Genomic DNA, 144,179 nt, shown 5'->3' on the forward strand with positions numbered 1-144,179 from the left:
CTGCATGCTTGACAGAATCAGCCATTCTGCGCGATGTCGTTCATCTGGTGACACTGTCTCAGAGTTTCTGTGGCGGACAAAGTGGATCAGGCGGGCTACTCCCCGAACGAGCGCTGCCCAGGTGGAGTAGCGGTGGAAACGTTGTGTCCCTAACTGGAGTCCTGTCCTCGCTTCAGTCTGCATGCAGGAAACTTCGGGCCTCACGTCGGTATCCTGATCTGGGGCTAGGAGGTCATACCTCGTCTCGGGCCGGACGGGGCTGTCTGGATCCCGAAGGAACTGTGGGCCTGTCAGCCACATAGACTTTGCCAGCGATGATGCCGGGATTGACCGGGTCGCGTGATCTGCTGGGTTCAGGTCCGTGGACACATAGCGCCATTGGCTTGGTTCCGTGGACTTCCTGATTCGCTCCACTCGGTTGGCCACATACACGTAAAACCTCCGGCTTTGGTTATGAATGTAGCCCAGCACCACTTTGCTGTCTGTGTAGAAGGTGGTGACTGTGAGCTCGAGTCCTATCTCTTTAGTTAGGAGCTCTGCCAGCTCTACGGCCAGCACGGCCCCACACAATTCTAATCTGGGAATGGTGTGTCCTTGACGTGGCGCCAGTTTTGCCTTTCCCATGACGAAGCCCACATGGATATGACCTTTTTTGTCGGTGACTCTCAGGTATGCAACGGCCGCTATGGCTTTAGTAGATGCATCTGAGAAGATGTGCAGCTCTCTACGGGTGGCGCTGGCAGGTGAAGTCGGCACATAGGGGCGGCATATGTTCACGTCCTGCAGGCTCTGAAGGGAGTTTCGCCAAGCTTGCCACTCCTGGATCTGATCCGGGGAAAGCGGCTCATCCCAGTCCTTTGTTCTCAGGGAAAGCGCACGAAGGAAAAGCCTCCCTTGGATGGCCACTGGGGCTGCGAACCCCAGGGGATCAAACAGGCTGTTCACTGTTGAGAGGACGCCTCGCCGAGTGAACTGCTTCTCGTGTCCCGGCACGTGAAAGGTGAAGGTGTCCTTTATGATGTCCCAACTCAACCCCAAGCTGCGCTGGATGAGTGACATGTTGGTACCTAATTCCAGGTCCTTCATACCTTTTGCCTGATCCTCTGGGTCGAAGGCCTTTAGCACCTGCATACAGTTGGATGCGATCTTGTGCAATCTAAGGTTAGCCACCGCCAACATTTTTTGCGTCCTCTTTAACAGGTCGATGGCCTCAGCTGCAGTAGATACAGACTTCAATCCATCATCCACGTAGAAGTCCCGTTCCACGAATCGTCTAGCTTCGGAGCCAAACTCCATCTCCCCCAGCTTTGCCGTCTGCTGTAAACCATAGTTGGCAATAGCTGGAGATGACCCATTTCCAAAGACATGCACTCTCATGCGATACTCTGAAATCTGTTGGTTGTGCTGTTCATCACTGAACCACAAGAAGCGCAGATAATTGCGGTGGTCCTCTCTAACAAGGAAGGAGTAGAACATCTGCTGAATGTCGGCCATTACAGCTATCGCTTCCTTCCTGAAGCGCAGGAGAACACCAATCAGACTGTTGGTTAGGTCTGGTCCCGTGAGGAGGACCTTGTTTAATGAGAAACCCTGGAACTGCACGCTGGCGTCGAACACTACTCTGATCTGGCCAGGTTTCTGTGGGTGGTACACTCCAAAGAAGGGAAGATACCAGCATTCTTCTCCCTCTTTCAGTGGTGGTGCAAGTTCAGCATGGGCATTCGTTAGCATCTTGTCCATGAAATCCATGAAGTGAGCCTTCATGTCTGGCTTGCGTGCTAAAGTCCTGCGCAGTGTGAGGAGTCGTGTTCGTGCCTGCTCGCGGTTGTTGGGTAGTCGCTGTCTGGGTGTTCGAAAGGGGAGTGGTGCGACCCAACTTCCTTCCTTATTCTTTTCGAGGTCTGACTCCATCAGCTTCAGGAACTGTTTGTCTTCAATGGACAAGGCTGGCTCATTGTCGTCCTTGGTCACCTGGAATACTGTGGAGCCTAAGGTATAGAGACTTTTCTCAGTGATTGTGAAATGATCCGGGCATGGCTTCCCATGAGAAGCACGGCCATTGTCCAGGATGCTCGTGGCAAAGATGCTGACGGTGGCTGGGGTTTGGAGGCGGTCCACACACACGTTCCCCATGATAACCCATCCCAGTTCCAACTTCTGAGCATGCGGAGAGCCAGGAGGACCTCTGACTTGTTCGTGACATAAGAACAGGTCAGAACAATCCATTCCCAGCAGCAGCAGGATTTGCGCTTCGGGGTCCAGGTCAGGTATGTGGTCAGCAATAGGCCGCAGATGAGGGTGGCAGAGTGCGACATCTGGTGTGGGAATCTGTCCGCGGTCATTGGGTAGCGCATCACATTCTAATAGCGTTGGGAGATGGAACTGAGCACCACTTTCCAGTGCTTCAATCTGGAATCCACTGGCTGTCCTCCCCGCCGTGAGCTGGACACCAGCACACGTTTTGAGGGTGTACTGTATCTCGTCACCATCCAGGTGGAAGAGCTGGAAGAATGCAGGACTGGCTAGCGAACGATTACTTTGCCCATCGAGCACCACATACATCTTCACAGCCTCGTCAGGGCGTTCCGTGGGGAAAACTCTAGCAAGGCACACTTGATGACAGGTTCTCTGCTTCGTTGGAGCACCACAGATACGAGTACACTGGGTGCTAACAGCATTGTCCTGAGTAGGGGCAGTAGTCACTGCCGTCGCCATTGCAGGGAGACTCATTGCAGGCTCCAGTGATGCCTGTGTGGTGGTGCCCATCATAGGGTGTTGTGACAAGATGAGGTCAGCATGAAGAGCTGTGGGATGCTTGTCGCTGCCACAGGCCGAACACAGAATGGTGATTGGACAATCCCTAGCCAAGTGGTCCTTAGACTCGCAGCACTTGTAACACAATCTGTATTCCTTCACCAGAGCCTTCCGCTCGTGCAGCCCTTTCTGCCCGAACTCTCTGCACTTATTGAGCGAGTGTGGCTTCTTGTGCAATGGGCAGAAAGCTCCCACAGGCCTCTCCGTCTTAGGTCGCAGCGTGGCAGCTGAGACTTCCGTCTTCTGCACAGAGATGGTGGCCTTGACTTTCGTGTCTCTGGACGCCAACTTCTCTTCATGAGCTCCGCCGTAGAGTTTATCCAAACCAGTGTGAGGGTCAGTCCTGTCTCTCGCTGTCCTCCTAATGAAGTCAACGAGAAATGAAAAGGGGGGGTAGGCATTATTGTTGTTCACCTTGAAGGTAGCCACTTCTGTGCCCCACTTCTCTCGCAGCAAGAGAGGCAGCTTGTCAATAATCCTGTCCTGTCCGCTGAATTGATCCAAACACACGAGACCGGACAGCTGTGGATTCTTCTTGGCCGCCTCCACCTCCAGCAGGACATCCAGTAGGTCCCATAGTTTGGGAGTGTCTTTCAAAGTCAGTTTAGGGAAGTCCTTCAGTTTCCGCATGAAAACGTTTTCGATGTCTGTAGGTCTGCCATAGCGTTCGTCAAGCCTTTGCCACACTGTCCTGAGTGCCATTTCAGGGTTCTCGACGTGCGCTGCATAGAGTCGCTTGGCTGCATCCGAAGAAGCTGGCCCCAGCCATGCGATCAAGAGCGTTAACTCCTCATCTGCTCGCAATCCCATCTCCCCTGTGACCCTCTGGTAGATGACCTTCCACAAGAAGTAGTCCTCCACGCGATCCGTGAACTTCTGCACACCCTGTTCAGACAAATTCTTCCGGAGATTGCGTGATCCCAGGTAGCTGCCACTGTACTGGGGAAGGCGGGTAGGGTCTGGGAGTGGAACGGCATGAATGAGCTGTGTGGGATACTGAGCAGTGAGCCAAGTCGCAGGAAAGGCAGGTGACTGGAGTGGCTGAGCTGCGGGCCCAGCAGATGGTTGGGGTGCAGGAACAGTGGGAGCAAACATTGCAGTATTTGGAATCAAAGCCCATTGGCTGATATCTGCCTTGCGTTCGGACCCACCCTCCACTGGTACGCCGATGAGAGCTTTCTGTTCTGCAGGTGACTGGAGCGGCTGAGCTGCAGGAATGACAGGTGACCTGAGTGGCTGAGCTGCAGGAGCAGCAGATGACTGGGGTGCAGGAGCGGCGAGTTGGCTGATGTCCACTGGTATGCTGATGAGAGCATTCTGTTCCCGTACGAAGGACAGCACGCGGTGCTGTGTATCCTCTTCTTCTAGCTCCTCAGGCCGGAAACCCAGGTCCAGCCGCGCTGCCGAATCGAAGGTCCGAGCCCGGGCCTCCAATTCTGCGGCCTCACCTTCCCGAGCTAACGTCCGTAGTCTCGCTTCTCGTTCCTCTTGTACCGCTCGTTGTCTGGCTTCGCAAGCTTCTTGCTCCTCACGGAGTTGGGTCTGCCGAACCTCTTGCTCTGCTCGTTGTTTGGCTTGCTGAACCTCATACTCCGCTTGTTGTAATGCCGCTTCCCTTCTCACGCCTTCTTCCTTCCTGGCAAACTCTGCTCGTTTGGCGGCTGCTGCCGCGTCAGCTTTGGCTTCCAGCGCTATGCATGCCAGGCTAGCGTCTGATCCTGACCTGTAGGAGCTCCCAGAAACGTGAGAACGGGCCTTAGAGGTGGCAGGTCTTGACCTGTGGGAGCCCTTAGCAGCATGGGAAGAAACCTTCGAGGCGACAGAGGCCCCGGACTTGAGGGTACCTCCAGAAACGTGGGAGAGGGCCTTGGAAGACTGCCGTTTTGAAGAAACAAGGGAGTGGGCTGTCGAAGGCATGTCTTTCACTGATGCCAGGTGTGATGGTGGAGAGGAGAGCTGTGTGGTCGAGTTCCCCTTTTCTGCTGCCTTAATGCGGACGTCTAGGTCTTGTGCAGCGCCTTCGAAGAATCTCTCTCGGGTCTCCCGTTGATCCTTGAACTGTGGTGCCTCCTCTGAGCCCAGTTGGGCCAGGATTATCGAAATTCGATCCTCGTTCCCCCACCACTGTGAGTACAGCTGTACACGACGGGCCTGAAGGCCGCGCAGTTCCTCTACACTGCAGCTAGTAGTGTCTTTCTGTAATTCTCGTTGCGCCTTCTGCCATGCGCGTTCCGCCTTATCGCAAAGCTCATCCTTTTGGCTCAATAGATAGTCTCTCATCTTGGCTGTGAGCATTGGCATCCGATGCACTGAGGTCGTTCCGTGCATTTGATTTGTTGCTGCTGCAGAGGTGGACTGGTTGCTGTCTGCTCCATCTGGACCCACGATCAGGCTTTCGTCTCCTGGTCGGAGGTTGTCAGCTCCCGAGTGGCGTGTGTCATCACTAGACTGATCTCCCGTGGCTGCAACGTTGGTGGACATCCTGTCCTCCAGGTGGTGCTGTCCTCTCTGGGGGCGCAGTACCGTTGCCGTCCACCAGGTGGCGCTGTTCTGGTCTGCTTGGGTGCGTGGGTTGCCAGCCCTCAGTTGTTCTTGGCTGGCACTAGGCGGCGATGATCCTAAGCTTTCCTTCTATGCTGATGTTGGGATCCTGATTCCCCACTCCCTGGTTCTCTTTTGGCCTCTTATACTCCAACTTACAACAGGGAGATTTTCCTGATTTGCAAAGGGGTAGCCGTCTGGTGCTTGGACCTCGTTAGCTGTCTGAGCTGTATGGGGCTCCAGTGACCGTGGCGTGCTTTGCTTTCAGGGAGCCAGAGACTTCCTGCCTCAATGTCCTTGTGGGCTAGGTTAAAGGCCAGGAGTTACTTAGAGGAGAAGTGAGCTGAATGCTGTAGACATTGCAAAACAGGAGCATGCAGACTAAAACCTTTTAAACTGTTCAAACTGCAGGGAGATCTGTTTCCCCCACCCTTTCTTCAGCTAGTTGGAGAGGGTAAGCTGGAGACATATACAAATGCAAATCGGCAATCTCCTTGCAATTCACATGCTGACTAGACCAGCTTCAAGCACAGGAAAAATGTCCTTTTAAAATCCAAGCCGTTTGCATGGGCTGAAGCAGTTTGCAGAGCAGGCATGCAAGTTTATGAAGTTAGTTGATACAGTCTGTCTGTATAAATCCAAAATATCCGTAGGCTCTTAATAGTCACTGTTTTTTCACTGTCTCGTCCAGCGCCTGGAGCTCGGCCCCCAGGCCCCTTTTGAGTAGTGACAACAGAACTCTTAATGTCCAAAATATTACATCTTTATTATTTCTTCACATAAATGCATAAGGATTAATCTCTCAACTCACACATCGCTGAACAGGAAGTAGATGCAGAACATATCTAGAGTCTTTGAAAAAACAGATGAATTGGGAGCCTCCTTTCTCTTCTGTGGTCACGGTAGAACAAAGGATTTCAATTTACCCGGGCCGGAGGGAATTGTGGGAAGAAGAAGCTCTGATAGCCAATTAGTGTGCAGTTCAGAAACATCTGACCTAGTGTTGGTCTGGACTACATTTCCCACGATTCTAAGTCTTAAAGGGCTAACTACTACAAACATTTTCTATGTAACATTTTGCTTTCTGCTGGGGCAGCACACTGGGTATAAGTCTAAAACATATAAATAAATACATAAAACAAATGGATTAGATGGTGTCTTGTTCTCTACTTCCTGGAGATTCTGCAGAGTCAAAAGATGATAATTTAGGTGCTTTTTAAAAACCAATCAATGTTCTCATTAGTTTCCATGTTTCCACTTAATGACCTACATAGTACTGCATGATAAATTCTTTCCAGGAGCTCTGCTAGTAGCTCCAAAGCTACCCTGAAAGCTTTTTGTTGAAAGCTGGGAAGAAAGGTGGGTTTTGAATTTTAAAAAATTGAAACCAATTGTCCTAGGGTCCTATCTTTGGAGACCAAAGAGGCACCAAGGGTGAGGGTAGCAGTAGAATCATAGAGTTGGAAGGGACCACCAGGGCCATCAAGTCCAACCCCCTGCACAATGCAGGAAATTCACAACTACCTCCCCCCTCCACACCCCTAGTGATCAGAAGATGGCCAAGATGCCCTCCCTCTCATCATCTGCCTAAGGTCACAGAATCAGCATTGCTGACAGATGGCCATCTAACCTCTTCTTAAAAACCTCCAGGGAAGGAGAGCTTACCACCTCCCGAGGAAGCCTGTTCCACTGAGGAACCGCTCTGTTAGAAAATTCTTCCTAATGTCTAGATGGAAACTCTTTTGATTTAATTTCAACCCGTTAGTTCTGGTACGACCTTCTGTGGCAACAGAAAACAACTCGGCACCCTCCTCTATATGACAGCCCTTCAAGTACTTGAACATGGTTATCATATCCCCTCTCAGTCTTCTCCTCTTCATGCTAAACATACCTAGCTCCTTCAACCTTTCCTCATAGGACTTGGTCTCCAGACCCCTCACCATCTTTGTTGCTCTTCTCTGGACACGTTCCAGCTTGTCTACCTCTTTCTTAAATTGTGGTGCCCAAACCTGAACACAGTACTCTAGTTGAGGCCTAACCAGAGCTGAGTAAAGCGATACCATCACTTCGCGTGATCTGGATACTATAGTTCTGTTGATGCAGCCCAAGACTGCATTTGCCTTTTTAGTTACAGCATCACACTGCTGACTCATGTTCAGTGTTTGGTCTACTAAGACCCCAAGATCCTTTTCACACACACTATTGCTCAAACAAGTCTCCCCCATCCTATAATTATGCATTTGATTTTTCCTACCTAAATGCAGAACTTTACATTTGTCTTTGTTGAAGTGCATTTTATTAGTTCTAGCCCATTTCTCCAGCCTGTCAAGATCATCCTGCATCTTGGCTCTGTCTTCTACCGTATTTGCTACCCCTCCCAATTTAGTATCATCTGCAAATTTAATAAGCATCCCCTCTATTCCTTCATCCAAATCATTTATAAAGATGTTGAAAAGTAAAGTAATGCTGCCAGATTATTATCATGAAACCTGGCAGGACTGAACAACGGATGATCAATTCTTAATTACTGGAGACCCTAAAAAATCTTAACTGTAAACATTTTTATTGACTCTTCAGTAAGTAAGAATTTCAGCTGCAGGGGAACGTTGTAAATGAGGGAGAAGATTAAAGGATTTCCCCCCCTCCTACACAACATGAATTTTGAACAACCGAATATGCTGAGTTAGGGCTGTGCACCTGTTTTGAGTTTGGGTTTAATAAACCCGGAATTTTTTTGAAAAATCTGGAGAAAAAAAAACCCCGAATCCTGATATTGACTTTTTCCGGATAATAAAATATTTTTGGATTTATTAAACCGGAATCCAAAAAATACACAGTGCAGAGCTGAACACTAGACTTTGGAGGCGGCAGGCAGCACAGAACTAAAAGCTGGGTTCAGCGTTCAGTTTTGTGCTACTTGCCGCCTCCGAAGTACAGGACTTTGGAGGTGGCTGTGGGGGTGAGGACTCAGCCAGCAGGTAACTGAGGGGGAGAGGGAGGGGGGGGGAAATGTCGGGGGGCCAAAGAGGCCCCAAATAATGATGAAAAAATTCGGCATTATTCAGGATCTAATCTTTGGCTCCTTTTAATTGCCCAAACAAAAGTAAATAAGTGACTTGGAAAATGAAGGTTCATTGTTGAAATCTGGTTAAGTAAAATGGGTTTTGAATTTTAAAAATTTGAAGTCCGTTGTCTTGGGTCCTTTCTTTGGAGACCAAAGAGGCACCAAAGGTGAGGGTAGTGGTAAGGTAATGCTGGCAGATTATTATTATGAAAGCTGGCAGGATTGAGCAAGGGATGAGCAATTCTTAATCACTATAAAAATCTTAACTATAAACATTTATAATGGATCTTCAGTTATTAAGAATTTGAAATGCAGGGGAACGTCGTAAATGAGGGGGGAGAGAAGATCAAAGGATCTTCTCCCCATACACAACATGAATTTTGAACAACTGAATATTGGTATGAGTATAAAAATAAATAAAATATGTTGACAGCAGTTTGGGATGTTGGTTGTCAGATGCCAAATGATCATGTTTTATTCTCATGCCTGGCTTAGGATACTGTGTTATGGATTGAAATTTAGAGTTTCAATGCAATTAAAGTGTAACTATGATATTTCAGGTGTGGCTGCTAGTGTTTAGCACCATGGAAAGAAGATGCCCCCCCCCCCCCCAGATGAGGCTCCTGGAGCTGGGAGCTTCAGAATAAGTCTGAAAACACAACACTGAAAGATCAGCCTTTCTTCAAACTTTCAAATTCATTTATTTATTTTTAAAAAAACATGACATCGGTTTATTTGGCTGCTGCTTGATTTGTTCACAGGGTATCCTCTATTCTAGCAAAATATACAATTGCTCATTGATTCACTGAGTCATAAACCTCCCCCACCCTGCAGAAAACAGAAGTGACATTTATTTCATCTCTACTCCACCTTTCTCACAAAGACTCAGTTTAATTTGTATGTGAGCTCTTGAGATTTCATGCAGCCAAACACAGCCAATCTCTCTCTCTTTATTGTACAGTATGTTAGTGATGTAGGAAATGAGTTTTTGTGGGTAATCATTGTTTTCCAGGGACAGCAATAAACACTTTAGGTACTCAGTATGTGGGTCCTTTTATACACAATGAATATTACCAGGGATACACTGCTTGGAAACAATGGTTGTTGGGTGGTCTGAGCCAATTCTGCATAATCTAGAGTGCAATTTGGGAGGCTACATTCAGATGTCATGAACAGATCGTGTATGTGTTGGGCATGAATCTTGTTCACTGCCATGCTGGCATCCCCCCGCCCCCACCTGTGCACCACACAGAGATTGAAGATGGGAAGTCTTCAACTAGCTCCAATGGATTGTGACATTCAAATGCAACTTCACAGAGGTCTGTTTCCTTCCCATTAATCTGGATGCTTAACCACAGTATAATCTGGATTAAGAAATCACAACTATTGGAAAGACAGTAATTTAAGCAAATGAGGGCATCTGCATTTGTACATCTCAACTAAATTTGAGACTTAGTGCAATGTACCAGGGGAGGAGAGAGAAGGCATGTAAGCCCAGCCATGGGGTTTTCAAGGCAAGAGACGTTCAGAGGTGGTTTGCCATTGCCTGCCTCCACGTCACGACCCTGGTATTCCTTGGAGGTCTCCCATCCAAGTACTAACCAGGACCAAGCCTGCTTAGCTTCCGAGATCTGATGAGACTGGGCTAGCCTGACGTACACAGCTTTGAAATTAATGATGAAGATGCCTTATACTGAATAAAAGTGTTAGTTTATCAAGCACAATGTTGCATAGTTCTGCTTGCAAGGAAAGTTTGAACATGCAGCCTACAACATTTGTGGTGTACCATTCAGCTAAGAGATACAGCCCTGCCTTGAGGGGACCTCTTCCAGCATGGTGAAGAGATTAACAGCGGCTGACTCTAATCTGGAGAACCGGGTTGGTTCCCCCACTCCTCCACATGAAGCCTACTGGGTGACCTTGGGCCAGTCGCAGTTCTCTCAGAACTCTCTCAGCCCCACCTACCTCACAAGGTGCTTGTTGTGGGGAGAGGAAGGGAAGGCAATTGTAAGCTGCTTTGACTCTACTTAAGGTAGAGAAAAGCGGGGTATAAAAACCAACTTTTCTTCAGGCAGAGTAACAGAGGCAGTTGGGGGCTGTTTGGAGGCAGACATATTTCTTCTGTCCCAAGGCAAGCTCTTAAATCATGGCTGTGGAGGTATTCAGAGAGACTTGAAGAGAAAAGATGAAGGGTGCCTCAGAAGGCAGATTCTATGGTCTATTATAGATTCTCAGTGAAATCACTCCCTGGATCCTCCCTCCACAGGTACTACCCCCAAATCTCTAGGAATTTCCCAGGTCAGAGTTGGCAACCCTACCTCTTATGATTCTGTCTTTTTTTTTTTTTTGGCCTATCTTCCCATTCACCAACCTCATCCCCCAGTTTCCCCTTACCAGCTTTGGTCTTGCCACTTTCTGCATCAGCACAAAAATCACTTCAGCTTTCAATGAAACTCTTAAAGTCCCCTGGAAAGCAGTCACCCCAACTCTTCCCTTTATCTCACAGTCCAGTGTTTGAAAAATATTTGTGCAACTTGACACCACTCTAGCTCTATGTTATAACTGGGCATGTTCTTTTCTTTCAGAGTTGACCAGCTCTAAGCAATGTTGTAAAGGTTCATATTATGATTGAAGTCAACCACATCCCACATCCCAGTAATGATGCTAAAGAGAGACACGACGTATTCCCTCCACATCTCCTAAATGATTGGTGGATGCCATTGCTCGTGCTGGACCTTTTGTTGCTTAGATACACCATGGCCATTTATGCTTGGTAATTAGCAGTACGTTCCAGGCTGAAGTGCCCCGCATATTTTTGTCGAGTTTTTCACGCTGAACCATCATTCAGGACGTGACTGTGAAGCCGGCATGTACCTGCTTTGCATTTCTTAAGAGCCCCTTTAACACGACCTTTTGTATTTGCTCCGTCCCCGCACTGAAGCATTTACTGAAGAAACCATGAAAAATCACAAACGCAGCTTGGCTATGCAAATGACCATTGCCAATGGCTTTGCAAACGAAGGAGCAGGCGAGTGTGGGGGTGGAATTTCTCCTTTTGCATCGCGATTGTGAATAGGCATTTTAAAGGTCGCATTTAAAAAAAAGAGCTTTGAGCGAGCATCAAATTGACCCTGCATAAATGGCCTATAAGTCATGCAATTATAGAGGGATGTGCTTTAGCAATTAGCCAGCACATTCCCAACTGGCAAGTTTTTCCCTTTTTTTGCTTTCCTCCCGGGTTTTTACAACAAACCACTCTAAGGGAAAGATTAGCCTACCACCCTCCTAGATTTTACTATAAGTAGCAGAAATGCCCGGCTGTTTAACTTCTTGGAATCCTTGCATATAATGATGTCCATAGCTCTTTGTGTAGCATCTCCCTCTCCACAGTGCCTCTGCTGAGAGCTCATGCTATATCTCGAGGGGTTAGACAAAGATTAATAAGGAGCAGACAGGGCTTTAACGTTGTCCAAATACTCGAGAAGAAGGGTATGTATTGTAATTACAATTCCCCGCTTCCTTTGCATTTTCTTGTTTGAGTACTTCTCCTGCGTAAAACACCCAAGCTCTGGCTGTATACTCTTTCGTGATTATGAAAAAGCCCATGTTGGGGATTTCTACTGGAACAAGCATTAACAAACAGTAAGTAGCCCCAAAGACATAACTGTGAATGTCCACCATATACAGAGATGCCAGTGTTAAAGTATTGGAACCAGCAGAAGATCTCAGCTGATGCTACGCAACTTTCTCTGCCCCACTTAGTGTTGATGTCCTCCTCAGGTTTTCTTTGACCTTAATAAATTCAGGTGCACTTTCTTCGTGCTTCTCTTGTTCTCTCTCCAACTGAAATAAAGGAACACAGAACAGCAGCAACATTTGTTAATAAATCATTTACTTCAGAGATCCATATTGCTTAGAAGGATCATCTCCCTCAGCTCTTTCTCTTGGTCCAATCCTAAACAGGACTTTATATCTTAAAGAAGCAAGGGTCAGGCCTGAACCTGATTTGGCAAACAAATAATGTGAACTCCTTGGATAATGATTTTGTTTATTAACTTGGCTACAAGTATGGCTCATACCAAAATTTAATTAAGGAATAGTGGCTTCGATCCCTTGGAACATTTCCACGGACAGAAGGAATTTCCATCAGCAAAGTGGAGTGGTCTGGAAGATGATGGACAAAGGCTCTGCAAGCTCCCTAGGAAGTTCTTCGAGCACTCTCGGGTGCATTCTGTCTGGCCTGGGGGATTTGTACTCATCCAGTGCAGCCAGGTGCTTCTCAACTACCTCTCTGTTCGTGTCACCCAGCAACCTGGATGCGGTGGCTTGCCTACTATCATCTTTAGATGAGCCCATTCTCTTTTTCAGGAAAAAAATGAGGTCAAATAGGCATTGAGCCTTTCTGCTTTCTCTCTGTCTTCTGTCAGTTTTTCTCCATTTTCACCCAACAGTGGGCCTATGGCCTCTTTACCCTTGCATTTGCTCCTCACATTCTGTATCTAAAGAAACTTTTCTTGTTGTTTTGGTAGAGAGCCTTCCTGGCCAGCATCAGCTCCATTTGAGCTTTGGCCTCTCTGATGGCTGACCTACTGTGCCTAGCAACCCGCAGATACTCATCTTTAGAGGTATGCCCTTTCCTCAATTTCTTGAACATTTCCTTTTTCTTCCTTAGCGTATAATGGAGTTCTCAGTTCATCCACATTGGCTTCTTTGATCCCCTACCATATTTTTTTCTTGTTGGAATAGTGAGGGCTTGAGCTTGCAAGAGCTTTAGTTTTAGGAGAGCCCACTCTTCACTTGCTCCTTTCCCTTCCAGCAGCCCTGCCCATGGAATGATTCTCATCAAGCCTCTGAGTTTACTAAAGTCTGCCCTATCAAAATCTAACAGACGCGTGTGGCTACGAACTTCCTTGGTCCCCCATAACAAAAGGAATTCTAGGAGCACATGGTCACTTCCCCCTAAGGTCCCCACCACCTTCATATTATCTACCATCTCTTGCCTGTTGGTCAACATTTTCCCTCAATATTAATTTAACCTATAAGGTACGTTTTTGGATACAGTAAAAGCAAGACGTAGTCATCCAAGAGCAGTTGGTCACATGTATATGATCTCATCTGTTATTTGGTGATATCCTGTTCCAGATACGAAAAATCACCTGCTTTGTTCAGTTTAAGTTAGACAGGACTATTTAATAATGCCACAAACAACATAAAAACATAAAATAAAAAAGACCTTGGCTTTAATTTGACTGTGTTTTAAAACACTCAGTATATTAACATGATTTCTCCGTCCTTGGAGAAAACAGGCACCCAACATCACCAATATCCATTCCATTGAACAACCATAACTATCCTCCCTCTTTATAAACCCTTCTGCTTCCCTCTCAAAGTTTTTTCCAACTATACACAACACTTTTCTTTAGTTGCCTTCCTCTTAAAACACTTTTAAGTGTGCTGCAAAGGGGCAAGTGTTTTTACCTTATAAGCATTTTCAGACTGTTTCTTTTCTTATAAAGTTTGATACAGTTCACAAGACTTTGCTTTTTAAATTCCAAACACTTTGACTTGGCCCTTCCCCCTGCGTTCAGCAAGAGGGCTGGTTTAGTCAGAGTTAACTTAAAATTCCATATTTTTTTTAAATTTTGTTTTACATTTTAAACTTTAAAGAAAGAAAGGATCTTCTGTTAACAAAACAGTGTTGCTGGCTTGATTTACGACCAGTCTGATAAAAAAACCTAAAGAGAAAAAAGAACAGAAAAGCAAGAAGGTTTAAAGAAACACTTTAAAGCAGAGAAAGGAGGGGCATGGGGGATCCTTTCTCTTTCAGTCTCTTCCTTAGAAAGATAAAATTGGAGAAAAATGAAGACAACCAAATTACTTTTTTCCCAGCAAGGAGCAGATTTATAACAGAAAAAAACACAACAAAACCAGACTACTCAAACAATTTGATTCCCTTTTGGCAACACAGTTTCCTTTTACACCCCCAACTCTAAAAAGGAAAAGAAAGAGAGTGAGGGAGGGGGGACTCCTTCTAGCCAACGCCGTCCATTATTCCAGGCTGGCCCCATAAAAATAAACACGTTAACATTTGTCAAATAATCACATAACCCTTTATAGAATACTTCACAGAAAGAGAGGACATACAACAAATCACGCTGGACAAGACAAAACACAAAACTACTTTCCCTTTTCTAGGCATTTTCTTGTTTCAGTGCCCTGGAGGCAACTGGAAAAATTCCGGATCAGCACAGGATTCCACAATCCCGGCTCTGGCTACTGCTTTTCCCATTGATAATAATAGACCATTGGCTGAATCCTCTTACAGGCCCCATTACCATTCCAAATGTGCACCATGTAATCCAATGGCGTCCCACTGAATTGCTTGGTAGCCCGATTCCCCATTGGCAGCGTTACTCCCTTGCCTTTTACCCATAAAAAGGGCTTACTGGGAGCCAGTCCTGCCAAATGGCCGTTTCCAATTCCCTTCCGCGGATTTCTTACCTAAATTCCGTTGCTTCTCCTGAGTTGGTTTTTGAAGAGGGCCTTCTGCTATTCCTGCTGCCTGGAGAGACTGGAGATACAAAAGTCCCTGAGGACCGGCAAAATCGCCAGGGTGCACCTTCCCCTGGTATTTTGTCACTGCAGACCCCTCCAGGAGAGCTAGGGCAGAAAAGTCACCCAGTGGTCGCCATTAAACTGTTGGAAATAAAAAGATTTATTTTTTTAAACAGATTTAAATTTTGAATAAAAAGAAACCCAACCTCAGGATTGAAAACAAGAGATTTTTAATTATTTTCTGCAGCAAAAAATAATGAGAGGAAAGATGTTAGCCAAAGGCCACAGAATGAACCTTTTTCTCTAACAAGCTCCTCCTATTTCTTAATCTTTTATACTTTTCTCCAAAGTTCTTTGTTCCAAGAGGATTTGAATATTTCCTCCTCTCAAATCCACCCTAACTCTGATCTCATTTTTGTGGTCACATGTATATGATCTCATCTGTTATTTGGTGATATCCTGTTCCAGATACGAAAAATCACCTGCTTTGTTCAGTTTAAGTTAGACTGGACTATTTTCTACTGGCTTATATAAATAACCATAGCTTACAAATATAATAGAAAAATAACATTTTTCTAATATGTGTAAGCTCCTGACCCTTCGAACCAGAAATCACCACAGAGTCATATAGAATCCAAGCAGATGGCTTTTACTGGTCAAAAAGGCAATACAGTGCATACAGGGAACTATGGCAGCTATGAGAGTCTCACTAGCCGAACGATAATATAAGGCAGTAAATGGCGGGAGATTATACAACATCAGCATACACAGACAGAGTCAACTTTCCCAGGAGCAGTATTCCCAGGCCTTGGTATGTGTGGTCGGCCTTGAGGCTAGACAGTACAGTACCGACACAGAAACAATACTGAAACCGAGATAGCAGCCTGACATCCTGCTCCCCTTAAGGCCCCCTCCCAGTCTGTAAGGGGGATGGTCTGTCCGGGTAGGCAGTGTGAAAGGCATCGATTAGTTTGGGGGCGGAGACATCTCGTGCGCGAACCCATTCGTCGTAGGCAGGGGGGAAGTGTTTCCAACGGACCAAATACTGTAGGTTTCCATGGTGGACACGGGAGTCAAGGATTTTGGAGACTTCGAAGTGCTCTTCCCCCCCCCACCATAATGGGCTGTTCGGGGGGCGGATCGGGATGCCATTGTGGAGAGGCCGTATGGGGCTTCAGGAGGCTAATGTGGAAAACGGGATGCACACGCCTCAGGGTTTTCGGGAGAGCTAATTCCACCGTGACAGGATTTATGACCCGAGTGATCGGGAATGGGCCAATGAATTTAGCATTGAGTTTAAGGCACGGACGGGTGGAACGTAGGTTTTTGGTGGAAAGATAGACCAATTTACCCACTCGCAGTTCGCCCCCGGGGGAACGATGTTTATCAGCTTGTGCTTTGTATTTGCGCTTGGCTCGGTCGAGATTGCTAACAAGCCAAGGCCAAGTGGTACGGAGGGTGTGTGCCCAGGAAGCAACATCAGGATCTCCCTCCCCCTCCACATTATTTCTGGGAGTAACAGGACCAAAATCCTGACCATACACTGAATAGAATGGGCTAAAACCTGTAGATTGATGTACAGCATTATTGTAGGCATATTCTGCAAAAGGTAACAGTTCTACCCAGTTATCTTGGTGGTAGTTAACATAACAGCGTAAATAACATTCAAGGACAGCATTTACACGTTCAGTTTGACCATCGGTTTGAGGATGGTATGCAGTAGACAATCCTTGTTCAACCCCTACCAACTTGAGGAATGCTTTCCAAAACTTGGAAACAAAGCCACTGCCGCGGTCACAGATTATTTTGCGCGGAAACGAATGCAATTTGAAGATATGTGTCACGAAGAGGCGGGCCATTTTTTGAGCAGAGGGGATCCCTGCGCATGGAACCAAATGGATTTGCTTGGAAAACAAATCAGTAACAACCCATAATACAGTCTTTCCCCCGCTGAGAGGGAGATCAGTCATAAAGTCCATAGCAATTACTTCCCATGGTCTGTTGGGTGTTTCTAGAGGTTGCAGTAGCCCCAGGGGTTTGCCTTGAGATCGTTTCACTGTGGCGCAAACAGGGCAGCTGCGAATAAAAGAGTCAACGTCGGAACGCATTCCCCCCCACCAAAATTGTCTGCGCAATAAATGGAGAGTTTTTAGGAATCCAAAGTGTCCAGCCGTTTTTACTCCATGAGCTAAGTGTAAAACGTCCTTTCGAAGTGCCTTGGGCACATACAATTTAGAGTCTTTGTACCATGAGCCTCCTTGTTCTATTACCCCAGGGGGTAGGGTGTGAGTGGAGCGTTCAGAAAGGCAGTGGTCCCGAAGGGTATTTAAAAAGGATTCGGAGATGGGAACCTTGGCGGGAACCCCCCCCCCTGGCTATAGTAGTCTTAGGACCAGTTATGGGGGTAGTGCTTACGTGCGGTGGTGCGCAGATTGTAGGCGGTAGGGTAGCCGGTGGGGTTGGAGGAGTGGAATCGTCGGTTCGTTGTTGTTGTGAGGGCGGTTGGGTAGCCGCTCGGGTTGGAGGTGCTGGAGAACTGGATCTGGGATGCTGTTGCTGAGATCGAGTTTGCACGGCCAGTACAGGAAGGGCTCCCCTTTGCGTAGGGTTGAACAGAGAGTCAGTTGGTCTCTCGAGTTTTACCGGGTATTGTGGCAACCGGGAGAGGGCATCTGCGAGAACGTTTTGCTTCCCAGGAACATGCTTTAGGACGAAACGAAACTGAGCGAAGAATTCAGCCCAACGTTGTTGTTTTGCTGATAGTTTATGGGACCCCGTGAGGGCAGCTAGATTCTTGTGATCGGTCCAAACCTCGAAGGGGATATTGGACCCCTCTAAGAATTGTCTCCATAGAGTCAGAGCATGGCCGCTGCCTCTTTTTCCCAAATGGGCCAGTTCAATTGTGCGTGCGCAAATTTTCTCGAAAAGTAAGCGCACGGGTGAAGGAGGCCATCCGGACCTTTCTGGAGGAGGGCCCCTCCCATAGCTACATCGGAGGCATCGACTTGCACAATAAACATTTGGTTTGGGTCTGGGTGCTGTAGTACGGGTTCGGATGTGAAGAGGCGTTTGAGAGCCACAAACGCGGCTTGGCATTGATCAGTCCACAGGATTTTTGCGGAGGGTAAGGTAGCTGTGTTTGCTTTCCCTTTGGTTTTTAGTAGATCAGTAATGGGTAGGGCCACTTGGGCGAAGTTAGGAATGAATCCTCGATAAAAGTTCGCAAATCCCAAAAACTGTTGCACTTGCTTGCGGTTGGTGGGAGGAGTCCAATCGAGAACGGCTTGGACTTTGACAGGGTCCATGCGAAGACCTTGGTGGGAGATTATGTATCCTAAAAATGTGAGCTGGCTTGGATGAAACTCGCATTTAGCCAGTTTTGCAAAGAGTTGGTGGTCGCGCAGGCGCTGCAGAACTTCTCGGACTAGAGTTACATGCTCTTCCATGGTTTTTGAATAAATAAGAATGTCGTCTAAATAAACCACCACCCCGCAATACAGCAAGTCATGAAGGATTTCGTTGATGAGTTGCATAAAGACCCCCGGGGCCCCTTTTAATCCGAACGGCATCACGAGGAATTCATACATACCGAAACAGCTAGAGAAGGCAGTGAGGTGCTCATCCCCTTTGCGGATGCGGACTCGGTAGTAGGCTTCCACCAAGTCTAACTTGGAGAATACCCGGCCCTCCTGTAACTGTCCCAAAATATCAGATATTAATGGGATAGGATAGGCGTTGGTTTGGGTAACCGCATTGAGTTTCCTGAAGTCAATGCATAGACGAAGGTCGCCCTCTTTTTTTCGGACAAAAAACGCGGGGGCCGAGTTCGGGGCATTCGATGGGCGAATGAACCCTCTGGCGAGGTTTTTGTCAAGGAAGTCCCGGAGAACAGTGCGCTCGGAAGCGCTCATAGGGTAAATTTTACTTTTGGTTAATGTGCAGTCCTTGACCACCTCAATTGTACAGTCCGAGGCCCGGTGGGGGGGTAAGGTATCACATTCTTTAAGGTCGAAGACATCCGCAAAGTCTCGGTATACATTAGGTAGGACTGGAAGTGCTGGGATATCGGAGGCCAATGCTGGGACGGGCGGATATAACAGTGCAAAGTTCTGCCGGTGCTGATCGCACATGGGGCTGGCGAAGGAGATAGTGTTTGTTTCCCAGTTAATACTGGGACTATGTCCTTTAATCCAGTTAATACCCAAGACCACTTCAAAACGGATAGGGGCTATAGTGAAGTCTATTTGCTCCCAGTGGGAGCCAATTCCCATTGCCACCCCTATGGTGCGGTGATCAACTGGACCCCCCTGGAAATGGCTCCCGTCCATTTGTGCAAATTGGACAGGGGCGGGTAAAGCCTCAGATTCGGCTCTGAGTGCAGCAAAAGTGGCTTCGCTTATGAGAGTGCGACAGCAACCGGAGTCGATTAGTGCTTTTACGGGTAGTTGTGGGCCACCGTTAATGTGTTGTAAAACTGCATCCACGTAGACGGTGGAGTCCACTTCTTTGATTTTGGTAGGAGCATTCGGTTTAACAGGAGGATCCTGAGAGGTCTGTGGAGACGCTCCATTCACCACAGACCGGTGTCAAACTGGAGGACCATCCAGTCAGCTGCTTTACCTGTCAGAAGGGAAGCTACATAACGCACCCGGCTATCTTCCGTGGGGAAAAGTTGTCCTTGTTCTCGCACATAACTGTCCACTTGATGCAAGAAACAAGGCAAAGTCTCGAGCGATCCGTCGTACGTAGTCCTCAATTTAAGTTGCTTCCAAGGGCCGGGCGCAGGTTGGCCCGGTTGCACGGGTGGTCCGGGCGGAGGAACAACGGGAGCTCCGGGAGGCAAGGGTGGAGCAGGCACATTAGCGGGTGGTTGGGGTGGCTGGATGGGCACCCCCTGACCTGGTATCGGAACGGGCTGTGCTTGGGCTATCAGGGTTTGTTGTAATTGCCTGTTATCCTGAAGCATACGTTCCATTAGTTCTTGGAGTTGATCAACACGGTCGGAGAGCTCCCGATTCTGGGCTCGTAAGAGGTGAACCTCCTCACTTGGGCCACCAGTGAGATGAGGTTTACTGGTCCGGAAGCTCGTGGCCCATTGAGAGCTATCTCCATAGAGATCCTCGTCTTCAGACTCTCCTGAGTCTCGACGTCGGTCAGCCAAACGGCGTGCGCGTTGGGTCGCGCGCGACGGGACGAACGCCGGGGAAAAAGACAGACCTGATAGCCCTTGTGCAGTGTCCTTGGGGCGCGTATCCATTCTCGCCCGATCCCTAACCCTTGCTGCTGCCGCCTTGGCTGCTTCAGCAGCCTCTCTCTCTCTTGCGACCTTAGCCGCTTCGGCGGCATCCTTATCCGCAAGAACTTTGGCGTTCTCAAGTCTTAGGGCAGCCTCCGCCGTAATGCGCGGTAAAAGTTCTGTTTCCAGGAGTGAGAGTATGGGGTCGGATTCCCCGCCCAGCAAGGGTTGTATTCGAACCGCCAGTGCAGGTGCATCGGCTCCAAAAGTCGAGGTCAAAGCTTGAGCCAAGGTGGCGACCGGGGTGTCCTTTGTACATTCCACAAGGAGAAGAGCGGTGCGAATAGCGACTCGCTTGGCTTCAGCCTGACAGCTGGCCGCATCCGGGACCAGGGAAAAACCCTCCGGCGGGGCTCCTGCCATGGTAGAACTAGAGAAAAGAGCCTCTCGAGAAATAAGATTATCCAAAAGTCCAGTTAGTACTTGTAAATCCTCAGTTGCCAACCGGGCATCGTCCAGTAATTGATCCAAGTCTTGAAGATCTAAACGAGTGTCAGTATCCTCCGACGTCAACATCCAGAGAGTCCCTTTAAGAGATTGCCACTGGTCCTGTACCAGTCCTCTCAAGCGGCAAACCTCTAGGGTAGTTCTGAAGAGTTCAGCGACTATGTCCTGAAACAGGGTGGGATCTTTCCGAGAGGAATCCAGGATAGTAGGTCACTCGGAGAGCTTCTCAGCTCCCATCCAAGCGGCAGGCGAACCCCCCTGGGCTCCAGCCTGACTAGTAGTACCATAAAGAAGGTGAGAGATAGCTGCCATAATGTAAGCTCCTGACCCTTCGAACCAGAAATCACCACAGAGTCATATAGAATCCAAGCAGATGGCTTTTACTGGTCAAAAAGGCAATACAGTGCATACAGGGAACTATGGCAGCTATGAGAGTCTCACTAGCCGAACGATAATATAAGGCAGTAAATGGCGGGAGATTATACAACATCAGCATACACAGACAGAGTCAACTTTCCCAGGAGCAGTATTCCCAGGCCTTGGTATGTGTGGTCGGCCTTGAGGCTAGACAGTACAGTACCGACACAGAAACAATACTGAAACCGAGATAGCAGCCTGACAATATGCTAGAATTAAATTAATTAAAATCTTACACATCCCACACAAGGTAAAGCAGGGTATTAAATAAAAAACAACTCTTCTTATTCTGCTTCTGCTTCTTCATCCCTGGCAGAGGAGGCAATTGAGGGTGGCAAAGACTGATTGTCTGTACCAGAGTTCAATTTGTCAATATGCTTCAGCTACTCATATATCCGAAAGAGAACTTCCACCATATTTACAGCCTCTTTTTTTAATATATTGTGTCCTGCACCTTGAATTACCTTGAATCCATACCTGCCCTTCCATACTTATGCAAGCTTACCCACAGTAAGACTCAAACATGCAACCTTCCAGCACTTAGCCAGTTGATTACCTTAATCAGTTTATTGCCTTAATCAGGTGATTACCACACCCAACAGGTAAGCCTAAAAGAACAAAGGCAAAACCCCTGAAGCAAAGAGACCTTCCCGATGGTCCTCAAACATTTTAATTACAGCAAAAATAATTTGTGCTCATAATCTGGAAAGTGTTTAGGTTTTTTATATATATATTTTATTATATTTTCAAATAAAACAAAACAAACAAACAAACAACAAAAAGTATAACAATTTAGAAAACTACACAATAAGAATGATATATATATATATATATATATATATATATATATATATATATATATATATATATATATATATATATATATATATAATTTAAAAAAAACCCAAAATACAATCATTACATTCTTATTATATTTATCTTACCCATTTTATTCCCCCCACCCTCCAGCAGTGTGCCCTTAATCCCTCCCACCACTGTGTTGAACTTCCGGAGAAGTGTCTAAACAGTTTATTAATACATTATTTTAGCATTAATCTGAATTATCAAAAATTGAATCTACAACTCGTTCACTATATTAATAAAATTCATTTTTGCCAGCTTATCCCAGTATGCGAAGGCTTTTGACCACATAGTTTTAAATTCTTCCACATCTTTCCCATGTACGGAATCTATTAATTTAGGCATCCGCATATAAAACCATAATTTTTCTCTCCAGTCCTTAATTAGAGGTCTATTTACTAGCTTCCAGGATTTTGTAATAATAATCCTTGCTGCTGCAAAACTATATTGACATATGACTCTATCATTCCTATTCAAATTATCTCTAGGGATTCCTAATAAACAAAAAGCTGGATCTATATTTATTTTAGTATTAATCAAGTTATTAGTCTCCCTTAGTACCTTTCTCCAAAACTTTTTAATTTTTTCACAACCCCCCCAGGCATGGATAAAAGTTCCTTTTTCCATTCCACATTTCCAGCACAAATCAGAATTTCCCCTTTTAAATTTACTAACCACCTCTGGTGTAATATACCATCTATAAAACATCTTATATAAATTCTCTCTTATTTCATTGGTGATTGTGAATTTAAATTCTATTTTCCATAATCTTTCCCAAACCTCAAGATTAATATTATACCCCAAATCTCTCATCCATTTTATCATAACTGGTTTTATCCTCTCTTGCTCTAAATTTGTTTCAATAATAAATTTATACATCTTTGCTATCTGACCTTTGTTTCCCATATTTAATATTAATTCCAATTTAGATTTATTTCTATTAAATCCTATTAATTTATCTTTATTAAATATATCCTTTAATTTATAATACATAAACCAATCTCCAATCTTGAGTTCTTCTCTTGTTTTATGAGTCCAAGTGTCACCACAATACTCAATAATATCCCTATAATTACCTATATCCAGATTAAGCTGTGTTCCCCTTTTCATAAATGCTTCTATAGGATTAATCCACCCTGGTGTTTGAACTTCCCAACATCTTTTATACCTTTTCCAAATCTGTAATAAACCATTCCTAATAACATGAAAATTAAAATCCCTATTTACTTTAGCTTTATTATACCACAGATATGCATGCCAACCAAATCTTATATTAAAACCTTCCAATTCTAATAATCTAGGATTCTCTAATAGTATCCAATTCCTTAACCAAGCTGCTTCATAATACATTCTTAAATCTGGGAGACCCAAGCCTCCAGTTTCTTTTAATTCAATTAAGTTATGGTAGGCTATCCTATGTCTTTCTTTTCCCCATAGAAAATTCAGAATTTCCTTCTTCCAAACTTTAAGTTTTTTTACTCCTTTTATAATTGGTAAGTTCTGAAATAAAAAAAGCATCTTTGGTAATACCATCATTTTAATTACTGAAATCCGTCCCCATAATGATAACGGTATCTTCTCCCGTTGCTTAAGATCTTTAACAATTTGTTGCCAAATTTTTACATAATTATTCTGAAATAATTTAAGATTATTTGAAGTTAACCATATTCCTAGATACCTAACTTTAGAATCAATAATAAACCCTGTTTTACTAATTAGGTCTGCTTGTTGTGGTAGAGTCATATTCTTTACCAAAATTTTCGTTTTGCTCCTGTTTATTTTAAATCTTTCCATAGACCTCTACAATGTTGTTCCATTTTTCCATTTGATAATTAGGATTGGTCAAAATACACACTAAATCATCCACATATGCTTTAACCTTGTAATGATTTCTCCCAATTCTTAAACCTGTAATATTATCATCTTGTCTTAACTTATTCAATAAAACTTCTAAAACTAATATAAACAATAAAGGTGAAAGAGGGCAACCTTGTCTGGTGCCCTTTTGGATTTCTAATTGTGGTGATAGTACTCCATTAACCATAAGTCTGGCTGTTTGTTGAGTGTATGTACTCTCAATTGCTGTTTTAAAACCAATACCCAAATCCATATGTTCCAATAATTTTTTCATAAATTTCCAATTAACATTATCAAAAGCTTTCTCTGCATCTAAAAAAATCATAGCCATTGGGGTCGGAATATACTCTGAATGTTCTAATAAGTCTATCACCGTTCTAACATTTTGACTGATCATTCTACCAGGTAGAAAACCAGTTTGATCTTCATGTATATAATCATTTATTATCTTTTTTAATCTCGTAGCTAAAATGTCAACAAATATTTTATAGTCATTATTTAATAACGAAATAGGCCTATAATTCTTAACTTGCAACAAATCTGTATCCAATTTTGGTATTAATGCTATATTTGCTTGTTTCCAAGTTTGTGGAATAGAACCATTCTGTAAACATAAATTCATAAGTTCTTGTAGGTTATCCGGGCTGTGTAACCGTGGTCTTGGAATTTTCTTTCCAGACGTTTCGCCAGCAACTGTGGCAGGCATCTTCAGAGTAGTAACACTGAAGAGACACTGTCCTTCAGTGTTACTACTCTGAAGATGCCTGCCACAGTTGCTGGCGAAACGTCTGGAAAGAAAATTCCAAGACCACGGTTACACAGCCCGGATAACCTACAAGAACCAATGAACTCTGACCGTGAAAGCCTTCGACAATATAAATTCATAACCTTCAATAAATGTGGAGATGTCTGTTCTTCAAAAGTTTTATAATAAAATGCCGTAAATCCATCTGCACCTGGAGATTTATTTAACTTACTTTTACCAATTGCTTTCTTTAATTCCTCAGGGGTTATAGGTAAATCTAACAAATCCTGTTCCTGCGATATACCTTTCCAATAAAATTGTTTCAAATAGATCTCCATTTCTTTATCTGAGGCTGGTTTCTCTCTGTATAAATTTGTATAATATTCTACAAATGTCTCCATTATTTTCTGTTTATCAATTATTATTTTACCTCTTTCCTTATTCTTACTATTGGCACCTTTTTCTCCCTTTGTTTAAGCTGCCAGGCTAACAACTTACCAGGTTTATTAGCATGTTCAAAAAATCTTTGCCTATTAAACACAATTTTATTTTCCATTTCCGTTGTTATCAATAACTCATATTGTTGTTGTAACCTTTTCAAGTTGTTAACCTTTTCTTGCTTAACTAATTTATCTTGAGCTTTCTTTATTTGTATTTCTTCTAGCTTGATTTTCTCTAAAATAATTTTCTTTTGTTTTTCTTTCATCTTAAACCACCTTGTGTTTTGTTGAATCAAAAGCCCTCTAATTACTGCTTTACCAGCATCCCATACCATCGTATCTATAACCCCTTATCAACATTTTCAATAAAATAGTTTTGAATATCTTTTTAATTTTTCTACAATCTTTCCATTTTTTAAAATAAATAATCATTTACTGACCATGGTCTGTATTTCTTATCACCTATCTTAATTTTTATCATAATGGCATTATGATCCGATAATACCCTTGGTAATATCTCCGGACTTTCTGAAATATTCATTAAGGTTTTAGAAGGCCATATCATATCTATTCTTGAATAGGTAAGGTGTCTGTGTGAAAAATATGTATAACCCTTTTTTCCTCCATTTATAAGTCTCCAGATATCAGACATTTCCCATTGGTTCGTCATATTTGTAAAAATATCAGGCAACCTACCATCACATTTCAGTTTCTTTTTCTTTACAGATCTATCCAGTTTTGGTTCTATTACCCCATTAAAATCCCCCATCCAAATCATTTTCTCAGTACCATACTCAGCCAATAACAAAGCTAAATCATTAAAAAAAATTTTTTGTTTCATATTAGGAGCATAAATACCAACCAATAATATTTTCTGATATCCAGTTATAATTTCTATTATCAAGATTCTACCTTCCTTATCCTTATAAATTAACTTTGGTTCCAATGTCAAAGGAACATACATAGCCACTCCATTGACTTTTCTTTTTTCATTACAGGATGTAAAAAGTTTCCCTAATTTCAGATTCTCCAATCTTATTACATCCTTAGGTAACATATGTGTTTCCTGTAAACAAAAAATACTGGCCTTTGATTTTTGTAAATGGCAGAATACCTTTCTCCTCTTGTTGGGAGAATTCAAACCATTAATGTTCCATGACTGTCAGCAAGGGAAGTAATGGCATCCGCTTCTGAGCTGCTGCATGTCCGAGCGATCCCCGCCGATTTCTTGGTAGGGATCGCTTCTAGGACGGCGCGCTCGCTCCCGCCTTCTCCGCACCCCCTCTTTCACCGAGGGGTGCACGGGGGATTGTTTTTTTTCTAGTGCTACACCACAATAACTAGGGTTGCCAGGTCCCTCTTCGCCACCAACGGGAGGTTTTTGGGGCGGAGCCTGAGGAGGGCAGGGTTGGGGAGGGACTTCAATGCCATACAGGCCAATTGCCAAAGTGGTAGGGTTGCCAACCTCCAGGTAGTAGCTGGAGATCTCCTGCTATTACAACTGATTTCAGACATCAGTTCACCAGGAGAAAATGGCTGCTTTGGCAATTGGACTCAATGGCATTGAAGTTCCTCCTCTCCCCAAACCCTGCCCTCCTCAGGCTCCGCCCCCAAAACCTCCCACCAGTGGCAAAGAGGGACCTGGAAACTTTACAAAGTAGCCATTTTCTCCAGGTGAACTGATCTCTATCTGCTGGAGATCAGTTTTAATAGCAGGAGATCTCTAGCTAGTACCTGGAGGTTCTTATATAAGAAATACCTGTGCTGGATTAACAAAGTTGCTAGCAAAAGGCAGCACCAAGGCTCTAGTTTAGAATCAGGAGAACCCTTGAGGTCCATTGATCATATTTTGTGGTAAGCATGAATGTTTCATGAATCAATTTATAAAGAAATGTATTTCTGAAGACAATGTTTTTTTCTGTATAAATCAGGTGAGTAAGCATACTTTATTTCTTTCAGAGGTATTGTATACCCTTATAAACGTGAGATACTATTGCAATTCGCAGTGATGATAAATATTTTGGAGACCAACCGATGAAGCAATTTTGCGAAACGTACACCGATCTAGAGGTGTCGTCTTGTTGATTGGACTCTGCTTACTCCATTTTCTCACTGGAAACGCGGAGAACGCCGGCTGGGCACATTCGCGACTTTGGAACAGTGGAACTAGCCACGGGTGACCACTTCCTTGGAACCATCTTGAAATATCAAAGGACATATTCTTTCATGAACTTTGTTCCCCTGAGAAATTGACAGATCTTTATTTGTGTTTGACGTTATGTAACTTATGTTTTGCATTGCAGAGAGTTATAACAGATGTTATAAGTATTCAGTAAACTATTGTATAATTGATTCTAAACCAGAGCCTTCGTGCTGCTTTTTGCTAGTACCTGGAGGTTGGCAACCCTAACAATTGAGTACCTCCATAAGTATGTTTGGTCCCTTCTCTTAGGCTCAATTTATATGTTTATAAATATCACAAAAACAACTTAGGCCATAAAATGCATGGTATTCAAATTGCCCCTAGAACTTCATTCCACTTGAGGAAACTGAAAGCAGCAAAAATGAAAAAAAAAATCCTCTTTAAAAATAGCTGCTAAAATCTGTAAGCGAAAAGATGATTAGTTCGTGTTTTTTATCCCCGTTTGATCACAGTAATCCACCTTAATTAGGAAACTACTACAACCTTGTTGAGGGTAGACAAAAAATAATAACGAAAAGGAATTAAAACCAAATAAAGCCGAGGAAAATTAAGCAGCTAATTACATCTCCCATGGATGAGTTCACTCTGTTTACAAGGCCGCAAGGTATTCCTTTTAATAAAAAAATGTTTAATTGCACTGTTCCAACAGAGCTTATGGGATGTTCCCGCAAAGCCAGGCTGCATTCGCCACCCCACGATTTGTCTTGCATTGTTCAGAAATGTCTGCAATTAAGCAGTGTGGGAGAAGGAACCTGCCTATATTAACAAAAAACAAGGAAAACACACGCTGTAGCGTGCCCCTTTAGGAGAGGCGTGTGAAGTTATGCCAAGAATTTAATTAAGATTTCTATCAAGGAGCTGTTTGATAGGCAGTGTTGTACTTGCTGCCCCGTTCTGGAGGGCCGATTATAAGAATACATGGCAATCCTGAAGCTATTTACAAGGTGAGAGCTCTCCCGTGACTGCACAGGGTTTGAAGAGCTGGCAAGTGGCCAAAGGCAGGCTGGTTAAGTCACGACAGAAATGTGGCAACTCATCTCCCACAGCAGAAGGTTTAAGAATCCTCATGGCATCACAAAGTGTAGAATGGGGATTGCAAGGGTTTCTCCGGGCTACCTGTAGAGTGGCCTTAAAATCTTGATCACAGGTATGATGTTTCCTAGTTGATTAGGACAGTGAGTAGGGTTGTGCCAGGTCCCTCTTTGCCACCGGCGGGAGGTTTTAGGGGTTGAGCCTAAGGAGGGCGGGGTTTGGGGAGGGGAGGGACTTCAATGCCATAGAGTCCAATGGCCAAAGTGGCCATTTTCTGCAGGGGAACTGATCTCTATCGGCTGGAGGTCAGTTGTAATAGCAGCTAGTGCCTGGAGGTGGGCAACCCTATGCCTGAAGACACCCACACCGTTGTGCTTCCTAGTTAGGGTTGCCAACCTCCAGGCACTAGCTGGAGATTTCCTGCTATTACAACGGAGATCAGATAGAGATCAGTTCACCTGGAGAACATGGCCACTTTGGCAATTGGACTCTATGGCATTGAAGTCCCTCCCCTCCCCAGGCTCCACCCCAAAAACCTCCTGGCAGTAGCGAAGAGAGACCTGGCAACCCTATTCCTGGTGCTGATATCCTTCTTTCCCAATGTGTTTCTCCCCCAGAGTAAACAGCCCTAAGCGGTTTTTCTCTACTTCACTGGAATAGGAGGTACAGCAAAAGAGCCCAGAAGGCATAACTTTTTTCCCCCTGCAGAGAGCATTCATTCAGAAATGGCTGCTTCCATCATCGCATGCTTGGTTTGAAACCTCCCGTTATTTTGTGAAATCTTAAAATGTTTTGTGATTGGCCCCATCTCCCCACATGGCAGCCATTTTGGTGGTTGTTCCCATCCCCATGATGGCCATTTTCTGGTGGCACTAGGGTTGCCAGCTCCAGGTTGGGAAATACCTGGATATTTTGGGGGTGGAGTCTGAGGAGGGTGGAGTTTGGGGAGGAGAGAATCTTCAATAAGATTGAATGCTATAGAGCCCATTTTCCAAAGTGACCATTTTCTCCAGGTGAACTGATCTCTGTCACCTGGAGATCAGTTGTATTAGGAGATCTCCAGCCACCACCTGCAGGTTAGCAACCCTAGGTGGTGTTTACTTAGGGTTGCCAACCTCCAGGTACTCAATATAACAATACACTCAGTGCTGTAATAGTATAAGCTAGAGATTCCAGAACAGCACATAGGCTCCAACATCATTCAATATGTAGCAGTTTAGTTTATTAAATTCATAAACCATGTATTAGAAATCTTACTCCTATTCTATTCTATTCTATTCTATTCTATTCTATTCATGCAACTGATTCAGGTTTACAGTCACCATATACATAACAGGAAGCACAAATCCTACTGATTATAATATAGGTAACGCAAATGAACAATAATGAGAATATGCAAGAAGAGAGTCCCAAAAGAGTACACGCCCTCTCCCATAATACTAGAACATGGGGTCATCTGCTGAAGCTGGAGGGCGAGAGATTCAAAACAGATAAAAGGAAGTATATTTTTCACACAACGCATGGTTAAATTGTGGAACTCCCTGCCCCAGGATGTGGTGATGGCTGCCAGATAGGGCTTTAAGAGGGGAGTGGACATATTCATGGAGGAAAGAGGTATTCACGGCTATTAGTTAGAATGGATACTCGTCATGCTGCATACCTATTCTCTCTAGTATCAAAGGAGCATGCCTATTATATTGGGTGCTGTGGAACACAGGCAGGATGGTGCTGCTGCACTCGTCTTCTTTGTGGGCTTCCTAGAGGCACCTGGTTGGCCACTGTGTGAACAGACTGCTGGACTTGGTGGGCCTTGGTCTGATCCAGCAGGGCCTTTCTTATGTTCTTATGTTCTTAAGACTACGGCATTGTATCCTACTGAGAGCCCTGTCCTCTCTAGGCTCCACTCCCAAATCTACAGGAGTTTCCCAACCTGAATCTGGCAACCCTACCCCCTATCCCCCGCTGATGGCCGGGGGTGGGGGGACCTGGCAACCCTAGCGAGAAGCGCAATCCATAGTTTGTTTGGAGGGCAAGCAATCACAACGTTTCAATGTCAGATAATATCATAGCTTGCTGTGAAACAGGAGAGAGGGAAGCAGAACACTTGAGGAAAAGAGGGAGGGGGAAGAGAGACAGCATACATCTGAGGCGCCATGTTACAGCTGAATTGGCCCAACGGCTCTCAACCAAATCTACCATGCAGGGTCATGTCACCCTGCAAGGTAGGCTAATTCAAGAGCCACAGGGACCATTCAGGTCTAACACCAACGGATTGGGCATTATGCATGAACCAAGCCAGGTGACTCATGCAAAGTTACCATGGAGCTTCACATCTGGGCAGGACTTTGAATGCTGAAGAGGACTGTGGAAGTCTTCATAAGAAGTGCAGTGCAAATATCCCTTCTTGTACCAGCTCGGTCTTCGACTGGTACAAGGAAATGTCACAGATTTCAGAATGGTCTCCTACCTGATCCAGCCTCTGTTGCCTCTTCATGAGTTCTTGTTCAAATGGAGACTTCGGTTTCTTTGCCTCTTCTTCTTCTTGCCTCTGCCTTATCAGCTGGTTTCGTCGCCGATGCTCCAGGACTCGCTGCAGTTCTGGTTTGCTCTCAACTCCCAATCCTCTATGGGGAGGAAGAATAGGTCGATTAGCATTGCATTTTTGGAGCAAAGGGATACATACTGGGGTGAGGGGTGTCCATCCTAATTATTGATGTACAATGACCCTATATGAAATCCTGGAACAGAGCTGCCATCTCTCTCTGGTCTTGGATACATGGCTGTTTCCCTTGCCGTCACTCCTCCAACGAGTTTGGGTCTTCTTTTGATTACGCGGGCTGTTTCCGACCATCAGAGGCCACCTCGCAATCCCCCTGCATTTCCCCGTGTTTTGCCGGCATTTTCTAACTTGAGATAAAACAGGTCCCTGAAAACGCAGGCAAAACGTGGGGAAACGCAGGGGGAGAGAGCGAGGTGACCTCTGATGGTTGGGAACAGCATGCATAATCAAAACGAAGACCTGAAGTTGTCAGAGGGGTGACCATGAGGGAAACGGCCATGCATAAAAAGGCCTCTCTCTCTCTCTCTCTCTGTCTTTTGGCGGCAAGGCTTATGTACCTTTAACGGCCATGTTACAAGTGGAAATTCAGCCAAGTTTTCCCATCGCTACATCTGCTTTCCAGGAAAATCATTCACAAGAGCCATATCAAGGTTGCCAAAGCTTCCCCAGCAACATGGAAGGGTGGTGAGAAATGATATGGTTTCTGTTCCCCAGAGAAGGTTAATGGAGACCCAAAGGGTCACAGATAGGGTTGCCAAGTCCCTCTTCACTACCGGCTGGAGGTTTTGGGGGTGGAGCCGGAGGAGGACGGGGTTTGGGGAGGGGAGGGACTTCAACGCCATAGAGTCCAATTGCCAAAGTGGCCATTTTCTCCAGGCGAACTGATCTCTGTCGGCTGGAGATCAGTTGTAATAGCAGGAGATCTCCAGCTACTACCTGGAGGTTGGCAACCCTAGTCACAGACCTCTGAGGGATCGTGCATCATTGTAAAACATTTTGGGAGCCCCGGTCTAGTATGTCAGGTACGGTTGGATATAATGAATCCTGTATTAATATGATCTCAAATATGTTTTCCCCTTTCTAGACATAATATTCTGTGATTCTCTATGCAAAAATGGATGTATCCTTAATATTTTGAGAGCCCTGTACCAATATTTCAGGCTTGGCTGGATATAATAAATCATGTATTAGTACTAGGGTTGCCAGGTCCCTCTTTGCCACCAGTGGGAGGTTTTGGGGGGCGGAGCCTGAAGAACATGGGGTTTGGTGAGGGGAGGGACTTCAGTGCCATAGAGTCCAATTGCCAAAGCAACCATTTTCTCCAGGTGAACTGATCTCTACCAGCTGGAGATCTTTTGTAATAGCAGGGGCTCTCCAGCAAGTACCTGGAGGTTGGCAACCCTAATTAGTACAAACTCTGGTAAAATGGATACATCCTTAAAATTGTATTAAACAATTATCAATTGAAGTAATAAGTGCATATTTACATATTTTAATGAAGTATATTTATTACATTGTTTACACGTTTATTAGGATTATCTGGACAAAAAAAAAAAATCCCAAATCCTTTTCTTCCTTTTCTCCAGCAGAGGGAGGGATTTCACCAATAATCTTATGGTTGAGTTCACCATCAGCTACTCCAGTATTTGCCTGCCGCAGATGGTCTTTACACGTTGGGTGTGAACCTACTCTTAAATTCAGCCCAGTGAGCACTAAATGCTGATGTTAGTAACAGAAACCTGAAAGATTCCTCCCCCCGCAATCTTCTGTGTAAAATGGTTTCAAGTTATTGCCAGCTCTGGGCTCTTTATTGGATGAGACAGCTATCTACTTAGTACACTGGTTGTGTATAGGACACACTACCACAGTTAACTGCTTCGTGTTTCCTCTAAGTCCCCTGCTCATTTTTATTTATAGGTATGCCCTTCACTACTGATCCAGAGGGGGAGAAAAGGAGGAAAAGTCCTTTACTGTTTCCTAGCAGTCAGGAACAAACCCTTCAATCCGTTCTTGCCCAACCAAAACATATCTCAAGCATATTTGGAGGGATTCCTGACCTCCTTCCCCATGCCAACCCCCAAATCTCCTCAAGCAGCTGATTTCACCTTGATGTAAGGATGATATTCAGCTCTACCTTTCTTTTCCCTCTTATTCCCTCCTAATCCTTTCCCCTCTAATTCCCCTAATGGTGCTTGGAGTCAGTAATGGGCTGGATGAAGGTGAACAAGTTGAAACTTAATCCTGACAAAACGTATGTTCTCTGGGTTAATAGAAAGGCGGACTGGGGACTTGACCTGTCTTGGATGGGGTAATACCCTACTTCAAAAGCCAGGTTTACAGCTTAGGGAGGGGCTGTGGCTCAGTGGTAGAGCATTGGGTTGGCATGCAGAAGGTCCCAGGTTCAATCCCTGGGATCTCCAGTTAAAGGGACTAGGCAAGTACGTGACTTTGATGGACCAAGGGTCTGATTCAGTATAAGGCAGCTTCATGTGTTCATGAGTGCTACTTGACACAGTGGTCACCATAGAAAAGGTGGTTTGGAGTGCTTTTGCCCAGCTTTGGCTGGTGTGTCAACTGCATCTGTTCCTGGGTCAGTCACATCTATCCACAGTGATCTATGCCTTAGTTAAATCTATATTGGACTACTGCAGTGCACTGTATTTGGGGCTACCCTTGAAGAGTGTTTGGAGGGTGCAGCTAGTGCAGAACACTGTGGCTAGACTGCTAGTTGGGGCCAGCTATCAGGAGCATGTAACACTGATATTACAGCAATTATACTGGTTAACCACTCCTCTACAGAGTCCAATTCAAGGTGTTGGTATTAACCTTTAAAGCCCTACATGGGACTGAGTTATCTTCTCCTATATGTTCCTGCCCAGGAATTAAGATCAGAAGGAAAGACCCTCCTGACTGTCGCATCAATTAAATAAGCTTGTTTGGTGGGCACATGAGAGACAGCCTTCTCAATGGTAGTCCCACGATTTGGGAACAACCTCCCCAGGGACGTGCACCTGCCCCCCTCATTTTTGATCTTTAGGAGGCAGTTGAAGATGGTTTTGGGGAGGGGCTGTGGCAGAGGGGTAGAGCATCTGTTTGGCATGCAGAAGGTCCCAGGTTCAATCCTCGGCATCTCCAGTTAAAGGGACTAGGCAAGTAGGTGATGTGAAAGACCTCTGCCTGAGACATTGGAGAGCAGCTGCTGGTCTGAGTAGACAATACTGACTTGATGGACCAAGGGGCTGATTCAGGATAAGGCAGTTTCACGTGTTCATGAGTTTTATTTAAGACTTAGTTAAGTTTTCCAGAAGGCCCGAGCATTTTAAATTTTCGTTTTTAATGTTTTAATACATTTTATTTTATGTGTTCTAACTGTGTCGTAAGCCACCTTGAGCTCTGCAAGGAAGAAAGGCAGTTAATAAATGTTTTAAATAAATAAATATGAGACAGGCTGAGGCAAAATATGTCTCTGGGAATACTGGACTAAGTTTGTAGACCCAGAAGACAACAGCACTGGTTGTAAATCTAGGACACCCAGTAACTTGGCCTTGATTTCAACCTTGAGATGCGCAAATACAGTGATACCCTTGTTACTGAGGTTTTTTGCATCACCTGATACTTCTAAATGGAGATGCCCAAGCTTTAACCATGAAAAGCAGATGCTCTATCACTAAACCATGCCCCCAGCTCAAAACAAAAGCAGCTTGGTTTGGTTGCAGGAGGGGACTTGAACTAGGGTTGCCAACCTCCACATCTCCTGCTATTACAACTGATCTCCAGCCGATAGACATCAGTTCACCTGGAGAAAATGGCCGCTTTGGCAACTGAACACTATGGCATTGAAGTCCCTCCTCTCCCAAACCCCGCCCTCCTCAGGCTCCACCTCAAAATTCTCCCTCCGATAGCGAAAAGTGACCTGGCAACCCTAGCCGGTGGTGAAGAGGGACCTGACAACCCTACCTGTAAAGTTGGTGGTGATCTTAATCACACTAGGCAGTAGGCCTGTACTAACTGCTGGCACGTGCTCAAAGTATGGGGCAAGGCAATATGATGTCTTATGGGGAGGCTGAGGGTTGCCAGTGTTGGAGTGAGAGCGACTCAGCATGCCTGGACATTGGGGGGGCGCTATGTTACTCTTAAATTTGTAGTTGCTGTTTCTTTAATGAGATGTTGCTGTTTGGCTGAACTTGGGGGGGGGGGCTGCACTCTAACTCCTCCTTTCTCAGCTGCCATTTTTGTCTCTGCTCTTTCCACATGGTCTGCAAAGGAGGCAGACGTTTCTACAGGTCTCTCCTGCATAAACCATACAATCATACTCGCACTCACATGACGCTGGATTAGCTAGCCACTTGTATAGGGACAGGTATTCTTTAGATGAGGCTTTCTATCTTTTATCAACTGCAACAAGAATGTTAACAAACTGAACCTGAATAAATGTAAGTTCTACTTTTCTTTTGCAACTTACTTCTTGGGAAGACTGAATTTATTGCACTCAATATCTCGCTTCCATGACTGGGCAAACTCTGCTATATTAACCAAATATAAAAACCCAACAGCCAGTCTTACTCTCTCAGTCTTACTCAGACAGTTCTCAAACTCTGACCGTGAAAGCCTTCGACAATATTTAGTTCTCAAAGTGCATTACGAAAAGATGCAACTGAACAGCAGCCCACCACCTAGGGTTGCCAACCTCCAGGTAGCAGCTGGAGATCTCCTGCTATTACAACTGATCTCCAGCTGATAGAGATCAGTTCACCTGGAGAAAATGGTTGCTTTGACAATTGGACTCTATGGCATTGAAGTCCCTCCCCTCCCCAAACCACGCCCTCCTCAGGCTCCAGCCCCAAAACCTCTCGCCGGTGTCTAAGAGGGACCTGGCAACCCTACCACCGCCACCCCTTTCTTGATGGGCTTGCGTGTGACATGGAAGCTGACTTCCTCATAGTATCACATCTGAGCAGCTCTCCCCATATCCTAACCGCTCCCTCCTTGCCCTTTCCAAACAAGTTACGTCCTGAATAAAACCAATAAAAGTAGCGGATGTGGCTGGGAAACAGGCAGGATATTTAGCAACTCCTCTCCTTCCTTTTATCTAGCAAGGGTCCTGACAAGTTGGTTGTCTTTCTTTCATCTATAAATATGTTTATCTTTCTTTTTGTGGGGCTTTGGGAGATCTCTGGCTGCTGTTAACATCCTTTGTGCTCCACTGACGCCACAAGAAACCAGGAGGAGATTATAAATTGTGATCTTAATTGTGTGAGGGCTTCTTCAGTACAGACAGAACCAGAGGAGTACACGTTCAGTCCGACTTTGTGATTTTAAATACAGATAAAAGGAACTGGGGTTTTGTTTGTTTTTTTGCACAGAATAAAATGCCATGAACACATATGTAAATATCAATCTGTGTTGTACATTTTAATCTTGCCCTTTGTCTAAGGAGTTCAGGGCAGGACACTTGGTTCGCCCTTCCCCATTTTATTCTTAAAACAACCTTGCAAGGTAGGTTGGGCTAACAGGGAGGGACTCAACCAAGGTCACCCAGCAAGTGTCATGATAGAGTAGGGTTTTGAACCTGCGTGTCTCAGTCTAATATTGTAACTATTATAACACTCATGAAGCTATTTTAGACTGAGTCAGATCATTGGTCTGGTCATCTACTCTGACTGGCAGTAGCTCTCCAAGGTCTCAGGTCAAGGTCTTTCTAACAGTTAGAGTGGTTCCTCGGTGGAAGAGGCTTCCTTGGGAGGTAGTAGGCTCTCCTTCCCTGGAGGTTTTTAAGCAGAGGCTAGACGGCCATCTGTCAGCAATGCTGATTCTATGACCTTAGGCAGATCATGAGAGGGAGGACACCTTGGCCATCTTCTGGGCATCACTGGGTGTGTGTGTGGGGGGGGAGATAGTTGTGAATTTCCTGCATTGTGCAAGGGGTTGGACTGGATGACCCTGGTGGTTCCTTCCACCTCTATGATTCTATGGTTCTTCCCCATTACCTTGTCCTTTTAATGAGAGATGCCAGGGACTGAACCTAGAACCTTTTGTATGCGAATAAGATACCCTAAAACTGAGGGGCTATTTACACAGCCCAAATAATGCACTTTCAATTCACTTTCAATGCACATTTAAGGTGGATTTTACTGTGTGAACTGGCAAAATTCACTTGCAAACGATTGTTAAGGGGCAGGGTATAATGGTTAAACTCACTAACCGTTATACCCTGCTGGCACAAACACACGTGCACAAAGCTTTTCTAGATCTTTTAGGTGCCCATGTGGTTTTCAAAACTGGGAGGCTAAGTAAGGCCATTCAATGTAGGTGTTGTTGAAGCTTTGCTTGGTCTTTTCACTGCAGATGTTTCCAGTGCTGAAGAGAGAAGTACTGCTAACATGAAACCATGGCTTGCCTCTTTTGCAGTAGATTGTCACAACAGTGAAAACTGCAAGATAAATGTGTCTTCAGATACAGACCAGTTGGTTTAGGAAGAGATCCTCAAAGCTATTCACTCACTCCTGCAATTTTTTAAAACCATTTAAACACAAAATTTGTATTCTTCTTAGTTCAGAATTCCTTCAGGGTGCAGCCAGTTCCTTACCTTTTGTGATTCATAAGCAGCTCCCTGTGAAGTTCTTGGTGGCTTTTCGAGGCTCTTACAGGATTGAGGAGCTTTTTAGGCTTGATAAGATCAGGGTTTCCATCAATGTAATCTGGGTGAGCCATGATATTCCCAAGTTCAGGCCGTTCCCTCTGTATTTCAGAATACATAGATGCTAGAAGAGAGAGGGATGGGGGGAAAAGGGATCTCTGAGTTGAATATCAGAAAAAAATTCAGAGGAGAAACCCCCACCCCATAATAGCTGATAAGGCCCATCTTTTGTCTTCTTTTCTCATATTCAGATATTAGTATCATAGTATTTGGGCAGTTCCTATCTCTGAACAAAGCAAGGGATTTGCAAAGGACCTTTTCCAGGACCAGCTGGAGTATTCCCAGGGGTTAAATACTCTATAGCACACACATCCGTGATTGAATGCCCTGCTGGGCAGGCCTACAGTTGCTTGTCCCTTCCCTTCTCCTGGCTAATAAAACAGACAGGACAGTTTCCAAGGCACTCTAGTTTGCTTCTCTGATTTTGGAGGTAGGGTTACCAACCTCCAGGCACTAGCTGGAGATCTCCTGCTATTCAACTGGAAAAAAAGGGGGGAGAAAAGAAACTCAACCTGAAAGGAGAATGAAACCAAAGGGGTTGAGCTAAACACTATTAAAATATCAACAAATATATCTGTTTTATTAATATGGTGCTCAATCATGTTAATCTTTATCTTTCACGCTTGTTGATGTATACACATCCTGAGAAGCTTGACATCATATACAAGGTGTGAACTGTGGGCCATGTTTTAATACACATGGAATAAACATTCTGACACAAAGCCACACATAATAAAAGGCTTTTACAGATTTTTTAAACTTTGTGTTACGTTAATGGAGATGTCAGGATGTGTATTATTTAATAATTTTATGTATGACAACTGAGGAAGACCTAGATAAGGCCAAAACGCGACTGGTCTTAGTTTGGTCATTGTGTAGATATATATCAACTGTGAATGTGTTGTATATAAATGTTTATTGTTTTTAGTTAGCGTACATTGTTGGCCCTGTGTTTTTAACATAATTGTGTACCATATTAATAAAACAGATATATTTGTTGATATTTTAATAGTGTTTAGCTCAACCTCTTTGGTTTCGATCTCCTATTACAACTGAGGGACATGGCAACCCTATTTGGAGCGCTAGCTCTGTAACACACCAGGTTTTTACTCAGAGGCTCAGTTCAAACATCACGTAAAACCTTGCGTTATTTTAACTATTTTAACTAATTTGTGAAACCAGGATTTTGCTCATAGATGTTCAGTCAGATCCTGGTTTGCCTCAACAAATGTCTTCTCTCTGTACCCTGGGAGAGTGTCATTGGGGAACAAGTTGGGATCAAGCTAGGGTTAAATCAAGATACCTGCATGCCACTGGTGGGAAATAGGGAAAGTGGGGACTTACACTGTTGGTGTCAGGCCAACGAGATGATGCCACATGCAGTAAGACCCAGAACTGATGCCATTGCACTGGAGACAGTGCTCTAGTATTCACCCACAGCGCTACAGTATAACCATAAAATTTCGGGCATATGCTAGAGGGTTGCCCAACCCAATGACATCACTTCTGGGTTGCACCAGAAGTGATGTCATGGTGTCAAGCAAAGCTGGTCACCTCCCCATTTCATCTACTATTTTTCTTCCACTGCCCAGCTGAGTGGCTGCAGGCAGAGACAACAGGGGCAGGAGATCTCCCACCAAAGCAGGAGAACCCTGGAATCCGTACATTGCTCAAAACCGTAGTTAAGACTAACTAATAACCAATTTCAGATCCTGGCTTCAGATTTTGGTCTAGCAAACCTTAACTAGCTATGGAGCTGCCTGCATTCAGACGATCACACTAACAATCATTTGTTTAATTACACTACAGTTTTGTGATACGTCTGAACCAGGACAGGGATAGGAAAACTATGGGGGAAACTGCCATGGGGAAGCCCCTTTGCCACTGAGCTGCAGCAGCAATGGAGAAGCTACACATGCCTGCCCCCCCACGTGAAAAACATCCTGATGCTATTTGCTGAGTCTACTTAAAACATTTCAGCAATCAAGACAAAACTGAGAGGATGGAGATAAAATTTAGTAATAAACCACTTTTTTGGTAAAAACAAGTCAGGGTTGAATAGCTTCCCCGTTGCATGCTGACCGGACTAGTATCCCACTGCTGTAGTAAGGAAAGAGAGAAAAACAGATCACAACCGATTACATCAGCATAATTGGGGTGAAAAGTTCAGCGCGACAATTAAGCATCACAGAAATACTGAAGCCCGTGATTCCTTCCACCACATCATTTTCCATGGGAATCAGAAATTGCTGATAAGGAAAGGAAAAGGCAGGACTGGTTTTGTTTAGGATATTCCTTATTCTAATTCACCGCAATCTTGTAGAACGCAGTGGGAATCCTCTCATCTAAGAACAGCGCAGTTTCATAACCAGTATTGTTCATATTGTGCATTAGCCTAACCTACCTTACAGGGCTGTCGTGAGGATAACACCTCATACCACTGGAAAAGCCAGTAAATTGCAAGAAACCATCTGTCTAGTTGGACTGTTGAAGTGGGCTTGAAATCTACATTATGCTTAGAGTTTCCAACTCCAGGTACATTGTTCAGGCATAGATTTACATAGGAAAGGAACTAAAAAACCAAAACTGTACCAGGTAAATCAGTACCATCAGTAGGGTTGCCAACCTCCAGGTATTAGCTGGAGATCTCCTTCTTTTACAACTGATCTCCAGCTGATAGAGATCAGTTCCCCTGGAGAAAATGGCCGCTTTGGCAATTGGACTCTATGGCATTGAAGACCTTCCCCTCCCCAAACCCTGTCCTCCTCAGGCTCCGCCCCCCAAACCTCCCGCTGGTGGTGAAGAGGGACCTGGCAACCCTAACCATCGGAAGGTATGCAACAGAGGTAAACAGAAAGAGGAACTGGGCTAGAGCAGAGAAATAGCCTTGCAGGGTAGAGAAACTCATTCCCTTGAGCAATGGAGCTTTTTCAGACATTTACCCCATTTCAAACACTATTTCTAGCCAAAAAACAGCAAAAGCCAAAAAACTTGCTTAATGACTTAGTGACTTAAGGGGGATGTTCTATAGGAGTTACAGGATTAGTGCCTAGAGTTCCCAACTCTGGACTGGGAAATTCCTGGAGATTTGGGGGTGGACCCTGGGAAGAGATCTCAGCAGGATATAATGCCATAGATTCTATACTCCAAAGCGATTCATTTTCTCCAGACTTCTGGTCTGGATATCAGTTGTAATTAGGGTTGCCAGCTCTGGGTTGGGAAACACCTGGAATTTTTGGGGGTGGAGCCTGAGGAGGGTAGGGTTTGGGGAGGGGAGGCACTGCAATGGGATATAACCCTGTATATAGATTGTATGGGCCCCGTGGCGCAGAGTGGTAAGCTGCAGTACTGCAGTCCAAGCTCTGCTCACGACCTGAGTTCGATCCCAACGGAAGTCGGTTTCAGGTAGCTGGCTCAAGGTTGACTCAGCCTTCCATCTTCCGAGGTCGGTAAAATGAGTACCCAGCTTGCTGGAAGTAAAGGGAAGACGACTGGGGAAGGCAATGGCAAACCACCCCGTAAACAAAGTCTGCCTAGGAAACGTCGGGATGTGACGTCGCCCCATGGGTCAGGAATGACTCAGTGCGTGCACAGGGGACCTTTACCTTTACCTTATACAGATTGTACATGTCACTGTAACAGGACTTTAAAAGAGGATTAGACCAAATCATAGCAGATAAGTTCATCTGATGGTCATTGTGGGAGGTGATCTAGCTCAGTGGTAGAGCATCTGCTTGGCATGCAGAAGGTCCCAAGTTCAATCCCCAGCACCTCCATTTAAAAGGACCAGGCAGTCGGTGGTGTAAAAGACCAGGTGAACTCGCCACTGTTGCCGGAAGATCATTTGTAATAGCGGGAGTTCTCCAGCCACTAACTGGAGGTTAATAACCAACAAAAACAAACATCTCTGTACTGTTACCATAGGTTAGGAAATTAGTACAAGAATATGCTGAGATATCTGCAAAAACAGCGTGTATTGGAAAACCAAACAAATAACAACAACAAAGTGCTATATACATCAGTACATCAGTGAAGTACTATGTACATAAATTGCCATAAGCATATACAGCAATCTAGGCAAATATTTTTCGTATCCTAAATGCAGGTAGATGTTCAATGGATGTTCATATTACTGAAGAACAAGATGGAATGCTGGGATACAATCATTTCAGAGTCTTCTTCAGTCCCACATATTTCACCATAAGTGTATGTGTTCACTTCAATGAAGATTAACAAGTTCCTCATATGGATACATGGTCTTGCTATATTCAATTTTCATAAAGATTAAGAATTTTAAAGCAGACCAGGTGTACAGCTTCTTACAAAGACTGTAACAGGTTCCTCAAGGGATACACCGGAGACATCGCTCTAGGATTAATGCCAAAATATTAGAGACCCCTTTGGTGGCCCATTTTATAGAAAAAGGCCACAAAGCTGATGAACTTAGATTCTTTGTCCTCTGGGAATATAAACATCACCCTTATAATGCTAGCAATATACAAACAATTCTTCATAGACAAGAGAACCGCTTTATATACTTAATCAAAAACATTACATCCTGGTGGACTCAACACAGAATTAGACCTATCTTGTTTCTTATAGTTTAGCACATTTATACACATACATACAGGTAGCATTTTTCTCCATAAAATAGTTGAACACATTCGTTCATGCAGTTCCACTTATTCCTCTGATACGCATGGAACACCATATATATTGTTGTTCCTAAATAGTTATAAATAATTAAAATTAATAATTAAAAACTTCATATACTTAAAAAATCTTTTAAAATGTTAAAAAATGTTGAAAACAGCTTTTTAAATTCTTAATTGTGTAATAAGTATGGGTGTTATTATTATTGTATTTATAACATTAGGTTATATGCCCTTATTGAAGGTATGGGCTCTTTAAATTTGATTATGCTGACTCGCTAATTAACAACACATCTGATACCTATATAAAGAAAAGAGTAATCAGCCAGAACAGGCCACGCCAAAGAAGGAATCTGATCCTCTGAGCAAAAGTTGACTGAATTATTGGTATGTAATTGGTTTATTAATAGGAATTAAGAGGGTTATATTTTTAATAGTCTGTTCAATAATTTTTTATACAGGCTGACGAAGCTATATAGATAGCGAAAACGCAATTCTATTCCGGAAAAAGCGTTTCCATCTCTGCTCTCCCTTCGGGGATTCCGGGATTTCCCGGACCCCTTCTGGGACTCCCGGCGCCACCAGGATTTTTTTACACTCACGCCTGTTTGCTGCGAACGGAAGAGCCTCTGCTTCCCCTAGGCCCGTGTTGGTGAACCTATGGCACGTGTGCCCGAGCCGGCACTCGGAGCCCTCTCTGTGGGCACGCGTGGGTAACTTGAGGAGCCGTTGAGTCTGCCTTGGTTTGCTCCCCCAACTGCCAGCCTCTTCCTCCCTGGCGTCTGTGCTCCCGTGGGCTTATCTGGCCCAGGCCCCTCTCGGCTCCGCCCCCTCCCAAGCCTCCCATCCTGCACTTCCAAAAGGCCTCCCCGGTATGGGCTCCTCCCTCTCTCTCAGCTGAGCTGTGGGGGCGGCTCAGCTGTTTGTCGGGGCCAGGTAGTCTCTCCTGCTCTGCCCCGCCCGTCTCCACCTTAGACTGACAACTGGCTGGGAATGAAAGGGTAAAATGTGCTGAACCGCTTCAAACTGCAGGGGTCAGGGCTTTGGGTTTTTTTTTTTTTTTAATGCTTTGCTTATAAGAAACCAGGGGAACAGACAAAGGGCGGGGCTTCCTTCTCTGCTTCCCAAAGGGTTTTCTTCGGGCAAGAAGCTATTAAATGTGTGTGTGTGTGGGGGGGTTAAAAATGGCTGTGTTCCCCCCCCCACATTTTGAAGTGGTTCAGTCCCTTGCCCTGCCTCTCCTCTTTGGGCTGTATGGCTACCCCAGGCCTGAAGTTGAGGGAGGCAGGTGGATGCTGATCGGTGAGGGTTTTGCTTGGAAGATTTCAAGTCTTTATGTTCACATTGCAATATTCTTGGCAGCAACAACCGACGAGGCTTCTGCTGGGTTTGGAGATGCTGGGTTTGGAGATGCCATCTGTTCCCAAGGCTGCCTCCTTCCACTAATGCAGGGTGTGCTGTTGTAGACTCTTGTTCTGGAGCAGCAACGTGGTTCAGTCTGACCCAGCAGCAACTGCCCCCCCCGCTTCTGTGACTTTGTAGTTTGTCTTAAGGGCCTAAGAGCCGCCAGATCCTCTCCTGATTCAGTCTGGAGGAATTGCAAGCAGACGCCCCTCTTAGGTGACCATTTGCAGGCAATTGCTGTCTGTGGTCAAGCCCGCCTTGTGCAATGGTGTGGTGGAAATGGGGGGGGGGGTTCTCCTTAACCCACCTAGAGATGTGAGGTCCTGGGAAAAACCCAGAAACTAGTGAGGGAGGGGAGGTTGTCGTTTCTTCTGAAACCCTTTTCAATTTTTCAAGCGGAAAAATCGGAAATGTGGGGGATCTCTTTTTTAAAAAAAAACCCTACGAAACATTTTATTTAATGTGTAGGTTAGATTTTAGTAGGGCAGACTAATGAACTAAGAGACGTGATGAGAGTAATTAATTGCAAGAATGTTGGAAGGAGTGACAAGGACGATCAGGGACCTGGAGACCAAGAAGCCCTACGAGGAAAGGCTGAGAGACTTATATCAAATCTGACACCAGAAACAGACTAACAGATGACCTGAGTGCTGCATGTGTTGCTCTCAAATTTACAAAGTATGAGCCAAGGTTAGACAAATTATCAGCATGCACACAACAGCAAAAATCACATTAATTGTTCAAAAGCATGCCAAATGCAAACTTTTACCTTTCAATAAAAAGTTGTGTGTATCATTGAAAGCTCTGTTATTGTGTTTTTCATTTAAGGCAAAAGATGTTAATGTATGAGTTGTTTTTTCTAAACTAAAACCTCAGTATTCAGGTTAAATTGCCGTGTTGGCACTTTGCGATAAATAAGTGGGTTTTGGGTTGCAGTTTGGGCACTCGGTCTCTAAAAGGTTCGCCATCACTGCCCTAGGCGATCCCTTCCGTTCATGTGAGGAGCCTTCCCCCCCTCTCCCCTCCTCAGCAATTGCCGACTGCCTTACAATTGCACACTGACTGTAAAGCTCTTTACAATCCTTCGCTTAGTTATAACTTTGACAGAGGCAACTGCAAGCGATTGTATGTGGTTATTATATCACAGCATTTGTTGTTATTCTCTCCCGGAGGTTTATCCGCGCTTCATTGCTGATGTCATCAGGTACTTCCACCCCACCGCCACACAGCGGGTTGAGATGGAGTGCGCCTAGATGGAGCGTTTACATATCATTTATACTGTTAAGATTCGTAGGTGCTGCATTTATTTGTAACTATTGAAAATCATTCCCCCCTTGGGATTAATCTGTTCTTCTGTGTTCATGCCTTTACCGCCCAGTAAATTTGAGATGGAAAGTCTAGTACACACGCAGCTTTTTAAGCTCACCACTTATACATGCTTTTGTCTACCCTGGTGAGATTTGAAAAGAGGCTCATTCCTTTCCGATTCCGGTTGAGACATATAGTTTTTTGTAAATAGCTTTTTGCAGAACTTTTGGGCAGGCATTGCTATTTTGAATATTTTTTGGGAGAGTACAAATATTTGTGGGTTGCAGATAGCTGACAATCACCATTAGTTTAAAAAGTTGTTAAATGTAAAGTGGCTTTGTATTGTAATATCTATTGTATTAGACATAGGAACATTTATTATCATATTGGAAAATCAGAGTAATGTATATATGAATGTACACATAGTTCAAGACTATACTATTTGAAAAGAAAAGTATATGAATGTACACATTGTTTAAAGGTTTATAACTTGAATTGGGTAAAAGAATTCCATTATTTTCTTGTTTGGTTTTTTTTTTGAGCTTCGTGCTGTACTTTAGGTTGTGACACACATTTTTGCAGCATTTTTGCAGCTTAGGTGTTTTTATTCATTTGCTAGATATGGCAATTTATGTACCTAGCACTCCACTGATGTGATTTGTCACTTCTGTATATAGCACTTTGCCGTTATTATTTGTTTGGTTTTCCAATACAAACAGATTTTTGCAGATATCTCAGCATATTCTTGTACTAACCGGAGGTTGGCAACCCTTGTCCAGGGCCTTTAAAAGGCTTGAGCAAGGCTGAGGGGGACCTACCAACTTTGGGAGAAGAGCTAGGGGAAAGGAGGTGGAAGAGAGCTGGGCTTTGTGTGCCTTAGGCGAAGGGAAGTTGCTCCAGCCTAATTGGGTCTTGGACTGGAACCCGACAGAGGAGTTTGTAACATATAGGGAGAAAACGCATGGTCGCTTTATCCTCCTTTAATCCCTGTTTTAGCCAGGATCGAACGCACATTAGGCATAACGCATACGTTCGATCCTGGCTGAATCCTGGCTGAAACAGGGATTAAAGGAGGATAAAGTGACCATGCGTTTTCGCCCATAGTTAGGCTTAAGTGAGCAGGCACCAGGCAGCAGCTCGCGTGCTCCTTAAACTCCGGCCTCAGGGAGGGGTCACTTAATGTTTTAGTAATCCTGTTTTCAGGCCAGCCTCTGCAGGGCACACTGCCAAGCTTTTTTTCTCATGAAGTCTAGATAAGAACTCCCTGCTTAACCTCTTCCTTCCTTTTTTCATGCTACCACGTCATTAAAAGGCTCTTTGTCCAACGAAATAATGTATTTTAATGAGATTCTATTTCATATAACAATCGCTCCCAAGGCAACTCACAAATGAAGCCCATATCAAAATGTACAGTGTAAAAACCAATCCAGGTTAACCAGCAATATCAATTAATCCTGATTAACAAGCAGTATCAATCAATCAAAACCGACTGAGTAAGAAAACAGCTGGAATAATTTTTAAAAATTAGTAGAAGATAAAAATAATGCACTACTACCAGATTAAAAAAATGAAAATAAAAACTTCCACAGCAGATAAAATAGAAAAAGAAAGTGTTAAAAAAGTCATGCATTTTTTGCCCTTGAACTACATACCTACCCCCGGCTAGGTTTTGAACCCCAAACACTATTAACTGGAATGTTTTTTTTCAAATATTACTACAGAAGGAGGAACAAAAAGGGGGGGAATCTCTAGGGTTGCCAGGTCCCTCTTCTCCACCGGCAGGAGATTTTGGGGGAGGAGCCTGAGGAGGGTGGGGTTTGGGGAGGGGAGGGACTTCAATGCCATAGAGTCCAATTGCCAAAACGGCCATTTTTCTCCAGGTGACCTGATCTCTATTGGCTGGAGATCAGTTGAATTAGCAGGAGATCTCCTGCTACTACCTGGCACATGGCAACCTTAGGAATCACTATCTAAATTAGAGATGAAAAGCAAGGGAAAGGAGAAACCTGAGAGAGCCTTTTCTTTCTTTTTTCCGTCTTCCTTTGTGACAAAAAAAAAAAAAAGTGTTCCCGTTTGGAGTTTAGTGTAAAATGAGAGGCGTGGAGAGACACAGTTCCTGGGCACTTTGTCAGCAGAAGAGAATACTTTTTGGTGTCCTTCTGAGAACTGGTACGTAACCCTTTAGTTTTTCACTCGAGAGAAATGAACTTTGCTCTCGCAAAGAAAGGTTGAATGGACTTGCCACACGTCCAGAGAGTTTAAAATCAAAGCGGTTACACACGATGCTATGCGCATGGCACGTAAAGGTGGAGTGGGCATTGAGCGCCCTGACCCCACCCCCCACTTAGATGTGATTGCCCACTCACGATCAAGGAGCGCATAAGAAGTGTATGTGTGTATAGGTCAGCGATCCCCACCCTTTTTGAGCCTGCCGGCACCTTTGGAATTTCGAGAGAGGGTGGTGAGTGCCGCTCCAAAACGGCTGCCTCAGGTGGTGGAGCCATATGGCATACCTCCCTCCTCATACCTCCTGGGAAGAATTAAATCCAGAAGAGGGAATGAAACCCAGTGCCGGATGCACGTATACGCTAAACAAGCTATAGCTTAGGGCCCCACTCTCTTGGGGCCCCCCAAAAAATGTAAAGGAAAAAACAACTGGATGTACATTTCCAAAATAGAAGATAAAAAACAAATAAAATAAAACCTACATACAGCAACAGTGTTTTGTGTTGTGTAGGCTCCTATGATGTAAGTAATGGGCCCCGCCTGCTAGCCTGCTCCCTAAAATATCACTGGTTTGCTCATTTTATATATAGGGTGCCTACATTCTGCATGGACTGGTTGCATGGCAACATGTAGCATGCAGCTGCAGACTACAGTGCAGCACAGTTGAATGTAGGTCAAGCTGTTGTACCTGTTATCTAATATTAAAGAGTGCTTGTAGACTGATGATCAGGCAGCATAGACTAAGGGTATGAGTCTTATGCCTACTGATTGATTTCATGTAATATATAATTTATTTATTTTGATCCCATTATAAAATTACTGTAGAAAAATATTCATCTTTATTATGTAGTAGTAGGCCTATATTATTATTTACTAGTACAGTTCCCTATTACCCCACTTGCTACTATAATACTATATATAAATATTATAATTATATTAAATATTTTTCTTACAGTTTCTAAAATGTCAACCAGAAGTTACAAAAGTGGAGCTCAAAAGAGGAAGGAGAAGCAGAAAGCTGAAGAAGAGCTTAGCAAATTGCCAAAATTAGATAGCTTCTTTACAAAGACAGATACGGGGCCTGATGAACCCAAAGCCTATACCACAGCGAGTCAGTCATGTGATATTCGTTCCATTCCTGATACAGAACCTGGTACATCTAGTTCTATAGAATCTGCTTCAATGACTGAAGCAAGAAATACTCAGATTGACCAACCAGAGAGTAGTACAAGCACAGAAGATTCAACATCAAAATACAAACAGAATGATGTTGGGCTATGGGGTGATTTAAGCAAAGATGACATTGTATACTGGGTAGAAAAAGGTCCGTCAGAGTGTCAGCACTCAGATGGTTCATTTGAAAAGTCAAAGAGGACTTTTGCAAACCAAGACAGATATTGTTCAAAGAGCTTGTTTTATCCCAAACGGGCTAATGGTGAAAAATACTGCAGAGAATGGTTAGTATATTCACCAGAAACTGGTCGTGTATACTGTTTTGTGTGTAAACTCTTTTCAAATTCTTCCACACCATTATCATCAGATGGATTTTCTGATTGGCGCAACACCTATTTAGTTCAAAGTCATGAAAACTCTGAAGACCATAGAACAGCTTCAGTAGCATATCTTACAAGAAGAAAACGTGGCTCAACAATTGACAGTCAACTAGCAGAACAGATACATAATGAACGGCAGTACTGGAAACATGTTCTTGAACGAGTTGTGGCAGTCATAATAACTCTGGCAGAGCGTGGTTTACCTTTCAGAGGAGATGAGGAAATATTTGGTTCTCCACACAATGGCAATTATTAAGTTTGTTATGAATAAAAAATCATTTTAAGTTAGAGCTTAATAATTATTTCACTATTAATATACTTCTTCTTAATTGTATTTCAGTTCAACAATTACTTTGATAAAATACATATTTTGTTATGTGCAAATGGCTTTAGATACCTATTAGGTCCATAAATTACCATATAGCATATATTCAACACAAAAAAACAGCGACAATTTGTTGTTGACAAAGGACAGCTGGACATATAAAGGGCTCCATTACCTTCAATAGCTTAGGGCCTCATCAAACCTAAATCCGGCCCTGATGAAACCACACACTGACAAGGGAAAGCCCACTCTTTCATTTGTAAGAGGGCAGTCGATAACAAGCCCTTCTTACAGTGGCCGGGCCCACTTTCCGAAAAGCTGCATGAGAATCAAGGGAGGTACTGGTAGATGCCATTGCATCCAAAGGCACCACACTGGTACAGTCTCTCTGCCATGCTAGGTAGGGTTGCCAACCTCCAGGTGGTTATGCCAATAACTCACTCTACTGTAAATAGTAATGATGCAAATAAAACAGTAGTAGGCAAAATTGAATGAGACAATAAGCAATGGATAGCAGGCAGCAAAACAGCGAAGGCTGTAACTATATTACAAAGAAATAAATGTACAAATGAAGCTAAGCAACAAGGGTTACAAAGCAAGGAAATAACAATGTCAAGAAAAAAATCAGCTGGAGTTGCTGATAATAAGTGCAAAAAAGTTCATGTAAGACATAGAGTCATATTTTAGTCAATATCAATGTCAATGTGTCTTCAGGCAACGGAGATACAGATGGTAACGCGGCTCCGGACGTATTCCAGCGTTTTCACTACAAAAGTAGCTTCATCAGCCAAAAGGCTTAATATTACTATTCCTAGGATTAAGGTGGAGCTCTTGTGTGGGAGCTCCACTTTAATCCTAGGAATAGTAATATTAAGCCTTTTGGCTGATGAAGCTACTTTTGTAGTGAAAACGCTGGAATACGTCCGGAGCCGCGTTACCATCTGTATCTCCGTTGCCTGAAGACACATTGACATTGATATTGACTAAAATATGACTCTATGTCTTACATGAACTTTTTTGCACTTATTATCAGCAACTCCAGCTGATTTTTTTCTTGACATTGTTATTTCCTTGCTTTGTAACCCTTGTTGCTTAGCTTCATTTGTACATTTATTTCTTTGTAATATAGTTACAGCCTTCGCTGTTTTGCTGCCTGCTATCCATTGCTTATTGTCTCATTCAATTTTGCCTACTACTGTTTTATTTGCATCAACCTCCAGGTGGTAGCTGGAGATCTCCTGCTATTACAACTGATCTCCAGCTGATAGAGATCAGTTCACCTGAAGAAAATGGCCACTTTGGCAATCGGACTCTATGGCATTGAAGTCCCCCCTCCCCACCCCCCCTCCTCAGGTTCCTCCCCAAAAATCTCCAGGTATTTCCCAACCCGGAGCTGGCAACCCCTGTGATTGGAAACATCTGTAAAAGCAGCATTCCAAGACATGGCGTGTACACTTCCTATGACTGTTCATGAGCTGGCAACTGTGCATAGGCAGCCGGCAGGGCCAGCATGCACGTGACCACTCTATGCACATTAATTTCATTGGGCATAGTATCCTTTGAGAGGGCTAGTGGCAAAGAGTGTCCTGGAGAAAATCTCACAGATGGTAGCACGTTAAATCTAGCCAGAGTAAATGCATGGCAGTATCTTCGAACTGTTAATATAGATAGGTAACGTGCATAACGTGGGATCATTGGAGCATGTGTAAATCACCCTCAGCACATGGATCTAGGGTTGCCATCCTCCAGGTGGAGATCTCCCAGAACTAAAACTGCTCTCCAGATTGCAGAGATCAGTTCCTTTGGACAAAACGGCTGCTTTGGAGGGTGGGTTCTATGGCATTGATACGCGGGGTCATCTGCTGAAGCTGGAGGGTGAGAGAGATTCAAAACAGATGAAAGGAAGTATTTTTTCACACAACACATAGTTAAATTGTGGAACTTCCTGCCCCAAAATGTGGTGATGGCTGCCAACCTGGAAGACTTTAAGAGGGGAGTGGACATGTTCATGGAGGAAAGGGGTATTCATGGCTACTAGTTAAAATGGATACTAGTCATGATGCATGCCTATTCTCTGCAAGATCAGAGAAGCATGCCTGTTATAATGGGTGCGGTGGAACACAGGCAGGATGGTGCTGCTGCACTCGTCTTGTTGGTGGCTTCCTAGAGGCACCTGGTTGGCCACTGTGTGAACAGACTGCTGGACTTGATGGGCCTTGGTCTGATCCAGCAGGGCCTTTCTTATGTTCTTAAAGGTTCCTCCCTTCCCCAAACCTCGCCCTCCCCAGGCTCCACCCCCAAACCTCCAGGAATTGCCCAACCCTGAGTTAGCAACCCTACAGATTTGAGAGCAGAATTTTAACATGGAGACAGCTTGGAATAACCACCAGGAAAAGAGTCCAGTCACTGCAGATTAACCGTAACTGAGGCATGCTCACGCTTGAGAAGTGACTGAGCTTTAGACAAATATTTACTCTGCTGTCAATTTAAAAAAAAAGGACAGATACAGCAACTTCCTACTGAATCACACCTCCAGTCACCAGTTTCATAAGTCATGTGTACTTTTTGTTTAAGGAGCAAACTGCCAAATATAAACACATCCGAGCCAACCAGCCATCTGGTTTATTTATGGATTTATGGATTTGGAAAGGGCCCGGCCATTTTGGTTGGCGTCAGAGTTTTGGATGTGGCACCTGGCGCAGAATTCCACCAATTTACACCAAATAGCTGCATACTACTGAGAGGGAAGTAGGGTAGGAGAGAGAGTAGGGGAAAAACTGGTGTAGATGTGTGATGGATAGTCACTGTGGGAGGAGATGACCCCCAGAATCCTCCATGTTTCCTTCCACCCCTTCACAGGATGTTTGGCCACCTTGCTGTCATAGGATTATGGGCATAAGCAATGAGCTGCAAGCTCTTGGTTCAAATCACAACTCCACCACAATTTCACAGGGTAGGGTTGCCAACCTCCAGGAACTAGCTGGAGATCTCCTGCTATCACAGCTGATCTCCAGCCGATAGAGATCAGTTCACCTCGAGAAAATATCCACTTTGGCAATTGGACTCTATGGCATTGAAGTCCCTCCCCTCCCCAAATCCCACCCTCCTCAGGCTCTGCCCCCAAAACCTCCCGCTGGTGGTGAAGAGGGACCTGGCAACCCTATCACAGGGTGATTCTAGAAAAGCCATTAGGACTTGCCATTAGCTCTCTTTGTGCCGTACAGAGATAATGATACTAGCCTACCTCACAGAGTTGTCGGAAGGACTCGTGAAGATGTACATGGAACACTTGGGTAAAGAGTACTAAATAAGTAGCAAGCAATAAGTATTTGGAAGATTCCGCTGAAAAAGGAGTATGCTACTGATCACGCTTTCCATATTATCTAATATCATGACAAATCAGCATAAAACATGTCTAAACTCCGGAGTTTACAATGTGTCTGGAAATTGGCCCTTTTGGGCTAAATACATAGCTCACATCTGCCATATATGTATCCAACTGTACATTTTTATACCGCTTTTCCTTAAATGAGCTCCAGATAGAACATATAATTATCCCCTTCTAGGGTTGCCAGCTCCAGGTTGGGAAATACCGGGAGATTTGGGGGATGAAGCATGAGGATGGCAGGGTTTGGAGAGGGGAGGGACTTCAATGCCATAGAGTCCAAATGCCAAAACGGCCATTTTCTCTATGATCTCTATCGGCTGGAGATCAGTTGTAATAGCGGGAGATCTCCAGCCACCACCTGGAGGTTGGCAACCCTACCCCCTTCCTATTTTAATTTTTCAATAACCCTAGCAAATAAGTAAGTTTCAGAGAGAGTGTGACTAACCCACAGTTACCGTTAGGCTTTGAATCAAGGTCTTTCAGGGTCTATTTTTAAGCTCTCCTCAGAATAGCCCTGTCGGGTTTTTCATCATTGAATTGTAGCTCAATAATGGATATCTCTCAGGCTGTTCAATTTTATTCCCTTGGTTTCTTGGTCCAACATGGTCCAACAACCAAAGCAGAAGCCCCAAGTCTTAATAGAGCAAAATCCTAGGAATTGGCAATTCTGATCCTGATCAGAGACAGCCAAGTCATAGTTTAAACTAGGCTGAGACCCCATCTGATAGTATTATAAAACACAGTTGGCAATCATTTACAGTGTGTTTGGGGTATTAGATAATGTTTTAAGCTCCTAAGCAACAAGGGGAAAAAAGAAGGCTGTTAGAAGGTAAATGATCTCCACCAAAAGAGCTTGTTTGATGAGATCTGTGAAAGGAGAGTAAACTGCTCCTGCAACCTACAACTTTAATGCACAGGTCAATTGTAACCTAATGTTAAGGCCTTGCAGGTAAAATGGCTGCCACGTGGACAGGAAAATTCGAATTTTCCCACCCACGCAGCAGCCATCTATGTTTAACTGTGATCTTTCCCAAATCTTCGGAGCAAACCAGGCATAAGAAAGACCGGAGGAAAGCTGGGGGAACCCCAGGGGGTGCATGAATGTACCGCTATGCTGTGGGGAAGAAGAGAAAAAACAAACCAGCTTCCCAAAAGCATTGAACCCAGAGCAGATAACACATATGGAAATGGCCAAAGTGTAAAACAATCCTGTGACAAACTGGTAGAATGACTACTGCAAAACTACTTGTTTTACTGGGACCAACCTCCATGATCCCCCCCCCCCAATCCCTACAAATATTACTTTTGTTAAAGGCCACCACAATACCCTGTGGCTCCATATGACAGTGATATATGATATGATGTAGTTCTTTTGGTTTTTCTTAAACCCCTGTTGTCTATTCATTTAATTAAATGGCGGCGTGAGGGAGGGAAGCAAAAAACACCCCCCCCCCAAAAAAAAAACTGTTCCCTGTGGAGGTTTTCTGTGCCGTTCATTCCTGGTTTTGGAAACCTTTCATAAATTTATTATCAGCCGTTTTTATTGAAGGTAGAAATACCAACCCTTGAAGACTTTTACCCAAGTCCATAAATGTTTTACATCTGCACGAGGAACCCATTTTTGCCATATATATGAAAACTTTCTGGGAAGTATACTTTGTAACAAGACTCCAGCAGTCACAAAGGACTGCTTGGGCAAACATCTGGAGAGGTCAGAGATGCACATGATTTCAGCTAAGAAGCAGCCCGAATTCTCCACTATCAGAATTCAGAGCCAAACCTTTGACCTGGCTCCCACAGGAGATTGAGGCCACCCCTGCATGGTAAGGGGCCACTAATGGAGAGAGTTACTTGGGGAAGAAGGCTAGCCCAAAGCCAACACCATTCATTCATAAGCCCCAATCCATGGAGCATGTTCAGATACTTTCATGCACCTCGATATGATTCACATCAACTCCACACTGCAAACTCTACAGATTAACCTGTATCACCAGACTATGGACACATCAGCATTCAGTCAATGGCTTTTTATTGTATTCAGTATACAAAGCGGTCACAGTATGCATTAAAATGCAGAATAGGGCAGTTAACCTTCATAATTAAAGGTAAAGGTAGCCCTCCTGTGCAAGCACTGGGTCATTACTGACCGATGGGGTGACGTCACATCATGACATTTACTAGGCAGACTTTGTTTAAGGGATGGTTTGCCATTACCTTCCCCAGTCGTCTACACTTTACCCCCAGCAAGCTGGGTACTCATTTTACTGACCTTGGAAGGCTAGAAGGCTGAGTCAACCTTGAGATGGCTACCTGAAATCGACAGTGCACTCTATACTCATGACCACTGACACTTCTCCCGCTTCCATGTTCTCGTGTCCCTTTCTCCCACAATAGCCTTTGGTCACCTAGCATGTTTTATCTCAGTATCCTTCAAAGCCAGTTTGCTATGACCAGCAACACTTCCTTCTCCTCCCAGTTTTCCTGAATCCCAGCCTGTCGATGGGGATATCATGGATCAGGAATGTGGCTCTGTCCCATTGAGGGGGTAATCAGAAGTCTCTGAGGCTTGGTAGGTCAAAGGCCCAGAACCAGGGGAAATACCCACCCACCAGAGACTTCTGCAGGAGGCAAGGGGTAGCCTCTGCAGGCAGGAACATCAGTGATGCAGATCCAGAGAGGTTTCTGTGCTCCTCCTCCCCAGACTCCAAGGAAGAGACTCCAGGGCCCTTGGCTACACCAGTCTCTTTCTCATGGGTCATTTATGCATGGGTACTTTCACTCCCATTCACCCACCGTTTGTCTCGGTTGTTCCTTGGAGTTATGCATGAGTTTTCCCTCCATTGGAGATGACCTCGCTGCCAGCCCTCACAAATCCCGGACCTTCCCATTTCTCTGTTAACACGATTCTTCCCTCTCCCATGAGCTCAGCCTGGGTGAAATCTCCATGCATAAGACAAAGTGTGGGAGACACAAGCTTAGTTTTCCTCACAGCCAATTACAAAGCAGCATGTCCAGAGGTGGGGATTCAAATACTTCTTACTTCCTGCTTCCTCAGAGCTCTTTCTGAGCAGAAGAAAAGTTTTTTAAAATCAAGGCTTGGATTCCCCCCCTTTATATCGGATTGCTCAATTTTTTTGTTTTATGTTCTTAAAATGCCTTTTTATGTGGCAATTGGGTTTGGGGGGGAGGGAACTTTTCTCTCAATACAGCTAGTTATGAATCAGCATTTCAAGGGGCGGAGATTCAAATACTTTCTGATTTGAGCTTGGAGACTGCTGGTGCATAGACTCACAATAGGAAAGTGTGGGTCCAGCGAGCAACGAACCTCAGGTAAAACTCCCATGCATAAATGACTACACAATCCAATCACTGTATGGAGTCCAGCTAAAGCAGGCTCTGTATGGCAGGTGCTCTGTGAATACGGGAATGTGCAGTAGAGTTATGGAGATCTGAAATATGGAGAAGCCACATGGCAAGCCACACTGCTTAGGGACAATGTGATGAACCAACGAAGGTGCTTTTCAGTCCATCTGCACATATGATAGTGATATGGAGAATGGCTCTTGAGAGCCACATCTGAATAGTTCACATGTCACTCAGCCCCCTCTGGAACCATTCATGTGCTTGTCTTCTTTGCATCCCTGTTACCCATAATGCTAAAACAGCAAAATGAAGGTCTCACATTACTTTCTGAAGAAAAGGAAACTACTCCAAGCATTCCTACAATATACATGCTTGGAAAAGCAAGAACTGGAATCTTTTCTCCTTGACTAATACAGTTAGTGCTTCCAAAAAGCTGACATTACCGTGGTCCGTTAAACAAAACCAGCATTTTCCCAGCCAAAGAACAGATATTAAATACAAAAAGGTTTCCATGCCAACTCAAACTCCTTCCCCCTTTCCTTTCTAGGTTTCTGTGCCCATGCCTGATCTTTTCTAAACTTTTTCAAATACACTTTTCAGGGGAAGAAACGGTACAACCCTCCCCCCCAATATCTTCCTAAAACTGTTATTTAAGTAAACTCATTTTATGGGGGGAGACACCAATGAATCAATGGAACGGAGAACCCTTCTTTTGTGGGGTGCGTGCCCACTCACAAATGGCCAATAAAGTATAAACAACATCTCTTCGAGTTTCAGTTCTGAACAGACTGAAAAGCACAGGAAAGAAATGCCATGGTGATTGCTAAGGTGAAATTTGGAGGAGCACAAGAATCTCACGGTTAAAAAGGAAAGAAGTCTTCTGAAACCCAGCTCAGTTATAATTAGGAATAGATGACTTAGCCTTTTCTTGGTGTGACAGGCGGGTGTTGTGACACCATGGCACATACTAATTGATTTAGCAGCTTGGTCACCCTCACTCCACAGAAGCGCTGAACGATCAGGCAGAGAGTGCTGGGAAACAGATGGGCAAGCAGGCGGTGATCGTGAGCTGTTATTGCTGTAAGAAGACGTCGCATTCATGAACTATGTTTCGTTTCAGAGGGTAGCCACGTTGGTCTGCAGGAAAACAGTTAGAGTCGAGCCCAGGAGCACCTGAGAGACCAAGAAGAGATTCGGGGTATCAGCTGTCGAGAATCAAAGCTCCCTTTGACACGTGACGAAGCGAGCTTTGACTCTTGGAAGCTGATACCCTGAAACTCTTCTTGGTCTCTCAGGTGCTACTGGACTTGGATCTTCATGTAGCATATTTCCTAGCTCAGCAAGACTTCCAATGACCATGTAAGCAAGGACAGTATTACTATATTATTAGGGTTGCCAGTTCCCCCTTCGCCATCAGCGGGTGTTTTTTTGGGGTGGAGCCTGAGGAGGGCAGGGTTTGCCATAGAGTCCAGTGGCCAAAGTGGCCATTTTCTCCAGGTGAACTGATCTCTATCGGTTGGAGATCAGTTGTAATAGCAGGGGATCTCCAGCTAGTACCTGGAGGTTGGCAACCCTCAATGCCGTATATCTGTTTCTGAGGTCCCTACAGGAAGGGCTGCTCTTGAATATGAACTTGGCCTTCTCAAAAATGTGAGGATGTGAGCAAGCCCTTTGATTGTGTCTTCAACACATCCTAGGTCCCTCTACATCATGTTTTATGTCAAAAGGAACAGTTATGAATACCCAGGCTCCCTGGCATTTGGAACCTGGGCCAAAAAGGTTGGGTCGGGAATCTAGAGTTCATGGGGAAGAAGAGAGAAGGAAGAAAGTCGCTTAAAAGTGACAGATATTTGTTATTCTTTCCACTTCTCAAACACAAAAGGAGCAACCCCTCCGCACAATATTCTTTTTGTTTCTTTGTTTGCAAAAGATCAGGCTTTGCGTCTTCCGAAGGACAATCTCTTATTGTATTTACAGATCTGTCTAGGAATAAAACTGGGATTTTTTAAAAGGATAGGGCTAGGGCTTTCATGATTTTTTTTTTGCTTGTTTAATCACTTGGCTGTTAATTGATTAAATTTACATATATTCACGTAATGACGAATCTTCAGGATGATTGCCTTTTGGAGGGTTTATCAGCAAAGGCTGCTGTTCATTGTCAGAAGGAATTCCTTCTGAATTTCCTGTTTCAGTTACACACTAAAGCCAAAATGCCAAAAAGAAAAAGAATAAAGCCACAAAACCCTCAGACACCCTTCAATCTTGCTCTACCAATTAAGCAAATAAGGATAAAGGAAGGTAGACAATGTTTCCTTCTTCATGTAGACTTTGCATGGTGGGCTGATCTAAACATCCCTTCCAAACCAAAAAAGCATGGCAAGCAATTCTGGTCTACCCTCTGCCCTTTTCCCTCTTTCCAAGGTACACTGCTGTGCATGTCAGGTTATGGCTTTCACGTGTAAACCACATTAAACTAATCCATTTAGTGGCAAGTTCTAGAGAGAGGTTTGCAACCTCCAAGTGGTGGCTGGAGATCCCGCTATTACAACTGATCTCCAGGCGACAGAGATCAATTACACTGGAGAAAATGGCCACTTTGGCAATTGAACACATGAACACATGAAGCTGCCTTCTACTGAGTCAGACCCTTGGTCCATCAGAGTCAGTATTGTCTACTCAGACCGGCAGCGGCTTTCCAGGGTCTCAGGCAGAGGGTCTTTCACATCACCTACTTGCCTAGTCCCTTTAACTGGAGATGCCGGGGATTGAACCTGGGACCTTCTGCATGCCAAGCAGATGCTCTACCGCTGAGCTATGGCCTTTCCCCTCTTCCCCTCTTCTTGGACTCTATGGCATTGAAGTCCCTCCCCTCTCCAAACCCTGCCCTCCTCAGGCTCCACCCCCAAAATCTCCAGGTATTTCCCAACCGGAGCTGGCAATCCTATCTAGGGGTGATGACCACTGACTGAGATTCGGTTCACAACACTCTAATATAGCCTTATTTGACTAAATAACATTTGCGCTTCTCGGACACAGAGCCAGAACTCTAGGCTTGCCAACCTCCAGGTACTGGCGGCACGAGGGCTCTAGAAATATAACACCACACGGGGTAAGAGTAAAAACCAGAAATAAACTAAGCAAATGAAAACATAAACAGGAAGTACACTATCAATAAAAAATCATAAAGGCACTTCTAAATATGAGACAACGTTTATGGCATAAAGCCAATATTCAGAAATAAATGAAGTGAAAAGCATTACATCATGCAATGAAACAAGCAAACATATAGCACGTAGTGCTCCAAAATGAATTCAATCCACAACGGGTACAAAGGTTTCCAGTCCAAAACATACAGTCCAATATCAAAAGTCCAAAGGAATTATGAGTAGAAAGGTCCAAAAAAAGCAGTCGAGGAAAAGAACCAACATAAAAGGGAGAACGTGTGGCTAGTCGTGGTATCACGTTTCAAAGGCTTTCTTCAGCTCCAACGTTGCTAACATTTACCAGCCCGTAGGCTACAGAATAATACAGTAGGTTCAGATGACCGTCATCTGTGAAATAAATAACATTATATGTAGCATGCTAAAAACCCATGTAATAGCAATATTTTATATAAAAGAAAATAACGAATTCAGAAGAGAATAGAAAGGAAAAACAACTATACCTAGGGAATGCGTCTATGTGGAATTCAAAAGCGCATATGTCCTCATGTGAGCGGTGCTGCAAACAGGAAATGAGGCACTTTTATAGCAGTCTGACAGTAGAGGGTGCACATTTAAAGAGATAGTGTCAGTTTAAACAAAACTATGTGCCCCTATAGTTTACCCATAAAAGATGTCCATTCCACCTGTTCCAAATTTTCTTATACTCTCAAACAATTCAGCAATTGCGGCACGGCCATGTCTGTTTACGCGGTCCTCTGTCCGTGCCGTTTGATGTACATTGGCTGTTCATCCCATCCTGTTCGCCTTAGGATCGGCGAGCATCGAATGCGCATTCGGGCGCGCAATTTAGAGGCTCCGCTTGTCCAACACTTTATTAATTCGCATCATTTGGATACTGACATTCTATTTTTTGTCCTATGGCATTTCAAACCCAAACCGTTTCACATTCAGGATGCCAAAAAAATCTTATTACAACAAGAGTCCCGCCTGATTTATGCTTTCCGGACCCTCACCCCCCATGGTCTAAACAACGAGTTTGACTTGTCCTGTTTTGTTTAAACTGACACTATCTCTTTAAATGTGCACCCTCTACTGTCAGACTGCTATAAAAGTGCCTCATTTCCTGTTTGCAGCACCGCTCACATGAGGACATATGCGCTTTTGAATTCCACATGGACACATTCCCTAAGTATAGTTGTTTTTCCTTTCTATACTCTTCTGAATTCGTTATTTTCTTTTATATAAAATATTGCTATTACATGGGTTTTTAGCATGCTACATATAATGTTATTTATTTCACAGATGACGGTCATCTGAACCTACTGTATTATTCTGTAGCCTACGGGCTGGTAAATGTTAGCAACGTTGGAGCTGAAGAAAGCCTTTGAAACGTGATACCACGACTAGCCACACGTTCTCCCTTTTATGTTGGTTCTTTTCCTCGACTGCTTTTTTTGGACCTTTCTACTCATAATTCCTTTGGACTTTTGATATTGGACTATATGTTTTGGACTGGAAACCTTTGTACCCGTTGTGGATTGAATTCATTTTGGAGCACTACGTGCTATATGTTTGCTTGTTTCATTGCATGATGTAATGCTTTTCACTTCATTTATTTCTGAATATTGGCTTTATGCCATAAACGTTGTCTCATATTTAGAAGTGCCTTTATGATTTTTTATTGATAGTGTACTTCCTGTTTATGTTTTCATTTGCTTAGTTTATTTCTGGTTTTTACTCTTACCCCGTGTGGTGTTATATTTCTAGAGCCCTCGTGCCGCCATTTCCCACAACTACGTTAGTATTGGCACAGGTGTTTTTCATTATTGTAACCTCCAATAGCTGGAGATCTCCTGCTATTACAACTGATCTCCAGACGATAGAGATCAAAGCAGCTGTGGCGATGTGGCGCTTCTGGGGATAAACCGAGAAGTGATGTGATTGTGTCATGCGTGGCTGCGCGTGTGTGCAATCGCCCCAGCCCCCCCCCCCAAACCTCCCGCCGATGGAGAGGGGGAACCTGGCAACCCTAGTGCTCTGATTATTTGCTCTGATTATTAAAATGGGAGATTTCTGAGTTATACTTGCCTGCAGTTCACTCTTTCAGTGTTAAAAATCAATTCCATAATACCCGGTAAGTAGATATGTATAGATAGGGTTGCCAACCTCCAAGTACTAGCTGGAGATCTCCTGCTATTACAGCTGATCTCCAGCCAATAGTGATCAGTTCCCCTGGAGAAAATAGCTGCTTTGGCGATTGGACTCTATGGCATTGAAGTTCCCCCCCTCCCCAAGCCTCGCCCTCCTCAGGCTCTGCCCCAAAAACCTCCCACTTGTGGCGAAGACAGACCAGGCAATCCTATGTATAGAGAGGGGAAAGAACTCTCCACATTAAATTAAACAAACAAATAAATAAACAGAGTGAATAAGTATGAATTTGGTCAGTGAGGGATTAACTGACTCTTTTCCAACTGTCTTGCAACTTCCTTTCTCCAATTCCTTCCCAGGCAATTGGACAAAAACTGCTTCATATTTTCTCTTATATCTCTTAAAAAGGCTAGAAACTCTTTAAAAATAAATAAAAGTGACGAATTCAGAGAAGGGGCAGACCATGTTTTGGAGAGGGCATTGCACCCAAATGTCCCTGTAGCTATGGACCTGGCTTAGGGTAGTGTAAATGGTGCCCCGCAATTTTACTTTTACACCAAACCTGTGAGGTAGGCTAGGCTCAGAGGTAGTAAGTGGGTCACCGTATGAGCAGAATGGGGGATATTCACTAGGAAACAGTTGCTATGGGAGAGGGATATAGCCCTGGTGACACCTAATAAATACCCCTCCTATCATTTCCGAGCTTTTCCAAAAGACATTTTCCACCCTTTTCTGCATGATTATGAGGACTAGATGCTTTTTTTTAAAAAAAGTTTTGATTCATAGGACATTTGCATTGGAGTCAATGAGTTTAGGAAGGTATGGCTCTGCTTAGGATTGCATTGTAAGAGAGAAATCCCAAGCACATCTACTAGGTTTCTCCAGTGCACAAGATTAGTTTGAGAACTACACACAGCCCGTGTTGACCCTCAGCAATTACCCCAGTACTTTGATTGTCTACCTAGCTAATTATCTCTCCACATTTTTTGTACAATATCACCATTTAAAGTGAACATTATCTGGCACAGTTCCTTTAATCATATAGAACTTCTGATTGTCTACCTAGCTAATCGTCCACCTAGCTAATTATATCTCCACATTTCTTGTACAATATCACCATTTAAGAGGAACGTTATCTGTCCCTTTAATCATAGGGAACTTCTGATTCAGCAATTTATGGGGCTTTGCCCAGCAGGGGCATACCTATCACCAACAAAGAGAGAAATGCGACATCGCTCTAGACTGGGCACCTTTTGATCTCTTATCACTTAGACTCACCTGGGACAATGCAGGTCTGAGGAACAAAAGCTCCGAAAGGGAAAGAGACAAGACCCCTTTGTGTGGTTTGCATTAAATAATTAACCAGGCCTAATTCACCTCCATTCATAATAGAGCCAGGCATCTGGAAACTGGCTGATTTCACCCTGGTCATCATCATTCCTCCTTAGGAGATCTCGAAGTATAGACTCATTCAGTTCCGTTCCACATGTATCCGTCTGTTTAGTACTCCTTGCCACACAGAGAGAAACATGTACGTATGCTTCACCCACCCTTAAGTCATACCGATGCAACCCAACATCCTATGGTAAACTCTGAATGCAGCAGAATATTTTTTTAAAAAAATCTGCAGTCAAATAAGCTTGACAAGTTCCATATCCATCTCTCCCTCTGTTAAGAGAGTGAATTCCTTCCTGAAATGTCAAATACTTTCTGTTCTCGAAAAACACACACTGGTAGCCGGCAACATGTTTTAATAACCGCAAAATGATACATCCGTAACTGAATCTTGGGTTGCCCTCCCCCTCGAGAATACATAGTTTTTTATTGCTAATACAATAATGATAACAAATAACAACATGTGCCATAAAGGATGACCAGAACAAGAATTTTTCTTTTTATTACACAGAATAGTAACCCCCAATCAATTATTGATTTGAAAGCTACACTACTTAAAGTTGTGTATCATTAGTTAATTACTAATCTCTTTACTACCTCCACTCCTCTTGGAAACTGGCCCCCTGTCCCGTCCCTCCAGCTCCCGTTGACAGCTCAGTTCAAAATGCCATACAAAGTTCACTGTGCGTTTAGCTATTGGTGGTCCTTCCAACAGAAAATCTCTTTCCAAACTAGCCCTGCACAGTTCAAGTTTGGTCCCCTGGAGATCCAGGACGGCGTAACGCAAAACCGGGAAAACGTCCGGAGCGACTTATTGAAGAAAAAATAAAATAAACAAATGCCACCAAGGCAAACACTAACCAGGACACAGGAAGAGAGAGGATTGCAGGGGGGGGGGCGGGGAAGGAGGCAAGGGGCTGTGAAATCCAACCGAGAAATTCAAAGGGTGACTTCCCCAGTTCCTGGGGTGAGGGGTCGACTCCACCTGCCAACCTTGCATCCATCAGACATCTCACACGGCTCAGAAATCATCCTCACCTTTGCGCTTACCTGATTTGACTAGCATTGCTCGGTATAGTCCAGTGGCCTCAGGTGGGATTCTCACCTGCTCTTCCATCCTCGGTGTCAAGAAGCCCTTCGGGCCCCTGTCGGCTTCCTTAGGATTGCTCAGGCTGACTTGAGCCTCCTCTCCCTCCCTCCCTTTCCTTCACCTCTGCATGTTTCTAAGTGTGCATGACTTTTTGGCAGTATACAGCTCAGCTCTTTCACTTCTGCAAGATCTTTTCAGAGGCAAGGAGAATGAGCAAGTCACGTGACCCTCGAGTGGCTGTATAGCTGCTGCCCTCCCCTGCTGACAGGCACAGCTTGCTCTAACAAAACCATTCCCCCCCCCCCTCGGATCCTGGAATATTACATTACTGTGCACGGGCGCCAGCCCACACCGTAAGAAGGGGGCCTTTGACATTCCTCTGCGCTAGGATTCTTGCCCGTGCCGTGGACCAGGGGGAGAAAAGTGCAATCTTGCCTTTTGTACAAAGGAATCATGTTTTGTATTCCTTTTTTCCCCCAGGAAGAATTGTGTGCGTGTGTGTGTTTTAGCACGTGGGCAGCGTGGTGCAAAAGAATGAGTTGTAGAAACCAGCCGCTGCCTATGAGACGAAGAGCGGCTGGAATGGCAATTTAGACAGGAACATTTGCAGCGCAACTCCTACGCTTGGAAACGGGCGGGCGCCGAATCAGCACAGGCGTCATCGCAGTGAGCACCCTGGTTGAGGCAGTCAGGGAATGCTTCTCTTACAGAGGCGCTCCGTACTGAGGAGACAGGCCCAATAATTAAGCAGGTCACAGTGGGCTACGCTGGCAACTGGGCTGTAGCCCACCCACTAGTAGAGTGGGAGGAAGTGCCATACCTAGGACCAATGTTAGCTGCCTATTGGAGAGGTGGACTGTCTCGCATGGACATGTTTTGGGAGGAGAGGGGTATTCATGGCTACCAGTAAAAATGGATACTAGCCATGATGCATACCTATTCTCTCCAGGATCAGATGAGCATGCCCATTATATTAGGTACTGTGGAACACAGACAGGATAATGCTGCTGCAGTCGTCTTGTTTGTGGGCTTGCTAGAGACACCTGGTTGGCCACCGTGTGAACAGGCTGCTGGACTTGATGGACCTTGGTCTGATCCAGCATGGCCTTTCTTATGTTCTTAAGGATATAGGGCCTTCAGCGGGTCCCATATGGGTGTCTGCCATAGGATAAAGACATAATGGTTGCCTAGTAACTACATTGGGATGCGGAATGATATAGTTTAACCCAATCTCGTCAGATCTTGGACGCTAAGCTGGATCAGTACTTGGAAAGAAGACCTCCAAGGAAGTCTCTGCAATGGAAGGCCAAGGAGGCCTCTGCAGAGGAAGGCAATGGCAAACCACCTCTGCTTAATCACTTGCCTTGAAAACCCCACCAGGGGTTGCTATAGGGTTGCTAGGTCCCTCTTCGCCACTGGCAGGAGGTTTTTGGGGTGGAGACTGAGGAGGGTGGGGTTTGGGGAGAGGAGGGACTTCAATGCCATACAGTTGTCAAAGTGGACATTTTCTCCAGGTGATCTGATCTCTATCGGCTGGAGATCAGTTGTAATAGCAGGAGATTTCCAGCTAGTATCTGGAGGTTGGCAATCCTAGGTCACTATAAGTCGGCTGTGACTTGATGGCACTTTACACACACATTGTAACTACATCATACGTACTTCAGTCTCTTCTGCGTCAATACCCAAAAGTGTGTGAGGGCAGCCATGAGTCCCAAATAATGGTGTGTGGTTTTTTTTATAGCATGTGTAGGGTTGCAATCCCATGGGCTGAGGACCACACAGTCTTGGATCCCTGGATGAAACACTCAGATGACTAAATTGTGCTGGGGCAGATTATGGGACACCTTGATTGCTTGTATTACCTGTCAAGTGCTGAAGATGGTTTTATCACACATCTGGTGCCAGATGTGGAGTGAAATGTGGGGTGGTGAAATGGCTATGGCTGAGGGCTAACAACTGAGGGCTAACAAGTCCAGTAGCACCTTAGGGACCAAGAAGATTTTTTGGGTACACACTTTTGAGAATCAAAGGTCTCGACAGTACCGGACAAAGGGAGCATTGACTCTCACAAGCTTATGAAAATCTTCTTGGCGTCTAAGGTGATCCTGGACTCGAATCTAGATGTTCAGCTGCAGATCAACATGTTTAACCTCTGAAACTTTCTGCAGGATGGTTGGTGTTCAGAGGATAAGCAGGATGTTACTTTCCTATTACTGTCTTTTCTCTCAGAGTTGGTGACTAAGGTCCAATCCTGCTGGTGAACAGGCAAGAAGGAGCTTTGCTTTCTACGGGAACTGGTTGGAGCAGATGAGTATTCTATTCCTGTTCGCTCCAGAATTTTCAGAACTTCGAAGCAATAGAAATTAGGAAACCAGCAACGATTCCCCGTGCTGACAACAAAAGGAACAATAGTACGATGTACTTCTGTGATTTAAACTGTACTCAAAACTATAGAGGGTTGCCAGATGACATCAAACTGATGTCAGTGGCTTTTGGGACAGATGCAGAATGTACTTATTTTATGCACTTATCCTATTTTCCTTCAGGTGACTTTTGGGCTTCCAAGCACTCTTCCCTTTAGACATTCGCCCCAGTCTGAGATGTGCTTCTCTTTAACCATGAACACCAGTTCAGCAGCTCAGACCAGCCTCTGGCATTTGACAGTTTTCCATAGGAAACTGCAAAAGGCAGCCTTGAATCGCTTCTGCAGAAACACTGCGTTGATGGAAGGAAGCGAGAGACATTTAAATAAGGATATTTTTTCCAGGTTTTCTCCTAATTCACACCTATGGAGGATGCATGCCTGCAAAGCAAATGAGCACAGGATGTTCAAAGAATGATACTTCCAGCAAGTACCCTTTCATGCCGATAACTGGCGTTGCAACCCTTTTTTATGAAAGAAGAGCAGTCAGAACAGAATGATTTCTCCTGTACCTGCTATGTGAGCTTTCTATTAGTTTTCCAGGTTTTTTTCATGTCACAGGAACAACTAGGGTTGCCAGGTCCCTCTTCGCTACCGGCGGGAGATTTGTGGGGCGGAGCCTGAGGAGGGCGGGGTTTGGGGAGGGGAGGGACTTCAATGCCATAGAGTTCAATTGCCAAAGCGGCCATTTTTCTCCAGGCGATCTGATCTCTATCGGCTGGAGATCAGTTGGATTAGCAGGAGATCTCCTGCTACTACCTGGCAGTTGGCAACCCTAGGAACAACCTATAAAGTACAATGTGGCTTAGGCCTCACACATCTTATCATAGCACCTCTCTCTGCCACGTACCAGGCAGGCAGCTGCTGAGCTTTTAATTTAGAAAAAAAGAGAGCTGAAAGAGGGTATGATGGGGTTTATAAAATGAGGCAGGGGAAGGGGAGACTAGAACTCAGGGCAACACAAAGTGCTCAGCAGTAGAACGCACAGTGGAATTTCAAGTTGTAGTGATACTCACTAGCTTAAATAGCTAAATAGAGAGCAAGTGTGGTGTAGTGGTTAAGAGCGGTGGACTCAATCTGGAGAACTGAGTTGGTTTCCTCACTCCTCTCCATGAAGCCAGAAGGGTGACCTTGGGTTAGTCACAGTTCTTTCCGAACTCTCTCAGCAGCACCCACCTCACAAGGTGTCAGAAGAAGAGGAATAAGAAGAGTTGGTTTTTATATGCCGACTTTCTCTGCCACTTAAGGAAGAATCAATCTTACAATCACCTTCCCTTCCCCTCCCTACAATAGACACCCTGTGAGGTAGGTGGGGCTGAGAGCGCGTGACTTGCCCAAGATCACCCAGCTGGCTTTGTGTGTAGGAGTGGGGAAACAAATCCAGTTCACCAGATTAGCGCCTGCCGCTCATGTGGAGGAGGAGTGGGGAATCAAACCCGGTTCTCCAGATCAGACTCCACTGCTCCAAACCACTGCTCTTAACCACTACACCATGCTGGCTCTGTGGGGAGAGGAAGGGAAGGGGATTATAAGCCGGTTTGATTCTCCTTAGAATGTACAGAAAGTCGGCATATAAAAACCAACTCTTCTTCTATCTTAAAAACAATATTGGACAATTTCACGGAGGATGAGTCTACCCACAATTAGCAAACATGATGGCTAAGCAGAAACTCTATGTTCAGAAGAACAATCGATATTACATGGCAACAATGGAGATCTGCTGACTTCTTGCTGGGCTTGTGGGCTTCTTGGAGACATCTGCCACCATGGTGTCGTGGTTAAGGGACTCTAATCTGGAGTACCAGGTTTGATTCCCCACTCCTCCACATGAAACCAGCTGGGTGACTTTGGGCTATTCACAGTTCTCTTAGAGCTCTCTCAGCCTCACCTATCTCACAAGGTTTTTGTTGTGGGGAGAGGAAGGGAAGGAGATTGTAAGCCGCTTTGATTCTCCTTAAAAAGGTAGAAAAATTGGCATATAAATACCAACTCTTCTAGCTTAAAAATAATAATAGACAAGTTAATGGAGCAAAGATGTGTTTGTGATGATTCTATAACAGTGGAATATTTTCCCTGATGGAGGCTTGTCTTGGCTCCCTGTTTGCCTGTTTTTTAAAAAAATTACTGCAAAAGACACTTTTATTCTTGAAGGCTGCCAACGATTTAGAGTTTTTTAAAGATGAAATGTGATGCTGCATTTTTACAAGATTGCAGTGTTACTGTTTGCAAACCTCTTTGAGCATCCCAAGAAAAGCAGGACAGAAAAGGTTTGAAGTAAAAGGAGACCAATAGATGTTTGTGCTGTGAAGGGAGTGAGATCATTATGCCGCAGGGTTCGAGGCGTTCCCTAATGGACTTCTTGGATCAAGACTAAAGATTTGACTGTTCATTCTGCCTCAAGACATCATCTGGGATTCACTGCCAGTAGATATAGTGATGGCCATGAACATAGAAGGCTTTAAAGAGAGATTAGACAGATTCATGGAGGAAAAGTCCATCAGTGGCTACTAGCCATGGTAACTGAAGGGAGCCTCCACATCCAGAGGTACAAAACATCAGTGCGAGGAAACAACAGGGGAAGACCTTTACCTCTGTGTCCTGTTTGTTGGTCCTCCAGAGCAACTGGTTGGCCACTGTGTGAAACTGGACATTGGACTAGAAGGAACACTGGTCTGATCAAGGAGAAGGAGAAGAGTTGGTTTTTATATGCTGACTTTCTCTACCACTTAACGCAGAATCAAACCGGCTTACAATCACCTTCCCTTCCCCACAACAGATACCCTGTGAGGTAGGTGGGGCTGAGAGGCTCTGAGAGAGCTGTGACTAGCCCAAGGTCACCCAGCTGGCTTCATGTGGAGGAGTGGGGAAACAAATCCAGTTCACCAGATTAGCCTCTGCTGCTCATGTGGAGGAGCGGGGAATTGAACCCCGTTCTCCAAATCAGAGTCCACTGCTCCAAACCACTGCTCGTAACCACTACAGCACACTGGCTGGAGGGCACTTATTATGTTCAGAGACCCAGTATTTAAATTTTTAAATTTTTTTTACTTCAATAACACCTTGCGTTTCTTTCCAGTGGGGACCCAAGGTGGGCTATATTGTTCTCGTCTCTCTATTTTACAACAACCCTGTGAGGTGAGTTAGGCTGTGAGTGTGTGACAGGCTTAAAGTCACCCCTGGAGCTTCCATGGCAGAGTTTGGATTTGAACCTGGGTTTCTCATAAGAACATAAGAAAAGGCCCATGCTGGATCAGACCAAGGCCCATCAAGTCCAGCAGTCTGTTCACACGGTGGCCAGCCAGATACCTTTCTCAGATCCTATTGTTACAGTCTAACCCCTGCTTCTGAGGTCCTCACATGAGGAGCTACTCTTACATATAAACTAGGCTCAAAGTTCTCAAAAATGTAACTGCGTAAGGAAGTTCTGATTGTGTCCCACAATGCACGTTAGATCCTTCTACACTGTACCCTATGTCCAAAGGGAACAATGATCATTGCAGTACCCATGCTAAAGACCACAGCACTTCCCTCTATGCAGGTCTCCAGTAACGCTGAGGATAGGAGGTCTGCACAGAGGATCCGGAGCTCTCTTGGGCAAAAGGTTCAAGTCCTTTCATGAGGACAAGTTCTTAATACAGACAAATTACAGCAGGAGGTTTCAGGTTTGATCCCTGGCTACAGAGAAGAAGACTGGCAAGATGGACAGTCAAATGCATCTGGAAAATGCACCAGTTATCTCATTCAGGTAACTGTCTGACCAGTTCATGCACCAGATACCTTTCATTTTGCCCAGCACCCTCTATGCAGAGGAAAAACAGGTTTCAGAAACAAAATTCTAGGTTCTAGCTAATAAACAAACAAACAAAAAACATACAAGGATTCTCTGGTCATTGTGCCTCTCTTGAGAGGCACACCAAACATTCATAGAATCATAGAATCATAGAGTTGGAAGGGACCACCAGGGTCATCAAGTCCAACCCCCTGCACAATGCAGGAAATTCACAACTACCTCCCCCCTCCACACCCCCAGTGACCAGAAGATGGCCAAGATGCCCTCCCTCTCATCATCTGCCTAAGGTCACAGAATCAGCATTGCTGACAGATGGCCATCTAACCTCTTCTTAAAAACCTCCAGGGAAGGAGAGCTCACCACCTCCCGAGGAAGCCTGTTCCACTGAGGAACCGCTCTGACTGTTAGAAAATTCTTCCTAATGTCTAGACGGAAACTCTTTTGATTTAATAGCTCCTCCCTTTTGAATTGTATCCTCACAACACTGTGCGGTAAGTCATGGCATTCACAGCATCACATTTGGATCTAGTCCAGCACTTTAACCACCACACCACACTGGCAGCGGGTATGAGATCAGTGTTCCTTCACTGGGGCTTATCTACTCCTCTGGCATGCGCTGTTGTTATGAAGGGGCTGCCGAGGTAGTTGAAATCCTGTCCTTTGTTGTGGCCGTGGGGGCAGAAAGGAAGGAGGTGGGGAAACCTTCTAGAGCAGCGTTTCTCAACCTTTTTACCCTTGCGGAACCCTTGAAATAATATTCATGTCTCAGGGAACCCCTACATATGATTACATATGATTTACATATAATTTGCATATGATTAGCCTATTCATCAATATTTATTGTGGAACCCCTAGCGATTCCTCGCAGAACCCTCGGGTTCCAGGGAACCCTGCTTGAGAAACGCTGCTCTAGAGTTCCCTATTGAGTCCAGTGTTTTAAATTATGGTACCTTCTTTACAAGTGTAACATTACATTGCCAGATATTGTGGGATTAACCCCAAGAGAGTACAGGATAATGGCCAATAAAGCCTTGTTTCTCCACAGTCCTCACTAGATCCCCACCCCCCACCACGAGTGCTGGTAAAGTCATTTGGCAGTGGCCTCCTGTTGGTGTGAAATTATCATGATGCTGGTGTAACTTTTCCCCCAACCATTGTAGCATTTTGCTTCCATGGGATTTGGAGCAAAATGGAGTGTGTGTTGAGTGGACACTTGGGATGCCATTCCCCTGCCCCGAGCAATGGTGGGAGAAAATTAAAATTAAAAAATGGCTGCCAGGTTTTCCTGGAAGAATCATGCCTCTCTAGGAATCATGCCTCTCTAGGAATTACTGGAAACTCTATTGTTTTGCCATAGAGTTTCTGGCAATTCCTAGAGAGGTGTGACATCACTTCTGGGTTTTCCCTGGAAGTGATGTCACAGCATCACTGATAAGTGCCTCCCCCCCCCCAGTCTCCCCTAGAGGACTCATACAACCCTAGCAGAAACAAAACACTTAATCAGTAGGATTGCTCTATCTGACCACCTTACTACTCATTTCCCAGCAGAAAGCTGTCAAAACAGGGCATTGTGGGACACCAAGTCTGGGATCATTGTGCATAAGGATGAACGGAAGGTACAGACTTTACAACATAACACTGTAGTACACACTTACCTGAGCCGTTAATAACATGCTTCCCCTTTTTGTTGTGCTGGTTTGTCTGGAAAGAATACTCTTTCTAGGGGGGAAAAGATAGAGAAAAGAGGAATTTGTTGATTACTAATTTAAATTTCTAGCCCTTCTCTAGGCCTAGGAAAGTGGACTGTAGTGTACAAGGGACCCTTCACTTTCTATTCTCATACTAGGTCAATATAGCTTAGAAGATGTTATTAGGTAATCTAAGGGCCAAGTCAGATCAGATGCTGGGAATGCTGTGTGTAGAAACCCCAAGCTTCTGAGTGCTTGGCTGGGACACTACGAGCAGCAGCTTCTGCCCACTGCACAGTAAGGGCACTTTCACACATGCCGAATAATGCACTTTCAATCCCCTTTCAATGCACTTTACCAATAGTTTGCAAGTAGGTTTTGCCATTTCACACAGTAAAATCCAGCTGCAAAGTGCATTGAAAGTGGATTGAAAGTGCATTATTTGGGATGTGTAAAAGTGCCCTCAATGTGTGGCAGAGGGCGGAAGAAAGGGGAGGGGAGAGGAGAAGGAAGATACAGATGCCAGGATAAGGCAATGAACGAACGAATGTCATTGGTTCATTATGTGCTTTTTTCTCATTTGGTTTAATTACTCAAATGTCTGAAAGTAAATTATTTTAAATTTCTTTTTATTTAGAAATGAATGCATAACCTTTGGATGTGAAGTGTTATCTGTATCCATAATAGGTGTGTACATATGATAAGCAAGATAGGATTTGCTACCTTTTACAATGAAAGAGACAAACTACATCAAAATTCAGAGCAAGAGATCAACAAAATGACAGTATAAGAAAGCTAGTTTGCATAACTGAAAATATGCAGCTTAACATGACTGATAATTGACACGTTGATTAATGCTCAGTAAAGTTTCTGCAGCCCAAACACTGGTTGTTGTGAGTCCTTTGTGAGGAAGTGGCGCACACAAGATCTTGGAAGAAGAAGAAGAAGAAGAAGAAGAAGAAGAAGAAGATTTGGTTTTTATATGCCGACTTTCTCTACCACTTAAGGCAGAATCAAACGGCTTACAATCGCCTTCCCTTCCTCTCCCCACAACAGACACCCTGTGAGGTGGGTGAGGCTAAGAGAATGGGACTTGCCCAAGGTCACCCAGCTGGCTTCGTGTGTAGGAGTGGGGAAACAAATCTAGTTCACCAGATTAGCCTCCTCCACTCAAGTGGAGGGAGTGGGGAATCAAACCCGGTTCTCCAGATCAAACTCCACCGCTCCAATCCACCGCTCTTAACCACTACACCACACTTCTTTGAAATAAGAGTGCTTCTTTCAGAGTGCGTGGTTCACACTTGAATTACTGATAACTGTTTACCTCAATCATTTCCTTTTTGGTAAAGCATCTCTAAGAAGCACTGCAGTCCCATTGACCTCTTTGCCTGCCATTCTCTTAACATACTGGTTATTCCAGTATCTAGTGTTGCCAACCTCTGGGTACTAGCTGGAGATCTCCTGCTATTATGACTGATCTCTAGCCGACAGAAATCAGTTCACCTGGAGAAAATGGCTGCTTTTGGCAATTGGACTCTATGGCATTAGTCCCTCCCCAAACCCCGCCTTCTTCAGGCTCCACCACAAAAACCTCCTGCTGGAAGAGGGACCTGGCAACCCTACCAGCATCCCATATGCCCCTCCAATTTACCTTAACCAACATATTTGATTTTTTTTTTAAGCTGCTGCATTTGGCTCAAGAGCCTGATATAAGAGCTCATCTTTTTTCACTATGGTACCAGATCCCAAGGAAGTGTTCGTTTAGTTTGCTCATAAGGTTGCCAACCCCCAGGTGGTGGCTGGAGATCTTCTGGGATTACAACTGATCTCCAGACGACAGAGATAAGTTCCTTTGGAGAAAATGACTGCTCTGGAAGGAGGACTCTATGGCATTATGGCCAGCGTCGTGTAGTGGTTAAGAGCGGTGGTTTGGAGCAGTAGAGTCTGATCTGGAGAGCGGGGTTGATTCCCCACTCCTCCACATGAGCGGCGGACTCTAATCTAGTGAACTGGGTTGGCTTCCAACACATGAAGCCAGCTGGGAGACCTTGGGCTAGTCACACTCTCTCAGCTTCACCTACCTCACAGGATGTCTGTTGTGGGGAAGGGCAGTTGATTGTAAGCCGGTTTGAGTCTCCCTTAAGTGGTAGAGAAAGTCGGCATATAAAAACCAACTCTTCTTCTTCTTCATTATGCCCCATTGAAGTCCCTCCCCTCCCCAAACCCTATCCTCCTCAGGCTCCACCCACAAAATCTCCAGGTATTTCCCAACCTGGAGCTGGCACTCCTATTTGCTCGCTATCATACAATGTCCACAACCATACTGTGAGAGCTAGCGGGATGTAGTGGTTAAGAATGGTGGTTTGGAGCGGTGGAGTTTGATCTGGAGGACCGTGTTTGATTCCCCACTCCACCATATGAGTGGCGGAGGCTAATCTGATTAACTGGATTTGTTTCCCCACTCCTTCGCGCAAAGCCAGCTGGGTGACCTTGGGCCAGTCACAGCTCTCTGAGCCCCACCTACCTCACAGGGTGTCTGTTGTGGGGAGGGGAAGGGAAGGCGATTGTAAGCTGGTTTGAGTCTCCCTTAAGTGACAGAGAAAGTCAGCATATAAAAACCCGCTTCTTCTTCTTCTTCATCCTCAATCAAATGGACTGTTTGCTGTTTATCACGGAGATTCTCATAAGTGTTTATGTGCATCATGCGTAAATGTGAGCATTGACAGGTAGAGTTGTTTGGGCAACCTCTGTATTCTAAAGGCCTCAAGGCCGCTGTAAGCATCAGGGGTAGTAAAAGGGGTCTTAATATCCTTCTTACACCAGATTAGCTCATGCATTTAAATGGGGGAGCTGCTCCTGGGTAACAGAGGTGAGGAATGTGACGTAGGTCACTTGAGCAGGCACTGGAGGGGTGGGTTTCCACATCAAACCAGTTCTTCCAGAAGTCACTTGAGCTAAGACCCCAATTTGGCATCCAAATTAGGAACTCCTTCCAACCTGTGCTCTTAAAGGCTTGTGAACAAAAAGCCTTTTGTGTTTCTCCACGGCTCCCTGAAGGTTACTGTGTGTCAGCAGGGCTGGTTGCTAGGTGATGTTTATGGCCGGGGGGAGCTATTCCTCCGGACAATGCTTTTCATGGCGAGAGGCCTTCTCCTCCCGCCATAGCCCTTTATGAAGCCGAAATGCTTGCACTTGATACCCTGAGACAATATGAATACAGCCCAGCCCCAAGAGGGCAGTGGCCGTCTTGGCAGACCTCTGTCCCCTTGTAGACTTGCCAGGCACGGCATGTTCTGCAGAAGTTTCATTTCGAATCGGAGGAATTCTGTCAGCAAGCGTCAAAGCTATTGTGTGTCCCTCTTATCTTATAATGGGATGGAAACTCGCAAGCACTGGGCATAGAGAGCTGGGGCACCCTGGACTGGTCCCGGCTTGTTGCCCCAAACAGTAGATATTGTCATCTTTCCCTCTCTGTTGGGCTTGGTGCCACCTCCCTTCTTCCTCTCCCTTACTCTCCAGTTGCTGTTTCTGGTTGAGCGATCGACAAGAATCAAGCTTTTATTCCTGGACTGTTGAGAATGGATTAAACACAGCTGGAAGTCATTCGACTGCCTTGGCCCCATTAGTTAAAGCCTCCCAGCCTAGGGTTGCCAACAGGGTTGCCAACCTCCAGGTGGTATTCAAAAATAGTAAATTCAACTGCAAATTGGTAGTATTCAAAATACACAGATGCAGGCTAATAATTCACTTATACTTTTACTTTTTTTTACTGTTATATTTCTTATAAGGTTGCACTATTGCTTCATAGTGCCTTCCCAACCAAAATAACTAAATACTTTTGGTTGAGAAGGCACTATGAAGCAATAGTGCAACCTTATAGGAAATATAACAGTAAAAAAAGTAAAAGTATAAGTGAATTATTAGCCTGTATCTGTGTATTTTGAAACCTCCAGGTGGTGGCTGGAGAGCTCCTGCTATTACAACTGATCGCCAGGCGATAGAGATCAGTTCACCTAGAGAAAACGGCCGCTTTGGCAATTGGACTCTATGGCATTGAAGTCCCTCCCCTCCCCAAACCCCACCCTCGTCAGGCTCCACCCCCAAAACCTCCAGGTATTTTCCAACCCAGAGCTGGCAACCCTAGTTGCCAGCCTCCAGGTGGTGGCTGGAGATCTCCTGCTATTACGACTGATCTCCAGTTGACAGAGATCAGTTGCCCTGGAGAAAATGGTCAAATTGGAAGGCTTTATGGCATTATATCCCTGAAGACCCTGGCCTGTAACAATTCTGAGGGAAGCGTCACTTTGCAGCAAAGAAGGCTGGTTGTCAACACCCACGTTCTCATCCGGGTTGGCAAGTCCTGTTTTTATCTGCCATTTCTTCCATAACCCTGTTTTACTACTAGGGTTGCCAACATCTAGGTGGTGGAATCAATACAAAGTTAGCCTGTTGCCACCTAGGTAGTAGGTAAGAAACAACAGAATGGCCAAACAACAAATGATGGGCAAGAGTGAGCGTTGTCATCAACAAAGTGCAACAAAGTGCAAAGACATGTAGCAAAATACAGCTATATACAATTGTATACGAAATACAAAAGTACAAAATTACAAAAATACCAAAGTGTCCAAGAAATATAGCCCTTCTAGTTCACAATGTGGTGGCTGGAGATCTCCTGCTATTGCAACTGATCTTCTGGCGAGAGAAAATAGCTGCTTTGGAAAATGGACTCTATGGCATTGAAGTCCCTCTCCTCTCCAAACCCCGCCCTCCTCAGGTCCCCCCTCCCTCAAATCTCCATGTATTTCCCAATGCGGAGCTGGCAACCCTGTTCACTACTAGGTTGGCAATACAGTTCTGTGAGCCTGATTTGAAAGGGATTTCCAGTTGTGGGACATGGATTTGGGAAGCGGTTTTTCTTTTAATAGTCTTACAACAGGCAAACGAATCCTGTCAGAAAAAGTGCATCCTTTCAGCCGGCAAAGAGTGTAAGATCTTCCTTGGCTTGGCAAACAACCTTGCAGAAAGACACTTTGTCGAAAGTTTCTGACCATGTCTGTATCTTTATTAAATATCTCAGCACAGGGAGAACAGCAATTTCCCTGGAGGAGCACATACTGTGTCTAGTTTTTATCAGCTGCACTGCCCGCATACTAGAAGGAAGTAAATACACATTGCTTTCCAAGACGTGCCCAAAATGTCCTTTCTGCCCCATAGGCCTTTTAACCATGGGTTGTTTCCGTGGCGATCTCCCCTCCCCCACTACATCGGGACTTCGTTTCCATTACGCACGTCTTTCCCGACTTTTAGAAGTCACTTCACTCTCTCCCCACATTTCCCCCACGTTTTTCTGGATGCTGGTTCTGGCGGCATCCAGAAAACGTGGGGGAAACACAGGGAGAGAGCAAAGTGACTTCTAAAAGTCGGAAAAGACGTGCGTAATGAAAACGAAGCCCCAAAGTAGTCGGGGGGTAGGGTTGCCAGGTCCCTCTTCGCCACCGGTGGGAGGTTTTTGGGACAGAGCCTGAAAATGGTGGGCTTTGGGGAGGGGAGGGACTTCAATGCCATAGAGTCCAATGGCCAAAGCTGCTGTTTACTCCAGGTCAACTGATCTCTATTGGCTGGAGATCCGTTGTAACAGCAGGAGATCTCCAGCTAGTACCTGAAAGTTGGCAACCCTATTGGGGGGAGGGGGGTGATCACCACAGAAACAACCCGTTCATAAAAGGCCATAGAAAGCCAAATCTAGAGTTTAAGTAAATGAATCTGTGTACTTTTCAGTTTTCAGTCAATGTTCAGGCTCTTTCCCTGAGGAATGTATGATTAACATTTTAGTAGAGAGGGACTGAAGAGAGAAGGGCAGAATATGAGCGTGTTTAGTTTTACAAATTTGCAGCATGATCCTAAATATGTTTACTCAAAAGCAAGCTCGGTTAAGTGCAGTGGGATTTGCTTCTCAGTACTGCCCATAGAATTGCTGCTTCAGGCTTCACTCAAGTTATAGCCATGCATATAAATTAAGGGCTATTCTTTAGTAAAAGAAATAGATTTTCAGTGGTCCTTGCTCGCATTGCCCGAAACGACAGGAACCAAACTCCATTTCCATGCTTGAAGGTCAGGGAAATGAAGGGACCTGTATCCTGTATGTGGATGAAGAAGTGGTAAGCACATGTGTGAGTATTTTGACAGTGCTAGCTTTCACTTGCACTCTGTCCTCACAGTATTGCTCAAAATAGTTCTTCAGAGAACAAGGTCTCTAGATACAGTAAGCCTTTTATATGTGCAAACTGTACATTTTTACTATTATAAAATTTTATGACCATTGCACATGGTATTCAGTTGCTTCCAGAAGTCTGTAACACATTTTTGTAAACCTACTAATATAATTCCAGGTTTTGCAGTATGGAATGCCTGCCACCCTAGCAGAAGGAAGACAGAAATTTGGGGACTAAGGAGGGTGGAAGAAAGTGGGGGAAGTATTTAGAGAGAAAATCACAGCTCATTGGCCCTAAAAAACCCTAAAGTTGGATATAAGCACCTGACCAGGGATATGAATGCAAAGTTCCCACAATGAAATGGCTTGTATCACTAATATGATATGGAAGAATTTCAGCAGGCCATGAGAAACTACCAAGGAAGTCTAGGGTTGCAATGCAGAGTAGGGTTGTCAGGTCTCTCTTTGCTACCAACGGGAGGTTTTTGGGGTGAAACCTGAGGAGGGAGAAGTTTGGGGAGGGGAGGGACTCCAATGCCACAGAGTCCAATGGCCAAAGCGGACATTTTCTCCAGGTGAACTGATCTCTGTCGGCTGGAAATCAGTTGAAATAGCAGATCTTCTGCTATTACCTGGCAGTTGGCAGCCCTAATGATGAGGCAGGCAGCAACGAAACACCTCTGAACGTCTCTTTCTTTGAAAACCCTACTGGGTAACCATAAGTCAGCTGCGACTTGATGCCCCCGCCCCCCCAAAAAATAAGGATGGTGGTAAAGAATTGTCTGACAGGTCTGTTCTGAGAAGTGACTGACTGGCCTTCAGTAGCTTGGCCAACAAGACCATTTTAGTGTTTGGTAGCTTGCTGTGCTAAATACTTCACCGATGAAATCACTCATATCCACTCTGACCTGCACTTTTGAATGCAATACTAATTCAGGGAATTCCAGCAAGAGAAGATCTTCACTGGCTTTCAAATTGCTTTCAGGCAAGACTCAAAGAGCTGTAGTTTAGAGGCCTTAAACAGCTTGAGACCTCAATATCTAAAGATAAAGTATCTTCTCCCTGTGAAACTGTCAGTTCACCTATACCTTTCCCTTGAGGCCAATCCCCAAGTTTCCTTGTCTTCAAAAGGTGGGTAGGAGGAGGCTACCACAGAAAATGGTTTTTGTGTAGTATCTGTAAGGTTGCCAGGTCCCTCCTCGCCACCAGTGGGAGGTTTTTGGGGTAGAGCCTAAGGAGGGCGGGGTTTGGAGAGGGGGGACTTCAATGCCATAGAGTCCAATTACCAAAGCAGCCATTTTCTCCTGGGGAACTGATCTCTATTGGCTGGAGATCAGTTGTAATAGCAGGAGATCTCCAGCTAGTACCTGCAGATTGGCAACCCTAAGTATCTGGCAGGTTATGAAAGTCACCCCAACTCATGTTTACCTTTGTTGCTATCTCTTTATGAAGCCTGTCCTGTTTATTCAAGCTTTCAATGGTATTTATGATCCTTCCTGTGTCTGCTTTTATTGTAAGAGAGAGGGCTCTGAGTTGACTGCCTCATGCAGTTTCAAATTATCCTATTTTCCACAGTGCTTTGCTGTTCTGACTGGGTCGTAAGACACCTTGAGGACTCTCTGAGTGGAAAGATGGCAAGAAATATCACAGGTAAACAAATGCTTCCAAGGTAAGAAAAGCTGCCAACATTCCATCACCTCCAAAAACAGCAGCAAAGAATGGTTTTACACTGCAGGGTATAGTTTTTTTTTTAATTTGGATCTGGCTTCTGGTTTATGAAAACAATCAACGCAGGTGATATATATTCTTGCAATTATTATTTTATTTTGCATTGGCTTTTATTTTATTTACATTAGAATCGGTGTTATGTTATTTTTTTGCTATCAATATATATAATTCTCAGTGTGGCCATATCTTTGGATACTTAAATACGGAGGTTGGGGCCATGAACACAGATCTTTCTACAAACCTGTAAAATGCCCCAGGTTTGCAGAAAACTCTCAAATCTAAAAAAAACTTTTTAAAAAGACATAGTAAATAATAAAAGGAGCACCTGTATCTTTGAAGAACTGATGCCCTCTGCGGCCATAGCTAGGCAACTACAACATTATGGCCAGCCTTCAAGCCTTGGTTTCCGTCTATCTACCTCAATGTTGGGAGACAGGATTCCTTGGATAAAGATTATGACCCTTGAGAGTTTCATCGCAAATCATTTGGGAGACAAATAAGTTACAGGCTGAGGACATTATCTCAATACAATTCCAAGGGTGCATCAGTCAAAATGATCTTAAAGAATCAAATCACATTATTTTAATGAGCAAAATGAGCTGAATCCAAACTTTAATAAAATGGTCTGTGCACATCTACCAAAATTTTTTGGGGATCTATTCTGTTTTAACAATCCTGCAATTTGTTGTTCTAAGAGAACTGACATTTCCAATTTCCAATTGTACTGCTTTTCCACAAAAGAATTGCCACTGTCAGTAATCTCAGCTGGTGCTCTGGCTTTGATTGAGGCGGCATCCATAAAGCCACCTCTCAGCATGCCCCTAACCTAAGTGACAATAATGCAGATTTAATTGCTTTGTGTTATGAGGGCCATTGAATAGATTTAGGCCCACCTTTGTGCTATAGTGCTATCACCCCTGTGCTATGCTGCCATTCAAAACCTGATCTCATGAGTAGAGAAGGGAACTGTGGGCTGGCCATGCTGATTATGAAATATTAAGGTGTATACATTACCAGCCAGAAAGAGATGTAAACCTCCAGGTGCAGTTAGTTCCCCTATTGGCAGTCGTACAGCATGGCAAGTTCATGAACTATGTTAGACCTGATGAGACCTGATCTCAGTTTGCACTCAGGGAATATCTACACTAAAAACACAAACTTATTTTTATTTGAGTTTGACAACATGGTTTCTCTTACAGAATCCTGTAGTTTTGTGAGGGGTGTGGAGACTTCTTTACTAGAGATCCCTAGCCCCTTCAGGCCTAATCTCCATAGGGAGTCAATTCTGGAATAGGAAATTCCTGGAGATTTGGGGGCACAGCCTGAGGAAGGAGGAGCTTGTGGAGGAAAGGGAGCTTGGCAGGTATGCGATGCTATGGAGTTCACTCTTGGGAGCTGCCATAGCCTCCAAGTGAACTGATCCCTTCGGTGTGTAATTCAGCTGTAATTCTGGGAGCTCTCCAGGCGTGACCTGGAAGTTGGCAACCCTATCCAACAAAATGAGGTAGCGAAATGGAATGTACCACTTCAGCCTGTTGGTGAGGAATTATGTTGTTCAAAGATCATATACAGCAATAATCTATTCTCAATGTGGCCAAATCTGTGGATACTTAAATCTGGAGATTGAAGTCATGAACAGACAAAACAGACTTTTCTACAAACCTGGAAAAAAAGCCCCAGGTTTGCAGAAAAGTATGAAATCTAAAAAGAAAAAAAATGGTTTAAAAAACACAAAAAACCCTTCTCAATTAATAGAAGCAATGTGCATAGCTTTAAGAATCAAATTCCCTCAATGGCTGTTGCTAGGCAACCACAACAGTATTGCTGGCCTTTAAGCCTTGGTTTCTGACAGTAAAAAGCAGGGGGAGGGGGCTGGGCTCTTTCGGGCTGTTTTGGCCTTTGAGGGAGGACACTTTAGGGCAAGACCCACCAGAAACTACTGGGCAGTTTGATACCACCTGACTTGCATGACTAACTCAGTCCTGGCTGCATGCTTCTGTACAACAGAAGCCACTCCATGAATGCCAGTGTGGTGTAGCAGTTATAATTTCACTAGGGTCTGGGAGACCCAAGTTCAAATTCCCATTCTGCTATGAAAATGACATTGAACCAGTTACACAATCTCAGCCTAATCTGGAAGAAGAAGAGTAGGTTTTATACCCTGTTTTCCTCTACCTTAAGGTGTCTCAAAGCGGCTTACAATCACATTCCCTTCCTCTCCCCACAACAGGTACCTTGTGAGGTAGGTGGGACCGAGAGAGTGTGACTAGCTCAAGGTCACCCAGCTAGCTTCATGTAGGAGTGGGGAAACAAATTCCAGTTCACCAGATTAGCCTCCACCGCACATGGGGAGGAGTGGGGAATTAAACCCGGTTCTCCAGATCAGAGTCCACCCACTCCAAACTCTTAACCACTACACCATGCTGGAAAGGATAGCCAGGCCAGGGAGTTCTTGCTTTCTGATCCTGTTGGCCTGAAAACCATTGAAATCCTTACCTTACAGGGGTGGGGGGGACTGAGATCTTGGAATGCAACATCGCAAGATCTCGGTTGCCATTTTGAAAGTTGCTTAGGCAAAGGTAGTGGGAACTGCAGGGACACACTGCTGATGCATAAGGCAGGCAGGCAGAGGAGGAAGTGAGGCAATGACTGTAAAGGTGGCGGAAAAAGGAAGCGGTGGAGATGAGGCGACTTAGGTGCTGCTGCTGGGGAGGCATGTGAGTGTTGGCAAGTGGGTAGGCAAGGCAGCAACAAGGCATGCAACCGGGAAGAAAAGAGGGAATGGGAGAAGGAGGGGTTGGGCTGGACAGGTGATGGGGAGAAAGCAACCAAGAGAAGAATTGGTAACACATGGGGGTGGAATTTCTCCTCCCTGCTAGTTAGTTGCTCATGGGTCCCTATATATGTGATTATACTTCTAAAGCATCATAGTTCTTTCCAAATATCACTTTTTTTTTGCTTTGTGACACTATGTTACCTCAGTGACACAGTGCATTTATTTGTGATGGCCCTTCACATATCATTTTAATGAGGTAGAAATATTAACTGTGATATCTGATTGTTTGAAACTGAGGGTATTCCCATCTGCCCACGAGGTCCTGAACCGTTTCCCAGAATGCACCACTAGACAAATACCTCAAATCCACCAAGTGTCTCTTGAGTGTCAACTGAGAACTTGTGAGGTCCATAACATGGATATCTCAAACCACAGGTGATAAAGATGATTTGAAGCACTCTAAACACAAGAGCAGTCTATTATGTTGATTGTCACTGATGTGGCACTGAATTCTTTTTTTATATTTAGCGAGAGGAACGATCAGTGTTTGGCACTGAGATCTGTGACTTGGCACTCAACCAAAAAGCTCTCTAGTGTATAAGAACTGCCAAATCATTGAGCATTTACTGACATCCACCTCTTTATGCACAGTGGCAGGTGTATGGCTTAATGTCACAGTACAGATAAGTAACCCTAAGAGTCAACAATGCAGGAAAAGTTACCAAGAGAAGAGAAATAAGAATGATGCTAAAGATAAGGGAAGAAGAAGAAGAGTTGGTTTTTATATGCCGATGTTCTCTACCTTTTAAGGAGAATCAAACTGGTTTACAATCACCTTACCTTCCCCTCCCCACAACAGACACCCTGTGAGGTAGGTGGGGCTGAGAGTGTGTGACTAGCCCAAGGTCACCCAGCTGGCTTCATGTGGAGGAGTGGGGAAACATATCCAGTCCACCAGATTAGCCTCTGCTGTTCATGTGGAGGAGTGGGGAATCAAACCTGGTTCTCCAGATCAGAGTCCACTGCTCCAAACCACCACTCTTAACCACTACACCACGCTGGGAGGATCATTTTTGTTTGGAAGCTCAGTTGACAATGGTTGTTGCTTTTCTTTCCAGACACTTCTGATTAATTTCCATTTTTGTAGACAGAGGCAGCATTGATGGGATTCACACCTTATCATCGCAAAAATCCTATCTAAGCTGAGACAGTGACCCGCTAAAGATCACTGGGAGCATCATGGCTGAGGGTAGATTTTGAGAAAACCAGCCCCCCCAGTCCAAGTTTAATACTTTGACCACCACTGGCATGACTTAAAAATGTGGATTTAATAGCAAAAAATAAATTTAAAAAACCCACTTGTTAAGTGCAAATGGGGGCTTTGTCTATCCATTCCGTTCCCCTTTTCTTCTGCGACCTAAAAAGCCACTCCTGAAAGGTTTTGAAAATGGGTTTGGCTCAGGCGATGCTACCTGGCATCAACTTTGATTCAGTATACCATGCTATCCTTGGAATTGTGAAGCATAGGTGGGGCTGAATGACAGCTGTCTATTTGATATAAGGATTTGCCCATTGGTACCTCCATCTCAGCACTATCTGACCAACATCAGCCATTATTCAAGGTCTCTGGAGGTCTTTCCCAACTCTGCTCCCCAAGACCCTTTAACTGGAGATGCCAGGGTTCAAGCCAGGATCTTCTCTATACGACACTGATTTGTTCATTTCTTTTATCAGTTGAACTTGAAAGCAATTATATTCTGCCTGTCAAACTCAGCAACTTCCAAGAGGCATCGTACAACAGTGTTAGACGTACAATATTAGCACATCACAAGAGCAAAACCCCACAAGAACAAAGAACAATAAAAGGGACTCACAAGCAGAAAGCAGCAGAAAAATGATCTTACAAGCCACTGAACGCCTGGATAAATGGAAACATTTTCACTCGGCACCTAAAAGTCGGCATACTCAGGCAGCAGCAAAATGGTCACAGAGAGGGAATCTCATAAACAGGCCACAGAGAATGCCCCAGATTTTCTGTGCCTCATGACCAACAGCAAATCCCCTAATCTCAGTTTTATACCTGCAGTCCCGCATTTCCCTTTCCCGTATTTCTTTGATTTTTCTTTTACTTGTGTGTAAAACTACTGGGTTGCTTCTCTGACAGCTAGATTTTGAGTCCAGTAGCACCCTGGAAACCAAGATTTTTGGGGTATAAGCTTTTGAGAGTCAAAGCTCTCTTCGTCAAGAGTACTTTGAGTAATTAATTCTCTCCTTATCCATTAGAACTTAAAAAAAATAGTGCATCCACAGGCATTATTTGGGGAATGTTTATTTGATTTAAGTTCACAATTAAAGAGTGGAAAGCCCCTGGGCAGTGATTTTATTCCCCCCCCCCTCGATCTATTGAAACCTAATGTGGATTGGTGGGCTCCAATTATAGCCTCTTTATTTACATATATTGATCAGTCAGCCCAGATCAGTTGTAATAGTAGATCTCCAGCTGCTACCTGGAGGTTAGAGATTCAAATCAATTCCTCGTGTTTAAATATACAGAGTTTAGCAAGCAAAACAAGCATTGATGGCATTCAAAAACACATATATTCAACAGGGCAAAACAACATTAGTTATACATAGGAAAGAAAAGTTCCAAACTGGTAAAGCCGCAAAGGTATCCTTGTATAATACAAGACACCCGTTGGACTGATACCCTACTTACTATCATCTAACCCACAAATCTCTTGGAGTGAAAGGATAATTAATAAACTTCTCTCTATAGGCTTAGCTCCTGATAACTTACTGGAAATGGGCTTAAATAGAGCAAAAAAACATCTGGCTAAGCAACGACTCATAGATATCAAATTACAAAATGAGCTGACTCTTCTCCCAAGATTATAAATCATTAAAGAGCTGGGAAGGTTTATCTAGTGCTCCTTATTTAACATCCATTACATTTTCTAGTTTTCGATGGGCCTTTTCAAGAGCCTGATTTAATGCCTTTCTGTCAGGTATGCTCAGCGGGAGATTTCAGCATATACCTGTAGAGGCCAGATTATGCCTCTGTAATTTTAATTCAGTTGAGTCAATTATACATATTTTATTACACTGTGAATTTTATCGGGAGGTTAGAAATAAACTGATTTTACCTGTGTTGACTAGAAATTTTTAGAAATGCTAGCCATTCGGATGATTTTATTGTTAAATTTTTATTAGAAGATTAAGATGCTTTTATCTCTTACTCAGTGGCAAAGTTCTGTTATGTAGCCAGTAAGATAGAGAGGTCCTCAGTTGGGGTTTTAAAATTGTAATTTTGTACTGATACTTGCTGGTCAAATGACTGTAAATAGACTGAACTAAACTGATTTAATTTAAGTGCAGGATTAAAAAAACACAACAACAGAGAAAATTTTTTAATCCATTTGTCTGTATGTCCTCACTCTTCCTGTTTCCATCTGCTCCCATGCCCAGATGCATTGGCACAGCTTCTGATTCTTTTTAAATGACGTCCAAAGATTATATTACCATTATTCCCTGACCTCAACATAGTAGATTTCAGCAGGTATCAGATGGTGTAATGCTCTTCGGACAATTGAACTCATGTTGTAATATTGCACTACTGAGCTAACGTTTTTGGGGGGGTGGAGGGGTGAAGGAATTCATAATTTCCATGATAGGCAGGAAGAAGGGTTGGTTTTTTTTGCTGATGTTCTCTACACTTTAAGTAGAATCAAACCAGTTTACAATCTCCTTCCCTTCCTCTCCCCACAACAGACACCTTGTAAGGTAGGTGGGGCTGAGAGAGTTCAGAAAGAACTGTGACTGGCCCAAGGTCACCCAGCTGGCTTCATGTGGAGGAGTGGGGAAACCAACCTGGTTCTTCAGATTAGAGTCCACTGCTCTTAACAGCTACACCACGCAGGCTCTCAAGGAAGAGGGAAAATTGGAGAAATGATAGGGTGGTGGCTTGTTACCATGGTGTTGTAATGTGTGCTATAGTTAGTTACCACTAGTAACTAGTAGTTACCACTAGCGCAAGATGCTCCTTTGGCAGTGTCTCCCTTTTCATATCTGTACAGGTACAGGACCAACTAACAAGCAACATCAACTTGGGCTCAGTGCTGGTTCCAGGTTTTGGGGGGCCCTGGCCAGATGGCTGGAAAAATGGCTGGGGGAATGGTTGGACCTAAGAAGGCATTATGCAGACGACGTGGAGGGTGGCTAATGCTGAAATGAGCATGCTTGATTCTCAGTCACTGGAGTCACAAGCAGTGAGTTTTCTTCCTCGTCTGAGGCTTTCCCTCTCTTTACTTTCTCCTGGAGATGTGACTGGCGGCCCTCTCGCACCTATGGGGAGAAGTAAAGAGCGACTTTGTAGGGCCCTGTTACAGCGAGGACAAAACCTGCCTACCCACTCTGGCAACCGGTTCTCTGGCCTCCAATGGCAGGGCACTCATGGGGTGGGTGGGACGGGCACAACGTGTGTCGCCACGCAGTGCATACAAAGATGCTCGCACTGCCATCTGCAGGCTTTCCATAGAAGTAGATCACTCATGGAAAACTCATCAGGTCCTGTCCATCTGATCCGCCCCAGTCATAATATTTGTCTTGTTGCGACATCACCTTCTGATTTGTCTGAATGGGTCTATCGCGGTGGATCCCTCTAAAGCGGTACATGACAGGAGCAGGGACTTGACAAAGGAATGTTAATGATCTGTGATGGCTGGGGATGCTTCCTCAATGGGAGATAATTGACAGGAGATGGTAATTAGATAGCTCTCTGGTTCCTCTCAGACCTCCCAAACTGAGAGGAGGGGAGCAAGAAGCTGGTAGAAAGACTCCAAATTAAGGTTGCCAGGTCGCCACCAGCAGGAGGTTTTTGGGGAGGAGCCTGAGGAGGGTGGGGTTTGGGGAGGGGAGGGACTTGAATGCCATAGAGTCCAATGGCCAAAGCGGCCATTTTCTCCCGGTGAACTGATCTCTATCAGCTGGATATCAGTTGTAATAGCAGGAGATCTCCAAATAGTACCTGGAGGTTGGCAACCCTTCTGGGTGTGGAGCATGAGGCTTGGGGAGGAGAGAGACCTCGTGTGTGTGTGTGTGTTAAGTTGCTTCCGATTCATGGCAACCCTATGAATCAATTTCCTCCGGAACATCTTATGATTAAAGCCTTGCCGAGGTCTTGCAAACTGACGGCTGTGGCTTCCTTCATTGAGTCAATTCATCTCTTGTTGGGTCTTCCTCTTTTCCTGCTGCCTTCTACTTTTCCTAGCATGATTGTCTTTTCCAGTGACTTGTCTTCAGAGGGACCCTAGTATATATACCCTAGCAGGGTATAATGCCAAAACTGCCATTTTCTCCAGGACGACTGATCTATGGGGTTTGGAAATCAGCTGTAGTTTTGTGGGACCTCCAGGCCCCACCTGGAGGTTGGTAACCCTAGTGGACGCAGCCCCGATCCCTCTGGCCACCATTACCCAACGCTCTCTAGGTCTCCAGTTGACTCCGTGTCAATGGCTGCCCACTCCTGTGATTAAGATTCTAGAAGGGAACCAAATGGAGCTGACCCACTGGCTTGCAGCAGCTGACCTGGCCAAGACATCTTCCGCAGACTAATGACTCTGGGCAGCTACCCAGGTTGCCCAGCTGCTGGTGCTGACTCTACCAGTTGCCAGGTCACAGAACAGTATTTTCCATCTTGTCAAACGCTCGGCAGGAGCCAAACGGAGCTCGACGAGCCGGAAAATCACTTAAGGAGCCCACCTTTCCGTACCTCTTAGGGAGCTCTTTCACGGCCAGCCGCTGCTTTCCGAGGAGACGCATTTTAAAAAGGGCATGCGAATGGATCGGCCTTTTTAGAAAAGCTCCTCTTTTTATCGTCGTGTCAGCCCAGGTCTTCAACGGAGACACAACCAAGCTGTTTGAGTGGCTGGCATGACCCGAAACCATACAAGGGTCCCCTCAGCCTGAATGGAAGAGGCTTTTCCCGGCCTGGATTGCCATAAAGCTTTCCTCTGTTTGGCTTCCCACAAACACGGCTCTCTTGTCTGCTTTTAGTCCCCTTTCCAAAATAAGGAACTGCCATTCTTGGGCCGGGGAGGAAAGTTTTCAGCTCTTGAATAATGGCTCTTATTTTGTCCGTCTCTTTGTTCAGTAGCAAAGCCTTGAGTTAAAGAAAATAAAGAGGTTGGAATGTGCGACAAGTGAGGAAAGGGTGAAAGGTGAAGACATGGGGTTAGGTGGCTGTGTGTGGTGGTGGAAACTGTAGATAAAAGGATGCCGTAGAATAAAGAGGGGAAACAACTTCTGGGTAACGCTATGAAACACTGGTTCCAGAGAAGGTAGAAGGGAGACATGATAGCCATGTTTAAATATTTGAAGGGATGTCATGTTGATGAGGGAACTAGCTTGTTCTCTGTTGCTCCAGAGACTAGGACACGGAGTAATGGATTTAAACCAATAGAAAAGCGATTCCACCTAAACATTAGGAAGAACTTTCTGACGGCGAGGGCTGTTCGACGCTGGAATGTGCTGCCTTGGAGGGTGGTGGAGTCCCCGTCTTTGGAGGTCTTTAAGCAGAGGCTGGATGGCCATCTGTCGGGAGTGCTTTGATTGTGGGATCCTGCATGGCAGGGGGAGGGTTGGGGTCACTGGGGAGGAGGGGGGAGGTAGTTGTTAATTTCCTGCATTGGGCAGAGGGTTGGACTAGATGATCCTGGTGGTCCCTTCCAACTCTATGATTCTATGATTGTGGCAGAAGGGATTCAGGTCAGACACAGATGGTAGTGTTTCCACATTTCAGTAGTTATTAGAGTTGCCAACTCCAGCCTGGGAAATTCCTGGAGATTTGGGGTGGTGCCTGTGGAGGGGGACGTTTGGGGAAGGATTTCACCTAGAATCTATGACATACCACAGAGTCTGCTCTCTGTCGCTGCCATTTTATCTGAATGGTAATCAGACCAGTTGGGAGAACTCCAGGTCCCACTTGGAGGTTGGCACCCCTAGCAGTTTTAGCATTTCCCCCAGCTGTTGAACTCAAAGTCAGCAGAAGCCGTAGAGGGCTTTCCATTTCATTTAGTTTGCTGTAAGGGTCTGAAGCAACCGGCTCCCAAATCAAGACAAGGCGTTTCTTTTCACTGAATAAACATAGCCTGGATCTAGTAGATGGGGTTTGTCAGTCAATAGTTTAAGCAGAGAAACATTTTGTATCCGCAACATTATGTTTTTTGCGGGGTGACTAAAGTAGGATTGTCTGCTTCCAAAGTGACCGCGGAACTGTGGAAACACTTCTCTGAGATGAAACTCTGTGATTTTTCACTTTCGGGTAAGGGTAAGGAGCAAATTGGGAAATTAATTAATTAATGTGAAAACCAGGTCAAGCCTTTGTCTCTTGGTCTTGCTGGGCTTCCAGCGTGGTGTACTCTCTTGTTCTCTAGAAGGTCTATTAGAAGCCTGACATGACCAAGATATGTGTGCAGGCAAAGGCTCCCATAAGGGAAAAAGTAAATAGACTATGACATGCCAGTGGATGGTTGGCTAATATGTCAAAGACCGACCAATGAATTCAGCCTGGAAAAAATTAGGAGATTAGCACAGCTAGATTGCTGATATTATACAATCAGTAATTGCACTCTGCACCGCTAGAAGCTTCCAAAGATTAATCAAGAGCTGTACAGCAGGGTGCACTGCAGTAGAAAAAGCGGGGTATAAAAACCAACTCTTCCTCTCCTGGTCTAGGCCCTAGGTACCGTGCCTCCCTCACAGAGCTGTTCTGTAACCTGGTTTTATTTCTCATGTAGGTCTTTCATGTTCCTTTTTTTTGTTTTGTTACCGTAACCATTTTGAGCAGCTGGAAAAGCTTTTAATAAGAACTTCAAAGAACGAAGTCAAGTTCAAGACATTGTTATATGACTGCCCGATAGGGTTGCCAACTTCCAGGTACTTAGCAAAAAATAGACACTTCTGTGTATCTTGTAGTTAGAACCAAAGAAACACAGACACAATTCTTATAAATGCAAATATTCAATGTATAACAAAACCTATACAATACAACTATAACTACCTGCTAATCAATATACACCAACCAGTGAACAATATAACATAGACCAGCAAAGCAAGTTCAGCATTTCTCCAATCAAGTAAGTGTAATAGGTAAGTACAATATCTCTTTCTGTTCTCATTCCAATATCATATCCTGATAGGATTAATGATCTATGTAATTCTATCCACAGTTGCCAGGCAGAAGAGGAAGACAGCCATTTCTTGTTTTTCTTCAGTTGCTCTGCTATTTAGTTGTAACTTCCAGGTACTAGCTGGAGATCTCCTGCTCTTACAACTGATCTCCAGCCGTTAGAGATCTGTTCACCTATAGAAAATGGCCGCTTTGGAAGGTGGACTCTATGGCATTGAAGTCCCTCCCCTCCCCAAACCCCACCCTCCTTAGGCTCCCCAAACCTCCTACTGGTGGCGAAGAGGGACCTGGCAATCCTACTGCCTGTGTAGCAAAGCTGCTAACAGGCTTGGCTTTGGCCACCGAGGCCCAGGTTGAAATCCCCACTCAGTCATGACACTCAGTCTCATCTAAGGTAAAGATAAAGGTCCCCTGTGCAAGCACCGGGTCATTCCTGACCCATGGGGGTGACGTCACATCCCGACGTTTACTAGGCAGACTTTTGTTTACGGGGTGGTTTGCCAGTGCCTTCCCCAGTCATCTTCCCTTTACCCCAAGCAAGCTGGGTACTCATTTTACCGACCTTGAGCCGGCTACCTGAAATCAACTTCCATTGGGATCGAACTAAGGTTGTGAGCAGAGCTTGGACTGCAGTACTGCAGCTTACCACTTTGCGCCACGGGGCTCCTCTGTCTCATCTACCTCAGCCTAAATCATAGTACATTCCTATGCAAAGTTACTCCAGTCTAAGCCCTCTGAAATCAAATGCTTAACTCACATAAGACTCCCTAGAAGGCACCTTCTAAGAACTGGTCCCTAACATCTGCAGCGTTCCAGCTGGGCTATAGCTACCCTCATCGTTTTCATTCTTACTTTCCATGTACACTGGCTCTGTGAACAGTTTTCCTGCCTCCTATGCCAGATGGCTTTTATCAGCCTGACCAGGAAGAAGGTCTCCAAGCCGAGGATACCAAACCCATGTTTTACTTCTCGAAAGTACCGATCCTCCTCCTCTCCAGATATCTGCTCAAGACCACATCCTTTTAGCCATTTGATACCCAACACACCCATCGTAATGAGTTAATCCCAAATTGCTAGGCAGTTCCATCTAATCCAGACTGCAAACACCAAACATAAAATCATTACCTTTTTCCCATGGGCCGCTCCCATGATCTTATGTATCCAGTGGTGTTCCCAGCCAACGATTCTGAATTAGTTTTTTGCTGGGTGTGTGTATGAGTATGTGAAAGACCGGATTGGCCCTTCCGGGGATCCTTATTATTTGGTCATGCCGCTCGGGCCACTGTTTGTAGACAGCCTCATTCGGCATCCGGCATGCGGACGTACAGCTCCTTGCACTCCCGTCTACTCGCAGAGGAAGAGGGGCCGAGAAACCCCAGCAGGATCTTCAAGGGGACAAGCAGGAAAAGTTCCCCCTTGACGGCTCAGACTGGCATGTAAAAGCATTCATCTTTTATATACCTCACCAGCGGCTCGCACACTGCCAGAGGCGACGCACAAAGGCGGCTTTCATGCCCAACTTCTGAGCGGAGCTCCGTATTGTGGAAGCCTGTTGAAGATTAGAGTAATCAGACTTGACACTGCTAGAAGGCAGAAGGGCTCCGAGAAGGAATTCAACCTGCTCGGCGCAGCTGGGACCCAGGAGCGCCGGCGGTGTGTCTCCTCGACGAGGGGATCTGTGCCATCTCCCTCTCTCGGTCTCCTCTCCCTCCATTTGCTGCTCGCCCCAATGCCGTTTTGGCAAAAGGACCTGGGAAAGAAACACAGTGAGATCCATGTGAAGGGGGGGGGGAGAATGAGATGGGTCCCTGCCACTGCCCAGGATGGAGCCACTGCTGGGCTGATCACACAGACAGCCGGGCGGTTCTTTCACTCTCCCCACTCTCCCTGCCAAACTCTTGCCGCTGCCCACAGAAGAGGAACTAAACAATACCGTTGCATAATGGAAGGGGGCAGGCATGGAGCAAATGAGCCTAAGCTGACAAACACAGGCCTCTGCTGTCTGTGGTTTTATATCCCTCTAATAGCATTATTGGCTCGAGGCTGTGTGCGCTCGCTGAGGAGATGTGGTACAAGCTGAATCTCAGCTTAGACCTGATCTCGCAGAGTAGAATTAAGAAAGGCAAGACTCGGTTCCATCCCGCCCGCCCGCCCCACCATATTGCAGGGAGTAGGGTTGCCAATCTCTAGGGGAGCCTGGAGATCTCCCTAGGGTTGCCAACCTCCAGGTAATAGCTGGAGATCTCCTGCTATTACAACTGATCTCCAGCTGATAGAGATCAGTTCTCCTGGAGAAAATGGCTGCTTTGGCAACTGGGCTCTATGGTATTGAAGTCCCTCCCCTCCCCTGCTTAGGCTCTGCCCCAAAAACCTCCCGCCGGTGGCAAAGAGGGACCTGGCAACCCTAGATCTCCCAGAATTAAACTGATCTCCAGGCTATGGAGATCAGTTCCCCTGAAGAAAATGGCTGCTTCAGAGGGTAGGCTCTGTGGCACCCTACCTAGGGTTGCCAGCGCGGGGTTGAGAAATAACTGCAGATTTTGAGGGTGAAGTCTGAGGAAGGCGGGGTTTGGGGAGGGAAGGGACTGATAGATAGATATATAGGGAGTTTCCCTACAATTGTCTTCCCTGCTGTCAAGTTCAGGCGTCTGTCCCTAGCATCCCTTAAGCAAACTCATCCAGGCAGGTAGCTCTGAAGCAGTAATACTTTATTAGGAGCAAAAAGACAGATTACAGGGCTGACTGCCTACAGGCAGGTGAGGCTAGTAATGGGGAACACAGGCAGGTTACATGCTTAAAACACTACGGACTGAAAAGGTAAACATTGCTAAGCAACCCCGAGATAAGCGGTTCCCAGGAAGATAGACTAAATATTACCACAGCTGCAGAAAACAGGATGAGCGAAACTGTACACAGACGTTCATAGGCATGAGAGCCAAGGACTTGATGTGTGGCCAGAACCTGGCCTAACTCATGTCAAGAGCCTTTGCTCCAGCTAAAAGGCAAAGGCCTGACCTGCAAACTGACTCTGCTGTTACTCGTGAGGAGTACTAGGGCCCAGATCATAGGATGACTTACCAGTCTCTTCCAGCATTTCCTTAGCAGAGGGGAGGCTGCCAGCTGCCAGGCACACACTTCTGCGCCAGGTCGATGCTTCAACCAGTGTAGTGTAGTGTAGTGTAGTGTAGTGTAGTGTAGTGTAGTGTAGTGTAGTGGTTAAGAGTGGCGTACTCTAATCTGGAGAACCAGGTTGGTTTCCCCACTCCTCCACATAGGGTTGCCAACCTCCAGGTGGTTTGCATATGCTGTTTATTGTGTTTGTTTCCATGCGTTGTAATATCTTCCTGTAGAAAAACATTCGTGGTTATCCAGAACTATTTGGTTGTTGTTTATGTGACATATAGATGTTTTCTATCCCAAACACTGTTGTACTTCATTGACAAGCGTTTGTAAGATAGTTTGATTTAGAACCCACATTAAATAACTGTGTGTTGCATGTAATTCTGTTATTGCGTTAATTATATTGGTGGTTCACGTTGCTGTTTTTCTTCTTTTGCTTACTTCCATATCAGCACGTTCTTTCATTCTGCTAACCTCCAGGTGGTGGCTGGAGATCTCCCGCCCCCAAAACAACTCACACCCATTTTTATTCTGTTGTAAGCTTTCATGGGAGAGCCAGCGTGGTTAAGAGCAGCAGGACTCTAATCTGGAGAACCAGGTTCGATTCCCCACTCCTCCACACGAAGCCTGATGGGTGACCTTGGGCCAGTCGCAGTTTCTCTCTCAGCCCACATGAGGGTTGCCAGGTCCCTCTTTGCCACCGGCGGGAGGTTTTTGGGACGGAGCCTGAGGAGGCAGACCTCTCTCTCCCCTGTCATGCTGTTTCTGGGGGTTCCTTCACTCAGGACCAGCATTTCACAGACCATTTTGGGTTGCAGTGTGAAGGCAGAGGGGAAGAAGTCATGGCGTCTACAAGACAGACTATGTTTACGGGCTGCTTTGCCATTGCCTTCCCCAGTCATCTACACTTTACTCCCAACAAGCCAGGTACTCATTTTTGTTGGGAAAATTCCCTTTTATCAGAGGTTGTGAATCGTATGATTATGGCTGGTGAAAGCCAAATAAGGCACACGCACACAATGAATAGACAAAGTCCTTTGTCTTAGCAAAAACAAAACTTTGCTCACTATAAAATAGGGTAGGGTATACTTGAGGTTAAAACAATAAATCCTTACTACATTTCTAGTTCCCTAAACGTGCCAGAAAAAGATCTGGCAGTTTCTAAACTTAAGCACATGGCATCTCTAAAATACAGAGTTGCCCCATCCTCTCTAGTTGAGATTCAAAAAGTAACTGGGTTCTGCTTTCTCTTCTAAACAAAGGAAGAAAGCAGTAATATGCAGATTCTGGTTACGTGACCACAAACATGTTTACAACTGATTCTCACTGACCAATAGCTAATTGACACATTGGAGATTACATCACCTTCTTGAACTGGTCAGCATCAATACAATCAATTTTAACCCTTGTCTGTCTGACATGTAACGAAGCTCGCTATCTATGCCCCAACAATTTTACCAACCTCGGGAGGATGGAAGGCTCAGTCAGCCTGATTTAAATGATGCCAGTCCCAGAAGGGTAGTTGTGTTACAGTGCATTCCTAAGGAGAGTTACTCCAGTCTAAGCCCATTCATTTCAGTGGGCTTAGACTGGAGTAACTCTCCTTAGGAATGCACTGTTAGTCCGTAGCAGAAAAATAAAACCAAAGTCCGGTGACACTTTGGAGGCTAACAACATGTTAGCTAGATGACCATCTGTCAGCAATGCTGATTCTATGACCTTAGGCAGATCATGAGGGAGGGCACCTTGGACATCTTCTGGGCATGAAGTATGGGTGTGTGTGTGGGGGAGGTGGTTCAGAGTTTCCTGTGTTGTGCAGGGGGTTGGACTAGATGACCCAGTTGGTCCCTTCCAACTCTATGATTTTATGATTCTATGTTCTACCGGCATAAGCTTTCATGACCCAGTCCACGACTAAAACATAGTTCGTCTCAGCGGTGCCACAAGACTTCTCTTGATTTAAATGGGAGAATCAACCATGTTCTCAATTCGTTCCCATTGAAGTGAATGGGGTATAAAAGAGCTTGAGTCTGGCTGGGTTACTTTCCATTAACCCCAGTTCTGTCAAAGAACTCTAGCATTTGCTGTATTCATACTTAATGAAAGGTGGCCCCCTGGTGGCAAGAAGATAAAATTGTAACCTGGCATATTATTTCCATTGCACATGGAGCACATTTATTTTCAGCGTAGGACATAGGAATACTTTCAGAAAGAACAGTCTATTCATTGCAGCGATGGTTGTGCAGCTGCATTCTGCATATGGAATGGATAGCTTCGTGTACATCTGGAGTTTTATTTGATGCTTCTGTCACAAGGGGGAAACATCAAAGAACTGAACACATACAAATATTGCAAACATTTATTCAAAGTCCTTCCAGTATAAATCATATATACAAGGGAGTCACATATGGCATTGCTATTTTTGTAAAAATAATAATAATCAGGAACTGGGTCTTGGGTGATCCAGGATCACAGCCCCGCTTTGCAATGAAGCTCACTGGTTGACTTTTGGGCCAATCGGTTTCTCTCACCCTCACCCTACCTCACAGGGTTGTTGTGAAGATAAAATGGAGGAGAGGAGAATCATCTATGCCACTCTGAGCTCTACCATTAAAGAGTGAGACAAAAATGTAACAGAGAGACAGATTTCAAAACATGCGTAAACTGGAAAGCACTTCCCTTAGAGGTGCGCAACTGGCCTCTTTCTTCACGGCATTTCAGCAGCTCATGAAAAATGAGTTGTTCAGGAAAGTTTTTAATGCTGGCTGTTGATTTTTATGATGATGTTTGCAGGGTGTCTTTTTATGCTTTGTTTTAAATGTATCGCTGAGGCTTATCAGCGGCAGACTCTAATCTGGTGAACTGGGTTTGATTCTCTGCTCCTCTACATGAAGCCTGCTGGGTGACCTTGGGCTAGTCACAGTTCTCTCTGAACTCGCTCAGCCTCATCTACTTCACAAGGTGCCTGTTGTGGGGAGAGGAAGGGAAGGAGATTGTAAGCTGGTTCTATTCTCCTTAAAAGGTAGAGAAAGTCAGCATCTAAAAGCCAACTCTTATTATTATTATTATTTTACAGTTGTTTATTGTTATCAGTCTTATTATTATTATTAATAATAATAACAATCCATCTTTGTTGTTCACTGCTCTGGGAGCCCCTGCAGCTGTCAAAGAAGAAGCACAGAGATGTGGAATAAATAAATACATTGTGGGTGGGGAGAGATTGCGTGGGAGGGGGAGTGAGGTTCTGAGCAAAGCGCCAAAGCCCTCCCTCCCCTGCATTCCTTCAAGAAATTAAGTTCAGAAAGCAGTGAGCATTTGAGTTGGTTATCCTTTTCTACCTCCTAAGAATGACAGAATGATAAGAATTTCCACTCAGGTACCCTCACCCACGGTTTTGTCATGCATACCTGACATAGAGGTCCATTTCAACACTTAGGCACAATAGCCTGTAAGAAATGTATGTGCTTCTGTGGAATAACCACACATGGGTTAAAACATCAGATAGGGGATACTTTCCCTAAGTGAGAACACAATTTAAAGATCTATGCCTTCATCCTCCAAGATCTTCCCTTATTGTGGCTATCTGTGTATCGTCCAACATTGTGGCTTAACTTCTACAGATGCATGGACGAATTAGTCCCTGATGTGTTCTGGATCCAACTGACACACAGTTCTGCTAAAGGATCGTTTTTGGCATCGATTTCCCATCACAGCGATGTTCTGTTTTGGAAGAGGGCAGAAAGTTTATCTAGCTTCTGCTGGGCTGCTGTAAAACGCTGATAGGCTTGACGTGTGGGGCTCCATGGGTGGTTCAGGCCTGTGCCGCAGGAACGTTGAGTAGAAAGAGCAATATCAGCACCAGACAGGGGAATCTGTTGGAGTCGAAGGCAAAAGTCCATTCATGGAGGCTGCAGAAGCTGCAGTTCCGCCTCGAGCCTGCCATTAGCCCATCTTCTGGGGCACGCAGCCCTCTAGCTCCAGCACTTCAGGCCAGCCGTCATATTTGTTAGCATCCTTATCGTTCTTCAGGTACTGCAGAAGCAAAATGAGACACGGTTGTCACTTCTCCTTGGAACTTCTTGCTTGTTTCCCACTTGTCTTTCTGTCTCCCATTCCCTTCCCCAGATTCCTAGTTACATCAGCATGGAGGGTCGCCAGCCTCCAGGTGGAGCCTGGAGATCTCTCGGAATTACAACAGATCCCCGGACGACAGAGATCAGTTCCCCTGGAGAAAATGGATCCTTGCAGAGTAAACCCTCCAAAGCGTTATAACACTGCTAAGGTCCCTCCCCTCTCCAAACCCTCCCCTCCTAGGCTTGCCAACCTCCGGGTGCTAGCTGGAGATCTCCCACTATTACAACTGATCTCCAGCTGATAGAGATCAGTTCACCTGGAGAAAATGGCTGCTTTGGCAATTGGACTCTATATGGCACTGAAGCCCCTCTCCTCTCCAAGCCCCACCCTCCTCCGGCTCCCTCCCCAAAATCTCCAGGTATTTCCCAACCCGGAGCTGGCAACCCTATCCCCTCCCCAGGTAACTTCCTAACCTGGAGTTGTGCAACTTTAGCACGTACCCATGGAATAGTATTTAAATTTGCAGAAGAGGGAGGAAAGTCTTGATTTAACCAGATTCCTCCTCTCATTGCAAGTCTCCATGCTAGTGTTCTCCTGACCTCCAGGAATAAGATCTTGAGGCTGTGGCAAGAGGGGAAAGTGGGAATGTTTCACTCTGCAATGTCTGCAGATGGATACATGCTGCTCTGGATATAAATATATACAGGCGCACCATATGGAAGGCATTCTGCCTCAACGCACACTTTACAGCACGGGAAAGAAAGTGAGACATGTCCATTTTTGCGTTTTGAACAAGAAGTCACAGCAACGATGGCCACAAACTCCACAAAACAAGATGGTCTCCTCATGATAAACCTTTACGTGAAAGAGTTGGATTTATTGCTTTCAGGACTGGCGGCTTCTGGGTGACTTATTTCTTTTACCTTGTTAGCTGATAAAGGACTTGTGGTATCAGTGCAGAGTATATGTATGCCTTAGCAAGATTATAAAGGAATCTTTTCTATACTTTGTATTCTACTATCTATGCACTTGAATCATAGAATCATAGAGTTGGAAGGGACCACCAGGGTCATCAAGTCCAACCCCCTGCACAATGCAAGAAATTCAGAACCACCTCCCCCACACACACCCCCAGTGGCCCATGCTCCATGCCCAGAAGATGGCCAAGGTGCTCTCCCTCTCACGATCTGCCTAAGGTTATAGAATCAGCATTGCTGACAGATGACCATCTAGCCTCTGCTTAAAAACCTCCAGGGAGGGAGAGCTTACCACCTCCCAAGGAAGCCTGTTCCACTGAGGAACTGCTCTAACTGTTACAACGTTCTTCGTAATGTCTAGACGGAAACTCTTTTAATTTAATTTCAACCCATTGGTTCTGGTCTGACCTTCTGGGTGTTGGAATATCTATCGTGGAGATATTCCTGTATCCTGGAGATACCCTTTTATACCTAGAGAATTAGCAAGGTAGATCAGGATAGGAGACCCTTGTTTGTCCTTTCCTATCCAATGTATTTCAACAATAAATGTACTTTAGTTTGATTAGAGCAACCAACTGATGCTCCTTTTATTTTCACACACGCACACACGTGTAGCTTCTGCTGCTGCTAAGCTTAAGGCACTCTGCTAAATACAGGAATATCTCCACAACAGATATTCCAACATTGGGGCAACAGAAAACAACTTGGCACCATCCTCTATATGACAGCCCTTCAGGCACTTGAAGATGGTTATCATGTCCTCTCTCAGTCTTCTCCTCTTCTTCATTAATGTTAGTGGTTGGATATACAAAATTGTTTGTGGATTTTGTGGCCATCGTTGCTGTGACTTCTTGTTCATTGCTCTGTACAGCACGGGTATCAGCTTGACTTCATTTTTGTGTTTCAGCCACCGTTTCCACCAGTTCTTGCATTCTGGAGGGCAACTGTTGATAAGGGAAACCCACAAAAATTCTGGGACGGCATACAGAATAGGTGCAAAAAGACATTCCTTTGAATTGCAGCTGTGGTTGTCAAGAGGGTACCTGTTCGAACGGGCTTTTGCCTTTGAGTCCTTTCCCGCCAATGAATACCCAGTTGTCCCTAAACCCCAGCTTGGTCGCGTAGCTACTTCCAAGGTCAGTCAACAATTTCCGTGCGTCGTCGTTCATCCTACCAGACAGAAAAGCTTTAAAGACATGTGGGGATCTCTAAGGGAGGACAATACAAGAGACTCCCGGGTGCATCCTGAAAGGAGCTGGTTTCCCCTCCTCTGGAAAGATACAACAGTCATCATTATGCCACACAACGTCTGAAAATAAAGGATGACTTGGTGGGTCAAAGAAGGTTCAATGAAATACTTTTACTTTACTCACTTTGAGCCTGGGTCATCGTAAGAAGCAATCAGCACAAGGGAGCCTTCGTTGATTCCCTCCAGGAACTTCACTAAATCTTTAATGTCTAAAAAACAAACCAAAAGAAACGACTGGCATTTTTCTGTTATCCTCCTTATTCTGCCATCTAGTGGTCACATTAATGAATGCAGCTTCTGGACCCACTGAGTGTGCAGACTTGTGTCTCAAGGTAAGTGTCGCATTACCAAGGAAAAGAAAATGGGATCCCCCATCAGCCCAGTTCATTAAAACATCACATATAAGATCCAAAGAGATTAAAAAACAACAACACTACAGAAAGGGAGATAAAGCCCTACACTGCAAAAAGTGCAACAAAGAGGTCTATAAGGTAGGGTTGCCAACCTCCAGGTACTAGCTGAAGTCCCTCCCCTCCCCAAACCCCGCCCTCCTCAGGCTCCACCCCAAAAACCTCCCGCCGGTGGAGAAGAGGGACCCGGCAACCCTACTTTAAGGTGAGTCTTTAAGGTGTCCTAAAACTGCAGTTTATTTTTGCTGCAACAGACTAACACGTCTGCAAAAACAAAGTATCCTATGCAATGATTATGTGTACAAAGGCTGTCATATTATAATCACACAATAATTAGGAGCCCGTCAGGCCAAGCGTGACTATGGTGGCACATTAACAACCTGTGAAAAAGGGGAAGGGGGAGGAGTAAGAGAAGAGAACTAACCCTCTCTACCAGTTTACAGAAGTTTCCCTGCCTTTGCTTATGGAAGCATTAAGTACACATGAACGCATGGAGCTGCCTTCTCCTGAATTAGACCCTGGGTCCATCAAAGCCAGTATTGTCTGCTCAGACTGGCGGCGGCTCTCCAGGGTCTCAAGCGGGGGTCTTTCACATCACCTACCTGCCTAGTCCCTTTAATTAAGATGCCAGGGATTGAACCTGGGGCCTTCTGCATGCCAAGCAGATGCTCTACCACTGAGCCACAGCCCCCGCCCCCCCAGGTATGCTGTCCTCACTCAGCACTTTGCAAACTGGGCCCAGGTTCTTTTATCTTCACTAGTCCCAATGCTGTAAATCCTACAGTGTGCAGCATGACTTCTAGTACTGGACTTAGAGAAGAGGAATATTAAACAAAATAAATTTTAATTGGGGGGGAAGCATAAGGATAAAAGCCTACCCGTATACAAAATTTGGCAGGTTGTTTCAGTATGAGAACTGATCTAGGCTGGCAACACCAGCCCGTGTTCTATGGGAAATCCAGGACTACGTGTGGAATAGTGCTGTGTAATTAAGAAACTGACCTACCTCCAGCATACATATCAAAGGTAGCCATCTTGATGAGGTGACCATTAGTTCCTAGATGGTGAATGGAAACACAACAATATTTTTAAAGGACCAAATGTACACACACACACACACACACACAAACACACTTTGCTTAGCTGGTCTTTCCTGGCTATTTGGAAAATGTAAGAAAATAACTTGAAATGTGAGGTAACAAGTACTAGGATTGCATTTTATATGTTGAGATATGATTTTAGGTTGATTGATTAATTAATTTGGTATGACTTGTGGGCTGTAATAAAGAATGAGTGGCTAATTAATCAGTGTACCAGTGTTCCACCCCCCACTTGCCTGCTCCTTCGTTCCTGTTTGCATAGCCATTAGCTGTTGTTTTGCATGGTTCTGAAATGGACTCAGTTACCGTTATTGATGACTAAATCTATAGGACGTATAGCTGATTGACAAGTATGGGTCCTTGGTAGAAATAGACTTTAAGGTAAAGAGGCAACCATGTTGAATCTTGGAGATTCTTTTTATTGCTTATTCCAAGATATTAAAGGCAGGTTCCAAAGCATAAGACAGAAAATAACATAGTTTTTAGGCAGAGTCACACAACAGGCTATTTCAGAAATTTGCACAGAGTATAGTCAGGGGATTCTTCACAGCGGGGGCGGAGCAAACACCAAAGGTCGCGTTAAAGGGGCTCTTAAGTAATGCAAAGCAGGTATGCGCCGGCTTCGTAGTCGCTTCCTGAAGGACGGTTCAGCATGAAAAACTCAAAAAAATATGCGGGGCAATTCAGCCTGGAACTCGCTGCTAATTACCATGCATAAATGGCCATGGACTCTGTAGTGTGGATGTGTCCTTAGTATGGTTGACACACCGTTCTGGCAGGGGACCTCCCAGGGATGTAGCCTGTCCCCCACCCTTACTCAGTGTAGCAATTGTGAGAAAATGGGTGGGAGGTGGCATTGATCGATGCTGGGACATCACTTCCAGTTTTGGAATTTGATGCCATGAAACTCTAGGGATTTTCAAATCTCTATGGTAAAAACCACAGAGATCTGGAAATCCTTAGAGCCCTGTGAAATCATGTCCTGCTCCAAAACAAAAAAGAGATGTCCCAGCAGTAGGGTTGCCAACCTCCAGGTAATACCTGGTAATCTCCTGCTATTACAACTGATCTCCAGCAGACAGAGATCAGTTCCCCTGGAAAAAATGGCCGCTTTGGCAATTGGACTCTATTGCATTGAAGTCCCTCCCCTCCGCAAACCCCGCCCTCCTCAGGCTCCGCCCCAAAACCTCCCGCAGGTTGCCAAGAGGTACCTGGCAACCCTACCCAGTAGTCTGTCCCCCCCCCCATCTGAAGAAGTGAGCTCCGATGAAAGCTCCTGCTGAGACAAATGTCACGTTTTTTTCTAATTTTATTCTCCCTCTTGCCAAGGCTCTAGGTAGTCAGGAGATCAGTTCAAATTCTGCGAGAACTTCAGACCCCTCCTTGAGGTTGTAACCCTAGCAGCTGCCACCCTTGGCTTGTTTGTTGTTCCTTTTTTGCAAAATGCACACGGAAATAAACTGTTCTGGCCTCTTTACGCCCCGAACAGCATCAGTTTCCACTCCACTTTGCCAGATGCTAAACCTTTTTCTCAAGGTTAATGGTCTTATCTTGAAGTTTTATGATAACAGGGGATTGGTTCCTGTTTATTGTGCGGGCATGGCAGGATACGAGTCCAGTAATGTTTCAACTGGCAATTTATGCATGCCTGGTGCTAGCAGCTCAGAGCGGATCACAGATGGAAAGCAAACCACCCTCTCCAGAACACCTGGGAAAACGAATCAGTTTCCGGAGCCAAAATTCAGCCGTTCTTAATTGCAAACAAGAGAGGACTTGGCTCCAGAAACATTTCTTGGCTCCCCCCTGGGTTGCCAACCTCCAGGTACTAGCTGGAGATCTCAAGAAAATGCCGCTTTTGCAATTGGACTCTATGGCATTGAAGTCCCCCCCCTTCCCAAACCCTGCCCTCCTCAGGCTCTGCCCTGAAAATCTCCAGGCATTTCCCTACCCAGAGCTGGCAACCCTACCATAGCCCCTCCTCAGTGAGGAAACATGAACAGACGCAGCTTCCCCATGGTGCATGAAGGGGGAGGAAGGTGTTGGTAGCTTTCCCATGATGTGGAGGGTAGAAGGAATAGGGTTGCCAGCTCCAGGTTGGGAAATACCTGAAGATTTAGGGGGTGGAGCCTGAGGAGGGCAGGGTTTGGGGAGGGGTGGGACTTCAATGCCATAGAGTCCAATTGCCAAAGCTGCCATTTTTTCCAGGGGAACTGATCTCAGTCACCTGGAGATCAGTTGTAATAGCGGCAGATCTCCAACCACTACCTGGAGGTTAGCAACCCTAAGCCAAGGAGACCTCATTTTTTTAATATGCAGGGAGCATCAATTGCAGGACACTTTGCTAGGAACTGCCGACATTTTGTGATTGTCCCCAGTCCCCATGGTAGTAGGGTTGCCAGGTCCCTCTTTGCCACCGGTGGGAGGTTTTGGGGGTAGAGCCTGAGGAGGGTGAGGTTTGGGGAGGGGAGGGGCTTCAATGCTATAGAGTCCAATTGCCAAAGCGGCCATTTTCTCCAGGTGAACTGATCTCTATCAGCTGGAGATCAGTTGTAAGAGCAGGAGATCTTCAGCTACTACCTGGAGGTTGGCAACCCTACATGGTAGTCATTTTGCATTTAGCTGTGCCTCCCATGGCAGCCATCTTGTGGTGATGCTAACTACTTGTTCTCGAAATTCCAAAAGTGCCAATGGACACAATGCCACTTTTAAAGCGTATGTGTTGAAGATGTAACATTGGTTTTATCTTGTTATAATGTTCTTATGAGGCCAATGACGGAGCAATTTCTTATTTTTCATGGTGTATTACACGGAGATGGTCAAATACCTGATGCAAGTGGGACTCTCTATGTACTCAGAACAAGAGGAAATGCCAAAGAGGGAAGACTAGAAACCTCATGCTTGAGGGAAAGCTATCGCCGCCTTTGACAAACTCACCGTTGACAAGAGCAATGTTTAAACCCCGGTCGATGTTATTTTTGACAGCGCTCATAAATCTGAAAAGGGTGAAAAGGAGAAAGGAAAAGCCGAGTCAGCAAAGTCCAGTTACGTAGAGTGCCATAGCTGTTGGTGAATTAAAGCAGAATTGTGCCACAGCACACCATGCGTTTTGCACAGAACTTACACAATACCCTCAAGGCATATGGAAGGTCCGACGACATTAGCTGCGCCGCTGATGATCTTGAAAGCAAAGGTGTTCTCGGGGCAACTGTTTTCATTGCCGCACTTATTTCGGACTTTTGCTGCTTCTGAAAAGAGAGACCCCCCCCAAAAAAAATCCCCTACAGATCACACAAACAATTCCACGTTGTAAGCCTAGCCTAAGGGCACAGGTGCCAGGCTTTGCAGGGTTGGTTCCATGGCATTTGTGGGCCGCAGAGCGAGAGACTGTCGGTTGGGCCCTCTGCTTTTAGGGTTGCCAGGTCCCCCCTCACCACTGGCGGGAACTTCTTGCAGGCGTGGCTGGCAGGGGTGATCCGCACGCGTGATCCGATGACATTACTTCCTGGTTTACCCCTAGGGTTGCCAACCTCCAGGTACTGGAGAAAACAAAGGCTAAGTGCTGTGCGGATAATGGAAAAGATCCAAACAGCACTCACAAATATATAGAAATAAATTTATATAGAAATATCAGTCCAGCATAATACAATAAGGTTTATAAATATCCTGTAAATCAGGTAAGTCTATGTATATTGTCCATGATGGACTTTTTTATGCTTATTGGCAGCTGGAGTAAAGGAGTCTGAGGCAAAAGCCACGACGAGGGAATGTCAATCAGGACGTGTCGTCTTGATCTGGATCACGTTTCGCGTTGGCTTCATCAGCTACATGTATCCAAGCCTCAGACTCCTTTACTCCAGCTGCCAATAAGCATAAAAAAGTCCATCACGGACAATATACATAGACTTACCTGATTTACAGGATATTTATAAACCTTATTGTATTATGCTGGACTGATATTGAGAAATTTGTATGTGTATCTTTTAGTATAGGACTGTATTTTGTATATATACTCACTTTTTGCACCCTTGCACCTTATAAATTTATTTCTATATATTTGTGAGTGCTGTTTGGATCTTTTCCAACCTCCAGGTACTAGCTGGAGATTTCCTAATATTACAACTGATCTCCAGTTAGGGTTCACAACTGGCGGGAGGTTTTTGGGGAGGAGCCTGAGGAGGGCGTGGTTTGGGGAGGGGAGGGACTTCAATGCCATAGAGTCCATTTTTGCAGGTGAACTGATCTCTATCGGCTGGAGATCAGTTGTAATAGCAGGAAATCTCCAGCTAGTACCTGGAGGTTGGCAACCTTATCTCCAGCGGCTAGAGATCATTTCACCTGGAGAAAATGGCCGCTTTGGCAATTGGACTTTATGGTATTGAAGTCCCTCCCCTCCTCATACCCTGCCCTCTTCAGTCTCCACCCCAAAAACCTCCCGCCAGTGGTGAAGAGGGACCTGGAAACCCTATGTACCATGGAAGTGCCGGCAGGATGCTCTAGCACTGTCCTCCAAAAACTCTATGGAAACCATTGAGTTCTGGGGGAGAATGCTAGAGTGTCCCCATCACCATGTCGGCGCTTCCAGGGTAATCCTGGAAGTAAGATCCTTGTGCTGCATGCACCAATGGTTTCCCACCCTTCAGCAGGCCTGTTTCTGCCAGTCAACCAGCTGAGGGTCAGTGGGCAGCCCAGTTAATTGGCGGGCAATTGCCCACCATAACCGGGCAAATGGCAAGCCTATCTGCTTTCCCGCTGTGTCCCTTTTATGTTTTATGGTGGGCACACTCAGCTGGGGGACACATACCGGAGAGAGACTCTATGGCATTGAAGTCCCTCCCCTCCCCAAACCCCTCCTTCCTCAGGCTCTGCCCCAAAAACCTCCCACCGGTGGTGAAGAGGAATCTGGCAACCCCACTGTCAGACCTCACACTATGCTAGGTCCCCTGGTGGGAGAAAAAACAAACAAGAAACAGCAAGGTCACCAATATAGCTACATCACTTCCAGGTATAACCCAGAAGTGACAAAGGGTAGCTCTAGAAATCACCGTAAACTCTATGGCTTAGCCTGTCAACCGTCCCAGATGTTACGGGGGAGGGGGGGAAGGAGAATTACCTTGCTTCTGTTTCCCCCCTTTAAAACAAACTAGCAAACCTCAATACAGTGTACAGCACTGAAAAAGAGGAGTATTTTTAACAAATGAAAACAAAAGGCTGGTGGAGGGCATTCTGGGAATGGGAGAGGGCTGTTTCACTGGTGTTTGCAACTGATGGTGGCTCGTGAGGTTTTCTTGCTTCCCGTCTGGAAGCCAGTGGCGGTAATCCTCCTTACCGCTCGAGAAAGGGCGGGATAAAAAAATCAAATAAATAACTTTTGCGACCCCAATTCTCTTTAAAAAGGGGGCAGTGAACTGCATGCCCAACAGGCCATCCCGAATTCTTAGGAGATTTCTTCCTCTGGTGCGAATTTGGCTACCATTTTGGTTGCTGTGGCAACAAGACCCCAGAAACGAGGGCAGTCACAAGAAGGGAGTGCCTCCTGAACACCATCTGTACCCCATTGGCACATGTGTCAATAAAGCAAAGGCTAGAAAAATCCCATAGGTCTCCAGTGCTCTCTCCTCCAATGGGAACCACCCCATGTACTACTGCCCCTGGGACTTCTCACCATCTCGAGATGTGGGGGTGCACAACAATATTATGAAATATAATCAGGATACTCACTAGTTGGCACATCATTGGACCCTGTGTAGGTAAAAGGAAACAAAAGAAGTGTGAAGTAAGGTGTAGGCATCCAGATGTCAACTAATAATAAAAAAAGAACCACAAATACTCCTTTTTCATTAATATAACCAAGCTGTAATTAATAACATTTGGAAACCTCTGGTATTCTGGCACTTGGCTGAATGTTCAAGAAGGCCAGAAGGAGAAGGGAGAGTAAGGAGTGTAACTCAGCAAGGACGTAACTGATGGGGATATTTGCCATTCGGCATAGTTACGCACAGATGCTGTCACCTCACCAAAGAGGAGTGCATCAATAGGTCCGTCTGTCCTTGCATTATACTTATACCAGTCCTATTGCTGGCTTTGGTTCCATGTAAGCAAGAAGCTCCTGTTTGCCTGGTATTCTGGTCTCTGCTTATATAGAACTGGGTGGTGGCTCTTGAACCTGTGTCCACACCCACCCTTCCATGCTTAGTATGGAGAAGGCCCCAGGTGCCTGCTAAACACGGTGCTTGCTTGAGGGCAATATATTTATTATTTGAGTTGCTCAGCAACGTTAAGTACTTTCCTTGGGTTATCAAATGCTTCCCTATGCCCTCTACAAGTAGGGCTGCCAGGTCCCTCTTCGTCACCGGCGGGAGGTTTTTGGGGGCGGAGCCTGAGGAGGGAGGGGTTTGGGGATGGAGGGACTTCAATGCCATAGAGCCCAATTGCCAACACGGCCATTTTCTCCAGGTGAACTGATCTCCATTGGCTGGAGATCAGTTGTAATAGCAGGAAATCTCCAGCTAGTACCTGGAGGTTGGCAACCCTATCTACAAGTGTGTTTGCCTATAAAACAGGGACAATTGCTGCAATTGGTCTGAACTTTGGCAGGGCGGGGAGGCATCCCTGAAGATTGCATCGAGGGTTGCCAGGTCCCTCTTTGTAACTGGTGGGAGGTTTTTGGGGGAGGAGCTTGAAGAGGGCAGGGTTTGGGGAGGGGAGGGACTTCAATGCCATAGAGTCCTATTGCCAAAGCAACCATTTTCTCCAGGTGAACTGATCTCTATTGGCTGGAGATCAGTTGTAATAGCAGGAGATCTCCAGGTAGTACCTGGAGGTTAGCTACCCTAATTGCATCTCAATGTAGATGAACAGGAGTATGAACCTGAGATAGCATGGCTGACGTTGCTGGGGCGAGTCCATACTACTGTTAAGTAGTTTATCATTGCTAATCTAAAACAACTTCTCACCCACAATAACAAACCAAGGTACCAACTTTGCTCTCATATAGATCCTTGCAACACCATCACAGGGCCCAGCAATGTCAGCCATACTATCTCAGGTTCATACTCCTGTTCATCTTCTAATATGATTTATGCCATCTCATGCCAGCAATGCCCTTCCACCCTCAACATTGGACAAACGGGCCAGTCCCTGCAACAAAGATTGAATGGACATAAGTCTGACATCAGAAACCACAGCATTCAGAAACCAACGGGGAATAATTTTAACTTTCCAGGACATTCAGTTGCTGGTTTAAGAGTAGCAGTTCTCTTACAAAGGGATTTCAAAGGGATATTAGAAAGAAAGACCGCTGAATTACAACTAATAATGAAGCTCAAGACTATGCATTCTCCTGGACTTACTAGAGATCTGGGATTCCTGTCTCATTACCAATAATGATTTCTCCACACCTATAACCTCTCTGTGTATCACACATAATCCTATCACACCTGCTAATGTCATTTACTTGCTTTTGACATTTACATTGCCATTGTGTGTCTAATTCACTCATCTCTACTTAAGGATAGATGGACACACATTCTAGCTGTATCTGAAGAAGTGAGCTGTGGCTCACAAAAGCTGATACCCTGCCAGAAATGTTAGTCTTTAAGGTGCTACTGGACTCTTGCCCTTTTCTACTGTGCAGATCTTAATATGGGAATTGACCAAATATCAGTCCTTTTCCTCTAGATGTTTTCTCATGGGTATAGCTAGGAAAGCTTAGCAGGCAAATTAACTGGGTTGGGGAGGGGATAGGGTTGCCAGCCTCCAGGTGGTGGCTGGAGATCTCCCGCTATTACAACTGATCTCCAGCCGATAGATCTGCTTTGGCTGCTTTGGCCATTAGACTCTATGGCACTGAAGTCTCTCCCCTCTCCAAACCCCACCCTCCTCAGTCTCTGCCCCCAAAATCTCCAGGTATTTCCCAACCCGGAGCTGGCAACCCTAGGAGAGGAGAAAAGAAAAACACAATCACAACTTACCCAACCAGCTCCTCAGGTTGACTGATTTCACACTCCCATGGCGGAAATAGGCGGTGGCAAAGAACCAGGTGGTGACTAAAGTGAAGAGTAAGGCCAGGCCCCGCAGAAAGCCTGCAACAGAATGAATGAATGTGGAACCAGGGAAAAGCCGGTGAGACAGAAATACTCTAGATAGCAATACAGTAAGACAATGCTTGGTGTAGGGATTAATGAAAAGCAAGAGCCCAAACCTTGTTCTGCAATTTAACCAAATTCCTGTACATTTCCTTAAAAAAACAACACCATCTTTTTAAGAACATAAGAAGAGCTCTGTTGGACCAGCCCAATGGTCTATCTAATCCAGACTGCTGTTCCACACAGCGGCCAATAAGTTGCCCTGCAGAAACAGGGCACAGAGGCCAAGGCTCATCAATTGTCTCCCAGCAATGGTATGAAAAGGTCGGCTTCCTTAGCAGGCAGAGGCCCCTGTCAATCACCATGGCTAGTAGCCATTGAGGGCCTCTCCTCCATATATCTGTCTAATCCCCTCTCTATGCCTGTGGCCATCACTATGGGCACTGGCAGTGAATTCCACAGTTTAAATTACTTTTTGAGTACAGAAATATTTTCTTTTGTCTGTCCTGTACCTATTTCCCAACAATTACAAGTTACAGTATACAAATTACGGTATTATGGGCGAACGGGAAAAAGCTTCTTCAATCCAAGTGCATAATTTTATAAACCTCTATCATGATATCTCATCTTGGCCATCTTTTTATTAAAGTCCTAGACTCTCCAGCTACGGTTCCCAGGCCTGGCATGGCAATTAGAGGGAGACCGGGTAAGGAGAGGTCATGGGAGGCAGCGGGCAGTGCCAGTGTGATCTTCTGGAGGAAATCTGAAGGTGACATCAGTCCTCTCTAGGTATCGCCAGAAACTCTATGGTTTTATCATAGAGTTCCTGATGATTCCTAGAGAAGCATGATGGCACTTCCAGGTTTTTCTTGAAGTAATAACACAATGTCACCAATATTGATTTTGAAAATAATTTTCTTTCTTTCGCTAGCTGCTGGAGTGTTGGTAGGCAAGTCCCACTGGAGGTGAGAGATCTGCCGCCAGTGGGCACACGGAAAACCTCACTCTGACCTCCTGATAAATCTTCATTGCCCTTGTTTGTATTTTTCCAGCTCTGCAATATCCTTTTTGAGATATGGTCACCAGAACCGCACACAGTATTCCAAATGAGGCAAACCAAAGCTTTAATACAACAACATCACAAGATTGGCCATTTTAGTTTAAATCCCTTTCCTAATAATTCCTAGCATGGAGTCTGCATTTTTTCATTGCTGCTGCAGAGTGGGTTGATATTTTCATCAAACTTTCTACTACAACCCCAAAGATCACCAGTTTTAGGATGAAGCAGTTGAAACTTATTTATGTCCAAATTCTTATCTGTTTCCAAACATTACAGTTAGAGACATAGAGGGATGAGAAGGAAGAGGGGATCTGAGGCGTATACTTTTGATAACTGATTTAATGAATGTAATAAAAGATTTGAATAATTCTAGTCTGATGGCTAATTTTCAGGGCTCTGAAAAGACATTTCAGCAGTTGCAGAGCTCTCTCTCTCTCTCTCTCTCTCTCTCTCTCTCTCTCTCTCTCTCTCTCTCTCTGAGAGCCAGCGTGGTGTAGTGGTTAAGAGCAGTGGTTTGGAGAAGTGGACTCTGATCTGGAGAACAGGGTTTGATTCCCCACTCCTCCACATGAGCGGCGGAGGCGAATCTGGTGAACTGGATTTGTTTCCCCACTCCTCCCCATGAAGCCAGCTGGGTGACCTTGGGCTAGTCACAGGTCTCTTAGAGCTCTCTCATCCCCACCTACCCTCATAGGGTGTCTGTTGTGGGGTGGGGAAGGGAGGGTGAGTGTAAGCCAGTTTGAGTGGTAGAGAAAGTTGGCATGTAAAAACCAACTCTTCTTCTTCTTCCACCTCCTTCTCTCTCTCTCTCTTTCTTTCACACACACACACACACACACACACAACACCTGATGTATAACATTCCATTAATGTCTACATAAGGGATTATGTTTCTACATAAGGGATTAGGATGTTTATTTTTCCAGGCCATTGGTAACCCTTGTTGCCACACACAAACAAGAGTTGCCAATGGCCTGGAAAAATAAATATCCTAATCCCTTATGGAGAAACTTAATGGGAAGTTATATATCAAGTCTTGTTATTTATCTCCATGCTATGAAAAGTTTCAGCTGCCCATTTCCACACATTAGACCTATATTGAAGGGACATGATATTTTTTCTCCAGGACTATTGGCAACCCTAGCATACACATGTACACACACACCATAACAAGCTGCACTTATGGGCATTTTCTCTTCTACACCACTGGTAAAGGTACAGGAGACTTTTTGCATTTGGTCACTGTTCAAAGTTGTATGCAGTTGCATCCCAGAGGCCCACTGTATGCCCTCATGCATCTGGGCTAGGGTTGCCAGGTCCCTCTTAGCCACTAGTGGGAGATTTTTGGGGCGGAGCCTGAGGAGGGCGGGGTTTGGGGAGGGGCTTCAATGCCACAGAGTTCAATTGCCAAAGCGGCCATTTTTCTCCAGGTGATCTGATATCTATCGGCTGGAGATCAGTTGAATTAGCAGGAGATCTCCTGCTACTACCTGGCAGTTGGCAACCCTAATCTGGGCTAGGGTTGTCAGGTCCCTCTTTGTCATCGGCGGGAGGTTTTGGGGGCAGAGCCTGAGGAGGGTGTTGTTTGGGGAGGGGAGGGACTTCAATGCCATAGAGTCCAATTGCCAAAGCAGCCAGGAGAACTGACCTCTATTAGCTGGAGATCAGTTGTAATAGCAGGAGAGCTCCAGCTAGTACCTGGAGGTTGGCAACCCTAATCAGGGCTCAAAGAGCAACCAGGGAAGTTGACATTAAATACTGAATAACATAGTGGCTGGTTGTATTGTAAGGTTGCTTACTGCCTGGAAGGGAAAAAAATGTGCTGTCCCTATCACAGAGGCCTGTTTACCAGGTGATGTTATTGACCCACGTGCCATGAAAAACGTCAGCTTTCCACAGATGAAGTCTCTGTTACAGTGAACGGGACATGTTCCTCCAGGACTGTTGGCAACCCTAAAATGACAGCTAAACTGTGTGCCATTGGAGTATGCCATACATGACTGGAATCCCCCTTGGCCGTTAAAAAAATGGAGATGGAGAGAGGGGTGCAGTATAAAGAGGAAAACTTTTCCTTGATCATCTGTGTACTCCACCGTGAGATGCTTGAAAGAAGGGTAGGGTTTAAGAAAAGGATGGATAAATAAGAGAGGCCCAGCAGCCCTTTTCTCCAGATGAACTGATCTCTATCATCTGGAGATCAGTTGTAATAGCAGGAGATCTCCAGGTAGTACCTGGAGGCTGGCAACCACACTAATCATTCCCCATACTATTCACCCCACCAGTAAAGATCTGCCTCTCATGCTCTGCTCTCTCTGCTTTCAGAGGTGAGGCGTGTGGTGACTCTCTGTCAGCAATGCTGATTCTATAACCTTAAGCAGATGATGAGAGGGAACGCATCTTAATCATCTTCTGGGCATGTAGTGGGGGTCACTGGGGGTGTGTGGGGGAGGTGGTTGTGAATTTCCTGCATTGTGCAGGGGGTTGGACTAGATGACCCTGGTGGACCCTTCCAACTCTGTGATTCTATGACTAAAGACAGAGCATTTTCTGTGGTGGCACCTCGCCTATGATTATGAAATGTCACCCCCCTTGAGGCTCGCCTGATGCCTACTTCACTTTCTTTTAAGCACTGGCCAAACCATATCTTTTTTACCCAGGCTTTTAATGAGAGGTTGCCTCATTTCAGCTTTTAAAACGGCCTGCTTCTGTTTTAGGCATATTTACGAGGTTTATGTCCAATGCCTTGTTTTTTTAATGGCTGGTTTTCATATGGTTACCTTGTTTTATTTGTAAACCACCTAGAGCAGGATGCTGAAGAGGTGGCATAGACATATCCTGAATAAACAAAGTAGTTGGTGGGGGGGGAAAACGGAGTGGGATAAAAAACAGCTGCCTCTTCTCCCAATTCAGCAACAGATTTAATGGCAAAGGCGGGCATCTTTCCTTATGTCTAAATCCACTGCCCATTTCTTCTTTAAATAATCAGGTCTTTCAGTGACGCTGTGAGAGACAGCGTACTTGACCCGTACATAAAGAGGGTTGTCTTACTGGTGAGGCAGCTTTCAAGCTGAATGAATCAGTGTGTCTTTATGAGGAAATATCAGCTCCAAAGCTGTTTACTACTGGGCCAAACTAGTTGCCACACCCCAGGCAATTCTCAAGGTCCTTGTAACTTCATTGGCCCAAATGAACGAGTAGCTGCTAAGGGAAAGGAGGGGATTTACTGCTTCAGGGCTTGTCGGAGCATGATGTTCTTTTTTCCAGGCATAGACGAAATCTGATTGAAGGAAAGATTTATATGCTAACTGCTTATTGTGGAAACATAAAGAGACCACTCCCTACCCAGGCAAGAGGTAACCATTTGCCCACAAAAGCGTCATTTTTTGGATTTCCCATGGTAGACAACAAAAAAGGGGGAAAGAACTCAACTAGAAAAGTACAGGGGGCCTCGAAATCTATAACAAAATAATTATATTTCTTAATCCCCGTGGCAGCCCAAATGAACCTTGGAAACAATGAAAATATACATTCCAGACATGGAAGTCTGCAGCAGAAAAATAAAATAAAAGGAATGTTATCTCACTGCAAAAGCTGCCAGAATTTCCAGATTTGGCCAGAAACTGAAGAAGCATGACGCGAAATGGGGAATAATACCGGAATCCCATTTTTCCTGGCTTTTGGATTCATGAAGACTTATCCACATTCATGATAAGACTATTCTCATTCACAGTGTCTTTATTCTCTTGGATGTCACATTTTGTACTATTACTGTTTTGACATTGTGTTTTGGAAAGTTTGTGCGTTGCTTGTATTATTTACATTGCCTTGCATCCTTGCATTGTTCTCATAAATGATTTAGCAACTATTTCATTGGATATAACTTGATGTTTATATATGCCATTAGTGCCTTTTTTTTAGTAACCTCCAGGTACTAGCTGGAGATCTCCTACTATTATGACTGATCTCCAGCCGACAGAGCACTTCACCTGGAGAAAATGGCCACTTTGGCAATTGGACTCTGGCATGGAAGTCCCTCCCCTCCCCAAACCCTGTTCTCCTCAGTCTCCACCCCAAAAACCTCCCACCGGTAGTGAAGAGGGACCTGGCAACCCTGGGGAAGGGTGCTACAAAGAGTCCAGGTTAAAACAAACAAAATGGATATGTATATACATCATAAGATATTTATGTATATACATCATAAGAGCTGATATTTCCTCATAAAGACCCACTGATTCATTCAACTTGAAAGCTGCCTCACCAATGAGACAAACCTCTCTTTGTATGGGTCAAGTAAGCCGTCTCTTAGCAGCCACTATCCTTGCTGGATAAGACCAAAGATCCATGTACTTCAAATTCAGCCTCTGTTTTCCACAGGGACCAAAGCTTCAAGGAAATCCGCCAACAATAGACTCCCCTCCCCACCACTGTTGCTTTTCCCATGGACTGGTATTCAGACATACACTGGTTCTGAACCTGGAATTTCTGTTGGGCCATCACAACTAACTGCTAGCGTGGTGTAGCGGTTAAGAGCGGTGGTTTGGAGTGGTGGACTCTGATCTGGAGAACCGGGTTTGATTCCCCACTCCTCCACAGGAGCGGCGGAGGCTAATCTGGTGAACTTCCTTGGTTAGGGTTTCCAGGCCAGGCCTGGCAACCAGTGGAAGAGTGGGGGTGAGGATAGGGCAACAGCATGATGTCACTTCCAGGAAAACCCAGAATTGATGTCAAGCCTCTCTAGGAATTGGCCTAAGCAAATTATATATTGTGTGGAGAACTTTCTTTTTGGTTCTTGTAGGTTATCCGGGCTGTGTGACCGTGGTCTTGGTATTTTCTTTCCTGATGTTTCGCCAGCAGCTGTGGCAGGCATCTTCAGAGGAGTAACACTGAAGGACAGTGTCTCTCAGTGTCAATCTTGACACTGAGAGACCCTGTCCTTCAGTGTTACTCCTCTGAAGATGCCTGTCACAGCTGCTGGCGAAACGTCAGGAAAGAAAATACCAAGACCACGGTCACACAGCCCGGATAACCTACAAGAACCAATGAACTCTGACCGTGAAAGCCTTCGACAACATAACTTTCTTTTTGTTTTCTACCTTGAATCTGCTGTCCAACACTTTCACTGGATTACCTCAAGTAGTAATATTTTTTGGGTCGGGGGGAGATTCTCTCTATCTTAACAACACTATCTTGATGACAAACCAGTGGTTTTCTGGTTGAAACATTTTATATAACACAATAGATCATCAGTGCAATGTGATTCCATAAAAGCTCAAGAAGCAATTCATTAAAAAGGGATACAATTGGCAGCAGAATTCAGCTGTACAAGAATCCCATTTTCTAGAAAAGGCAGGATTCTAGACCTTATGGCTGTTGCAAAAATATGTTTGAAAGGTGTGGGCAACACCAGGTGAAATCTTATAAGGCAAATAGGTGTCTGAACAATAGAGTTGCCAACCTCCAGGTAAAAGCTAGATCTCCTGCTATTACAACTGTTCTCCAGCTGATAGAGATCAGTTCACCTGGAGAAAATGGCCTCTTTGGCAATTGGACTCTATGGCGTTGAAGGCCCTCCCCTCCCCAAACCCTGTCCTCCTCAGGCTCCGCCCCCAAACCTCCCAGTGGCAAAGAGGGACCTGGCAATCCTACTGAACAAGTGGTTTGCAGTTGTGTTCTGCAAAGCTTCTTGAAATTACTTGGGAAGGGTTGCAAAAGTGGTATGCATTATCATTGCAAAATCTGAACAATTATAAAACAGTTAAAAGGCAATAGAATTCTGGAGAATAAGTCAAAATCAGGCACTTCCAGGAAAAAAAAACCCAGGAAGTTATATTGGTCCTTTCTAGGAATTGCTGAAAACTGTACAGTGTGACATCACTTATAGGGTTTTCCCTGGAACTGACATCACACTGTTGCTGATGGCTGCCCCCAATGTCCTTGACGCACATAGTCTGTCTTGGATGGAAAACTTTATTCCTCTATCCCCACATCTAATTAGGTTGAAAAGGAAGCTCCTCAGGCTGCAGGAGAATGTATATCATGGTTTGCTTGGCTTGGAGTTCAGTGTCAAGACTGACAATTGACAGATCCTTGCAGGCTCTACAAAAGATGCTGAGTCTTGTATCCACTCCTTGGACAGGAATGTTGGCTATCTTGTTTAAGTATAGGATTGGCTAGCAATGCACCATTTGATACTTTTCTTACGATTTCTGCCTGTACCTCTCTGCCTGCACTTCCCAATTATCTGTGCTTTTACAGATTTCATGCGTAGCCGTTAAAAGCCTGTTACCTTCATAATCTTTGAGTGTGAAATGATTGAGTAGAATCTCATCCACATTTTTCTTTTTATCCAGGCTGCTGATCACATGATGAATAAGGGCCAAACTAGACATGATGTTTGTCATGTGTTCTCCATGGGGATTGGCACCCATATGCTAGCTGCCAGTCACCAGTCCCTCTAAAAGCCCCTCAGGGCCCCAATTCTGGGCAGGACTGCAGCATAGGGGAAGGGAAGCCCTTGCCTCCCCTATGCAGCTGTCCTAACTCAAAAGGGTGCCAGGGGCAAATAACACTCCTGGCAGCATTTGAGGGTCATGTAAATTGTGCAGGGTGGAGGTAGGAGCCCATCCTTCCCCACACACCTCAGCCCTGAAAAGAATCAGGCCCCTGGGCACTTTTAGAGGGCGTTCTCACTGTGGACTGGCAACTGGTATAGGGCTGCCAGTCTCTGTGGAGAACACGTCACAAACGTCAGGTCTAGTTTGGCCCTAAGGAGGGCTCTGACAGATACAGACAGAAAGAAGGGAGGGAGGACCGCTCACAGGTCTTCATTTCTCTCTCGTACACACACACAAACACCGCACTCCTGGTGTTCAAGAGAACCAGGGGGAAACATAACAAATGGAAGGGGGAATTATTTTCATGGTGGTGGCTTAACTCCCAAAGGACCAATCTCAGGGGAAAGGGTGGAGAAACACAACCATCCCCCTTGGTTCTCATCATACCTTGGCTCAGGGAGGCTGGGATACCATTGGACTGCTGTGACAAAGCCCTCAGATATCCTTCAGCCTCTGCTATCACTTAGTGATACCTAATAATGTTGTGTGGCCTCCCTTTCCTTACGCTCAGTGGTGGAAGACTCTTCCTGTGTGCCATTCCTCTTTGCAAGCTGTCCCTGAGGATTTTCATGCATGTGTCCCATTAGATAGGATTTGGGCATGTCCTTATGCCCTTCGATTTGGGGGCTGGGTACCTATGGAGTGATTCCAGCACCCCCCTGCAATCAGCCAGAACGGATCCCTCGTTGATTGACAGTTGGCAATGCAGGACCGGAGGGTAGGGTTGCCAGGACCGGAGGGTTGGGAAATACCAGAAGATTTTGGGGTGGAGCCTAACGAAGGTGGGGTTTGGGGAGGGACTTCAATAGGGTAAAATGCCATAGAGTTCCCTTTCCAAAGTGGCCATTTTCTCCAGGTGAACTAATCTATGTCGCCTGGAGATTAGTTGTAATCCCAGGAGATCTCCAGCCAGTACCTGGACGATGCCAACCCTACTGGAGGGGTTTGAAAACTCATACCAAGAAGAGGGATTAAATAGCCGTAAGAAGCACCAAGGGAAGCAAACAGAGGCTGCACAGCCTTGAACTTTCAGTTGCTACCGGAAGGCTGCCACTCATGGATCAGGAGGACAGTGCAGGTGGAAAAGCTACTTCCCCTGCATCCCTATGGTGCTTGACCGCATTCGCCAGGCACTGGTTACCCTGTACATGCTGGGGTACAACAGGAAAGCCATCCAGACAGCAGAGTGGGAAGAGGGGGTCAGAATGGATGTCCAAGAGCATTTACAGAGCAATTCTTATGCATTTCTTCCAGTCTAATCCCATGGATTTCTCTGATAAAGACCTCTTTTCATCTTTTTCTTACCTGTCACTCGCATCCTTCGGCTCTAGGGCAGTGAACAAAATTGCAGAGGTTTCTCAAAGGTGAGTAGATGACCTGAGGAAAAATTAAAAAAGTGAAAGATGTTACGTGAAAGAAAAAGGATAGCGTAAGGAAAACTGAATGTGTTCACTGCATGGGCAGGGGAAGGAGGCAGCAAAGGGGCTCTCTGGCTTTTGTGTCTAGACATTTTGGGGCTAGACTGTTAGACTGATATATCGGGCAAATTCTGATGGGTGTTACTAATGAACAACAGTCTCCATTCCTCACCCATTGTTCAAAGATGCTTTAAAGGTAAAGGTCCCCTGTGCAAGCACCAGGTCATTCCTGACCCATGGGGTGACGTCACATCCCGACGTTTACGAGGCAGACTTTGTTTTATGGGGTGGTTTGCCAGTGCCTTCCCCAGTCATCTTCCCTTTACCCCCAGCAAGCTGGGTACTCATTTTACCGACCTCGGAAGGATGGAAGGCTGAGTCAACCTTGAGCCGGCTACCTGAAACCGACTTCCGTCGGGCTTGAACTCAGGTCGTGAGCAGAGCTTGGACTGCACTGCAGTACTGCAGCTTATCACTCTGCACCATGGGGCTCCTAAGATGCTTTAGAACCAGAAGTCCAGTGGCCCTTCAAAATTTATTCCAGCATGCGGTTTTTAAAATGTATTATTTATTTTATTTCTAGCCCACCGTCAATCCCTAACCAAGGACAGGCTCAGGATGGGTAACAACAATTAATTACAATAAAACAATAACATCGCAATACATCTCCCAGTTAAAATTATTAAACATACAATAATAAATCAAGTACATCGATGGTGCTCAATCAACAAACCAGCTGCTGGAGAATCAACAGAGCAGTTGATATTCTACCCATCAGTAAACCAAGAGGTGTGTGTGGGGGTAGGGGGAGGTAGGGAGTAGGGTTGCCAGCTCCGGGTTGGGAAATACCTGGAGATTGTTTGGGCGGAGCCTGAGGAGGGTGGGGTTTGGGGAGGGGAGGGACTTCGATGCCATAGAGTCCAATTGCCAAAGTGACCATTTTCTCCAGGGGAACTGATCTCTATCGGCTGGAGATCAGTTGTAATAGCAGGAGATCTTCAGCTAGTATGTGGAGGTCGCCAACCCTAATAGGGAGGCCAGCACTGATGACAACCTGCGGCTGCCCTCAATCATAGGCGTGGTGGATTAACTCCATTTTACAGGCCATGTGGAGCTCTTTAAGCTCCCACAGGGCCCTGATGTCATTTTAAAGTCAGAGTTCACTTTGTCAGATGCTGGAAGAAACTCTGTTAGTTTTTAAGGTGCCGCAGGATTTCTGTTTCCTTTTTTCTTCGGCAGACTAACAAGACTGAAAACCAGACTGGTCTCACATCCCTGGCTGCAGAATTCCGGCAGAAGAGGGTTTATCTGCCTTTAAAATAGCAGGAAGGCCATCCCTACAACGTTTTACGATTTCGATGCTCTGTTCTCTCTGTCAGTCCCTTTTTGTTTCCCATCCTTACTTCAAGGAGCTCAGAGAAATGTACACAGTTCTCCTCCACTTTTATCCCCACAACAACCCTGTGAGGTGGAACAGGGTGACGGTGAGAGTATCTGGCCCAAAGTCACCCGTGGAGCTTCAAGGCAAAGGCTGAGTGGCAAACTTTCAAACGGGTCCCTCCAAGTTGTCCTTTTAATTTCTGTCTGATCTGCAAGCAATTATCAGATGTCCTTGCCATGAAAAGCTTAAACTACAGAATTAGAGAACAATGCAAACAGCAAACTAAGAAAAAGGTAATACCATAAACAATATGGAAAGTAGATTACAAGGTATAAGACAATACAGTAAAAATAGGCAATAAACTACAACAATTGCTGTGAACTGCAATCCTTTTCTTAAATTAAAGAGGTAGACAAAATAATCTGAACGTTACCCGATTTTTGTTTCAGATCATGTATAGGGCGCTCCCTTTCCCAGCCTGGTCTTTTTCGTATGAAGTCTTTACCAGATTAACCCTAAATTTCCTCCTCTTCCCCTGAGGGAAAAAGCTCCCAATCTCTGAAAGCCCACCACCCTTCTCTGCCCACAGTTCTTCCTTTGTAGCCTATTAGACCCCTCCCATCCTACCTGATGGAAAATGACAGCTGGGCTCCCAAAGGTTCCCTGGTACCTCACAGATTACATGCACGTCCTGAGGCCTCTGGAACAGTTCTTTATTCTATTGGCTTTCTCGTGTCAACATTTGATTTGTCATCTTGCTAGCTTGGCAGCCTGCAAGCGACAGAAAACCCTGATCGGCAAACTTTTGCCTACCTGTAAAGGCGGGGTTCCTCTTGTGACGTATGCATGCCAATCTGATGGCTTTTCACTTCGACTTTTCACTTTGATCGTTTTTTCAGCCTTGCAAGATACGGCCAGGACCCTAACATCTGGGCTGTTTCCATTCCTTGCTTTTTTAAAATCTTATCTGATGAAGAGAGCTTTGCTCCTAGAAATCTCATGCCCCGAAAATCTTGTTGGTCTCTAAGGAGTGACTTGAGTCAAATCTAGCCCTTTTACGGCAGACCAATTCTTTGAAACCAGTCTTATACCATGTCTAGTACCAGTTGGCTCTGTTGGAAGCCAAGGGAGAGCTTGTAGCCATGGAACTGGGAGATTTACATCTCCCACGGGAGGGGAGGAATTCCCCTGGGGCTGTGGGGTGGCTGTGGGGAAAGGCTGGAGCCTGAAATGAGAGGGTGGGTGCAGTTTCTGGGTTGCTCTTTAAGAGCTGTGTGTGTGTGTAAAGTGCCGTCAAGTCGCAGCTGACTTATGGCGACCCCTTTATGGGGTTTTCAAGGAAAGTGATTAACAGAGGTGGTTTGCCAGTGCCTTCCTTTGTATAGCAACCCTGGACTTCTTTGGTGGTCTCCCATCCAAATACTAACCAGGGCTGACTCTGCTTAGCTTCTGTGATTTGACGAGATCAGGCTAGCCTGGGCCATCCAGGTCAGGGCTCTTTGAGAGCTACCACCCGGAAAAGTCTGGGGCGGGGAGAGATTCATAGAGAAGTGAAAGGGTGCACTGCTGGGTAAAGCAAAGCAGAAGAAGAGCTGGTTTCTCTACCGAAAGGAGTCTCAAACCAGCTTACAATCACCTTCGCTTCCCCTCCCCACAACAGACACCTTGTGAGGTAGGTGGGGCTGAGAAAGTTCGGAGAGAACTGTGACTAGCCCAAGGTCACCCAGCTGGCTTCATGTGTAAGAGTGGGGAAACCAACCCGGTTCACCAAATTAGAGTCTGCCACTCATGCAATGTGCCTGCATTGGGTATGTAATATTCCCTTTATGTATGATTATTAATGCATTGTAACTCCTAATGTTATTTTGTAATATTTATGCACATGCACTTTTTGCAGAACATACATTCTGATTGATTAGCTTCTGGGGACTGCCAATGACAAAAAAGTGGCTTGCGAAATAGGACATTTACCGGAGACCTATTTTGGCTTTCACCTACGCAGCTTACAGGACCTAGAGTCTTATGCACCTTCAAGGACCTAGAGTCTCACGAACGAGTTGATGCATCTCCAAATGGAATTTACACATGTACTGCATATTATAGCATCAATTGTATTTTGTACAGATTAATGTGTGTGCACTTTATATTTTGAATAGACTTAACAGCATATTTTTGTCTGCAATTTGTTTTCTTGCCATAAGTGCTTGAGATTTCCAGTAGCGTTTGCTTGGGGCACTAGATCCAATTTTGATTGCCAAAACCTCCAGGTACTAGCTGGAGATCTCCCGCTAATATAACTGATCTCCAACCAATAGAGATCAGTTCCTCTGGAGTAAATGGCCTCTTTGGTAATTGGACTCTATGGCATTGAAATCCCTCCCCTCCCCAAACCCCGCCCTCCTCAGGCTTCGCCCCAAAAACCTCCCGCCAGTGGCAAAGAGGGACCTGGCAACCCTATTTCAAAGAGCTGGGCAGGGCCATGGATGTAAAACTACTGATAGTTCTGTAGATACCTACACACATAGTATATGAGAGATGTATACTAACCAGTATTACAACTAGAACCTATTATACCAGATGTTTGAGTAATTGGGAATAGATTTTACAACATATACACATGCCTGTTTGGGTTTGAGCTGTTTGTATTTATTAATGTATTTTGGTAAATGTGTGCAGGCTTACCAAGGGTTTTAATTAACCACTGATGAAGGCCCCATAGGCCGAAACGCGTTTGGTATGTGGTTACAGTTATCAACCTCAGGAAATGCCATTGCGCTATTTTAATGCTTTTAAATAATTATGACCTAATTCATGACAATAAGCTTGCTGCTTGGGACTTGGTCCCCCATGAGACCTGATAAAATGTACCAATTCCATATATACCATGGGCACTTTCACTCATGCTGAATAAAGCACTTTCAATCCAGTTTTAATGCACATTGCAGTTGGATTTTACTGTGTGAAAGGGCAAAATCCACTTGCAAACCGTCGTTAAAGTGCATTGAAAGTGGATTGAAAGTGCATTATTCAGCTTGTGTGAAAGCGCCCCATGTCTGGGTCCTGCTTTCCTATGTCCCCCATCTCATGGTGCATGAGCAATTCTCTCATGCCAACCTCTGCAGACAGTTGGAGAATGTCTAATGAATAGAAATCAGCCTGTTAGCTGCATTACAAAAACAAACAAACACCACACCACAGTATGGATAAACGTGTACAGAAATTTAAATAATTCATCTTATTCCAGTTATATAGATCTGGAAACAAAATTAACGGACCATGTCTTTAGGAGCAATAGATGCAATATAGAAAGCTTTCATTGAAATGGTTGTGACTTTCTGTTGAAAAGGAAAATATACATTTTTTTTTTTTAGAATAATTATAGTTGTTCTTCTCAGAACGGAGCCAAAAATGCAGGGCTTGCTTCTGGCTTCAGAAACAGCTATCTGCTGACAAAAGTAAACATAAAGATTAACGTCTGTTCCAATTCAGATGTAACAGAGTGGATTTTTCTCCTATTGTGTTCTATTAACCCAAAGAAATTGTCTAAACTAGTCACGCGGGCTAGAGGCAACCTTCTATTTATTCATTTTTCAATAGAAGATTGATGGCGATGCGATTGAAACATCATTTCCTGGAGCGTCTGCCTGCGTTTCTTTTGTCAGGCTAGGGCAAACAAGTTTTGCAGGGTTTTTATTTTTTATTTTTGAAGCACGACAAACCTGCACGACTTGTGGAAAGTTGAATGAGAGTCCACACCAAGGGAAAAAATACATCTAGCTGTCTTCAATTGTGGTGGCTCTCCGAACCTCAAGAGCGAGCTCAAGTAGCTGGGAGCAAAAGAAGTTGGATGATTGGCTGAGGTGGATGTCACAAAAGCTCTAAGCAAGTTTCAGAGCAGATTCCATCAGTGCTATTACGGATGCCGGGAGGGAAGGCGGCATGGTATTACCCAGTCTCGTCAAATCTCAGAAGCTAAGAAGGGTCAGTACTTGGAAGGGAGACCTCCAATGAAGACTCTGCAGAGGAAGGCAGTGGCAAACCACCTCTGCTTCTTACTTGCTTGAAAGCCCCTTGCTGGGGTCACCAGAAGTCAGCTGCAACTTGACAGCACTTTACACACACATGTTAGGGATACCAATAAAAATGAAATCAGACCCCCTTTTATCCTGGGTATATCAGTCTGGGACCTGGATGGCCCAGGCTAGCCTGATCTCGTCAGATCTCAGAAGCTAAGCAGGGTTGGCCCTGGTTAGTAATTGGATGGGAGACCACCAAGGAAGCCCAGGGTTGCCACACAGAGGAAAATAATGGCAAACCACCTCTGTTAGTCTCTTGCCTTGAAAACCCTAGGAGGTCACCATAATTCAGCTGTGACTTGACAGCACTTTACACACACACACATATCAGTCTAGAGTAAGGGCCACCCTCTAGCTTGATAATCAGCTCTTACATCATTGGAGCACTTCCTGTAGCTCCATCCCATGCTGCTCTATGAATGTTAAAATGGGGGGCACCCACACAGGGAGGTGGTCACAACATCTCTCCCACTCTGTTTGGCCATTTGGAAGCAAGGAGACTTGACCTTGTTGGAAGGCCCAGAAAGGTCTCTTTTATCCGCTCATCTGATCTGCTCCATTAAAATAATTACCAATATGAAATATTTGGATTCTTCCTTGAATGCTCCAGACACATGAAGTCTGCTGGCTCACGGGAAACAGAGGGTGGGATCCCATGGAACGTTTGTGCTCGTGCAAGAGCTCTTGGGCAAGCAGAAACACAAGAAAATCATGGCATGTAGCCTTTGCATGAGGTCCCCTTCACATTATCCCATCTTGCGCGTCGGCGTACGCAAGACATGGAGCAAGGTGTATTTCAGCACCCCCTCTGTTAGCAAATCATACTTCCAAATTGGACTGTAATGAGTGCATCAAATAGTCTTTTGGTTTTTGGATTGCATTAGGGTTAATCCTTCACAAGAATGGTGTTAAAGGTCTCAGGTAGGAAGGTCGTAAAAGGTTTTCCTGCCTAGGAATCAGGGGAGGCTAGTCAAGCACTGGCCTAGATGGACTATTGATATGATGCAGTTCAGAAGCTCTATTAGGGTTGCCAATTGCCCGGTGGTCTTAATACTCACCTTTCTACTTGGACTTTTGAATCTCATTTGCTTCTTCGCATATTGTTACATTGTTTGTACAGTCTGTGTATTGTGAATTGTCATCCTGGCCAAAACTCTATGGTTTCCATACAGTTTTGGGCCGAGGGTGCTAGAGCGTTCGTGTCACTTCTGGGTTAACCAGCAATCCCGGCCAAAACTCTATGGTTTCCATAGAAACTCTATGGTTTCCCGGCCAAAACTCTATGGTTTCCATAGAGTTTTTGGCCGAGGGTGCTAGAGCTGGCCGACGGGCAGCCTGGTGGATGGGCAGTAGATTATCCTTTCCCACTGAGCTATGGTCTCTCTGGAGGAATATTTTTGGCTCCTCCATTTTTGTGTGTGCATGTGCCTCCTATTGCCCCTCAGTTGGAGATACAAATGTTTAACTGCGCCATTCTGTGAGTTGTTCCACAGGATGTCCGGCTACTTTATGACGAATTCTCTGTTACCTTAAACAAACGATTGCTCAACCAACGGAGGCAGGCAGGCTTGCTCTCCCCAGCTTATCCAAATAAGGAGGCTGAATGTAGAGAAGTAGGTAAAGGTGATATTTAGCTTTAACATGATCAAAGCAAATTGCGTGTACGTGTTATCAGGAATCCGTATATAGCCCTTTAAAGCAGGTCAGTATTGTTTACTCTCCTAAGGCAGGTGGGCGGCTGAGAAGCCTGCCATAACTCCCTAGAAAGTTCACAGCTAGGGTGGTGCGCCATTTTTTTTTAAAAAAAATTCAGGTTTGGGTTTAATAACCTCCCCCTTTTTTTTTGGAAAATCCGAAAAAAGCTGAATCCTTATGTGGGCCCTTTTTTGGGGATAATTGACAATTTGGGGGTTTCTTAACTCGAAAAATACCTGGTGCAGAGCTGAATGCTGTGCTTGGCCGAGCCCATCGTTCAGTTCTGCCCCACCTGCTCCCTCCAAAGTCCACATGGACTTCGGTGGCAGCAGCAAGGACTCAGCCAGCAGGTAAGTGAGGGGGAGAGGGAGGGAGGGGGGGAAATGGTGATGGGGCCAAAGCAGCCCCGAATAATGCTGGGGGGAAAAAAGGCTTTATTTGGGATCAGCTTTTCGGCTCCCTTCAATTGCTGCCATTTTTTCTGGCTAACCCCCCCCCCCAATATCGATAAGGAATTTTGTGGGGGTTTTTCCAGTTTGGCTTTAGCTGAATGCACTAGGGTTGCCAAGTCCCTCTTTGCCAACTGCGGAAGGTTTTTGGGGCAGAACCTGAGGAGGGTGAGGGACTTCAGCGCCATAGAGTCCAGTTGCCAACGCACCCATTTTCTCCAGGTGAACTGATCTCTATCGGCTGGAGAAAAAGATGTAAAAGCAGGAGATCGCCCCATGCCATCAGGAGGTTAACAAAAAATAAGATAGCCTGGCTCACATGAGGTAGTCAAAAAATAACAGCAGAAAGGCAATGATACAAGTACATGCAAAAGATAAACGTTGTTAAAGGTAACAAAGTGTGACAATTCACAATACACAGACTGTACAAACAATGTAACAATATGCGAAGAAGCAAATGAGATTCAAAAGTCCAAGTAGAAAGGTGAGTATTAAGACCAAATCAGTATATAAAGCTGGTCTTTTTTAGGAGCCACCAAGGCAAATGACAATGTGCTATGTAGCTTTTTCCCTGGACATTAATTTCTGTGTATGTGTTCCCGTGACTTGTATCAAGAGTGCAAAAGTACAGGGATCCGGTATTCTTCCTGTTTCGATTAGAAATCTTCCTCAGGATACAACATGGTCTGCACTATAGCCAGTTCACATGTTGGAACCCCTATTTACAGCTATAGTAAGATTTGAATCAGGGACTTTCCAGTTTTCAACTCGTATTCTTAGTCACTACACTAAGGACAGCCCTGACCTGGATGGCCCAGGGTAGGCTAATCTTGTCAGATCTCAAAAGCTAAGTAGGGCCAGCCCTGGTTGGTACTTGGATGGGAGACCACCAAGGAATACCAGGGTCGCCACACAGAGGAAGGCAATGGCAAATCACGTCTGTCAGTCTCTTGCCTTGAAAACCCTATGGATTGCCATAAGTCAGCTGCAACTTGATGGCACTTTACACACACACAATAAGGAGGACATAACAACATTAAATTAACCCTGCTGGAATGGACCAGTGCTCCATACAGTCTAGCAATCTGTTTAACACAATTCCCCTAGAAGGCCAACCATCAGGGCACAGATGTTGCCTCCTAGCACTGATATTCAGTGGTTTGCTGCCAGTGACTATGGAGGTTCCCTTTATTCACCACAGCTAGTAGCCATTGATGGACCTCTCCTCCATGAATCTGTCTACAATGGTTTTGAAGTCATCCATGCTTGTGGCCACCATCCTGGCCGTGAATTCCAGTTAACCTTGCAATCCTAAATAGAGTTACTCCCTTCTAAGTCCACTGAATTCAGTGGAGTTAAAAGTGTGTAACTCTGCTTAGGACTGCACTGTTAATTGCTCAGTGAGTGAAGAAGTATGTCCTTTTAACTGTTCTTTAATCTATTAATGATCAACTTCAGTGGGTGCTCCCAAGTTTTAGTATTATGGGATAGGAAAAGAAAGTTGAGAGCCAGCGTGGTGTAGTGGTTAAAGACCTGGGAAATCCAGGTTCCTATCCCCACTTGCACCATGGAAGCTTGTTGGGTGATCTTGGGCCAGCAACATGCTCTCAGCCCTGACCCTGGCTAGTGATTGGATGGGAGACCTGCAAGGAATACCATCTCCGAACGTCTCTTCTTGCCTTGAAAACCCTACAGGAGTCACCATAAGTCAGCTGTGACTCCACAGCAAGAAAACAAAGTTCCCCTTATCTACTTTTCCTACCCTGTGTATTATTTTACAAACCTCTATGCATCCCCCTTCAATCATTTCCCCCCCCCTTAAACTGAAGTTTTTAGCCTTTCTATACAGAAAAGATTCTCCAACCCCTTAATTATCTTTGTTGCCCTTTTCTGTACTTTTGCCAGCTCTGCGGTATCCCTTTTGAGATGCAGTGATCCAAATTGGTACAAGGTGCTCTAAATGAGGCTGCATCATAGATCAATTCAGGGGCATTACGATAATGCCCGGGGTATGTATGTATGTATGTATGTATGTATGTATGTATGTATGTTTGTATTTATTTATACAGTGCACTAGTTCTCTGTGTAGAAGGACATAACGGGGATACTGATTTGGAGAAGATATTTCTTCCTCTCTTCACTGGCTGTGAAGGTCTGGCAAAAACCCAGCAGCAACCCAACAAACCACTGCAATCAGTAAAGAGAGGTTATGTCAATCACTTTAGATACCAGCAGACTGCCACCAACTTCCTATTATAACAGGAGGGTTAACCAACCAGAATTAATGCATAGTAGTTATTAAGGATTAAGATCAAAGGTGGTATTAAGAAGAGCACTGCTGGATCAGACCAGTGGTCCATGTAGTCCAGCATCACATCTCACACAGCAGCCAACTCCGGAGGGCCAACAACAAGGCATTGAGGCCTCTCTTTTTTTGGGGGGGCCCCAGCTTCAAGGGTGATCTCTCACGTGAGTAGCAGTGTTAGTCTGTCAATAGAAAAGAGTAGCAGTAGAAAAGCGCAAGAGTCCAGTAGCACCTTAAAGTCTAACAAAATTTCTGGCAGGGTATGAGCTTTCGTGAGCCACAGCTCACTTCTTCAGATACCAGCTCACTTCTTCAGACAAGGGGGATCTCTGTGCCTCTCTGCACAATCCCATGCATGACTATCATGAAGCAATCCCCCCTATATTCAGTTGGGCTCAGGGTCGCAGGTTCGATCTCTTGGACAGCTTCGTGTTGGTGTTTGCTGCCTCCCCATATGGCTGGATTAATGGTACCCTGTGCTCGACCGGCACTTGATAAGGGACAGCTCAACATAAAACGGGACTCAGGTAGCGCACATAATGAATGGCCACCTTACCTACCAAATACTTTTGTTCTCAGAAGTAGAAAACCTAGGCAAAAACAATCCAAAGACCTTTAAAGGGGAAAAAATCCAGTTTAATAAAGAGAACTGGAAATATATGCACATCAGTAGTCATTGGGTACTAACTGTCATTCTCTCAACTGTGTGGGACCCAATTATCTGTGAGTCAACATTGACGGAGTTTAAATGACGCAACGGACACTCAACTGCACACACTACTCAGCAACTTCCTTGTGGCTAGGAGAGCACCTAAGGTGAGTATAAAGCATATGCAAAGTATTGACATGGCAGGTGCCAAGGCTGTGGATGTATTTTACTGTTCAAGGGATTACATGTTCATTCTCCAGGCCAGGAAGTAGCTTTCCTCTGAAATACCCACAAAGCTGCTTTCTATCAAGTCAGGCCATTGGTTCATCTAGCTCAGTATTGTCAACTCTGAATGACAGTGGCTCTCCACGGTCTCAGGCAGAGAAAAGTGTTTCCTAAGACCTCCCCTTCTTTACCTGGAGATGCCAGGGATTGAATTTAGGACCTTCTCCATAGAAAGCACATGCTGTATCACTGAGCCATAGGGTTGCCAGTTCCCTCTTCACTACCAGCAGGAGGTTTTTGGGGTGGAGCCTGAGGAGGGCAGGGTTTGGGGAGGGGAGGGACTTCAATGCCATAGAGTCCAATTGCCAAAGCGGCCATTTTCTTCACGTGAACTGATCTCTACCGGCTGGAGATCAGTTGTAATAGCAGGAGATCTCCAGCTAGTACCTAAAGCAGGGATGGGGAACCTCAGGCCCGGGGGCCATATGCGGCCCCCGAGGTCATTTTTTTTGGCCCTCCGGGGCCCCACTGCGAAGGCGTGGCATAGGGCGGCCCTCCCTGAGGGTGTTCCTGGGGCCACGGCTTGCAGGGGTGCTGCGGCGCCCTTTGGACCTCCTCTCACCGACTGACGGCTGTTGGTCGGCAAGAGGAGGGAGAGGGACGCTTTCCCTCAAGGTTGCCTCCTATAGCCGCAGCATGCAGGAATGCCGGGGCACACTCTTGCTGCCTGTCGGCTGTTGAGCAGTGAGGGGGGGGAAACAGGCCCACAGCTCCCGGCGGCAGAGCATGCGCGCAGGAGCCGATCGGGCTTCAGGGGGCCTTTTGTGGACTCTGGAGCAGGGAGGGCATGGAGCCTGGGGCCAGGTCGCGTGGGGCCGGCGGGTGTGTGTGTGGGGGAGGAAGGCTTCTCTCTCTCCCTCTCTTTCTGTCTCTTTCTCTGTCTCCCTCCATCCTTTTCTTTCTCCCCCCTTTCCATTTCTTTTTCCCTCTCTCCCTTTCCCTCTTTCTCTGTTTTCCTTCCTTCCTCCCTTGCCGATTGACCGCAGGCTGCGCCTCCCTGGCGCCTCGTTTGCTTGGGCCCACCGCTGGCTGCCCTCCTGCCTGGAAGGGGTGGAGGACTGGGGGAGCCCTCTAGGCCTTCTCTGCATGGCCTCCCCTGGGGTTGCCAACCTCCAGGTGGTGGCTGGAGACCTGGCAACCCTAGCCTCTCCCCCCCACACCGGGAGATCTACACCTGGTATGGCCCCCGAATGATGTTATAAATGTGCAAATGGCCCTTGGCAGGAAAAAGGTTCCCCACCCCTGACCTAAAGGTTGGCAACCCTACTGAGCCATGACTCCTCCCTTGACCTGAAGATAGAGCGCAAACGGACAGACTTCTCTCCATCACAGCTGCAGTATATGCCTGGCCCATATAAGAAGCAAGTCTCAAGAACAAGAACTCAAAACAATGACCATTTCCTCCATTTTTAAGACTTCCAATGCCTAGTGAGAGGTAGATTGGATGGCATGCTCCAGCCTGTCACAGCTGCTCCCTCGAAATGCCCAGCATAAATTAGATTTGTAACGTCTAGGATGTCAGCTAATTTCCTCCAGAAGTGTCACATCCATCAGGGTTGTAACAGGAAGCCTTTGGCTATCACATCAGTGGCGGGTTTTCAATCCTGAGGACAGCTAATTAAGCAAACGGGTCTCTTTTAACGAGGGGCAGCTATCAAGGAACCTCACTGATGCGGATTGCTCAGCCATCAAGAGACTTGCTGAGGCATGTTAGAGCCAGGATATAAGCAATGATATGCAGTAAAGAGAACTGCCAAGAGGGAAACTCATGGAAAGACAAACACTGATTCTATCTGAACCTACAGTTACCAGTTCACCGCCACTGGACTGAGAACAAGTGTGAGGAATAATTAAACGTGCCTCCTGCGTGGTGGTGGAAAAGATATACAATTGTGGGGTCCTAGCAACAAACATTTGCAGACCTCAGGACTGTGTTGGTTTAATAGCCCATGGCAAAGCTGTGCTAAAATGGTCTGCCTACATACTCTAGGATCCAGCCCAGGTATAACTATACTGGGAAAGGTTTCGTCTGCTGTGAATGTTTAACATTGAACACTTCATGGAAGGGTGCCAAGAGCAAAAACCACATAATGGTAGCAATTTAGCTCCGTCAAGTCACAAATGCATTACAGTGACCCCTCGTAGATTCAAAGCACGAGGTGGTTTGCTATTGCCTTCCACCATGGTGTAGTGGTTAAGAGCGATGGTTTGGAGCAGTGGACTCTGATCGGGAGAAGCAGGTTTGATTCCCCACTCCTCCACATGAGCGGTGGATGCTAATCTGGTGAACTGGATTTGTTTCCCCACTCCTACTCATGAAGCCAGCTGGGTGACCTTGGGCTAGTCACAGCTCTCTCAGCCCCACCTACCTCGCAGGGTGTCTGTTGTTGGGAGAGGAAGAGAAGGTGATTGTAAGCTGGTTTAATTCTTCCTTAAGTGGTAGAGAAAGTTGATATATAAAAACCAACTCTTCATCTTCTTCTTCCTCTGCATAGCTGATCTTCTTTGGTGGTCTCTCATCCAGGTACTCACCATGGCTGACTCTGGTTAGCTTCTGACAAGCTTGGGCTACACAGGGCTATTCATGCTGCTCAAAAGTGATCTAACTACCTTTTATTAGGACCAGCCGAAATATCCCGACACAGATATATCTTTGGGGTTTGGTACCTATTGAGACTTTTCCCATTGGCGAGGGCTCTAAGCCTATGCTGTGGACTCAGCAGGCGGAATACGGTGACATTTTCCTTCCCACCATGTCTTGATGCTGCTCAGGAGAAGCACCGCTGGCAGATTTGTGGCTGAGGTGTTCAGAAACTTTCTGCCCATTAAAAAGATACCAAACTTCACTGCTGCAGGTGCCAGCATATGAATTTGGTGTGCTCTAGTGGCTTCTCCTATAGCTTCTGTCACAAGAGACCATTAGGAGGGATTTTATGTGGGTTATTCAGCCAAGAAATCAGAAGGAGATTGAGACTGGGAAGGGCAGCCATGAAGGAGCTAGAAAATATTTTGAAGTGTAAGGATGTGTCACTGGCCACCAAGGCTAGATTAATTCATGCCATCGTATTCCCTATTACTATGTATGGGTGTGAAAGCTGGACAGTGAAGAAAGCTGATAGGAAGAAATTAGATTCCTTTGAAATGTGGTGTTGGAGGAGAGTGTTACGGATTCCGTGGACTGCCAAAAACGCCCAAATCAGTGGGTTCTAGATCAAATCAAGCCTGAACTGACCCTAGAAGCTAAAATGACTAAACTGAGGCTGTCGTAGTTTGGTCACGCCATGAGACGACAAGAGTCACTGGAAAAGACAGTCATGCTAGGAAAAGTTGAGGGCAGCAGGAAAAGAGGAAGACCCAACAAGAGATGGATTGACTCAATAAAGGAAGCCACAGCCTTCAATTTGCAAGATCTGAGCAAGGCTGTCAAAGATAGGACATTTTGGAGGACTTTCATTCATAGGGTCGCCATGAGTCGGAAGCGACTTGACGGCACTTAACACACACACATTCATTTCAGAAGAGTTCAATAGAGTCTTTATTTGCTGTTCTCTGGGGTGACACTATTGCTTTCAACATGTCGAGCACCAAGTTGTTTAAACAAATAAAAAGTGCTTTTATTATTCAAGATTTTACACAATTGGCGGGAGACGACTGTTTTACTGGTTTGCTGTTACAGGAAGAGATGATTTTTAAAAAACCCTTCAATGTACCGAAGAAGGAAATACCACAAATGCTACCTGAATAAAACCTCATTTTGGCTTCTGATCTTACCCCTTTCATTATTTGTTGGGAGGATGCTGGAGAGCCAAGACTTCCAGCTTATCCTGGCTGTACATAAAAATTAGGGCTTCTTTCCAACCAGGTTGTTCTGATGACTTAAGGCGCCTCTGTCTTTGGAAAGCAGGGCAACAATTTTTGCCAGTTCTCTCCTCCTGTGCTATTCCTTTACTCCCCTATGCTATTCCTGGGGGTCCACTGAACCAACTGGGGGAGGGGGCTCAGTGGGCTGACCCAGAGGTGGGAATCACCCTCTGTGAGGTCCTCCCACAAGTGTCTCTCATTGGATACAAGTCATTTTTGCTTAATGTGATTTAAGCAACTTGATCACAGGCACAGATCTTTTGTTCTGCTATGAAAACACAGTGATGGAGAATAGCTATGCTCATTGATTCCTGGCTTTGAGAACCTACTCAAGCTCCAGATCAACCCTAGGGTTGCCAACTGCCAGGTAGTAGCTGGAGATCTCCTGCTAATTCAACTGATCTCCAGCTGATAGAGATCAGTTCACCTGGAGAAAAATGGCCGCTTTGGCAATTGAACTCTATGGCACTGAAGTCCCTCCCCAAACCCCACCCTCTTCAGGCTCTGCCCCCAAATTTCCCGCCGCTTAAGAAGAGGGACCTGGCAACCCTAATCAACCCCCTCTCCAGATATATTCTCAGCAGAGTGCAACAACAAAGCAGTTATTCTGAGGTGCTTCACTGCCCAGGGACTTTTGTCCTGAGACAGCCCTCGGGTTGCCATCCTCCAGGTAGTAGCAGGAGATCTCCTGCTATTACAACAAATCTCCAGCCGACAGAGATCAGTTCACCTGGAGAAAATGGCCGCTTTGGCCATTGGACTCTATGGCATTGAGTCCCCAAGCCCTGCCCTCCTCAGGCTTCGCCCCAAAAAGCTCCCACCGGTTATGAAGAGGGTCCTGGCAATCCTAGAAAGCCCCTGCACTTATCGCAGGGAATAAAGATATTTTAAGAAGCACAGCCAGTTTGAGTTCTGCGCTGTGTCCTCTGTGGAGACAGGCACTGCCAGGAGCACCCTGTGTATCTTGTCTAGGGTATGGGAAGAGGATCCAAAGTGTTGAACCAGCACACTCTGAGTGCAAAAAATAAGCAAAAGAAAAAAAAAAAGTCCACTGAAGGGTGTACCGTATTTTCCGTTCCATAGGACGCACCTGACCATAAGACGCACCTAGTTTTTAGAGGAGGAATACAAGAAAAAATCTTGTTTTCCTCCTCTAAAAACTTGTCTTATGGAGTGAATGCCGGCTGGGCGCGTGTGCATTGGGACGGCGCAAGCCGGCGTTCCCCGCCCCGACGGCCAGCTGGGAGACGGGCGGGGCTGCACAGAGCCGTGCGTGCGCGTCGGGACTGCGCGAGCCGGCATTCCCCGGCCCGATGGCCAGCTGGGAGGCGGGTGGGGCCGCACAGAGCCGGCTGGGTGCATACGCGTCGGGATGGACAGACATTTCCCCTCACTTTTGAGAAGGAAAAAAGTGCGTCTTATGGAGCGAAAAATACGGTAATTCCATTGAAGGGGATAATTCCGCTTAGGGCTACACTGGCCACCTCTGCAACTAGGTCCACCTCCACAGAATCATAGGTTGTTTAGGCTTGGAAATTAGCAGCGTGTTCCAGGCTGAAGTGCCCCACATATTTTTTTTTTTTAGTTCTTCACGTTGAACCGTCATTCCAGAAGTCACTGTGAAGCAGCGGAAACCTGCTTTGCGTTTCTTAAGAGCCCATTTAACGCGACCTTTTTTATTTGCTCCGTCCCGCCTTGAAGCATTTACTCAAGGAAGCATGAAGAATCACAGCAGCAGGTTAGCTATGCAAACGACGATTGCTAATGGCTATGCAAACAAAGGAACGAAGGAGCAGGCGAGTGGGGTGGAATTTGTTTGACTTTCTCCTCTTGCATCAGGACCGTGAATAGGCATTTTAAAGGTCAGATTTTAAAAAAGAAGCTTTGAGCAAACATCAAAATCAACCCTGCATAAATGGCCATAGAATCATAGAGTTGGAAGGGACCTCCAGGGTCATCTAGTCCAACCCCCTGCACAATGCAGGAAATTCACAACAACCTCCCCCCCCACACACACATCCACTGACCCTTGCTTGATGCCCAGAAGATGGACAAAAAAAACCCTCTCCAGGTTCCCTGGCCAATCTGGCCTGGAGGAAAATTGCTTCCTGACCCCCAAGTGGTGATCGGCATTACCCCTGGGCATGTAAGAAAGGGCCACAGGGGCCAAGCACTGACACAACCCTTCCTGCCATCCCTCTCATGATCTGCTGTCAGAAGGGCCACCCAGCCTCTGCTTGAAAGCCTCCAAAGAAGGAGGACATGTCCTATGATCCAATTCTGTAGAAGGAAATTAGGAGTCTGTGCTCAGACTGAGAGTATGTGACTTCTAACTGACAGGGGTGCCGTTGAACAGAGGGCACAAGGCGGGGCTCACCCCATGGTCAAGTGAAACCCCCACTTCAAGAGGTAGATTGTGGGGTCAAATGAGAATGATTTGGACAAGCTTCCTGGTTTGGTTGGAAATATCACCGTTTCAATTTTTCTGCTCGCCTGTGAGAAAGGAACCCGCAAGCCTTTATTTTAGCAACATTTGATGTTCCAAAGGTGAATCCCCCCCCCAAAGCTGTTAGCATTTTTTGTATGTTGATTCTGCAACAACTGCACATCAATGGTATACATAAAAATGCCACAAAAGAATCATCAGTGAGAGCAACAACAGAGAAGCAGACCCAAACCGATGATAATTCCGTATTATTATTATTAAGGCCATTTTGGTATAACCCTTCCTCCAAGGAGCTCAGGATGACAATACACTTCATTCCCTCTTCCTCCATTCCATACCGACGCCAAACTTGTGAGGTAGATTAGTATGAGAGTTAATGACTGGCCCAGGGTTATCCAGCAAACTTCACGTAAAAGTGGGGAGTTGTACTAGAAGCGTGGGAATCTTATCTTCCCATTCCCCTCTCTCCCTCTTCCTTTTCCTCTTTGCATCCCCTTGGCAGTACCTGCAGACTCTTTCTTTCTCTCCCATCCACTTTCTTTGTTCTCTCCCACCTTCAGCTTTCCGGCCCTTTTAAACCCCCTCCCTTTTCCTTCTCTCCCACTCACCTGCCTATTTTTTTCTGGTTTGCCCCCTGGCAGACTCGGTGCCACCTCAGTCACTCACATAGCCACATCTTCTGTCCCCTCCCCCATTTTCAGCTTTCCCTCTTTACCTTTTCTGCTGCTCCTCCCTCCATCATTACCTTCCCTCCCTCTTAAATTTTATCTTTGTTTTTGTTCCTCTCTCCCCCCTTCCTGGGCTGACACTAACTGAGACTCCTTAGCAATATTGGTTGGGGCTTGCCTAACATACCCCCCCCACCAAAAAAATAGTCACTGAGATCTCACAATGTAGTCTTGCAAGACATTAGTGGCACACTTTTCAAAGTCATTTCTTCTATGATTTGTTCCCCTCTCTAACCCCCAAAGTTTCTAGATTTCACATTTCTTTGCAAAACCAGGGCATCCCCACAGGCTTGTAGAATCCCTCCCCTATCCGTCCCTGGCCCCACTGTATGGATTTTTTCATCCACTCTCTATGGCCTGGTTCAGAACGGGTGTAATGATGGGAGAGGGAGAACATGCTTTCTCTCTCTCTCCACACAATGCCTACCTTTATCAGAGTCTATCGCATCCCTTCCTGTTGCCATTTCCCTACATTCAACAATCCCAAATACTTTACCCTTTTCTCTAAGGCAAGGTGTTTCTCCCGCCCATGACCAGAGAGAGCTTTCCCATAGCAATACACTTTCAGGAGATGGCAGCTCACCTTGTCAGCTGCCATCCATTGAGTGATGTACCTACATGTTCAAATCAATCCTTGGACTTTACACTTCTTCAGTAGACGAGAGCTGAGCGAGGTAGAAACTAGTGGGATTAAAGCAGTTTATGGCAATGTATCAAACCGCCCTCCATCTGACCATCTACCTGTTCTCCTGAATACTTGCTGTTCTGTCGACGCCTTTTGAAAAGCTCCTGTCAGAGGAGTAAAAGTCCAGCAGGTGTTTTAATTTCCTGAAGGTTGTTACTGAAAAAGGAGAAAAAACAAGGAAGAGAGATAGGGCAACTTTATGACTAACTCATAAACCTAGCGGACCAGAGAGCTAAATCCATTACCAAGCCCAGCCTCTTTCTGAGTCATGGCATGCCGTTTTGTGCATTGTTTGGCTGGCCTGACACATCTTAAATAGAGTATGTAGCGGTTAGATCAGAATGAGGAAGTCTCGGGGATTTTCTTGGTACAAAGAAGAATACACCCATGAATAAAGAGAGCAGGATGTCCCTTTAATGAAATAGTTTTTCGTGTATTTCCAGAAAGGAGCCCAGGGATACGTGTCAACTGTCCTGACGTTTTGGGCACCTCGATCTTAGTTGCTTTAGGAATATTTGCCTTTGTGAGAAATTGTACTAAAAAAAAGATAACGAGGCACAAGTCCCGCAAGATAACCCCAATTAAACTCGATACAAGTGGTTAGATCAGAATGAGGAAGTCTGGGGATTTTCTCGGTACAAAAAAGAACATACAAATGGGCAAAGTCAATAGCTGTCTGAACATGCACATTCTCTGTTTTGTCTCCCACCTTATGGAATGGGCTGCCTGATGCGTTCAGAAAGGCTGAACCCCTCCTGGTTTTTAGCAAACTATGCAAAATAGAATTATTCAGGGAGAGCCAGCGTGGTGTAGTGGCTAAGAGCGGCAGACGCTGGACTCTAATCTGGAGAACCGGGTTTGATTCCTTGCTCCTCCACGTGAGCAGCGGACTCTAATCTGGTAAACCAGGTTTGATTCCCCACTCCTACACATGAAGCCTGCTGGGTGACCTTGGGCTAGTCACAGATCTTTTAGAACTCTCTCTGCCCCACCTACCTCACAAGGTGTCTGTTGTGGGGAGGGGAAGGGAAGGCGATTGTAAGCAACTTTGAGACACCTTAAAGGTAGAGAAAAGTGGGGTATAAAAACCAACTCTTCTTCTTCTTCTTCTTTTTCTTCTTCTTCTCATTACAGTCAGTGGGCTTAGAAGGGCATAATTCTTTCTAGGATTAAAATATTGTCGAAGGCTTTCACTGTCAGAGTTAATTGGTTTTTGTAGGTTATCCGGGCTGTGTGACCGGGGTCTTGGTAATTTTCTTTCCTGACGTTTCGCCAGCAGCTGTGGCAGGCATCTTCAGAGGAGTACCACTGAAGGTTACTCCTCTAAAGGTCCTTCAGTGTTACTCCTCTGAAGATGCCTGCCACAGCTGCTGGCGAAACGCCAGGAAAGAAAATACCAAGACCACGGTCACACAGCCCGGATAAACTACAAGAACCTTTCTAGGATTGTGCTGTAAACTTCCTATTATCTCTTCAGAAACCAGGTCAGCAGGATCAGCTACTTACTGCTGAGTGAATGCAGCGGGGGCATGTCATGAGTATCCTTATTTTCACCTGCAAAATACAGGAGAGGAGTGTACGGGGATACCATCACATAATCCGTTGTTAAAAGGGGGGGGGAATACTGCCCAGCATTTAAATGCTCAGCAACTGTAGTAGAAAACAACAAATAAATGAAAATTGGAACAACATTTCTGGAGATTGGATTCCAGATATGGCTCCAGTCGAGGTTGCTAGGAAAATTCAGGCATGGTGACATGACACAGACTACAGCTCCTTGTATCAGAGCAGGCAATAAGGCGGTCTCAGCACTACCGCTGATCTTTTTGTGGCACACCAGAACATTCACACAAATAGTTACCCCAGTAAAACAATCTCAAACAAAATTATTTGGGGGGGGGGTCGTCATTTCAATTAATCCCTTATCCTATTATCCTGGTGTGCCCTTCCTGACCATCTTGTGTCCCGCAATGGCACTCCTGTCATACTGTATGGCTGTCTTGTTCAAAATCTCGTCCTGAGGATCAGACGTTTTTCTCCACCCCATTCTCATAAAAGGCTTGCCATTTGAAAACAATCTCCTCATGGAGGGATTTATAAAGTGCTGACCCTGTGGTGAATGTAATCTGCTTAATGGCCCCAGATGCCGGTGGTTTCTGAAACATACTTTGGTTTTCACTGGGATTGTTACCTGTGTTGCGATGAAAGGCGCCTCTTTATGGAGGAGGATCATTTCTAGAATTCAGTTGGACTGGCATCATTAGTAGCATGTAGTCTTTTTTTAAAAAAAAATTATTGATTTTTTAACATAAAAAACAAACATATAAAAACAAACAAAAAAAGATTAATAAAAAAGAAAATACAAAAGAGTATCATTTTGTACCAATTACAACATTCATAATTTTATAATTATAACAAACCAAAACGATACCCCCTCAACTCTTCACCCACCTAAAAAAGTGATCCATCACCCGACTTCCGTAGAAGTGTCTGACAGTTTTGAAAATAAACATTTACCTTAAAATATAAAGATATTAAACCTTATATCTATAACTCACTAATTAAATTATTAAAGTCCATTTTTGCCAGTTTGTCCCAATACGTGGTGGCCAGCAGCATGTAGTCTTGAACCAGCTTTCAAGGGTAATTTCCTGCCCCAAGTATCCTTTTGTTGCAAACTCTCAAAAGCTAGCGTCTTGAACACTTTGCCGTTGTAAGAAATCATCACAGGTAGTTGGGGGCATGGTATCCTCCAGAGAAAAAAACATGAATGTTTATTTTTTTTCCTTTTGATGTGCAAAATATACCTGGGCTACCCATTTACCAGGCCAGAGCCCAAACCAACAACATTGCTGGCCCTGGTTGAGGACAGCTGGATGACTCTGGGGTCAGGGACCACCAGGAGGTTGTTTCCCTTGGAGCATAATACTCTGGGGGAGGGAGGTGGGCAATCCCGCAGATACAAGGAACCCAGACCGTGAAGGGTTTTCAAGATTAATAACAAAACCTTGAACTTGATCTGGTACTCAATCTGGAGCCAGTGCAGCTGGTGGAGCGCAGGTTATATGTGTGCTCTCCGTGGGGCCCCTGTGAGAACCCACACGGCCTCATTCTGAACCAATTGTAATTTCCAGAGCAGCTTCAAGGGGAGCCCTGCATACAGCGAGTTATAGTAGCCTAACCCGAAGGTGCTCTCAAAATCAGGACTTTTCTATAACACTGAGTAAAAAACGAATATGAAACTGGGAGTAGTTGCTACAGACATTTAAGAATGCCACTCAATAGAGAGTCAGCGTGATGTAGTGGTTAAGAGAGGTGGTTTGAGTGGAAGACTCTAATCTGGAGAACCGGGTTCGATTCCCCACTCCTCCACATGAGCGGCGGGTGCTAATCTGGTGAACTGGTTTTTTCCTCTCACTCCAACACATGAAGCCAGCAGGGTGACCTTGGGCTAGTCACAACTCTCTTGGAGCTCTCTCAGCCCCACCTACCTCGCAGGGTGTCTGTTGTAGGGAAGGGAAGGTAAGGTGATTGTAAGCTAGTTTGATTCTTCCTTAAGTGGTAGAGAAAACTGGTATATAAAAACCAACTCTTCTTTTTCTTCTTCTCATGATTTGTGGCACCAATTATTTGGTCGAGGTAGTAAGGCTTGACTACATAGTCAAACTTCGTATTAACACCTTGGAAAGCAAACAGAAAAGGTCTTATTGTAGCATACAATCATGGCCAAAACTCTCAACATCAGGGACTTCCGGTGGTGTGCTGGGATGAGTACGACGTTCTCTCAGGCTGTCCTGAGAGAAATCCAAGTTTGCGCTAATTTAGGGGTGATATATGCACCCCAATCCGACCCTTGCAAGTGGGTCGGACAGCAGGAATTCCCTGCAGCCCGCAAACGCAGTTTGACCTCCCAAAGACTCTGAGGGAGCTTTTATAAGTCCCCCAGAGCTCTGGACGCCGGTCCTGCGAGGGCAATTAGGGAAAGGAATCGCCAAAACGCAGCTTTGGCACAAGGCTCTACCCTCCACCACCTTAACACCAACACAAGGACTATTTTAAGAAAAGAACCTCACCTCTCGATGCCCAAGTGAGTACAAAGAACCCTTCGTTTTTTACTGGCATCACCGTATAACTGGGGGGTAGATGAAGATATTCCCAGTGCCCCTGCTCCTCTCTTATCTCAATCGGGAAAGTTTGATTCGTAAATTCCATCAGGATTAGCGGCAGGAGCCTTATCAGACAGATCAGCTTAAATCAAAACAAAGAGTTGGAAGGACGCTTAGATGATGGACTAAAATTTCCACCAATGAGAAGCAACTTCGAGGGAAGGGGAGGGTGAATTTCTTCCTGATTTTCTGGTGAAAAAGAGTTTCCTGCCACGTTAGCAGCAAGGGATTCATCAGACCGGAAGCCCCTCTATACCACCCTCTCTATCATCTGAGTCACAACAACAGGAAGCAAGCTGGAGGACCGGATACGCGTCGCACTTGAGTTACACAGAAATAGTTCCTAAAGGAAACAACCATCGAGATGAGGAGGTAGAAGGTCCACGGCAAATACAACTTCCGGAATACTTCCTGGTAGACCCGACCTAGAGCGTCCAATAAAACTCGTTGGTATTTCAAAACTTTATTAAGCTGTTTTAAAGCCAAATTTAGCTCTTTTCAACCCGAAAAAATTATCAAGCTGATCATTGAACTACCTTCTATTAACTACCACCTGGAGGGCCCTGTCTGAAGACATGACTTTTACCAGTCTTATTCCAATGTAAATGTCTGGAACTCGACCCCGTTCTGGCTCATTGCATAGCCCTGCCTATACTAAACTGAAGGACTCAGTACAAGTCTTAGCCATGGATAAGAAATTACAAGATATGCTAGCCAAACAAACAGAGGCAACAAATAAGCAGCTTGAACAGATGTCTACACAGATGGCACAGTTAACTTCTATGATGACAAACCTAGGTCAAGCATCTCAAGCTATTGATCACAAATTGGGTGTGATAACAGGAGATCTTAAAGAAGTAAAAACCCAAATGAGCATTATGCAGTCAGATATGCAAACAATGGACTTATCAATAAAGAAAGTGATGGAAGAGCATAAGGATACAAAGAAAAAATTAGTAAGCCAAGAAAAACAGATTGAAACAATACAATTAAATCAGATAACTGTAAAAGATCAAATAGCAATGATGGAGATGAGAGTGAGAGAGACCAACCTTCGTCTGCGCAACCTTCCAGATATGATGGGAGACAACAAAGAAACTGTAATCCCAAATCTGGCTTACCTGTTTCAGATGGATCAACAAGAATTGAACCAAGCTATTAACAGAGTATACAGAATACCATTACCTGCTAGAATGAAAAGATCTAAGCCAAGAGACTTGATAATAGTGTTCTATGACACTAGGATTAAGGATAAGATCATGAAGATGCATTATGACAACCCGGTGTCAGCAGGAGACATTCCTCTAATTTTATTAAAGGACATACCAAGACATTTACTTTCACAGAGGAATAATTACAAAGAATTTGTGTCTGTTTTGAAAGCTAATGGTATCAAATATCGCTGGATTATGCCACAAGGCTTGGCTTTTACCTACAAAGAAATGAAAATGACAATTACATCTACAGCAGATGTGGGAAAATTTCTGAGAAAATATAAATCAGATCTTAAAGGATTAACTGGGGATCAAAAGGAAGAGGAAGAAGAAAAACAACAAGAAGAAGAACCACAGGGAGCAGCAGGAGGAACTAAATTATAGACTGCATATTTTGCTTCAATAATCATTGTACCATGGCAAAAGTAATTTCTTGGAATGTGAATGGTTTGAATGAAAAAACTAAAAGGGCTAGAATTTTTAAATATCTACAGAAGTATAAATACTCCCTAATTTGTTTACAAGAGACTCATATAGCAAAAAAACACAAAAAATATTTGGATAGGCAAATGCTTGGACAAGCATTTGTGGCATCGGCCGAAACAAAAACTAAGGGAGTAGTAATATATGCTCATTCTAGCCTTAGTCCTGAACTACTATATAAAGACAACGAAGGGAGAATTGTAATTATAAAAACCAAAATATTGGGGCAAAAGACGATTGTAGTAGGAATATATGCTCCCAATGAAGGAAAAACAAAATTTTATGGACAATTGCATGAACTGATCTCTCAGTATGCTAATGACCAGATTTTATTGATGGGTGACTTAAATGGCGTTATTCTCCCAATTTTGGATAAAAAATCAAAAGCAAAAGACGAAAATGAAGGATGTTTACCTAAAACTTTCTTCACCATGGCTACAGAATTGGAATTACAAGACATCTGGAGAACAATGAATACTACAGCCAAAGAATATACCTTTTATTCAGCGAGACATGACTCACACTCCAGAATAGACATGATTTGGTCTAGTAAATCAATTTTTACGCAACTACGTAAAATACATATTTTACCAAGAACTTTCTCTGATCACAATCCGGTTACATTTGAGTGGAACAATAAACAAGCATTTAGATGGCGATTGAATGATAAACTTCTAAAGGAAAATAAGATTCAAAAAGAATTATATGATCTGATTAAAGATTTTTTTGAAGTCAATCTTAATGGAGAAACTACGTTGAATATAGTGTGGGATGCGTTTAAAGCAGTTCTAAGAGGATTTATGATACAGAAACATGCAGCGTGGAGGAAAACTCAACTACAATTTACCAATAATATACTTTGGGATTTACAAAATTTGGAACAAGAACTTGTTATGGCGTTACAAGAAGAAGAGAAAAATGAAATACAAATGAAGATTTCTGTATCTAAACATCAATTAAATTTGGTCATAATGGAGGAAATGAACAAAAACTTAAAATTTGCCAAACAAAAATATTTTGAACATGCTAATAAACCTGGGAAATTTTTAGCAACACAACTGAAAGACTCATTTCAGAAGAAGATTATAACAAAAATTCAAACTGCTAAAGGACCAGTTCATTCAACTACAGATATACAAAAAGAATTTGTTTCATTTTACACTAAGCTGTATCAGAAAGAAAATATTTCAAAACAGAAAATAGATAAGTTTTTAAGTTCAATACAGATGAATATCCTCTCAACAGACCAACGAGAATGGATAAATGCTCCAATCACAAGGGAAGAAATACAAGAAGCAATAATGA

The 144,179-nt window shown here is 44.9% G+C and overlaps 2 protein-coding genes across 2 annotated transcripts; both read right to left on the reverse strand.

Annotated features, from left to right (window-relative positions):
* Nucleotides 1-11,964: 11,964 nt before the first annotated feature.
* Nucleotides 11,965-70,633, reverse strand: FAM107A (family with sequence similarity 107 member A). Its single transcript, XM_056863630.1, has 5 exons — nt 70,629-70,633; nt 63,506-63,590; nt 37,419-37,593; nt 30,740-30,896; nt 11,965-12,262 (listed from the first exon to the last, which is right to left on the reverse strand). The coding sequence occupies exons 2-5, from the start codon at nt 63,570-63,572 to the stop codon at nt 12,155-12,157; spliced, it is 507 nt and encodes a 168-aa protein (XP_056719608.1). The 5' UTR covers nt 63,573-63,590; nt 70,629-70,633; the 3' UTR covers nt 11,965-12,154.
* Nucleotides 70,634-97,407: 26,774 nt separating this feature from the next.
* FAM3D (FAM3 metabolism regulating signaling molecule D) lies at nt 97,408-118,351 on the reverse strand. Its single transcript, XM_056865171.1, has 9 exons — nt 118,339-118,351; nt 109,246-109,356; nt 106,994-107,014; nt 104,397-104,520; nt 104,210-104,268; nt 101,182-101,232; nt 99,890-99,974; nt 99,560-99,686; nt 97,408-97,497 (listed from the first exon to the last, which is right to left on the reverse strand). The coding sequence occupies exons 1-9, from the start codon at nt 118,349-118,351 to the stop codon at nt 97,408-97,410; spliced, it is 681 nt and encodes a 226-aa protein (XP_056721149.1).
* Nucleotides 118,352-144,179: the final 25,828 nt, after the last annotated feature.

The sequence above is a fragment of the Euleptes europaea genome, chromosome 1, assembly GCF_029931775.1.
Source record: "Euleptes europaea isolate rEulEur1 chromosome 1, rEulEur1.hap1, whole genome shotgun sequence".
In the NCBI taxonomy this organism is placed as follows: Eukaryota; Metazoa; Chordata; class Lepidosauria; order Squamata; family Sphaerodactylidae; genus Euleptes; species Euleptes europaea.

Excerpts from the sequence above, each read along its gene's own strand:
- FAM3D (XM_056865171.1), bottom strand. Across the intron at positions 99,687-99,889 it reads TACGATGACCCAGGCTCAAA|GATGAACGACGACGCACGGA; the intron begins GTGAGTAAAGTA and ends TCTGTCTGGTAG. Across the intron at positions 97,498-99,559 it reads GCAAAAGCCCGTTCGAACAG|TACCTGAAGAACGATAAGGA; the intron begins GTACCCTCTTGA and ends TTGCTTCTGCAG.
- FAM107A (XM_056863630.1), bottom strand. The coding sequence starts at position 63,572 with ATGGAAGAGCAGGTGAGAATCCCACCTGAGGCCACTGGACTATACCGA. Across the intron at positions 37,594-63,505 it reads AGCAATGCTAGTCAAATCAG|CATCTATGTATTCTGAAATA; the intron begins GTAAGCGCAAAG and ends TCTCTCTTCTAG. Across the intron at positions 30,897-37,418 it reads CTGCTTATGAATCACAAAAG|AGGATTGGGAGTTGAGAGCA; the intron begins GTAAGGAACTGG and ends TCCTCCCCATAG.